Here is a 132,473-nt window from a genome sequence, read left to right as displayed (position 1 = left end):
CAAGTCGGAATCTCTGGAATCATCCTAGAGCTCCAACTGCTCTGACCTGAAGATCACTGACCGGTGTCTCCAGTATCCTAGACTCTTACAGTAGCTATGGGAGCTAGCTAAAACACAAAAGTTACAGCTGAAGGTAAGGCTAAGAGTAGCAGCTAAAGGCAGCTAAATGAAATGTAGCTAAGGGAAGCTAAATAAACAAAGGGAAGCAAAATAAGCTAAGGGTAGCTAAATTAAGCTAAGGGTTGCTAAATTAAGCTAAGGGTAGCTAAATGAAGATGAGGGTAGCTAAGTGAAGCTAAGGGTAGCAATTAAATGAAGCTAAGGGTAGCAGCTAAATGCATCTGAGGGAAGCTAAATAAGGCTAAGGGTAGCTAAATGAATCTAAAGGTAACAGCTAAATGTAGCTGAATGAAGATAAATAAGCTAAGGGTAACTAAATAAGCTAAGGGTAGCTAAAGAAAGCCAAAGGTACCATAGCTAATGCTAGCCTAAAGGTGAATGCATTCCTTTGAGCCGAGTGGGACATTTTTGTTCATCTCATCAGGAAATTCCTTGGTGAAGGGGGAAGCAAGTTTGTATGTGTGTGTGCGTGTGTGTGCAAGGACAAACGTATACCCACAGATATTATGGAACATTCTGAGTTGTAAACTTTCTATACACTGTATAGGCCTATGGTTCTGGTATAAGAGAACTGGGATATATACAGTACTGGATACCTTTTCAGAGAGGAGAGTCAAGAGTCAATTCCATGACCAGTACTCACTTCACAAGATAGACTTTTCCAGTCTGCAGAGTGTGTCAGAACTGAACTTTATCTCACAAAAACAGACGTTGCATTTCCTCCACAACTCTCTACTGCATTTTGCGTGTGTGCGTGTGTGTGTGTGTGTGCGTGTGTGTGTGTGTGTGTGTGCGTGTGTGTGTCCAGAGTAATTGTTGTTAAGGTCAAATGTGCAGAGAATAATACTTTGTCATCTGAGTTTGGGTTGTGATGCCTGAGGAAGACAGATGTTCTCCAGGGTGTGTGTGTGTACGTACGTGTGCATGTGTCTCTCCTCTTCTCTCTCCCTTGTCTCTCCTTTCTCACTCCTCCCTCTCTCCTCCTCTCTCCTTTCCCTCCCTCTCTCCTCTTCTCTCTCCTCCTCTCTCCTTTCCCTCCCTCTCTCTCTTCTCTCCCCTCCCTTCCCTCTCTCCTTTCTCTCTCCTCCCTTCCCTCGCTCCCTTCCCTCCCTCTTCTTCTCTCTCCTCCTCTCAGGGTTTGGCCCATGTCCAGCATTTGGTGGAAACTCTGAGTGCTGCCTCACCTTGGCTTCCCTCCCCTGTGTGCGTGTGTGTGTGCATGTGTGTGTGTGTGTTGCCTTGGCTTCCTTCCCCTCTTTTTCGACATTCCTCTGCCTTTATGATTGTTCCCAGCAACCTTGTGTGTCCTTCTTTAATGTAGCGCTACATGATATCTTTGTGACAAAGTTTCCAGCAGAACAACCCCCCCCCCCCCCCCCCAGCCACTGTACCCGTATCATCACGGCTGGACTGTGTTTCCAGCCTGGGCCCAACAACACTGTGTGTGCATCCTTCCCGTGTGTGTGTGCGTGTGTGTGTTGCGTCGGCCATTTTGTGAAATGTCATTAGGAATGTAACAATGATTAGTGACTGTATGTAGATGGTATGTGTTCATGGTTTGGAAATAACGTTTACACAAATCCATTGATTCCATAACTCAATAGGCCTATGTAGTTTCCCACCACCACACGCCACCACAGAAGGTTTTCAAAGTTAATAGGCCTATGTAGTTTCCCACCACCACACGCCACCACAGAAGGTTTTCAAAGTTAATAGGCCTATGCAGTTTCCCACCACCACACGCCACCACAGAAGGTTTTCAAAGTTAATAGGCCTATGCAGTTTCCCACCACCACACGTCACCACAGAAGGTTTTCAAAGTTAATAGGCCTATGCAGTTTCCCATCACCACACGCCACCACAGAAGGTTTTCAAAGTTAATAGGCCTATGCAGTTTCCCATCACCACACGCCACCACAGAAGGTTTTCAAAATTAATAGGCCTATGCAGTTTCCCACCACCACACGCCACCACAGAAGGTTTTCAAAGTTAATAGGCCTATGCAGTTTCCCACCACCACACGTCACCACAGAAGGTTTTCAAAGTTAATAGGCCTATGCAGTTTCCCACCACCACACGCCACCACAGAAGGTTTTCAAAGTTAATAGGCCTATGCAGTTTCCCACCACCACACGCCACCACAGAAGGTTTTCAAAGTTAATAGGCCTATGTAGTTTCCCACCACCACACGTCACCACAGAAGGTTTTCAAAGTTAATAGGCCTATGTAGTTTCCCATCACCACACGCCACCACAGAAGGTTTTCAACGTTTTCATGTATATATATATATATCTATAACCGAAAGATCGCTGGTTCGAATCCCTGAGCTGACTAGGTGAAAAATCTGTAGATGTGCCCTTCAGCAAGGCACTTAACCCTAATTGCTCCTGTAAATCGCTCTAGCTTAAATGACAACAATTTTGAAATGAAAAATCTCCTGGCCTCAATCCCAAAAGAATGGGGGAAAAAATTAACAAGCGGAACTTTCCCTTTAAGATACCACTTAACCACTTACTCAGTCTTACAGGCTTGATAATATTGACGTTGGGTGGAAACTAATAAGTAGTGTAAAAAAATCACAAGGTTCTGTTATGGCTCAAAATGGCCAGAAACAAAGAACGTTCTTCTGAAACTCATCAGTCTATTCTTGTTCTGAGAAATTAAGGCTATTCAATGCGAGAAATTGCCAAGAAACTGAAGATCTCGTACAACACTGTATACTACTCCCTTCACAGAACAGCGCAAACTGGGTCTAACCAGAATAGAAAGAGATGTGGGAGGCCCCGGTGCACAACTGAGCAAGAGGACAAGTACATTAGAGTGTCTAGTTTGAGAAACAGACGCCTCACAAGTCCTCAACTGGCAGCTTCATTAAATAATACCCGCAAAACACTAGTCTCAATGTCAACAGGATCCGGGATGGCCTTCTAGGCAGAGTTGCAATGAAAAAGACATATCTCAGACTGGCCAATAAAAATAAAATATTAAGATGGGCAAAAGAACACAGACACTGGACAGAGGAACTCTGCTTAGAAGGCCAGCATCCCGGAGTTGCCTCTTCACTGTTGACGTTGAGACATTTCTAAGTTACCCCAAACTTTTGAACGGTAGTATAAATGTGACGCACTCCTAAACTATTAGCTATTAATAAAGATAATTAAATATAGCAACACACCACATCTGTTTTGAATGATGAACGTACTGTTCATTAGTTCCTTTCTCTAACTTCTTCATACACTTTCCTTTTTACACCCTCTCATTCTCTTTCTCATCTACCTTCCTCCCTCTTCTCCTTCTCCCTCCCTCTTCCTTCGCTCTCTCTGTAGGAGGAGAATGAAATCCCAACCAGTGTGTTTGTCAAGGATACTGTTCCTTTCCCCCGTGAAGCTGAGGAGGGGGAGGAGCCCACCGCCGTCATCGACGCCAACCGCTCCACGGAGGAGGGGCTTCACACCATCGACCTATCCTCGGACGAGGACGTAGGGCTGGAGGCGGACCTGGACGAGGTGGGAGATGGCGTATACGAGCTGGCCGGAGAGCACACAGACAAATCCCGCACGGATAAGTTTAAACGCTCCAGTCTAAAGAAGGTGAGTGATGGAGAAAACCGGCGTTAGGGGTCAAAGTCTATGGGTGAGAGGTTAGGGGTCAAGGTCATGTTCTGTGGCCATGTGGCGTTTTCAATGCTGACTATTGATGTATTGCAGAGCTTAAGATCAGGGGTCGGAGGTTAGGGGTAAGGGTTAGGAGATTTCCTGCTATGTACTGACTGCATGGTATTGTACAATGTATTGCAGGTGGACAGTCTGAAGAGGGCCTTCTCCAAAGCGAATATAGAGAAGAAGATGAACAAGATTGTGTCACAGGAGAAACGAGAGAAGATGAAGAAGAGCCTGACACCCAACCACCCAAAGAGCTCCTCCTTCAAAGTGTCCCCTCTCACGTTCAGCATCAAGAAGGTCAGTACACACACACACACACATACACACAAACACTCACACTGTTGTGGATTCATCTGACATGACTACGTCCTGCTGTAACAGAATCGTAAGTCTGAGGGCCAACCTGAAGCTGAAGCAGAGGTGGAGGCCTCATCCCAGACCGGGGTTTCGCCTACTGCCGTGGCCTCCATCGAGATCTCCCCGCTGGCCAACCCTGATGAGGAGGTCCTCTTCACCGAGGTGCACTCCCAACTGGCTCCAGGGCTGGAGGAGTCCAAGGCTGAGGCTTTGGAGATGGAAGAGGTGGCTGTCAGTGAAGTTCCAGAATCTGACGAAATTCCAGAATCCAACGGTTTTTCTGATTCCAAACCGTTCCTAGAATCACACGTTCCTGAGGCGGATGTGGATCTGTCGGTTATGACGGAGGGAGGGAGCGAGGAGTACGCTCTCTCTGCCACGCTACCGCATGATGCCTTCCACTCTATCTCGCCCTTCGATGAGGAAGACAGGGAGGAAAAGGTGCAGAGGGAGAAAGAGTAGGGGAAGGAAGGAGAGAAGGAAGTGTAGAAAGAGGTGGAGGAGAAGGAAGAGGAGTAAGAGAAGTAGGAGAGACTTGTGGAATAGGAGCCCAGCTGTCAAAGTCCCCTAAAACACACACACACAAAATAAATACACATATACCTATTCCCTAACATACTTCCCCACTCCCACACTCTGTCCATCATCCTCTAAAAAACTCAGACCCTCTGTTCAAAAACACACACCCACACACACACAATTACAGTTCATTTCTGTGTGTCTTTCTGTATGTCATTGTGTGCAATGTATGTGCTTGCATTTGTGTGTGTGTGTGTGTGTGTGTGTGTGTGTGTGTGTGTGTGTGTGTGTGTGTGTGTGTGTGTGTGTGTGTGTGTGTGTGTGTGTGTGTGTGTGTGTGTGTGTGTGTGTGTGTGTGTGTGTGTGTGTGTGTGTGCGTCAGGGGCAGATTTCTGTTTCACATGTAAAAGAGGATGATGAAGTTGCTAAAAGGTATAATTATCTTCTTATGCTTCTGCTTAAAGTTTAAACCTGAACGTATACTTGTGTATGTAAGATGCTAACTTTGCTTGACCTAATATATACAATTCAAGCCAATCAGTACAACACTTAAACTAGCTACAGATAACGTGATCTAACCAAAGAGTTTTGGTATCCATTACTGTCCGTACAGGTTTGCCTAGAGAAAACACCGCCATATATTTTTCAACTAACCTGGTATTGGCGATACTGTCTTCCATCTCCATTCTGGGAAACAGTTATTTTAGAAATGTTTCTATCCAGTGGCAGGTGGTTCAAAAAAAACACTGACAACTCAGATAGTAAATCCATGTTTTGTACCGCGCAAGGAGGATCCTCGCCATCTTAGCTGTCGGACATCTAGAATTTTCCAGCATCTTTGACAGAACTAGTAATTTCTATGCGAAGCGGCCGCGGCCAGACAGTGAGTCACGTTAAAACAAAACTCTACACACATTGATACAAAACATGGATTTACTATCTTTCTGAGGTTTCTCTGCTGTTTGTACAACCACATGCCACTGGACATGGACATTTATAAGATAACTGCTTTCCAGAATCGAGAACAAAGAGAGTATCGCCAATACCGGGTTAATTGAAGAATCTATAGCAGCGTTTTGTATAGGCAAATCTGTAACTCCCAGTAATGGATACCAAAAATCTTTGGTTATATCACATTATCTGGTGTACAATCTGTAGGTATCATCATTCATGACCCTCGAATATCTTAGTACTGTATCATCTCTCAGTGAATGTATAGAAAACATAGAGAGATATAGCATGGCAACAGTTGATAATAAAACATTATAAGGGTTCATACCACAGGGTGGTGGCACCTTAATTGGGGAGGACGGGCTCCTGGTAATGGCTCGAGCAGAATAAGTGCATTAGTATCAAATACATCAAACACATGGTTTCCGTTCACTCCGTTCCAGCCATTACAATCGGTCGTCCTCCCCTTAGCAGCCTCCCCTGGTTCATACATAATGTACAACAGGTAATAATGCATTATTGTATACCTGTCAGCTTCAAGTAAAGTGTTAGTGAAGTAGCCTATGTAGTCTTCTCTTATTTCACTGGTGCCAAAGAAACTCCTCTTCAATATATTGTCCAGATTGTTAAAACTGTGATTGTCATGTTTCTTGCTCTTATATATAAAAAAGAATCTATCTCCAGAATCGTTAGAATTCTAAATAAAAACATTGAAACTGTCCTCCTCCTCTCTCTTTATTTCCTCCTGTTGGGGATTAGTTTATTTGGATTAGGCTAGATTATGGACATATAGACTACAAATTAGACAGCTATTGGTTGTCCTGTTCATTACAGCCACAGTGCGTAATATTTCCAGTTCAAGTAGTAAAATACACACCTTGAATTTGAGCCATATGATCGAGTGCTATTTGCATGTGCTCCAGGCCTTGAGGCCTACCTTCCACTCTGATGGTGTGATGGAAAATGTTATGTTTGTGCTTTTCTAATAAGCAGTTTATGTGTTCATGCAAGTGACTGAATCCTCATTATCAGTGTCTGCAATTTGGCAGTATGCCCTGAACATTGTTTTGAGAACAAAAGGATATCTCAGTTTCAAGGTTTCAGCTTGGAGAGAAGAAGCCTTGTGAGGTATTGGTCTGTCACATACATAAACCAAACGTTAATGATGAATTAATTATGAATGATAAGCAAAATCATGCCTATGTAACGTGTCTGTAAGCAGTATATAAGAGATCTAACGGGACTGTCCCGAAAGAGCTCCTGACAGACGTGCACTATGGTGCATCAAGTTTGTTGGAACCTCTCCAGTTAGCTGTTAATAAACAATGTTTCATTTAAGATTGACTTTGGGTGTCCCTGTGTAGAATTGCCACGACAATGGCATGCATGCACGCATCTCAACAAACTGTAACAGGCTATCGTAACAGGCTGTCTAGTAGATAGCCAAATGTTCGCCTATTCAAAGCACTGTATCAAGGCACAAGGCGAGACCCAAACGCAGACACAGGAGGCAGGTGGTTGGAGTCTTACAATGTTTATTAAACCAAAGGGTTAGGCAAGAGAATGGTCGTGGACAGGCAAAAAGGTCAAAACCAGATCAGAGTCCAGAAGGTACAGAATGGCAGACAGGCTCATGGTCAGGCAGGCGGATACAAAGTCCAGAAACGGGCAAGGGTCAAAACCGGGAGGACTAGAAAAAGGAGAATGCAAAAAGCAGGAGAACGGGAAAACCGCTGGTTGACTTGGAAACATACAAGACGAACTAGCACAGAAAGACAGGAAACACAGGGATAAATACACTGGGGAAAACAAGCGACACCTGGAGGGGGTGGAGACAATAATGAGTACAGGTGAAACTGATCAGGGTGTGACAATCTGAGCATCAGACCTGGTCAAATTAGGTTAAACTCGAACGTATTGAAGCAATTTCGAGGGGTAGCCCCGACCGGGAATTGAAACACGAGTCCAGTCGACTGTCAAGACAACACCTTAACTGTTATGCCATTCCAAACCGCTTGAAGAGGTCGCTAGGTGTTGGAGTAACGTCGCTATGCTTCTCTATACCAAGTCTCTCCCATATACCCGCATCAACGATGGCTTCACAGGCATCATCCCACTTCTGACACCAGTGTAACAATTTCAGGGGTAGCCCAGACCAGGACTCAAACCCAGGTACAGCGACTGTCAAGACAACACCTTAACCATTACACGAAGATGTACGAACCTCTTGACGAGGTCGCTAGGTGCTGGGCAATAGCGGTGCGTGAATAAAATCACTGGGGAAGCCAAGCCAGCATGGTCAATCAAGTTAATATTTCTGGCATTTTCAGACTACTAAACAACTATTTATTGAGAACACTGGAGAGGTAACACAAGTCGCTAAGAAAATAGGAGCTGCCTCCACTATTCCAGCACCATTTCAACTTCAACATTTCAACATCATCAAATCACCTCTGCTTAGTCTAATACAATGACAACTAAAAGATTCAAAAAACTATTTAGTCCAATCAGTGTAAGCCAAATATGATGTGGCTGTCCATGGTATTGACTTCTCTAACTCTCTGTGTGTGTGTGTGTGTGTGTGTGTGTGTGTGTGTGTGTGTGTGTGTGTGTGTGTGTGTGTGTGTGTGTGTGTGTGTGTGTGTGTGTGTAAAAAAAAAACATGTTGACTCATCCTACTTTAAAGAAACGCCAATGCCGTCCTCCTCTCTTTCATGTTGTCGAAATGTTTTATGACTCTGTCATACAGTACACGATTTTAGTTTTTGTTGTCCAAGACTACCTGGCTAAAATGCTAGCTTGCTAGCATAACTTCCATTCATAGGCAACGATTAGCCAGCTAGTTAACATTAGCCTACTACAGCTAGGTACATATTAAACTTCCATCCTCTCAGGCCAGAGGCACAATGTATGAATTTATTGTTGGATCAGAATTGCTGTTATAATCATTGGTCTGTACGGAGAATTTAATAAAACTACGAGTCCAAATCCCTATCTCCGTTCATGGATAATCTACAGAAGGGCCTATTTTAGCTAGCAAGATAGCCACTGGAGGACAACAAAACAACGAGATGCAACAATTACATTTTTTTGCTGTCAATGACATTTGGCTTGATGTGATTGGTGTGAAGCTAAATCCAAACTGGCTTCCCTTGACACTTTTTTTTGGTGAGCCAGGACCATTTACAGTTGAGGCCAAATGCTTGCTGGCTTCACTTACATTCAATGCTACAGGCAGCAACAATATCCTACTCTTTTTGACCAGACAGCATCAGATATATGGGCTAGACATATAGACAGAGGGGCACTGTTTTCATCACTCTGATGTTTTCTCCAGTGAGATACATTCAGCCTCTTGCGAACTGAAGGAAAATTATGAAACACAGAAAGACAAAAGACACATTATAGTATATGTTTTTTTGTTGTTTTTCTTGGTACATTTTTGGGGAAGCCTGGCTTCTATTGGCATCCATTAATACACGCCACTGGTGCTGGGTTAAGGTCGCTACAGTATTTTGGTATATTTGGAGGTCAATCACGTGATGATGTAGGAGATCAAACATGGCTCCATCCTGCTCCTATAGCCTTTCACAGTGTACTCCTAAACAAACTTTACAAACTTTGGAGTTGTACATTGATAAGTGTTTCAACAGACTGCACAAAGTATTTGAGGTCCGCTTCATTTGGCTTAGGTCTTCAACCTTTTCTGAGTCAAGATCACTTTTGCAGTTAAAAAGCAGGCCAAGATCTACCGCTCAGATTTTGTAAACATTTTTTTTTTTTTACATTGACCTAATACTGTTCTGTATGAATGGGGTTTGTGCAGTAGCCCTAATATACTGAACAGAAATATAAACGCAACGCGCAACAATTTCAACCATTTTACTGAGTTACAGTTCATATAAGGAAATCAGTAAATTAAAATGGGCTCCCTAGTGGGGCATCACTGCAGACACTCTGGTTCAAATCCAGGCTTTATCACAACTGGCTGTGATTGGGAGTCCCATAGGGCAGCGCACAATTGACCTGGGTTTGGCCATCATTGTAAATAAGAATTTGTTTTTAAATGACTTTCCTAGTTAAATAAAGGTTAAATAAAAAACATTTAAAAATGTATTCATCATGCTGATTAATCAGCTTCTTGATATGCCACACCTGTCAAGTGGATGGATTATCTTGACAAAGGAGAAATGCTCACTAACAAGGGATGTAAACAAATTTGAGCGAAATAAGCTTTTTGTGCATATGGAAAATATCAGGGATCTTTTATTTCAGCTCATGAAACATGGAACCATTATCACAGCATATTGGCTATATGCCTGGCCGGCTAATATTGATATTCTCAGATCATATTATATTTAAAACTCAGCCTTTGATAACAAAATAGATCAGTCGGTGTAGCACTTGTGAGGCACAGCTAAACAGAAATGATTTGCTTTTTATATGACTGGACTGATGGTACCTGCATCTGTAAGGGTGCTTTCAAGACAACTCGGGATTCTGAAAAAAAGAGGTACAATTATGACGTCATCTTCAGTTTGGAAAGTCGGAGCTCTAGAAAATGCCCGAGTTTCCCACTTGGAATTCTGAGTTGGATGACTGTTCAAAGCGATTTTCCTTGGTAATTTTTTTCCCTGAGTTCCCAGTTGTGAAGTCGGATGTCTGAGATTAGGTTAAACAGATTAGAGGTAAAACAGAAGTCTGAGACGCACTGCAGTCAGAAGTCTGAGATTTCACACTTGTTTTGAACACTGTATTAGTCTCAGCGAAGGAGAGAGCAGCATAGGGTCCGCCTCTCACGGTCCCTGCTCTCTCCTTCTTTTCCTCCAGTGAGTCTGACCAGAGAGAGGGGACACCGTCTTCCACCTGATGGCGCAACTCGAGTCACACCACATCTGCCTCATGCACAAATTCATGTTGTTCCTATGACCAGAGAAAGTGTAATATTCCTTGATATTAAAATAGACATGAAGAGTTGCTAATAATAATAAAACCGCCGGGCTATAGATTCACTTGGCTACTCGTTCATTGCAGCTGCAGCACCAGTGGAAGTAGGGAAAATCATGTTTTGTAGTAGTGTTGAATAAAAACCCAGTCATAACAACAGCAGCTCTTTGCTGTATTCTCTGAAAGTCTCTCTCTGGTCATTGTCTTAAAAGTTTGAAAATCTTACATTGGCTAGTATCAAACTTTGCTGTGGCATTGGTCGTGGAAGCTGTAGTCACAGTAATTTGAGCTATCTGATTGGCCAGCACAGTAGGCACACTCGGGTAGGCGAAGTTTGTCTTTTCATTAAATTATTAAAAATGGGACCACTTTCCCATCCGGTGCGCAGGGCTTCTGAATGAAGTGCACCTACTGCCAACAGCACAACATGTAAAAAAAAAAAAAAAAATGAGCGCATGCCTTTATCATTGTCTTTTCTACGGAAATGTTTCATGATCGACTAGGAATGCCTTGAAGATCGGCCAGTCCACTGGTTGGCGACCACTGGTTTAGAGTTTGGATTTTTGCTTTGCCTACTAAATTAAGATCTAAAACAAAGATTGACCACAGCCCGTCGTTTGAAATGGGAACAAATGAGTCATAGTGGGCAGAACAAGCAAGGAGATGGGCAAAGCCAAGCACGATTTAGCGAGATCCTATTGGCGCGTTGTAGCATGCATTTGAATATTTACGTTCGGGAACTCAATTCGCCCTTGCACTCCTTTTAAACAATGCAATTTTTTTCTCAGCTTTAGCAAAGGGTAAAATCTACAAAACTTAGTCCACTATGTTCGTAACAGATTATAGTTTTGGGAACAGAAAACTGTATTGAGACCAAATGTTTCATCGATGAGAAAACGTCCAAAATCCATCTCGTTCCAGCTTCTCCCACTGCCGGACACTTGGCTTCCTACTCACTATCATATTTGGTAGTGAGTGGAATCGCCAACAGGATGCTTCACATTTATACATCCGGTTAAATATCTGTCTAATTGTCAGTGGCTAAACACAAACTGCAGTCTCCAACCAGTTACTGGCGGTAATGAACGGTGTTCTTCCGTCGTCGTAAAGAGAAGAAGAAAATCCGGAACTAGGCTGCTCTCGACAAAACGTCAGATGACAGGCGAATCTAAACAATAACAAATACACACGCCACCAAATTAGTTATACAAACCATATGCCAGGGTTATAATTTACGGGGTGAAGCATGGCATTTATAACGGCAAACTGGAATCCGCTCGGGGAAGCGTTTTACAGGTAAGCAGATTTTAGCTAGCTAGTTGTGTTAGCTTGCTCACATGACCAGAATCTTTGCAAAATGCTAACGTTAGCTAGCTAGATATATTTCATATTTAGGTTGACTCTGTCGTGTGTGTGTGTGTGTGTGTGTGTGTGTGTGTGTGTGTGTGTGTGTGTGTGTGTGTGTGTGTGTGTGTGTGGTGTGTGTGTGTGTGTGTGTGTGTGTGTGTGTGTGTGTGTTTCCACTCTACAGGAAGATCGAGCTGTATGAGATGGGATGGAGCTTGAGAGATGGGCTCAAGGAATGCCTGGTGGCAGCAGCCCCATACGGGGGACCGATCGGTGAGTACATACACACACACACCAATATGATGGAGCAGAGAGAATCACTTGCACAATTTGGAGAAACTCACATTGTTGCAAAATATTTATAATCTACAACATGTGTATTCTAACCACATAGCTAATTAAAGAAGCATGTTTCTCACTCTCTCTCCGTCTCTCTATCCCTCCCTCCATCTATTTCCCTTCATCACCATCTCTCAGCTCTTCTAAGGCAGCCACAGAGGCCTTCCTCCAGCGCACGGCCCCAGTTGGAGATCTACTCTTCCTCAGGCGTGAACATGGCCAGCTTCCCGGTACACACACACACACACACACACACACACACACACACACACACACACACACACACACTTATTCATTCTTTCTCTGTCTGTCCCTCCCATTCTCCTGCACTCCGTCCCACTCGTTTCTCCAGTGGAAGAGTGGCCCAGTGAGACAGCTGGGTTGGACGGTGTGTGATGACCTGCTGTGTATCCAGGAGGATGGCACAGTCCTCATCTACGACCTGTTTGGTGCCTTCAAAAGACACTTCAGCATGGGCAACGTGAGCACACATAACACAAAAAAACATGATAGAAACATGATCATCCACCTGACGTGTGTGTCTTTGACAGGAGGTGGTTCAAAACCAGGTGCTGGAAGCCAAGGTGTTCCACTCGCCCTACGGAACCGGTGTCGCCATAGTGACGGGAGCCTCACGCTTCACCCTGGCCACGAACATTGACGACCTGAAGCTGAGGAGACTCCCGGAAGTCCCAGGTGTGTGTACATGTGTGTATGTGAAATCCTGTCAGTCCTCAATTCCAAATGAATTGAGACATTTTTCACTATTTAATTGATTAATTGGTGTGTTGTTCCTACAGGCCTCCAGGGGGCACCCTCCTGCTGGGCAGTGCTGACTCAGGACAGACAGACCAAAGTGCTGCTGGCCAACGGAGCTGACCTCTACATACTGGACAACACATCCTGCACCCCTGTGGTGAGACAAACACACGCAACTTATTCATTACTATGTCTAATCAAACTTGCTCTCTCACCTCTAACTGTGTGTGTGTGTGTTTGTTCCAGACACCTCCAGGCCTCTCTCCCCAGGCCTGTAGCATCGTGAACATGGCTGTGTCATTCAGCTATAAGTACCTGGCTCTGTTCACAGACTCTGGACACCTGTGGATGGGCTCAGCCAACTTCAAGGTAACATGGATTACTATCCCTCATACTGTATGGCTCCATGATGTGGCTAGCTTCCATTATTATCTATTGTCTATACACACCAGTGGTCCTCAACCCATCCAGGCATTACCAGTCTTATCACAGGTTATCTAGGTTGCCAGGCAGCCGTAGAGTGTAAATCGCTCTGGTGTGGGGAGTGCTGACCATTTTGGGCCAAGAGTTTTTTCCTGTCAAGCTACATCGTCAGTAGAAGCCCTGTATATCAGACATGTCTAATGTAGATGTGTATTATGGCAGTCTGCTACTGACTGTTGTTTGTTCCCCAGGACAAGCTGAGTGAGGTGGACACCAAGGTGAGGACCCCTCCTAAACAGATGGTCTGGTGCAGAAGGCCAAAGAGCCAGCAGCCCTCTGTGGTAATCATGTGGGACAGGCTCCTACTGGTGGCCGGAGAGTGTACAGACACCATCCAGTATCCTTCAGCTCACAGCAGTTATGCAAGCAGTTGTTCCTGTTAGTTCAGCTAGCTTGTTCCTGTTAGTTCAGCTAGCTTGTTCCTGTTAGTTCAGCTAGCTTGTTCCTGTTAGTTCAGCTAGCTTGTTCCTGTTAGTTCAGCTAGCTTGTTCCTGTTAGTTCAGCTAGCTTGTTCCTGTTAGTTCAGCTAGCTTGTTCCTGTTAGTTCAGCTAGCTTGTTCCTGTTAGTTCAGCTAGCTTGTTCCTGTTAGTTCAGCTAGCTTGTTCCTGTTAGTTCAGCTAGCTTGTTCCTGTTAGTTCAGCTAGCTAGTTCCTGTTAGTTCAGCTAGCTAGTTCCTGTTAGTTCAGCTAGCTAGTTCCTGTTAGTTCAGATAGCTAGTTCCTGTTAGTTCAGATAGCTAGTTCCTGTTGGTTTGTTACTGTTAAAGGTACAATTACCAATATGACATTAAATGTACAATTACCAATTCTGCTCACAGACATCAACACAAGCGTAATAAAAATCTGCCACTGATCCAAATGTGTGCCCTCTCATGGAGCCTTAACCAGTGTTTAGATACACTCTGGATGAGGAGAGTGTGTGTGTAGCAGAGCTAGATGGAGTGAGGATCGTAGGAGGGTCCAGGCATGAGCTGCTGCAGGAGGTGCCCTCGGCCTGCCAGGACATCTTTAAAATCGCCTCCATGGCTCCTGGAGCTTTACTACTGGAGGCACACAAGGAGTACGAGGTACGTGTCTGTGTCTGGGAGGTACGCGTCTGTGTCTGGGAGGTACGCGTCTGTGTCTGGGAGGTACGCGTCTGTGTCTGGGAGGTACGCGTCTGTGTCTGGGAGGTACGCGTCTGTGTCTGGGAGGTACGCGTCTGTGTCTGGGAGGTACGCGTCTGTGTCTGGGAGGTACGCGTCTGTGTCTGGGAGGTACGCGTCTGTGTCTGGGAGGTACGCGTCTGTGTCTGGGAGGTACGCGTCTGTGTCTGGGAGGTACGCGTCTGTGTCTGGGAGGTACGCGTCTGTGTCTGGGAGGTACGCGTCTGTGTCTGGGAGGTACGCGTCTGTGTCTGGGAGGTACGCGTCTGTGTCTGGGAGGTACGCGTCTGTGTCTGGGAGGTACGCGTCTGTGTCTGGGAGGTACGCGTCTGTGTCTGGGAGGTACGCGTCTGTGTCTGGGAGGTACGCGTCTGTGTCTGGGAGGTACGCGTCTGTGTCTGGGAGGTACGCGTCTGTGTCTGGGAGGTACGCGTCTGTGTCTGGGAGGCACGCGTCTGTGTCTGGGAGGCACGCGTCTGGGATGGACGCGTCTGTGTCTGGGAGGTACGCGTCTGTGTCTGGGAGGTACGCGTCTGTGTCTGGGAGGTACGCGTCTGTGTCTGGGAGGCACGCGTCTGTGTCTGGGAGGCACGCGTCTGTGTCTGGGAGGCACGCGTCTGTGTCTGGGAGGTACGCGTCTGTGTCTGGGAGGTACGCGTCTGTGTCTGGGAGGTACGCGTCTGTGTCTGGGAGGTACGCGTCTGTGTCTGGGAGGTACGCGTCTGTGTCTGGGAGGTACGCGTCTGTGTCTGGGAGGCACGCGTCTGGGATGGACGCGTCTGTGTCTGGGAGGTACGCGTCTGTGTCTGGGAGGCACGCGTCTGTGTCTGGGAGGCACGCGTCTGTGTCTGGGAGGCACGCGTCTGTGTCTGGGAGGCACGCGTCTGTGTCTGGGAGGCACGCGTCTGTGTCTGGGAGGCACGCGTCTGTGTCTGGGAGGCACGCGTCTGTGTCTGGGAGGTACGCGTCTGTGTCTGGGAGGTACGCGTCTGTGTCTGGGAGGTACGCGTCTGTGTCTGGGAGGTACGCGTCTGTGTCTGGGAGGTACGCGTCTGTGTCTGGGAGGTACGTGTCTGTTAGGTACGTGTCTGGGAGGTACGTGTCTGTGTCTGGCCGTGTGACTGTAAGAGCTTTCCACTTTACTGAATACATGTATCGGAGGAGATGGTTTTGCGTGATGTGTGTGTGTGTGTGTGTGTGTGTGTGTGTGTGTGTGTGTAGAAGTCCAGTCAGAAGGCAGATGAGTACCTGAGAGAGATAAAGGAACAGAGTGTATTGGGGGAAGCGGTGAGACAGTGTGTGGAGGCTGCCGGTTATGAACATGAACCAGAGACCCAGAAAACACTGCTCAGGGTAAGACACACTCTTTCTCTCTCCCTCTACCTTGCTCGCTCTCTCTCCCTATGTCTTCCTCTCTCTCTCACTTCTTTTCTCTCTCTCCCATCTATGCCTGCATGCTAAGTTGAAGATAAAAATGAGTCAGTCCACAGATATATTCATGTTTTTCTCCCCCACTCTGTTCCTCTCTCCCTCCCTCCCTCACCCTCTCTCCCTGCCTCTAGGCTGCGTCGTTTGGGAAGTGTTTTCTCAGTAACTACCCACCAGAGCCGTTTGTCAGTATGTGTCGAGATCTGAAAGTTCTCAACTCTGTCCGAGACTACACCGTGGGGATCCCCCTCACACACACACAGTACAAACAGATGACTGTTCAGGTCCTCATTGACAGGTAACAGCCCAGGTGTGTGTGTGTGGGTGTGTGTTTACACGGTGTGTGTGTGTGTTTACTCTCTGTATGTTAAACAGGTTGGTGTACCGTAAGCTGTATCCCCTGGCCATTGAGATCTGTCGCTATCTGAAGACACCGGAGTACCAGGGAGTCAGCAGAGTTCTTAAGCACTGGGCCTGCTGCAAGGTGAGACCGAGGGCTCATTTACCTGCATGTATGTTCTTAACATGCTCTAACAGGTACAGTGCTGTGGAAAACTATTTGCCCCCATTCAAATGTTCTCTACTTTTGCATATTTTTGATACTGAATCTGGTCAGATCTTCAACCAAAACCTAATATTAGATAAAAGGAACCTGAGTTTACAAAGTTATGCAACACCCAATGCCCATGTGTGAAAAAGTAATTGCCCCCTTACACTCAATAACTTGTTTTACCACCTTTAGCTGCAATGACTCCAACCAAACACTTCCTGTAGTTGTTGATCAGTCTCTCACGTCGCTGTGGAGGAATGTTGGTCCACTCTTCCATGCAGAACTGCTGTAACTTGTGTTAACAAGCATGAACTGGTTTGACCAAAAAAGTGATAGTTTTGACTCATCTGTCCATAGAATATTCTTCCAAGAGTCTTGATGATCATCCAGGTGCTTTTTGTCAAACTTGAGTCCACTTTTTGGACGAGATGGGTCCCATTATGTCTGGAGAAAACCAAACACTGCATTTCACAGTAAGAACCTCATACCAACGGTCAGCATGGTGGTGGTAGTGTGAGGGTTTGGGGATGCTTTGCTGCCTCAGGACCTGGACCACTTGCCTTAATAGAAGGAACCATGAATTCTGCTCTGTATCAGAGAATTCTACAGGAGAATGTCAGGCCATCCGTCTGGGAGCTGAAGCACAGCTGGGTCATGCAGCAAGACAATGATCCAACACACACAATCAAGTCTACATGAAAATGACAAAAAAAATGTTTTGACGTTTTCGAATGGCCTAGTCAAAGTCCAGACCTAATCCCAATTGAGATGTTGTGGCAGGACTTGAAACAAGCAGTTCATGCTTAAAAACCCACAAATGTCACTGAGTTAAAGCAGTTCTGCATGGAAGAGTGGGACAAAATTCCTCCACAGTGAGGTGAGAGACTGATCAACTACAGGAAGTGTTTGGTTGGAGTCATTGCAGCTGAAGGAGGTACAACCAGTTATTGAGTGTAAGGGGGCAATTACTTTTTGACACAGGGGCATTGGGTGTTGTATAGCTTTGCTAATGAAATAAAAATATATTTTTAGTTATATGTGAACTCAGGTTCCTTTTATCTAATATCAGGTTTTGGTTGAAGGTCTGATGACATTCAGTAAAATGAAAAAGGGGGCAGATAGTTTTCCTGGGACTGTACCTCTTGAGATTGAAATAAAACGTGTGTCTCAGGTCCAGCAGAAAGAAGAGCCTGATGAGTCCATAGCACATGCTGTCAGTGTGAAGCTGGGTGAGGCAGCAGGAATCTCCTACTCTGAGATCGCTGCCAGAGCATATGAGTGTGGCAGGACGGAACTGGCCATCAAGGTACACACACACACACACACACACCAGCAGGCCTGAACTGACTATCAAGGGACAGCCACACCCTGCCTCACGTGCTTCCAACAGAAGAGAGAGTGATTAGAGGCAATCAAAAAGACATCATTTGGATGGATTGAACATGCTCACAGAGGTTTATCATTGGGAATGTTACCTTGACAATACTCTTTCCCTCTCCCACCACCCTCTCCTCTCTTTCCCTCTCCCACCACCCTCTCCTCTCTTTCCCTCTCCCACCACCCTCTCCTCTCTTTCCCTCTGTCACCACCCTCTCCTCTCTTTCCCTCTGTCACCACCCTCTCCTCTTTCTTTCCCTCTGTCACCACCCTCTCCTCTCTTTCCCTCTCCCACCACCCTCTCCTCTCTTTCCCTCTGTCACCACCCTCTCCTCTCTTTCCCTCTGTCACCACCCTCTCCTCTCTTTCTTTCCCTCTGTCACCACCCTCTCCTCTCTTTCTTTCCCTCTGTCACCACCCTCTCCTCTCTTTCTTTCCCTCTGTCACCACCCTCTCCTCTCTTTCTTTCCCTCTGTCACCACCCTCTCTTTCTTTCCCTCTGTCACCACCCTCTCCTCTCTTTCTTTCCCTCTCCCACCACCCTCTCCTCTCTTTCTTTCCCTCTGTCACCACCCTCTCCTCTCTTTCCTTCTCCTCTCTTTCCCTGTCCCACCACCCTCTCCTCTCTTTCCCTCTCCCACCACCCTCTCCTCTCTTTCCCTCTCCCACCACCTTCTCCTCTCTTTCCCTCTGTCACCACCCTCTCCTCTCTTTCCCTCTGTCACCACCCTCTCCTCTTTCTTTCCCTCTCCCACCACCCTCTCCTCTTTCTTTCCCTCTCCCACCACCCTCTCCTCTCTTTCCCTCTGTCACCACCCTCTCCTCTCTTTCCCTCTGTCACCACCCTCTCCTCTCTTTCTTTCCCTCTGTCACCACCCTCTCCTCTCTTTCTTTCCCTCTGTCACCACCCTCTCCTCTCTTTCTTTCCCTCTGTCACCACCCTCTCCTCTCTTTCTTTCCCTCTGTCACCACCCTCTCCTCTCTTTCTTTCCCTCTCCCGCCACCCTCTCCTCTCTTTCTTTCCCTCTGTCACCACCCTCTCCTCTCTTTCCCTGTCCCACCACCCTCTCCTCTCTTTCCCTCTCCCACCACCCTCTCCTCTCTTTCCCTCTCCCACCACCTTCTCCTCTCTTTCCCTCTCCCACTACCTTCTCCTCTCTTTCCCTCTCCCACCTTTCTTTCCCTCTGTCATCACCCTCTCCTCTCTTTCCCTCTCCCACCACCCTCTCCTCTCTTTCCCTCTCCCACCACCCTCTCCTCTCTTTCCCTCTCCCACCACCCTCTCCTCTCTTTCCCGCTGTCACCACCCTCTCCTCTCTTTCCCGCTGTCTCCACCCTCTCTTTCCCTCTGTCACCACCCTCTCCTCTCTTTCCCACTGTCACCACCCTCTCCTCTCTTTCCCACTGTCACCACCCTCTCTTTCCCGCTGTCACCACCCTCTCTTTCCCTCTGTCATCACCCTCTCCTCTCTTTCCCTCTGTCATCACCCTCTCCTCTCTTTCCCTCTGTCATCACCCTCTCCTCTCTTTCCCTCTGTCATCACCCTCTCCTCTCTTTCCCTCTGTCATCACCCTCTCCTCTCTTTCCCTCTGTCACCACCCTCTCCTCTCTTTCCCTCTGTCACCACCCTCTCCTCTCTTTCCCTCTGTCACCACCCTCTCCTCTCTTTCCCTCTGTCACCACCCTCTCCTCTCTTTCTTTCCCTCTGTCACCACCCTCTCCTCTCTTTCTTTCCCTCTGTCACCACCCTCTCCTCTCTTTCTTTCCCTCTGTCACCACCCTCTCCTCTCTTTCTTTCCCTCTGTCACCACCCTCTCTCCTCTCTTTCTTTCCCTCTGTCACCACCCTCTCTCCTCTCTTTCTTTCCCTCTGTCACCACCCTCTCCTCTCTTTCTTTCCCTCTGCCTCCTCCCTCTCCTCTCTTTCTTTCCCTCTGTCACCACCCTCTCTCCTCTCTTTCTTTCCCTCTGTCACCACCCTCTCTCCTCTCTTTCTTTCCCTCTGTCACCACCCTCTCTCCTCTCTTTCTTTCCCTCTGCCTCCTCCCTCTCCTCTCTTTCTTTCCCTCTGTCACCACCCTCTCTCCTCTCTTTCTTTCCCTCTGTCACCACCCTCTCTCCTCTCTTTCTTTCCCTCTGTCACCACCCTCTCTCCTCTCTTTCTTTCCCTCTGCCTCCTCCCTCTCCTCTCTTTCTTTCCCTCTGTCACCACCCTCTCTCCTCTCTTTCTTTCCATCTGTCACCACCCTCTCTCCTCTCTTTCTTTCCATCTGTCACCACCCTCTCTCCTCTCTTTCTTTCCCTCTGTCACCACCCTCTCTCCTCTCTTTCTTTCCCTCTGCCTCCTCCCTCTCCTCTCTTTCTTTCTTTCCCTCTGCCTCCTCCCTCTCCTCCCAACAATTTTTGCCTCTCTCTCTGGGTCTAGTTGTTGGAGTTTGAGCCTCGTTCTGGGGAGCAGGTCCCCCTGCTACTGAAGATGAAGAGGAGTCAACTGGCCCTGAGTAAAGCTATAGAGAGTGGAGACACAGACCTGGTTTACACGGTGGTGACATACCTGAAGAACGAGATGAACAGAGGAGACTTCTTCATGACGCTCAGAAACCAACCGGTAGCCCTGAGCCTCTACCGACAGGTATATACACAGACACACACACACACACACAACTCAGACTCTACACACAGGTACACACGCACAAAATGTGGTTTAATGTGTGTGTGTTAGTTCTGTAAGCACCAGGAACAGGACACACTGAAGGATCTGTTCAACCAAGACGATGACCATCAGGAGCTGGGTAACTTCTACGTCAAGGCCAGTTACAAGGAGAAGAAGCTGGAGGCTCGCCTGTCTCTGCTGCAGAGTGCTGTGGACGAGTACAACAAGGCCAGGAACGAGTTTGCAGCCAAGGTAAGACCCAGACAGTTTTAATTGCATATTTGGTCTCACCAGGCTCTGAATAGCATTAGCACTTTGGACCAAAAATGAACATGTATATTAGATCATGACAATGTTCTCAAAATGTTGTCTCATTATTATTATTATTATGTTCTCTGTCTCTCTGTCTCTGTCTGCCCCAGGCGACAGAGGAGGAGATGAAGCTGCTACGGTTCCAGAGGCGTCTGGATGAGGAGAAGGGAGAGGCTCTGCTGGGCCTGTCTCTCCAGGAGACTCTGCATGCCCTCCTCACCTCCAACTTCCACAAGCAGGCTGAACAGCTCTACAGGGACTTCAGGGTGCCAGACAAAAGGTAAGGGCTGTGTGTTATGCTGCTTTCAAGACACCTGGGAACTCTGGGGGAAAAAACAAGGTCAAATCATAACGTCAGTGATCTTCAGGTCGGAATATTTGAGTTCTACAAAGTTGCCAGAGTTTCCGAGTTGGATGACCGTTCAAAATGATTCGGAGCTTGTTCTCTCCCCCCCCCCCCCCCCCCCCCCCTTAGTTGTCTTGAACGCTCGGAAGTCAGAGATTTCCCAGTTGTGAGTACCCAGTTGTTTTGAACGCGGCATATTGTCACTGTGTCGTCGCATATTGAACACGTCACTTTGTAGTACCTTATCAATGACGTCACTGTGTAGTCCATTCTTGATTTTATTTTATTAGGATCCATACTGGGGTCCGACACAACGAAAAAGACATTACTGGCAGCTTCATTAAATAGTACCCACAAAACACCAGTCTCAACGTCATCAGTGAAGAAGCGACTCCGGGACGCTGGCCTTCTAGGCAGAGTTCCTCTGTCCAGTGTCTGCGTTCTTTTGCCCAACTTAATCTTTTATTTTTATTGGCCAGTCTAAGATTTGGCTTTTTCTTTTCAACTCTGCCTAGAAGGCCAGCATCCCGGAGTCGCCTCTTCACTGTTGACGTTGAGACAGGTGTTTTGCGGGTACTATTTAATGAAGCTGCCAGTTGAGGACTTGTGAGGCGTCTGTTTCTCAAACTAGACACTCTAATGTACTTGTCCTCTTGCTCAGTTGTGCACCGGGGCCTCCCACATCTCTTTCTATTCTGGTTAGAGCCAGTTTGCGCTGTTCTGTGAAGGGAGTATTACACAGCGTTGTACGAGATCTTCAGTTTCTTGGCAATTTCTCACATGGAATAGCCTTCATTTCTCAGAACAAGAATAGACTGACGAGTTTCAGAAGAACGTTCTTTGTTTCTAGACATTTTGAAGCTGTAATCGAACCCACTAATGCTGATGCTCCAGATACTCAACTAGTCTAAAGAAGGCCAGTTTTATTGCATCTTTAATCCGAACAACAGTTTTCAGCTGTGCTAACGTAATTGCAAAAGGTTTTTCTAATGATCAATTAGCCTTTTAAAATGATAATCTTGGATTGCTAACACAACGTGCCATTGGAACACAGGAGTGATGGTTGCTGATAATGGGCTTCTGTACGCCTATGTAGATATTCCATAAAATATCTGCCGTTTCCAGCTAAAATAGTCATTTACAACATTAACAATGTCTACACTGTATTTTTGATCAATTTGATGTTATTTTAATGATCAAAAAACGTTGTTGTTTTTTCTTCTTTTTTTTTCTTTTTCTAAGTGACCCCAAACTTTTGAACGGTAGTGTACATTTAAAAACATTAACATGTAGTCTGTGTGTATCTATCAGTTCCACATACATGTCAGTACATACACACAACAGGTAGGTCACATGTGGGAGAGGCGTTGTGAGGTGTTGCTTTACTTGTATTTTTTAAACCAGGTTTGCTCTTCATTTGCGTTTTATATGAGAAGGGAGTTCCATGCAATCATGGCTCCATATAATACTGTACGTTTCCTTGAATTTGTTCTGGACCTGGGGACTGAAAAGACCCCTGGTGGCATGTCTGGTGGGGTTAGTGTGTGTGTCAGAGCTGTGTGTAAAACCAGAGGGAGAGAGATGAGACAACACTGTAATAATGAGACAACACTGTAATAATGAGACAACACTATAATAATGAGACCACACTATAATAATGAGACCACAATGAGACCACACTGTAATAATGAGACCACACTGTAATAATGAGACCACACTGTAATAATGAGACCACACTATAATAATGAGACCACACTGTAATAATGAGACCACACTGTAATAATGAGACCACACTGTAATAATGAGACCACACTGTAATAATGAGACCACACTGTAATAATGAGACCACACTATAATAATGAGACCACACTATAATAATGAGACCACAATGAGACCACACTGTAATAATGAGACCACACTGTAATAATGAGACCACACTGTAATAATGAGACCACACTATAATAATGAGACCACACTGTAATAATGAGACCACACTATAATAATGAGACCACACTATAATAATGAGACCACACTATAATAATGAGACCACACTATAATAATGAGACCACAATGAGACCACACTGTAATAATGAGACCACACTGTAATAATGAGACCACACTATAATAATGAGACCACACTATAATAATGAGACCACACTATAATAATGAGACCACAATGAGACCACACTGTAATAATGAGACCACACTGTAATAATGAGACCACACTGTAATAATGAGACCACACTGTAATAATGAGACCACACTATAATAATGAGACCACACTATAATAATGAGACCACAATGAGACCACACTGTAATAATGAGACCACACTGTAATAATGAGACCACACTATAATAATGAGACCACACTATAATAATGAGACCACACTGTAATAATGAGACCACACTGTAATAATGAGACCACACTATAATAATGAGACCACACTATAATAATGAGACCACAATGAGACCACACTGTAATAATGAGACCACACTGTAATAATGAGACCACACTATAATAATGAGACCACAATGAGACCACACTGTAATAATAAGACCACACTGTAATAATGAGACCACACTGTAATAATGAGACCACACTATAATAATGAGACCACACTGTAATAATGAGACCACACTGTAATAATGAGACCACACTGTAATAATGAGACCACACTGTAATAATGAGACCACACTATAATAATGAGACCACACTGTAATAATGAGACCACACTGTAATAATGAGACCACACTATAATAATGAGACCACACTGTAATAATGAGACCACACTGTAATAATGAGACCACACTATAATAATGAGACCACAATGAGACCACACTGTAATAATGAGACCACACTGTAATAATGAGACCACACTGTAATAATGAGACCACACTGTGATAATGAGACCACACTGTAATAATGAGACCACACTATAATAATGAGACCACACTATAATAATGAGACCACACTATAATAATGAGACCACAATGAGACCACACTGTAATAATGAGACCACACTGTAATAATGAGACCACACTATAATAATGAGACCACACTATAATAATGAGACCACACTATAATAATGAGACAACACTTTGAAAACATTATCATGGTCTAATTTGACATTGCATAACTTCTTACTTTTATAAGAAAACAGTCAGTCTCTCCTCAACTCTTATCCAAGAGAGACTATCATGCATAGTATTTATATCAGCCCTCTGATTACAATGAAGAGCAAGACGTGCCGCTCTGTTCTGGGCCAGATGCAGTTTAACTAGGTCTTTCCTTGCAGCACTGGACCATACGACTGGACACTAATCAAGATGAGATAAATGACACATTGCTGTCACTGTATAGTCCCTTATTGATGATGTCCCTGTGTAGTCCCTTCTTGATGACGTCACTGTATAGTCCTTTATTGATGATGTCACTGTGATCAGGTACTGGTGGCTGAAGCTGACCGCTCTGGCAGAGAAGGATGACTGGGAGGAGATGGAGAAATTTGCCAAGAGCAAGAAGTCCCCCATTGGCTATCTAGTATGTTGTTTATATAACCTTTATACAAAGGTATTCATCCAATAGGCTACTTGACAGGTCATTTATAACCTTTATACAACTTTAGTTAAGTAACTAACCTCTCTCTTTCTCTCTTAGCCCTTTGTGGAGGTGTGTGTGAAACAACACAATAAGTACGAGGCCAAAAAGTATGTTTCCAAGGTGACCCCAGAGCAAAAGGTCAAAGCCCACCTGGCCATAGGGTGAGTTTGTGTTTGTGTGTGTGTGTGTGTGTGTGTGTGCAGAAGCTAAACTCCTCTTCCTCTCTCTCTCTTTATCCTTCTCTCTCTTTGTCAGTGATCTGGAGGGGGCAGCCGAGGCAGCTATAGAGAGGAGGAGTGAAGGAGAGATCAGCACTGTCCTGTCCCGCTGTTCTCCCACCACAGACCGAGCCCTGCTGGAGAGACTCAACCGAGCAAGATCCACTGCTGCCAAAAAGTGACCTTCCTGAAATCCTATTCAAACCACAAAATATCTCACTGTCAAAAAAGTGAGCCCTATCAAAAACGCTCTAAGAACTGTTGCTGTTGAAAAGTGACCCGTCAACCACCATTCACCCCAGCTCCAGCCTATGTCCTGCTTCAACCACGTTTGGAGGGGAAGGAGTGATTTGGGAAAGAAAGACATTCCAAGCTAACACACACACAGCTTAGACAAGCTGATATCAACAGCACTCCCATACTAACCAGTCATGAAAGAAATGTGCCTCTCGACTGTCTGTTTTAGCCAAGAGATGCAGTGAGATCATCTCAATTCACAATGAATTGCAGTCATATTGTATCTCCTGTGTTTTCAAATCTGTTCAAATGAAGGAAGTGAGAGAAGTACAAACATCACTTTTGACTATTGAGAAGCACAGATTGCTCCCATTTAGTGTCTGCTGTAAGCTGCTTGTGTTACTGACTCTCCTCTCCAGATCATGTGACTGTCGTATTAATGAAACCATGTTGGTGTTGTTCACACACTGCAGACAGTTGTCTCATGTTGTATCACTGAATAAATGCATTCCTTTGTAAAGGAGCTACAAAACGATAGAGGAACACGGTACTCAGGAATGGGATCGGTGTCCTATGGGGAACATTATGGGAACACGGTACTCGGGAATGGGATGGGTGTCCTATGGGGAACATTATGGGAACACGGTACTCGGGAATGGGATGGGTGTTCTATGGGGAACATTATGGGAACACGGTACTCGGGAATGGGATTGGTGTCCTATGGGGAACATTATGGGAACACGGTACTCGGGAATGGGATGGGTGTCCTATGGGGAACATTATGGGAACACGGTACTCGGGAATGGGATCGGTGTCCTATGGGGAACATTATGGGAACACGGTACTCGGGAATGGGATCGGTGTCCTATGGGGAACATTATGGGAACACGGTACTCGGGAATGGGATGGGTGTCCTATGGGGAACATTATGGGAACACGGTACTCGGGAATGGGATGGGTGTCCTATGGGGAACATTATGGGAACACGGTACTCGGGAATGGGATGGGTGTCCTATGGGGAACATTATGGGAACACGGTACTCGGGAATGGGATGGGTGTCCTATGGGGAACATTATGGGAACACGGTACTCGGGAATGGGATGGGTGTCCTATGGGGAACATTATGGGAACACGGTACTCGGGAATGGGATGGGTGTCCTATGGGGAACATTATGGGAACACGGTACTCGGGAATGGGATGGGTGTCCTATGGGGAACATTATGGGAACACGGTACTCGGGAATGGGATCGGTGTCCTATGGGGAACATTATGGGAACACGGTACTCGGGAATGGGATCGGTGTCCTATGGGGAACATTATGGGAACACGGTACTCGGGAATGGGATCGGTGTCCTATGGGGAACATTATGGGAACACGGTACTCGGGAATGGGATGGGTGTCCTATGGGGAACATTATGGGAACACGGTACTCGGGAATGGGATGGGTGTCCTATGGGGAACATTATGGGAACACGGTACTCGGGAATGGGATGGGTGTCCTATGGGGAACATTATGGGAACACGGTACTCGGGAATGGGATCGGTGTCCTATGGGGAACATTATGGGAACACGGTACTCGGGAATGGGATCGGTGTCCTATGGGGAACATTATGGGAACACGGTACTCGGGAATGGGATCGGTGTCCTATGGGGAACATTATGGGAACACGGTACTCGGGAATGGGATGGGTGTCCTATGGGGAACATTATGGGAACACGGTACTCGGGAATGGGATGGGTGTCCTATGGGGAACATTATGGGAACACGGTACTCGGGAATGGGATGGGTGTCCTACGGGGAACATTATGGGAACACGGTACTCGGGAATGGGATGGGTGTCCTATGGGGAACATTATGGGAACACGGTACTCGGGAATGGGATGGGTGTCCTATGGGGAACATTATGGGAACACGGTACTCGGGAATGGGATGGGTGTCCTATGGGGAACATTATGGGAACACGGTACTCGGGAATGGGATCGGTGTCCTACGGGGAACATTATGGGAACACGGTACTCGGGAATGGGATGGGTGTCCTACGGGGAACATTATGGGAACACGGTACTCGGGAATGGGATCGGTGTCCTACGGGGAACATTATGGGAACACGGTACTCGGGAATGGGATGGGTGTCCTACGGGGAACATTATGGGAACACGGCACTCGGGAATGGGATGGGTGTCCTACGGGGAACATTATGGGAACACGGTACTCGGGAATGGGATGGGTGTCCTACGGGGAACATTATGGGAACACGGTACTCGGGAATGGGATGGGTGTCCTACGGGGAACATTATGGGAACACGGTACTCGGGAATGGGATGGGTGTCCTACGGGGAACATTATGGGAACACGGTACTCGGGAATGGGATCGGTGTCCTACGGGGAACATTATGGGAACACGGTACTCGGGAATGGGATCGGTGTCCTACGGGGAACATTATGGGAACACGGTACTCGGGAATGGGATGGGTGTCCTATGGGGAACATTATGGGAACACGGTACTCGGGAATGGGATCGGTGTCCTATGGGGAACATTATGGGAACTAGGCCGCTGTAGAAAACAAGAAACTCAGAATTACTGTTGCTTTCTGTAACAATCAACAGGGTATATTGTATGTAGGCTATTATGTAAACGCATCAGGTCAGAAAATGAGGTGCATAATGTGGCTAGACGACATTCAACAGCTATACCGTAACTACAGGCCTACTGTATGTGAGGGGGGATTCATGTGAAATGTTACAGTATAAATTGGACGCATTTTTTGCTGACGGCATGCTTTTTCAGTTGAGTAAGAGGTACCGCAGGGGGAGCGGACTACCCCTGTCACATGGTCTGTTTATTTGTCTGTCTGTGCGGCGAGACACTTTCTGTCACGCGATTCATAAGCTTTTCAGGCGACTTCGGCGTTTAAAACAGGTAATGTTGCCGTGTCTGTACAATGTGTTGTTTTCTGAGAAATCATTAACAAAGTTGCAAGTTATAGTATCCTAGCCAACAGTTGGCTAAAAGTAAAAACAAGTCGGTGTAGTGCAGTCATTTATATGGGGCTACGTAGAGAAATGAGAGTGAGTGAAGTAGAAGTTCACTCGCTGCCTTAGAGATAATTCAACAGCTGTGGCAGGCTACTGTCTATAACTCGCAGAGTACCCTGTTCAACGGAACATCTTTTGTCTTGCCTATTCACTCTCTCACTGGCACAAATACACAATCCGTGTCTCAAGGCTTAAAAATCCTTCTTTAACCAGTCTCCTCCCTTTCATCTACACTGATTGAAGTGGATTTAACAAGTGACATCAATAAGGGATCATCTTTCACCTGGATTCACCTGGTCAGTCTGTCATGGAAAGAGCAGGTGTTCTTAATGTTTTGTACATTATTGTATATTAAGAGTAACTTTCTTGAAACCAGATGTTTTAGACTTCAATTTGACTGTTTGTTGCGAAAGTGATATACTTTTAGTGGTAAATCTAAAAGACCCGGACCTCCCCCAGCCATCCTTGGGTACTTTGTCCCCCCTCAGTGTCTTGTTTTGCGCGCTTCGTACAAAATAATAACATGCAGTACGACAGGATATTTATAAACACAGCTCTTTATTAGCTAGCTATAACTGGTATGTTCACGTGTCTCATACCATGATCAACCGAAGATGACCTCACCACCTGTGTGGTCTTAACCAATCATAGCGCAGTATGATACGGTGGTAAAATGCATCCAATTACAATTCAGGATGTTTACGCATACGAATATTACTCAGATTTTTGGGGTGCATGATGCCCCTGGGCTACTGTGTATAACTGTGTGTGTGTGTGTCAAATTGCTTTAGTCATGTCTGTGAAGGTGGAGTGTGTGGTGAAAGAGAGGTGTGAGATCGGAGAAGGGCCAGTGTGGGAGGAGAAAGAAGGAACTCTGCTCTTTGTGGACATATCCGGACAGAAGATCCACCGCTGGAACCCAGCAACCAATCAGAAAGAGACAGTGGCCACAGGTAAACCAATCAGAAAGGCAGCTGTGACCCCGGGTGAATATGTCGTAACCACTAACTAAGGTTCAGTAAAGATCTTTTTCATTGAACTTCTATTTTGTAGATCCAGTTTGTTCTTCATGCAGGTTGTTTGGGCTATGAGGTAGCAACACTTTATACTCCTGTCATGTTCTAATAATAATGAGACCACACTATAATAATGAGACCACACTATAATAATGAGACCACAATGAGACCACACTGTAATAATGAGACCACACTGTAATAATGAGACCACACTATAATAATGAGACCACACTATAATAATGAGACCACACTGTAATAATGAGACCACACTATAATAATGAGACCACACTATAATAATGAGACCACAATGAGACCACACTGTAATAATGAGACCACACTGTAATAATGAGACCACACTATAATAATGAGACCACAATGAGACCACACTGTAATAATGAGACCACACTGTAATAATGAGACCACACTGTAATAATGAGACCACACTGTAATAATGAGACCACACTATAATAATGAGACCACACTGTAATAATGAGACCACACTGTAATAATGAGACCACACTGTAATAATGAGACCACACTGTAATAATGAGACCACACTATAATAATGAGACCACACTGTAATAATGAGACCACACTGTAATAATGAGACCACACTGTAATAATGAGACCACACTATAATAATGAGACCACACTGTAATAATGAGACCACACTGTAATAATGAGACCACACTATAATAATGAGACCACAATGAGACCACACTGTAATAATGAGACCACACTGTAATAATGAGACCACACTGTAATAATGAGACCACACTGTGATAATGAGACCACACTGTAATAATGAGACCACACTATAATAATGAGACCACACTATAATAATGAGACCACACTATAATAATGAGACCACAATGAGACCACACTGTAATAATGAGACCACACTGTAATAATGAGACCACACTATAATAATGAGACCACACTATAATAATGAGACCACACTATAATAATGAGACCACACTATAATAATGAGACAACACTTTGAAAACATTATCATGGTCTAATTTGACATTGCATAACTTCTTACTTTTATAAGAAAACAGTCAGTCTCTCCTCAACTCTTATCCAAGAGAGACTATCATGCATAGTATTTATATCAGCCCTCTGATTACAATGAAGAGCAAGACGTGCCGCTCTGTTCTGGGCCAGATGCAGTTTAACTAGGTCTTTCCTTGCAGCACTGGACCATACGACTGGACACTAATCAAGATGAGATAAATGACACATTGCTGTCACTGTATAGTCCCTTATTGATGATGTCCCTGTGTAGTCCCTTCTTGATGACGTCACTGTATAGTCCTTTATTGATGATGTCACTGTGATCAGGTACTGGTGGCTGAAGCTGACCGCTCTGGCAGAGAAGGATGACTGGGAGGAGATGGAGAAATTTGCCAAGAGCAAGAAGTCCCCCATTGGCTATCTAGTATGTTGTTTATATAACCTTTATACAAAGGTGGGAACACGGTACTCGGGAATGGGATGGGTGTCCTATGGGGAACATTATGGGAACACGGTACTCGGGAATGGGATCGGTGTCCTATGGGGAACATTATGGGAACACGGTACTCGGGAATGGGATCGGTGTCCTATGGGGAACATTATGGGAACACGGTACTCGGGAATGGGATGGGTGTCCTATGGGGAACATTATGGGAACACGGTACTCGGGAATGGGATGGGTGTCCTATGGGGAACATTATGGGAACACGGTACTCGGGAATGGGATGGGTGTCCTATGGGGAACATTATGGGAACACGGTACTCGGGAATGGGATGGGTGTCCTATGGGAAACATTATGGGAACACGGTACTCGGGAATGGGATGGGTGTCCTATGGGGAACATTATGGGAACACGGTACTCGGGAATGGGATGGGTGTCCTATGGGGAACATTATGGGAACACGGTACTCGGGAATGGGATCGGTGTCCTATGGGGAACATTATGGGAACACGGTACTCGGGAATGGGATCGGTGTCCTATGGGGAACATTATGGGAACACGGTACACGGGAATGGGATCGGTGTCCTATGGGGAACATTATGGGAACACGGTACTCGGGAATGGGATGGGTGTCCTATGGGGAACATTATGGGAACACGGTACTCGGGAATGGGATGGGTGTCCTATGGGGAACATTATGGGAACACGGTACTCGGGAATGGGATGGGTGTCCTATGGGGAACATTATGGGAACACGGTACTCGGGAATGGGATGGGTGTCCTACGGGGAACATTATGGGAACACGGTACTCGGGAATGGGATGGGTGTCCTACGGGGAACATTATGGGAACACGGTACTCGGGAATGGGATGGGTGTCCTACGGGGAACATTATGGGAACACGGTACTCGGGAATGGGATGGGTGTCCTACGGGGAACATTATGGGAACACGGTACTCGGGAATGGGATGGGTGTCCTACGGGGAACATTATGGGAACACGGTACTCGGGAATGGGATGGGTGTCCTACGGGGAACATTATGGGAACACGGTACTCGGGAATGGGATGGGTGTCCTACGGGGAACATTATGGGAACACGGTACTCGGGAATGGGATGGGTGTCCTACGGGGAACATTATGGGAACACGGTACTCGGGAATGGGATCGGTGTCCTACGGGGAACATTATGGGAACACGGTACTCGGGAATGGGATGGGTGTCCTACGGGGAACATTATGGGAACACGGCACTCGGGAATGGGATGGGTGTCCTACGGGGAACATTATGGGAACACGGTACTCGGGAATGGGATGGGTGTCCTACGGGGAACATTATGGGAACACGGTACTCGGGAATGGGATGGGTGTCCTACGGGGAACATTATGGGAACACGGTACTCGGGAATGGGATGGGTGTCCTACGGGGAACATTATGGGAACACGGTACTCGGGAATGGGATCGGTGTCCTACGGGGAACATTATGGGAACACGGTACTCGGGAATGGGATCGGTGTCCTACGGGGAACATTATGGGAACACGGTACTCGGGAATGGGATCGGTGTCCTACGGGGAACATTATGGGAACACGGTACTCGGAAATGGGATCGGTGTCCTATGGGGAACATTATGGGAACTAGGCCGCTGTAGAAAACAAGAAACTCAGAATTACTGTTGCTTTCTGTAACAATCAACAGGGTATATTGTATGTAGGCTATTATGTAAACGCATCAGGTCAGAAAATGAGGTGCATAATGTGGCTAGACGACATTCAACAGCTATACCGTAACTACAGGCCTACTGTATGTGAGGGGGGATTCATGTGAAATGTTACAGTATAAATTGGACGCATTTTTTGCTGACGGCATGCTTTTTCAGTTGAGTAAGAGGTACCGCAGGGGGAGCGGACTACCCCTGTCACATGGTCTGTTTATTTGTCTGTCTGTGCGGCGAGACACTTTCTGTCACGCGATTCATAAGCTTTTCAGGCGACTTCGGCGTTTAAAACAGGTAATGTTGCCGTGTCTGTACAATGTGTTGTTTTCTGAGAAATCATTAACAAAGTTGCAAGTTATAGTATCCTAGCCAACAGTTGGCTAAAAGTAAAAACAAGTCGGTGTAGTGCAGTCATTTATATGGGGCTACGTAGAGAAATGAGAGTGAGTGAAGTAGAAGTTCACTCGCTGCCTTAGAGATAATTCAACAGCTGTGGCAGGCTACTGTCTATAACTCGCAGAGTACCCTGTTCAACGGAACATCTTTTGTCTTGCCTATTCACTCTCTCACTGGCACAAATACACAATCCGTGTCTCAAGGCTTAAAAATCCTTCTTTAACCAGTCTCCTCCCTTTCATCTACACTGATTGAAGTGGATTTAACAAGTGACATCAATAAGGGATCATCTTTCACCTGGATTCACCTGGTCAGTCTGTCATGGAAAGAGCAGGTGTTCTTAATGTTTTGTACATTATTGTATATTAAGAGTAACTTTCTTGAAACCAGATGTTTTAGACTTCAATTTGACTGTTTGTTGCGAAAGTGATATACTTTTAGTGGTAAATCTAAAAGACCCGGACCTCCCCCAGCCATCCTTGGGTACTTTGTCCCCCCTCAGTGTCTTGTTTTGCGCGCTTCGTACAAAATAATAACATGCAGTACGACAGGATATTTATAAACACAGCTCTTTATTAGCTAGCTATAACTGGTATGTTCACGTGTCTCATACCATGATCAACCGAAGATGACCTCACCACCTGTGTGGTCTTAACCAATCATAGCGCAGTATGATACGGTGGTAAAATGCATCCAATTACAATTCAGGATGTTTACGCATACGAATATTACTCAGATTTTTGGGGTGCATGATGCCCCTGGGCTACTGTGTATAACTGTGTGTGTGTGTGTCAAATTGCTTTAGTCATGTCTGTGAAGGTGGAGTGTGTGGTGAAAGAGAGGTGTGAGATCGGAGAAGGGCCAGTGTGGGAGGAGAAAGAAGGAACTCTGCTCTTTGTGGACATATCCGGACAGAAGATCCACCGCTGGAACCCAGCAACCAATCAGAAAGAGACAGTGGCCACAGGTAAACCAATCAGAAAGGCAGCTGTGACCCCGGGTGAATATGTCGTAACCACTAACTAAGGTTCAGTAAAGATCTTTTTCATTGAACTTCTATTTTGTAGATCCAGTTTGTTCTTCATGCAGGTTGTTTGGGCTATGAGGTAGCAACACTTTATACTCCTGTCATGTTCTGTATTTTTATTTTTACAACCCTCCCTGTTTCCAACTCCCCCCGTCCCTCTCCCTGCTCCCTGCTCCCTCTCCTCACCTTTTCCCTCTCTTCTCTTCCTCCAATCCCCACTCCTCCCCCCAGAGAAGTTTGTGGGCTGTGCGGTCCCTCGGCGGTCTGGAGGCTATGTGATCGGAGAGGGACGGAGTTTTGGAGCGCTGGACTGGGAGTCCAAGTCCATCTCCACCATCGCTGTCATCGATGAAGACAAACCCAACAACCGCTTTAATGATGGCAAGGTGGACCCTGCTGGACGCCTCTTTGCAGGTAGAGATTTATAGATCAATTCATTTGACAATCCGTTAATCCATCAAGCTCTCTTCTACCGCATCTGGTTTGTGCTCCATGTAATGTTCTGTTAACTGTGTTCTGTCAGGTACCATGGCGGTGGAGGAACGTCCTACAGTTCTAGAGCTGAAGCAGGGTTCTCTGTTCTCCCTGAACAAGGACCACATTGTAGTCAAACATTTCAATCAGGTGATACATAAGGGTGGAAGTGGAATGTTCTCAATGATAGTTTCTAGCATAAACAGTTCCGTGTCAGTGTGAGATATACAGTACCAACGACTAATCCTATAAGGTATTAGATGAAAAGAGACTGAAGCTGTCCTTTATGTTGCTATTTTTATTATTTGACCAGGTGGACATCTCAAACGGTCTGGACTGGTCTCTGGACCACAAAACCTTCTACTACATAGACAGCCTCACCTACACTGTGGAAGCCTTCAACTATGACATCAACACCGGGAGTATCAGTGAGGGACACACGCTCACACACACACATAAACCTTGTAATACATCGACAGCCTTGTGAATGTAGTGTGTGTTTGTGTGTGTGTGTGTGTGTGTGTGTGTGTGTGTGTGTGTGTGTGTGTGTGTGTGTGTGTGTGTGTGTGTGTGTGTGTGTGTGTGTGTGTGTGTGTGTGTGTGTGTGTGTAGGTAACCGGCGGATGGTGTATAAGATGGAGGAGGGGGAGGGGATTCCTGATGGCATGTGTATTGACGCAGACGGTAGACTCTGGGTCGCCTGCTACAATGGAGGCAGAGTGATTCAGATTGACCCACAGACAGGTGTGTGTGTACCTGCTTATGTGTGTCAGAGCATAACAGTTACAGTATATTATAATATGAAGGTAAAAACCACCAATCCCCCCTTTCCTTTTCTCCTTCTCTATCCCCTCCCTCTATCTCTCTGCCCCCTCCCTCTATCTCTCTGCCCCCTCCCTCTATCTCTCTGCCCCCTCACTCTATCTCTCTGCCCCCTCCCTCTATCTCTCTGCATTCTCTGCCCCCTCCCTCTGCCCCCTCCCTCTCCCTCTCTCCCTCTCTCGCTCTGTCCTCTCTCCCTCTATCTCTCTCTCTGCTGCCTCGCTCTCTCTTTTCTCCCTCTCTCCATCTTCCCTCCCCCTTTTCTCAGGGGTGCGTTTGCAGACAGTGAAGCTACCAGTGGATAAGACAACATCATGTTGTTTCGGGGGTATAGACTATTCAGACCTGTACGTGACCTCAGCCTGCAAGGGAATGGATGAGGCAGACCTGGCCAAGCAACCACAGGCAGGCTTTGTCTTTAGGGTACGTGTGTGTGTGTCAGTGGAGGCTCCTCGGAGGAGGAAGAGGAGGACCATCCTACTCAGTAAATTTCAGAAGAAAAAAAAATAGTGAAACATTAAAAAAGTATAAAACTACTGAATGTATTCACATTTGACCAAATAACTGATTAAAACACACTTTTGTAATGGTCTGCAGTAGCCTGAACGGCACTCTCTGTGGTAGCACCATGGTGTAGCCAGAGGACAGCTATTTTCCATCCTCCTCTGAGTACATTGACTTCAATACAAAACCTAGGAGGCTCATGGTTCGCGCCCCCTTTCGTAATCATGACGACTTCCAGAGGACCTCCAACATATCAGAGATCTTGCAGCAAGAACTGACATGTTGTCTACCCAATCAAAGGATCAGAGAATGAATCTAGTACTGAAAGCATAAGCTACAGCTAGCTAGCACTGCAGTGCATAAAATGTGGGGAGTAGTTGACTCAAAGAGAGAGAAAGACTAAAATTGAACAGTTTTTAACAAATTAATTTCTTATATTAAGGAGAAGCAGCAGAGAGAAAAAGAGGGAGAGAGAGAGCTACTGTAGGCATATTTCATTGTATTTTTTTCACTTTCACTTACCTAATTTAGCCTACTCAAACATCTGGCTCAAACAGAGAGGAATGCTATTTGTGTTAGCTAGCTGGCTAAGGCTATCCAACACTGGAACTCTTCCAAGTCAATGTAAGCTTTTGGTTTTATAAATGTATTGCCACCGGGGCTCACCAGTGTAACTGCTTGCTGTACACTGTACAGCGTGATTGTAGCGGGTTTACTAACACATTTTTTCTAGTCGCTATGTTGACTATGAGGTTAGCTAATATGGTGACAACGATGTTGCCTGTGTGTAGCGGTTATGGTATGAAGGTTTGGCTTGGAAAGTTTTTTTTTTGCCTGGTCACAGACAGCTGTTGTGTTGTGCACTAAAGGCCACAAGGGAAGGGAAAAGGTGAGAGGATGAGAGTGCGTAGATGCGAGAAGGAATTAAACAACTAGCAAAATGATGATGCCGTTTGTATGTGGCTGCTATGAAAGTGAACTGCGTGTGCTGGTGATCAGGGGTGTGTTCATTCTGCCGATTCTGTTGAAAGACCTTTCTTAAACGGAAGCAAACAGAACGAAACAGGGATAAACCTAGCTATTTTGTCCAATAGAAACTCTTGTTTGCAACTTTTTGAACTTATGATTACAACCTAGATCAGCTAGATGCAGAGTGTGCAAGGCGGTATTGAATGTGTCACTGTTTGTCACCTTGATTACTCCAATTTGTCTCTCGACCTGTGTTAGAAACATTTTTTGTAATTTAGCGACACTCTTATGCAGAGTGACTTAGAGTAGTGAGTGCATACATTTTCATACTGTTGTATACTAACTAGGTTGTAGTAACCTCATGATAGGTATAGGGAAACACTTTGTATCATGTAGTATCCTAAACCTATTGGTTACAATGAGCTGGGCAAATGGAATATGAATGACAGTCATCCAATATGCTGTAATAGAAATAAGGCCATGCTCATAAATATAAAAAATAGTCCTCCCTAATCTTAAACGGCACTGTTTTATTCAGCCTGTGTTTTATTCTCCTTGCAGATCACAGGCCTGGGTGCAAAGGGCATTCCTGCAAATTCATTCACTGGATGAGTGACACAATGGAAACACTGAAAACCGGAAACCGGCCCTTGTCAATCATGCCATGATGATCAGCCAGTTACTCGGCTGCACAACTGAACTGCGCCCACTGACCACTAATCTCACTAATAAAATAATATGACTTTATGATTTTAAGCAAAACTCAACACGCCTCAGTTATAGTTACTGTACTTAATGTATTAGTAGGCTATTGTACATATTCTGTCCAATAAAAAAGCTAAAATTGATAGGTAGTTTGTATGAGGACTCTTATTTTGATACAATTCTCGCTGTTATGCCATTGCTGCTCGACGTCACGCGGCATTCATGCATGTTTTTTTCTTGGGGTAACTGGGATGTCCTCTTCCTGCTGAAGATAATCGGAAGCAAGAATAGGACCAAATGGGAAAGGGCATTTTCATCTCTTTCTAGTCACAGACCCGGGTGAAATCCAACATATTTACAGCATTTTAACTGTGGTCCTGCTACATTCCGCTCGCTGTTTACAAGCTATCATCAATAGTAGATGTCAGTAGGCGGTGGAAATGGAGCACGGAGACGTTTCGTCCACGAACGCAGACTGGATGTCTCAACTGCCAGAGGAACTGTGGGGTACACCGCTTTGGGACCTGGCGATACCCGGTGAGAATGAACTTAATAATGTCGAGTGATAGCCTACTGTTATCCTTTTTATTTCGATTACAAAATGAGTTTGATATAGAGTTTAGATCACAAGCTATTGTAAACCACCCTGGGTTTATAAGCGCGGATATCGACTCTGCCACTTGAGCATGCTTTTGGGGCACAATCGATTACGCACTAGACTTCGGGCTAGATGGTTGAGGGTTCGAGACCTGTTCTATGTTCATATGGGACTAGCCGAGAGAAAACATTTGTCACGAGTTTCATTAGAGGAAGTAAGCCTGCTTTTTTCAAACCTATTCAGTCCCTTTCCTTGATGTCATATGACTTCGCTTTTGTGTCTTTGTTTTTGTCTCTGCTTGCAGGGAGTCATGACAGCATGAGTTACTGCCTGGATACACACTCTCCTGTCTTGGGTTCTGAGTCATTCATGCTGCAGTTTCTGGATCGACTGGCACCCTGCATTGTACGCCCCTGTGTCTACCGCTGGGCCACCACACAGGCAGGCTTCACACACCAAACACACACATGTTGGTTTTCCTATCCTTGTGGGGACCAAACTATTGATTCCCATTCAAAATCCTATTTTCCCCAACCCTAACCCCTAATTGTAACTGTAACCCTAAACCTAACCCCTAATTGTAACTGTAACCCTAAACCTAACTCCTAATTGTAACTGTAACCCTAAACCTAACTCCTAACCCCTAATTGTAACTGTAACCCTAAACCTAACTCCTAACCCCTAATTGTAACTGTAACCCTAAACCTAACTCCTAACCCCTAATTGTAACTGTAACCCTAAACCTAACTCCTAACCCCTAATTGTAACTGTAACCCTAAACCTAACCCCTAATTGTAACTGTAACCCTAAACCTAACTCCTAAGCCCTAATTGTAACTGTAACCCTAAACCTAACTCCTAACCCCTAATTGTAACTGTAACCCTAAACCTAACTCCTAACCCCTAATTGTAACTGTAACCCTAAACCTAACTCCTAAGCCAAAAATAGCCTTTTTTCCTTGTGGGGACTGGCGAAATGTCCCTTGTTTTTCCCCTGGTTTTACTATCCTTGTGAGCACTTCTGGTCCCCACAAGGATAATAAAACACACCAAACACACAAACACACACACTGCAGACAGAGTACTGTGTGTGTGTATTATTAATATTATATACAATCTAAGAGATTTTCCCTGTCCTTTTCTCCTATAGGCGTGGTGTATTCCTGATCAGTTGGATGCTGGAATCCGGTTCTTCGATCTACGGATCGCCCATAAAAACATAAAAAATACACACAACACACAAGACTTGCTAAAAACACACAACACAGATGACACTCTGTACTTCGCACACGCGATCTATACGCTACAGACTGTAAAGGTACGGTATAGTAAACACACATGCCATTCTGGTGTGTTAATCTTCTGTACTCGATGTGAGAGCATATGCTCTAGAAATATTATTCACAATCCATTGTGTGTGTGTGTGTGTGTGTGTGTGTGTGTGTGTGTGTGTGTGTGTGTGTGTGTGTGTGTGTGTGTGTGTGTGTGTGTGTGTGTGTGTGTGTGTGTGTGTGTGTGTGTGTGTGTGTGTGTGTGTGTGTGTGTGTGTGTGTAGGAGGCCCTGTCAACCATGGCTGTGTGGTTGAAGCAGCACCAGAAGGAGGTAGTGATCCTGTCCTGTTCCCACTTCTACCTGCTGACTGACTCTGAGCACCAGGCCCTGGTCTGCTACATCACTCAGCTGTTTAAAGACAAACTCTGCCCCCCACAGGTACAGGATAGACAAGACCCCACTACTGCCTGTCTCAGTCAGGGTTGGGGTCAGTTCAGTTTTCAGAAAGTGGTGTCAGTTGGGGTGAGTTCGTGTTTTCAGGAAGTGGTGTTAGTTGGGGTGAGTTCACGTTTTCAGGAAGTGGTGCCAGTTGGGGTGAGTTCACGTTTTCAGGAAGTGGTGCCAGTTGGGGTGAGTTCACCTTTTCAGGAAGTGGTGCCAGTTGGGGTGAGTTCACCTTTTCAGGAAGTGGTGCCAGTTGGGGTGAGTTCACGTTTTCAGGAAGTGGTGCCAGTTGGGGTGAGTTCACCTTTTCAGGAAGTGGTGTTAGTTGGGGTGAGTTCACGTTTTCAGGAAGTGGTGCCAGTTGGGGTGAGTTCACGTTTTCAGGAAGTGGTGTTAGTTGGGGTGAGTTCACGTTTTCAGGAAGTGGTGCCAGTTGGGGTGAGTTCACGTTTTCAGGAAGTGGTGCCAGTTGGGGTGAGTTCACGTTTTCAGGAAGTGGTGCCAGTTGGGGTGAGTTCACGTTTTCTGGAAGTGGTGCCAGTTGGGGTGAGTTCACGTTTTCAGGAAGTGGTGCCAGTTGGGGTGAGTTCACGTTTTCAGGAAGTGGTGCCAGTTGGGGTGAGTTCACGTTTTCTGGAAGTGGTGCCAGTTGGGGTGAGTTTGCGTTTTCAGGAAGTGGTGCCAGTTGGGGTGAGTTCGTGTTTTCATGAAGTGGTGCCAGTTGGGGTGAGTTCGTGTTTTCAGGAAGTGGTGCCAGTTGGGGTGAGTTCACGTTTTCAGGAAGTGGTGCCAGTTGGGGTGAGTTCACGTTTTCAGGAAGTGGTGCCAGTTGGGGTGAGTTCGTGTTTTCAGGAAGTGGTGTTAGTTGGGGTCAGATAAGTTTTCAGGAAGTGAAGTGTCCATTGTTTTCTGTGTTTTATTGGCATGAAAGGTGAATGAACTCTCGTGTATGTGTGTGTAGGAGACTCCCTATCTGAGCCAGTGCTGGGATCTGGGGCAGCAAGTCATCATTTCGTACGACAATGAGACGATTCTTCACCAACACAAGGAACTGTGGCCTAAGATCCCTTACTGGTACGCTCTGTGTGTGGGACTCTGTGTGTGGGACTCTGTGTGGATGTGTGTTAAACCTGTAACCTTTGACCCTTTACAGGTACGCTGACTCGGCAGACCCCAAAGAGGTAATTTCTTACCTGGAGGAGCGGCAGAAGGCCCAAGGAAGAGCAGGTTAGTGTGTGTGTGTGTGTGTGTGTGTGTGTGTGTGTGTGTGTGTGTGTGTGTGTGTGTGTGTGTGTGTGCGTGCGCGCGTGGGCTTGCGTGTCCTTTGATTGACAGCTGAGCTCTTTGATTGACAGCTCATTTCTTCACCTCGGGGCTGAACCTGACGGAGGATACTGCTGTGGTGGTCTGCAACCCCTGTCTGACGATGAGGAAGTTAACGATGAAGAGTTTCTCCCTGCTGCTGGACTGGGTGGAGAAGCAGACTCCTGGACCGGACCAGACCGCTGTCAACATCATTTGTGGAGACTTTGTGGGTCTGAACCACTTTGCCTCTGTGGTTATCGGGCTCAATAAGAAACTACTGAAGACAGAGAGCCACAGATGACTCACAAGGGACGGAGTGAGAAAGAGACCGACAGATTAACATGCACAGAATCCCAAATGGCTTCTAGCTCCTTCTCCCTATGCAGTTGTGGAGATCTGAGAGGTTTGGTTAGGTATAATCAACATGTTACTCTGATACACTAGATCAGGGGTGTCAAACTCATTCCATGGAGGGCCTACTGTCTGTGGGTTTTTTGGTTTTTCCTTTCATTTACACCTAGACAACCAGGTGAGGGGAGTTCCTTACTAATTAGTGACCTTATTTCATCAATCATGTACAAGGGAGGATCGAAAACACGCAGACACTCAGTCCTCTGTGGAATGAGTTTGACACGTGTACTACTAGATCATATGAATGAGTTTGACACGTGCACTACTAGATCATATGAATGAGTTTGACACGTGCACTACTAGATCATATGAATGAGTTTGACACGTACACTACTAGATCATATGAATGAGTTTGACACGTACACTACTAGATCATATGAATGAGTTTGACACGTGCACTACTAGATCATATGAATGAGTTTGACACGTACACTACTAGATCATATGAATGAGTTTGACACGTGCACTACTAGATCATATGAATGAGTTTGACACGTGCACTACTAGATCATATGAATGAGTTTGACACGTACACTACTAGATCATATGAATGAGTTTGACACGTACACTACTAGATCATATGAATGAGTTTGACACGTGCACTACTAGATCATATGAATGAGTTTGACACGTACACTACTAGATCATATGAATGAGTTTGACACGTGCACTACTAGATCATATGAATGAGTTTGACACGTGCACTACTAGATCATATGAATGAGTTTGACACGTACACTACTAGATCATATGAATGAGTTTGACACGTACACTACTAGATCATATGAATGAGTTTGACACGTGCACTACTAGATCATATGAATGAGTTTGACACGTACACTACTAGATCATATGAATGAGTTTGACACGTACACTACTAGATCATATGAATGAGTTTGACACGTGCACTGCTAGATCATATGAACGAGTTCCCATGTTTCCCTACGTCTACCTAGAGCACAGGGTGTCAGGTTTACTGTGTTGTTAATGAGTATGATGGATACAATCAGAGGTTTTTACATTCTAAAGTGATGCCAAAGGAAAAGTTCCATCAGATGGACAATATAATTTATTTTCTATTCTATATGCAAATACACTACATGCAGGGGCAAATACATAAATATCTATTGAACTTTTCATCAGTTTGAGGAATCTTTATTTCAAACATAATTAACACTAACAATTGATACGCAAAACAACGCCGGATTCAAAACTTTGAATATTTAAATTCCTATACAAAATTCTTGCAACTAATAGAATGTTATATATATATGGGGGATACAATCTTCCCAGCTCTGCAGATTCTGCTGTGAGGAGGCAGAGTCATTAGATCATTTATTTTGATATTGTCCTTATGTAGCTCGTTTTTGGTCACAGGTCCAGGAATGGCTGAAGAATTGCAACATTTGCCTAGAACTAACGCTACAGATAGCAATACTGGGTGATTTGAAAAGCCATAGTCAATCAATCAATAATATAATTATTTTAGCAAAAATGTTTATTTTTAATTTACAATCTGTAGAAGCTATGAGAATAGGAAGGTTCAAATCTTTTGTGAAGCATCACAGCACAGTTGAAAAATATATGGCAAATAGAAATCCGAAATGGATGATGTTGAGAGATAGATGGGAGGGGTTGAATGGAGCTGAAGGGTGGGACTAATAACAAGATAAACAATGTAAAACATACGGGATCTGTAAAATGTATATAGGTTCGGAACTTTTGTGAAATAGCACAGTTACAAATAGAAATCAAACTGGATGGACATCAGAAATAGAGGAAGGACTAAGAACAAACAAGAGAGAACTATTGTAAAGTAGACCGTGTCTGTAAAATGTGTATAAGGTGTATAAATTGAAGGTAAAAGCAGAAGTGTTTATTAGTTTACTCCAATTGGGGGATCAGTGGTGGGGTTTGCAGGGAATAATAATAAAGGTATATTCTTTTTAAAAGTATGTATGTCTATATAGGTATGTGTATGTATATGTATGCATGCGTGTATGGATATATATATTTACCAAAAAAATATGGGGGATTGGAAATGATGCAGACAATTACATTGGAAGCAACATTCTTTCCGCAATATTAAGCTGATCCACCCCTTTAAAAAAATATTTTTAAAACATTTAAAAATACATTTAAACATTTTTAAAAACACTAACAACACCGTGAAATAGTCATGTTACAGCAGGTGTGACTTTATAAAATAAACCACTTCCTCACAGCTGAGAATGAATACCCTGAGAAACTGTCATGTAAACTGTGTGCTGCCCTCCTGTGTTCAAACAGCAGAAGTGCAGTAAAACATGTTGTAGGGACAGATCTGTTGGCACTAGTTTAATTTTCTAGAGGAAACTAAAACAGAAGCTAACAAAAAGGTCGATAAAAGTGTATGGTGAATCAAAATAATAATACATTTAAAATCATATCATAATAAAGGAAAAAGCAGAAATGATGGCAGATCACTGAACAAAAGATACATTTGAACTCACACCTAACAAGGTGCACAATTAATGTCACACCATTAACTAGAAAAATAGATACATTGTAGAAAATATAGTGAACACATACTTTAAATAAACATTGATGTAATTCACAAATGGCAATTCACAGTAAGGCACTTCATTGATACAGCCAGACAGAACAAACTATAAAATTAATAAAGATGGAATATCTAGCAGTTGAAATCTAATTCATGAAATATAATCTAACTCCTTCAAAAGGCAATTATTTCTGAAAAAGAAGCAACATGGCCTCCTGCTCTAAAGTCTCTATATGGGAAGATCTCAACTGCATGTCCTTGTCTCCTTCTCAAAACCAATTGGAGGAGAAGGTCCGAGGGGAAGGAACTCTGGCTTTCTCATGCAATGGGTTTTGAGAAAGATACAGGGAGAGAGGACGCGAGGAGTATGCAATTTACACCTTCCCTATGACTTTGGTTTACCTTCTCTTATCACACGTCCCTTCACATCTCCTTCAGAAGAATCCCATAAGGGCGGATGGAGCGCTCCACAATCCTCCTCCCTTCTTCCTCAGATGTGCCGTCATTAACTGGAACAAGCCAGTAGTCAACTCTCTTACAGATCTTCCGTTGGGCTGGGTTGATGCGGTTCTGAAGGACCATCCTGTAGGTTTTCCCGTTTGTCTTCGACACAAAGTCTCTAGCGTAGCCGCTGGCTTGGCTGAGGTCAGGAGTGGAGTAGATCCCTCGCCCGTAGAGCTGCCTATCTCCTACTTTATAGTGGGACTGGATGATGCCTTTAGCCCCGTCCTCGCTGGTACCGTGATATGACACTGGCCACTCCCTGGGTTCCGAGTATGTCCGAATCCCGTTTGGACCGAGCCATGTGTTATCTCCGTATTTGTCCAGAACCTTCAACGCGATCCGTTTCCATCCACATGGTCGCTTGTAACCCTCATCGCCTCTCACAAAACTCTCAGAGTCGGAAATGTCGGTGAAGTCATAATCGAACTTCCTATCGAAGAATTTTTCCTCATCCACAAAGAGTTCGGTGTTGGTTGCCTTTCTTTTGCCCTCGCTGAAGAAAAGCACTGATAACCCCCATGTCAACCATGAGACAGGGTTGAGCCACTGCAGGAGAGAGGTGACGCCCAGGACAGAACCGATGAGAAAGCCTTCCACAGTCAAAAGGTTTTCAGGTGTCTTGCCAGGGTTGTTCCTCTGAAAGTCGGACAAGGGCCTCACCGTGGCTCCCATTGCCACTGATAGGGCCTCATAGCGTACACCCTCGTCAAGCATGACTGGTCTGAGAACAGTTGTTAAAAGTGAAAGCCTCTCAAACCAGTAAGGATATGTGTCTGTAGCTGATCGTGGAGCAATCGTTAGCAGCTAACACCTCAAACTTCTCTCAGGCACTTGGTCTGTATTTGTCCATTGTCTTTGCAAACTAACCGAATTAAAAACCTTCTGGCTACTACAGAAATACTGTCTCCACCCACATAGACAGACTTTCAGTTTCATTTTTAGTCGTGGCAGGGGACAAGGCTTATAAACAGGAAATCAATAGCAGACTAGCTGGGACATAACTTGACTGAATAGAAAGTAAATCCTGCACCACAGGAGCTCACCTCCAGCACACACATACACACTGTGGACTTTGGACTGATCTGAATTTATATGTAGGCTAGTTAACTTGTGAATCTTCTGTGAACTTTTACTCAAATGCTGAACTAGCATAGGCATACTTTATATTTTATCTCAGACTTTTATAGCCTACTGGGCTCATAGAGAGCTAGTCTCTCACATGACCTTTATAGCCTACTGGGCTCATAGAGAGCTAGTCTCTCACATGACTTTTATAGCCTACTGGACTCATAGAGAGCTAGTCTCTCACATGACTTTTATAGCCTACTGGGCTCATAGAGAGCTAGTCTCTCACATGACTTTTATAGCCTACTGGGCTCATAGAGAGCTAGTCTCTCACATGACTTTTATAGCCTACTGGACTCATAGAGAGCTAGTCTCTCACATGACTTTTATAGCCTACTGGGCTCATAGAGAGCTAGTCTCTCACATGACATATATACCTACTGGACTCATAGAGAGCTAGTCTCTCACATGACTTTTATAGCCTACTGGGCTCATAGAGAGCTAGTCTCTCACATGACTTTTATAGCCTACTGGGCTCATAGAGAGCTAGTCTCTCACATGACTTTTATAGCCTACTAGGCTCATAGAGAGCTAGTCTCTCACATGACTTTTATATCCTACTGGACTCATAGAGAGCTAGTCTCTCACATGACATCTATAGCCTACTGGGCTCATAGAGAGCTAGTCTCTCACATGACTTTTATAGCCTACTGGGCTCATAGAGAGCTAGTCTCTCACATGACATCTATAGCCTACTGGGCTCATAGAGAGCTAGTCTCTCACATGACATCTATAGCCTACTGGGCTCATAGAGAGCTAGTCTCTCACATGACTTTTATAGCCTACTGGGCTCATAGAGAGCTAGTCTCTCACATGACATCTATAGCCTACTGGACTCATAGAGAGCTAGTCTCTCACATGACTTTTATAGCCTACTGGGCTCATAGAGAGCTAGTCTCTCACATGATATTTATAGCCTACTGGGCTCATAGAGAGCTAGTCTCTCACATGACTTTTATAGCCTACTGGGCTCATAGAGAGCTAGTCTCTCACATGACTTTTATAGCCTACTGGGCTCATAGAGAGCTAGTCTCTCACATGACTTTTATAGCCTACTGGGCTCATAGAGAGCTAGTCTCTCACATGACATTTATAGCCTACTGGGCTCATAGAGAGCTAGTCTCTCACATGACTTTTATAGCCTACTGGACTCATAGAGAGCTAGTCTCTCACATGACTTTTATAGCCTACTGGACTCATAGAGAGCTAGTCTCTCACATGACTTTTATAGCCTACTGGACTCATAGAGAGCTAGTCTCTCACATGACATCTATAGCCTACTGGACTCATAGAGAGCTAGTCTCTCACATGACATTTATAGCCTACTGGGCTCATAGAGAGCTAGTCTCTCACATGACTTTTATAGCCTACTGGACTCATAGAGAGCTAGTCTCTCACATGACATTTATAGCCTACTGGGCTCATAGAGAGCTAGTCTCTCACATGACTTTTATAGCCTACTGGGCTCATAGAGAGCTAGTCTCTCACATGACTTTTATAGCCTACTGGGCTCATAGAGAGCTAGTCTCTCACATGACTTTTATAGCCTACTGGGCTCATAGAGAGCTAGTCTCTCACATGACTTTTATAGCCTACTGGACTCATAGAGAGCTAGTCTCTCACATGACATCTATAGCCTACTGGACTCATAGAGAGCTAGTCTCTCACATGACATTTATAGCCTACTGAACTCATAGAGAGCTAGTCTCTCACATGACTTTTATAGCCTACTGGACTCATAGAGAGCTAGTCTCTCACATGACATTTATAGCCTACTGGGCTCATAGAGAGCTAGTCTCTCACATGACTTTTATAGCCTACTGGGCTCATAGAGAGCTAGTCTCTCACATGACTTTTATAGCCTACTGGGCTCATAGAGAGCTAGTCTCTCACATGACTTTTATAGCCTACTGGACTCATAGAGAGCTAGTCTCTCACATGACTTTTATAGCCTACTGGGCTCATAGAGAGCTAGTCTCTCACATGACATATATACCTACTGGACTCATAGAGAGCTAGTCTCTCACATGACTTTTATAGCCTACTGGGCTCATAGAGAGCTAGTCTCTCACATGACTTTTATAGCCTACTGGGCTCATAGAGAGCTAGTCTCTCACATGACTTTTATAGCCTACTAGGCTCATAGAGAGCTAGTCTCTCACATGACTTTTATAGCCTACTGGACTCATAGAGAGCTAGTCTCTCACATGACATCTATAGCCTACTGGGCTCATAGAGAGCTAGTCTCTCACATGACTTTTATAGCCTACTGGGCTCATAGAGAGCTAGTCTCTCACATGACTTTTATAGCCTACTGGACTCATAGAGAGCTAGTCTCTCACATGACATCTATAGCCTACTGGGCTCATAGAGAGCTAGTCTCTCACATGACTTTTATAGCCTACTGGGCTCATAGAGAGCTAGTCTCTCACATGACTCTTATAGCCTACTGGGCTCATAGAGAGCTAGTCTCTCACATGACATCTATAGCCTACTGGGCTCATAGAGAGCTAGTCTCTCACATGACTTTTATAGCCTACTGGGCTCATAGAGAGCTAGTCTCTCACATGACATCTATAGCCTACTGGACTCATAGAGAGCTAGTCTCTCACATGACTTTTATAGCCTACTGGGCTCATAGAGAGCTAGTCTCTCACATGACTCTTATAGCCTACTGGGCTCATAGAGAGCTAGTCTCTCACATGACATCTATAGCCTACTGGGCTCATAGAGAGCTAGTCTCTCACATGACTTTTATAGCCTACTGGGCTCATAGAGAGCTAGTCTCTCACATGACATCTATAGCCTACTGGACTCATAGAGAGCTAGTCTCTCACATGACTTTTATAGCCTACTGGGCTCATAGAGAGCTAGTCTCTCACATGACATTTATAGCCTACTGGGCTCATAGAGAGCTAGTCTCTCACATGACTTTTATAGCCTACTGGGCTCATAGAGAGCTAGTCTCTCACATGACTTTTATAGCCTACTGGGCTCATAGAGAGCTAGTCTCTCACATGACTTTTATAGCCTACTGGGCTCATAGAGAGCTAGTCTCTCACATGACTTTTATAGCCTACTGGACTCATAGAGAGCTAGTCTCTCACATGACATCTATAGCCTACTGGACTCATAGAGAGCTAGTCTCTCACATGACATTTATAGCCTACTGGACTCATAGAGAGCTAGTCTCTCACATGACATTTATAGCCTACTGGGCTCATAGAGAGCTAGTCTCTCACATGACATTTATAGCCTACTGGACTCATAGAGAGCTAGTCTCTCACATGACTTTTATAGCCTACTGGACTCATAGAGAGCTAGTCTCTCACATGACATTTATAGCCTACTGGGCTCATAGAGAGCTAGTCTCTCACATGACTTTTATAGCCTACTGGGCTCATAGAGAGCTAGTCTCTCACATGACTTTTATAGCCTACTGGGCTCATAGAGAGCTAGTCTCTCACATGACTTTTATAGCCTACTGGGCTCATAGAGAGCTAGTCTCTCACATGACTTTTATAGCCTACTGGACTCATAGAGAGCTAGTCTCTCACATGACATCTATAGCCTACTGGACTCATAGAGAGCTAGTCTCTCACATGACATTTATAGCCTACTGAACTCATAGAGAGCTAGTCTCTCACATGACTTTTATAGCCTACTGGACTCATAGAGAGCTAGTCTCTCACATGACATTTATAGCCTACTGGGCTCATAGAGAGCTAGTCTCTCACATGACTTTTATAGCCTACTGGACTCATAGAGAGCTAGTCTCTCACATGACATCTATAGTCTACTGGGCTCATAGAGAGCTAGTCTCTCACATGACTTTTATAGCCTACTGGACTCATAGAGAGCTAGTCTCTCACATGACTTTTATAGCCTACTGGGCTCATAGAGAGCTAGTCTCTCACATTATGAGCCCAGTAGGCTATAAAAGTAGAGAGCTAGTCTCTCACATGACATCTATAGCCTACTGGACTCATAGAGAGCTAGTCTCTCACATGACATCTATAGCCTACTGGGCTCACAGAGAGCTAGTCTCTCACATGACTTTTATAGCCTACTGGGCTCATAGAGAGCTAGTCTCTCACATGACTTTTATAGCCTACTGGGCTCATAGAGAGCTAGTCTCTCACATGATTTTGTTGGGAGGAGTGACTATGGACTTCCAATGGCTACAATGTAGAAACAGTACAAATGAAGCAAAACCCTTGAATGAGTAGGTCTATCTCTCTTGGATGTGCGTGGTTGGGTGTTGTTCCTCTGTGTGATTTATATGTAAGGACATTTTCTCACATGCATCCTCTAGAATCTGCAGTGTTCCAGAAATATTAACGAGAAAGTCCTCTAACCTGGTCTCACTCTTTTCTGCCTCTTTCCAAGAAACAACTTCTACCTACTGCAAATGAAAGGGGGGCAGGCTATCTGCCGGTATGGACCGTGTTGAAACAGTTCGAGTGAGTTAAAAACTTTACTTCAAACCCCCAAAATCTTTTAGTTATGATTTATTTATTTGAAAGAAATGTGTAACATGTTATCTTCCTTAGAAAATGATGGCCATGTTAACAACAATGATTTAATTAGCTAAATAAAAATACAGTTAGGCCCAAGATACGTGTTGATTTGAAACCAGCATCATTTCCTCTTTAGCCCTTGCCGTGGGTCCCTGCTGTTGCCCATAGGGTCGGTGACAGGACCTCCGTTGCCTTGCCCAGGACCTCCGTTGCCTCGCCCATTCTGCCGTCCTGTGCTCCCATAGGTTGGATTCTGGGAGAGCGGAGAGCATTCATTGGAAGAGTATGTGTGGGTGGGGACTGAGGGGGTGGAGCTTTGCCTGACAGAAGAACTGTTCTGGGACTCAACTTTAGACTGGAGAGAGGAGGATGAGATGAACAGAGAGAAAGGAAGAGGTGATGGGGAGGAGGGGAGATGTAGAAAATAACATGTATAATAAAATGTATAGATCATTCTGGTGTGTGTACTCACCGGCCTGTTGGCCTGGGCCAGTACCTCTGCGTTTGGTTCACTAAAGTTTGGCACCTCAGAGAAGACCATGCAAAAACTACAATACAACACAGATCAATACCTTACCTAAATCTACAACACATTAACATCCAAGCCAACCGTTTGTGTGTCTTACTCTCCTATCTTCTGCAGGTCTCCTCCTCTGCCTGTGTAAAGAGTCAGACAGCCCTTCCACAGGGATGCATAGCTGACGAGAGAGAAACAGACAGACGACAGAGAGAGAGAGAGTGAGACTGAGCTGCACTTCCTAACCTTTTCAAATGTATGACCATATTAGAGACACATATTTCCCTCAGATTACACAGACCCACAAAGAACTCGAAAACAAATCCAACTTTGATAAAGTCCCATATCTATTGGGTGAAATACCACAGTGTGCAATTACAACAGCAAGATAACTGTTGCCACAAGAAAAGAGCAACCAGTGAAGAACAAACACCATTGTAAATACAACCCATACCTTATTTTCCCTTTTTTACTTTAACTATTTGCACATCATTACAACACTGTATATTGACATTAGAATTGACAGAGAGAGAGACAGAACAAAATAAATGACTGTCTGTCTAGATAGATAGATAGATAGATAGATAGATAGATAGATAGATAGATAGATAGATAGATAGATAGATAGATAGATACCCTCGTGTGAGACGGAGGATGTCTCCTGGCTGGATGAGTCCACCCAACTCGTCCCACACAGACAGGGTGATGCACCCACTCTTATCAGCCACCTGACAGGGGAGGGAGGGAGAAAAGGGGAGAGGGAGTAGAATAGAAAAGGATTGTGAAAGAGAGCAATTATCCCACTTTACAGGAGAGAGGTAGAGAAGGTTTGCATGAAGGAGAGAGCGAAAATAATGAGGAAATGATCCCCACCTTGCAGGAGCGAACCTCATGCCCATCCTTTGTTTTAGTTACCCTTCCTTCAGGTGGAGGGAATGAGAGAGTGAACAAAGTTTGCATTCATTCATTCATCACCAAATGAAACACATCATTTAAAAAAAATAAAAAAAACATTTTACTGTCATTCACCACTCACCCATTTCCAACACGATAAAGATTACATTTATATTCTTCAATCCCGACTTTATGTCTTTTATCAAGAATTGATCATCGTTTGGCACATTGGCGAACATATTTGATTAAAGTCACTAAAGCGAGACAAGTAGTGATGGTGGAAATCGTTCAAAGCAGGTTCTAATTAATTTACAGCTGTCAAAATTAGGGAGACGAGAAAAACACATGTTTATCAAGGGGGCGTGTTACGTTCAGAGCTCATTCCCCCATAATAAAGCATAAATTCTCCATATAGCTATTTCGAAATCCAAATAAGCCTATTTAAGCAGAAGTTGGTTTTGTCGATATACTTGCCGTGTTTTCTTTAATACAACTGCAAATACTAAAAGCGAACAATCGTCACGAACAGGATTCGAACCTGTGCGGGGAAACCCCATTGGATTTCGAGTCCAACGCCTTAACCTCTCGGCCACCGTGACTGTGCATATTACTGGTGGTAACAATGATATAGAAACCTTCTTACATATTGGGATATTTGGCTAGGTATTTTATTGAGAAGCTAGTTACGTTAGATAAGTGGTATTGTAAGAGAGCGCTGGTTTTATACTGCATCCTTGCTTTTCTTTGTAGCTATGTATTGTAAATAAACTGAAGGTAAGTCATTTTCTCTTTTCCTGTCCTGCGCTGTAGTTCTCCGAATTGCCACAGGGTGGCGCCTATACACTGCCGACGAGATGGGTGAGGCCAGGGCCACACAGAAATGCACAAAAAAAACAAAATCATAGACCATATCAGACCATAGCTATCTATGTTCAAAAGGTTTATAATGTAATGTTTACAATGTATATTGTAAAATATGACAAACATGTGAATAAAATATAAATGAAGAACAACAAAAGCAATGAAAAGTTAGTCCTTATCAAAACAGCTGAATAACTAATTAATCTGGCCTGTAGGCCTACAAGGTTGTAACATTTTTACTACAGAAAATAAATTATTTTACAGATACAGCTTTCATAAATACATTATTTATTTAAATTACAACAATTATGTAATCCTACAAACAACTGTATTAAATTTGCACATAATACTAAGTAAATATTTAAGGGGCACAAATCTATTACAAATACTGAGAGTTCAAGCCAAAACCAGATATTTCCTTGGTCTTAAAATAATTCTAACACAAAAAAGGAAGGAATGTAAATTCCTACATATTCATTAAGCCTATTAGAATATAGTGCCTGGTTATATAGGGCCTGGTTATATACATATCATAGGAGGCTGCTGAGGGGAGGAACGCTAATATTAATGGCTGGAATTGAATGAATAGAATGTTATCAAACACATGGTAACCATGGAAATTCCATGTATTCCATTCCAGCCATTACTATGAGCCAGCCTTCCCCAATTAAGTTGCAACCAGCCACCTGTGATATGTACTGTATATAAGACCTGTGATATGTACTGTATATAAGACCTGTGATATGTACTGTATATCAGACCTGTGATATGTACTGTATATAAGACCTGTGATATGTACTGTATATAAGACCTGTGATATGTACTGTATATAAGACTTGTGATATGTACTGTATATAAGACCTGTGATATGTACTGTATATAAGACTTGTGATATGTACTGTATATAAGACCTGTGATATGTACTGTATATAAGACTTGTGATATGTACTGTATATAAGACCTGTGATATGTACTGTATATAAGACCTGTGATATGTACTGTATATAAGACCTGTGATATGTACTGTATATAAGACCTGTGATATGTACTGTATATAAGACCTGTGATATGTACTGTATATAAGACCTGTGATATGTACTGTATATAAGACCTGTGATATGTACTGTATATAAGACCTGTGATATGTACTGTATATAAGACCTGTGATATGTACTGTATATAAGACCTGTGATATGTACTGTATATAAGACCTGTGATATGTACTGTATATCAGACCTGTGATATGTACTGTATATAAGACCTGTGATATGTACTGTATATAAGACCTGTGATATGTACTGTATATAAGACTTGTGATATGTACTGTATATAAGACCTGTGATATGTACTGTATATAAGACTTGTGATATGTACTGTATATAAGACCTGTGATATGTACTGTATATAAGACTTGTGATATGTACTGTATATAAGACCTGTGATATGTACTGTATATAAGACTTGTGATATGTACTGTATATAAGACCTGTGATATGTACTGTATATAAGACCTGTGATATGTACTGTATATAAGACCTGTGATATGTACTGTATATAAGACCTGTGATATGTACTGTATATAAGACCTGTGATATGTACTGTATATAAGACCTGTGATATGTACTGTATATAAGACCTGTGATATGTACTGTATATAAGACCTGTGATATGTACTGTATATAAGACCTGTGATATGTACTGTATATAAGACATGTGTTACTGACTGTTGAGGGTTGACTTTACAGACTTTGCCAAAAAATTGATTAAGACATGAATAAATTAAATACGTGTGTGTGTGTGTGTGTGTGTGTGTGTGTGTGTGTGTGTGTGTGTGTGTGTGTGTGTGTGTGTGTGTGTGTGTGCGTGTGCGGGTTATATGATGGGGATCTGGGCCTTCTCGTCCTGTTGCTTCTTTACTTCCTGTTGGTACCTAGAAACACAGAGGGACAGGACAAAACAAAAGTTCAAACAGACTAATCATAGGTCTCAGAGAGCAAAGACAAGTTGGCAGGCATACTATCCTTTACATTCAGGCAAGGACCCTGACAGATCAATTTAGCCCTCTGTTTTTTAAAGTGTAAACAAATGAAAGATAATGACCATGGTTATAGAGTAATTTTTTTTTATATGAACTTAAGTAATCTTGCAAAATACAAGTCTCAGGACCAGTTTGCCAACAAAAAAATGTGTCTGTAAAAAGTTCCAAACTGGTATAGACACCATGTCCAAGGACAATGGACTGTCATAAATTAATCTGTTTTTGACCAAACACACTTTGCCCTGCAAAGCAGTACTGTATATTTATTAACAATGTTATTGTCAGACAATGGCATTGATTGACATACACCCCATCAGAATTTTGTTTTTATTTCCCTTTTTTTCTCCTTATAGGGTTTGATTGAATATGGGCCCACTGCCATGCATGTCAGTTTGCATAGCTCTGTGTCTAACTATGGAGTCTGTCCCACTCACATCCAGATTCTAACAAGTTGGTTGGCTCCTGCCAATCCAAGAAAACCGTTGACAAAAAAGAGACCCCAGTTCTTTGGAATAATGACAAGAGAATATCGGGACCAAATAACACCTGGAAAATAGAGGGGCGACAAGACAGGTAAAGAGACAGGTAAAGAGACAGGTAAAGTTGGAGCATCTGAATGTTTTTCAGCTTCAGGAATTTGTTACTGTTGTATAGTGGATGTAAATGTCAAACATTGTCTTTCCCCACTTTCCCACAATGTCCATTACCTGTAGTCATGAGTACTCCAGACTGAGAGAGACTCAATTTATCAGCTGGCCGTGTCATATCAGCCATGCCAGCCATAACCAGGCCCTGTAGAGAGAGATAAAGAGAGAGAGAGAGAGAGAGAGAGAGAGAGAGAGAGAGAGAGAGAGAGAGAGAGAGAGAGAGAGAGACAGAGAGAGACAGAGAGAGACAGAGAGAGAGAGATACATACATACTTTTAGCTCCATTATAAGCTGTCCAGCACATGAGACACTTGTTAAAGATATCAACTCTTACCCATTTACACACTGGTGCCCAGAAGAAGACTGTCTTTGGGCCTACAAACAGAAACATATCAGTGTTTATTTAGAAAGGTTAGAAATGAAAGTTGAGTACAATTACACAAATTTACAATGATTCATGTGAGAGTTAGTTTTGTGTAAACAGTTGGTTGATAATGCAACAAAGAGATCACACTGCTTGAATCAACATGGTTTCCACATAATTTCAATGAAATGAAGTTGAACCAATGTGGAATAGACGTTGAATTGACGTCTGAGTGGGATATGCCAAAGCAGTTAGGCATGAAAACGTTCCATAAATAGATCAACGTTGTGCAGCATTAAACTGTCCAATCATTTCATTTGTTGTTGAGGAGTGAAATATAAAGATGAAATAGAGAGATAAAGTGAAACTGAAAGTGACTGGAATCAGTATCTTCCTGTGGTTTTAACAACGGTTATTCTCCTGCTCTCTTCTTGCCAATTGAAAACTTGCCAAGGGCTATAATTTACTGAAGAGTGCTAAACATGGTGGTTGAACGTCACTTAGCTTCAGACACATTATCCATTCATAGTCTTCCCTTCTCTTGTCTATTTCACAGCTAGGCTGGTTGTTTTATCAACTATAATAACTTGGTTTTACTTAATTGTTTTGCTTTTAATCTTCGTTATGATTTTAATCTCATCTCTGTATCATTATGCTCCCAAACTATTTTGATATTAATTAACAACATCCCATGAACCAGGAATTGAGAACCACTAATTGGAACAACCTTCTGTCTACCCCCTTCAAGCCACATTAACATACTGTTATAGTTCAGCCCTAGCTCCCCAGGGCTGAGTGACGAGCCCTGTGTACTCCCTCATCAGCATTCAGATTAGCAGCATCAACACGGTTTGTCCTTATTCACCTCTAAGTTAAATTCAGCTACAGACTGACGTCGACGCTATACCAACACTGCTGTAATAAAACTATGTTTGCGCCATTCAAGATAACCTCAATGTCAAGGTTGCACATGGTTTGCTAGTCTAGGACTGACTAGTACTGACCAAGGGTCCCCCATCCAAAGTACATGCACTGCTACTGTAGGTTTCAACTCAGGTTTCAACTCAATCTAAGTTTAGAGCACTCATTCATATGCTAAAGAGCACTAGTTCATATGTATCTATTTATGTTGATACAAATGTTTAATGCTCTTGTTTGTCAGTAAATGATAGCAGTCAGTTTCTCCTTTTTGAAAGTGTCTTTAACATCACTCCAACACCCCTCCCCCCAAAAGTCAATTGCTGTGCCAAATGGTAGATTTTATCCAGAATGAATGGAAGAATTCTTATCCAGAATTATCCATAGGTATACAATGGGTGGCTCTAATCCTGAATGCTGATTGTTTAAAACCGCATTCCAGCCGGCTAAGGGTGCGTTCATAAATTCACTCTGGAGTGCCAGAGGGCGTTGTCAGATTGTCTGTTCGTAAATTCTGAGCGTTTCGCTCTCGGAGCGTTTGGAGCGCACACTGGACGCTCTGGTCGAGGAGTAGGGTTGATCTGAGTGTTCTGACCTCACAACGGCTGTCACGCACCCAAGCTAACTGGCTAAAGTTAGCTAGCTTGCTAGCTACTTCCAGACATAAATGAGAGAACACCTCACTCTGACCATTTTACTCGCCCTAGCAGAGCTGGTTAGGCTGTTTTCATGTTATCTAGAGCGTCGGTGACTGTAACTGTGATGCTGGCAACAATTTAATTACGCTTTTTTTGCCGAGGTTTACTGACACCGGCCATATTCAAAGGGTGTTGAGCCTTGTAAATTCATCAGTTATTCTGCTCTCTGGCACACTCAGACGAGTGCTCTGATATCGGAGTATATAACCAGAGCGAATTTACGAACGCACCCTAAATCTATGATGTTAAAATGCCCATTTACTCTGTTCCATCTGATTGATCAATCCACTGTCTCATCAGCCCAGCCAATCAATGTATAAACATGATCTCCACTGTAAAAATCATCTAGACATTTTCTCACATTTCTTTTAGACTAACATTTCGTTACAGCTGAGATTTGTGTATACACCTTGCTGTCTATCTCTCTGATCTCCAGGTGTCCCATAGTAATGAACGTGTAGGGAGTCGGGACAGACAGGCAGGCAGCGTTTCTCTGCCAATCGAAATCGTGAATCGTCTGGCATCATTTTTATGGATACAAAGAAATGCCAATTGAAAAAAAGTTACAATGAAACAAAGTGCAGCTAGTTTTCATTCTTTCCAGTTTATGTTTGAAGTGATTGTGTTCGCTGTGTTGACTAGCTCCTCTGAACAGTGTCCTGTGACGAGGCACCACATTTTCTATGCCAGGAGAAATCGCGCCTCATTAGCTCATTGTTATGGATGGTTCTAAATAAATGTAACTAGAAAACAGATTAAACAAATGCAAATGCGGTTACTTTGCTGTTATTCTGGCTGCACTTTTTGACGTGACAGTAAATTAGCCGTAGTTGGCTAGCTAGCAAGCAAGGAATAAGAACGTTGCCAGCCAGTATGACAATGGAACATTTAGAACGAAGGACTGGTCGCGTCCATAGATACAGAACTAAAAGACTGAACGACTGGGTCGCGTCTCTGGCAACCGAACCGATAGAACCAACGACCAGCCGGCTTGGGTAGCAACCCTAGATTTGTTTCGGAACTATATCTTGTGGAAGGATGCAACAGTATGTATAAATTAATGAAAATAACGTTTTAATGAAAATGTGTCAATCATTATTTGAATATGTTGATAATCCCTTGAAGCCGGTGTTCGGAGTATATATTGGCACGTTTGCCGGCTCTCGACTTGTTATTTTTAATTAATATATTCATACTATTTCATCCTTCCACAAGATATAGTCCCGACACAAATCTGGGGTTGCTACCCAAGCCGGCTGATTGTCCGTTCTATCCGTTCGGTTGCCAGAGACGCTACCCAGTCAATTTAGTATTTTTGTTCTGTATCTATGCACGCGACCAGTCGTCCGTTGTAAATGTTCGTAAATTCAATCTGGAGTGCCAGAGAGCGTTTAGAGTGCGCTCTGGCCATTCGTAAATTCAGAGCTTTGTCAGATTGTCCGTTTGTAAATTCTGAGCGTTTCGCTCTCGGAGCGTTTAGAGCGCACACTGGACGCTCTGGTCGAGGAGTAGGGTTGATCCGAGTGTTCTGACCTCACAACGGCTGTCAAGCACCCAAGCTAACTGGCTAAAGTTAGCTAGCTGGCTAGCTACTTCCAGACATAAATGAGAGAACACCTCATACTCGCCCTAGCAGAACTGGTTAGGCTGTTTTCATAAGTAGGCACAGACAGCAGGCGTCATTTACATGATACATATTGTCTGTACTGTAAGATGGTGAGAACAGTGGAAGTGATGCAGATTTCTCATGTTGAGGTGAGCCTGATAATAATGATGTTCTTACCTGCTGGATGGTTGTAGAAAGGTCTCAGTTTAGCAGGTAGTTTGAGCTCGATCTTGTTAAGAATCCTGTGGTATGAAACTCTAACTCCCACTAAAGCCATGTCTGGAGACAGGAGTTTTATTTCCTACTTTTGTTGAACTTGGTACCGACAGTTCAAAATAAAGAAATAGTATGTGCTGTATTGTAGATCTAGTACACCCTGTCATTGATTGTCTATACTAACTAGAATACAGAATAGCCTGTATGAACCATTGGCAGAAAGCAGGCTCATCTACCCGTAGTGCCTAATCTATTATGTAGGAGTGTCACCTGAGGGGCGGTACTGAAATATAAACCCCGCCCCAAACCCACTGCCATTGGTAGGGAGAGATAGCCCACACTATGAGCCCACCCCATTTCGTAATTCCTAGAAAACAGGGCCACGCTTAGTTTCCAACCTTCGTCTACATATCCGAGAAGCATGTTTGTTCAATATTACATGTTTCTATATGAACGTTCCAAAACGTTGTGTCGTACTGAATGTAATTGTGGACTGTACATGGCAAAGACACAATGTAAACAATAAACTGAAGAAGCCACATTTATATTTTAACTTAGCTTATGATCAAGTTGGCCATTAATAACCTCATGCACATGAGAAGGGTTTCTTCAAGTCAGGAACAGTTTTGTCCAAAATTGAGAATTTATTTTCAATAAATATATACATACCACAACGTCCTAAAATCAGACAAAGAGGTAAAAGGCTAAAACAAAGTGTTACCGTTGAAAAATACAACATTAACCATCATCAGACTCAAATATTCACCATCTTTAAAGTGTTGTGTGAATTTGTAAATGTTTATGTTTCTTTGCCTAATCTTACCTTTTACTAATATTTTACCATCATCCTCACACAGACCTGCCGTCATCCTCACATCATCACCTCATACTTATTAACAGCATGAATTGTGCTTTGCAGAGGGAGGGGTATTATTGAGTTGGAAGATTCTGTGGTGGTTAAAGTCCTCAAAGATGAAATTGCATTTAATCAAGTTAATCAGATCCACTAGTTAGTTAGTGTCGCTAGTTCTAAATAATCCAACAATGGATGGGCCTCTGCTAACTGCTTTATTTTTAGTTCAGCAACCTCTGCTTCTTGTTGCTTCTTTACTTCCTGTTGGTACCTAGAAACACAGAGGGACAGGGTTGACCTCCGACCTTAACAAACCAAAATAAAGGTTCAAACAGACTAATCATAGGTCTCAGAGTGCAAAGACAAGTTGGCAGGCATGCTATCCTTTACATTCAGGCAAGGACCCTGGCAGACTTTATAAAAGTATCCGTATCTCTGATTTGAAAGTGTAACCAAATGAAAGACAAGTAGTTAAAGAGTAACAGATTGTATGATATGGACTGTAGTCTAGTGATCTCACAGAAATAAATACTACTTTTAGGGCCGGTTAGCTAATTCTGCCAAATGCGCGTTCCAAAGCAGTAGACACCACAGACTTATTTAGTGTTGTATCCATAGAGACAGAACAGGATCTACCTTTATCTCTGTGGTTATATCACTCAGTTGACAGGAAAAACACAAGGGCAGAAGGCTTGGCATATAATGTGCCTGGTTTAAACCACAACAAAGAAGGCAAAGCCCAAGGACAATGTCACTAGCTGTCATAAATGTGTGACCAAGCACACTTTGCCCTTCAGAGCGGTACTGTGTATTTAACAAGCCTGTTGTCAGACAATGACTGACATATGGTACATTGACACATTTTTATGATTTTTCCCCCCTAATATGGTTTGATTGAATAGGGCACAAGTTGGTGTGTAGCTCTGTATCTAACTGTCTGTTCCACTCACATCCAGATTCTAAAGAGTTGGGTGGCTCCTGACGCACCAAGAAAACAGTTGCAACAAAACAGAAACCAATTCTTGGGAATGATGACCAGGGACCATCTGGACCAAATAACACCTGTAAAGTAGTGGAGAGACAGGTAAAGGGACAGGTACAGGGACAGGTAAAGGGACAGGTAAAGTTGGAGCATCTGAATGTTGTTTTTGCTTCAGAAATGTGTTACTGTTGCATAATGCGTATAAAAATCCAATATTTGCTTTTCCTACTTTTTTCATAATTTTGAGGGCTAAGAGTATGTCAGTGTTGTAAGTGGGGGTACCGGCTAGGAGACATTTGACCAGGATCAGGGCTAGTCGGTGTTGTATGTGGGGGTACCGGCTAGGAGACATCTGACCAGGATCAGGGATAATCAGTGTTGCATGTGAGGGTACCGGCTAGGAGACATCTGACCAGGATCAGGGCTAGTCAGTGTTGTATGTGAGGGTACCGGCTAGGAGACATCTGACCAGGATCAGGGCTAGTCAGTGTTGTATGTGGGGGTACCGGCTAGGAGACATCTGACCAGGATCAGGGCTAGTCAGTGTTGTATGTGAGGGTACCGACTAGGAGACATCTGACCAGGATCAAGGCTAGTCAGTGTTGTATGTGAGGGTACCGGCTAGGAGACATCTGACCAGGATCAGGGCTAGTCAGTGTTGTATGTGAGGGTACCGGCTAGGAGACATCTGACCAGGATCAGGGCTAGTCAGTGTTGTATGTGAGGGTACCGACTAGGAGACATCTGACCAGGATCAAGGCTAGTCAGTGTTGTATGTGAGGGTACCGGCTAGGAGACATCTGACCAGGATCAGGGCTAGTCAGTGTTGTATGTGAGGGTACCGGCTAGGAGACATCTGACCAGGATCAGGGCTAGTCAGTGTTGTATGTGAGGGTACCGGCTAGGAGACATCTGACCAGGATCAAGGCTAGTCAGTGTTGTATGTGAGGGTACCGGCTAGGAGACATCTGACCAGGATCAGGGCTAGTCAGTGTTGCATGTGAGGGTACCGGCTAGGAGACATCTGACCAGGATCAGGGCTAGTCAGTGTTGTATGTGAGGGTACCGGCTAGGAGACATCTGACCAGGATCAGGGCTAGTCAGTGTTGTATGTGAGGGTACCGGCTAGGAGACATCTGACCAGGATCAGGGCTAGTCAGTGTTGTATGTGAGAGTACCGGCTAGGAGACATCTGACCAGGATCAGGGCTAGTCAGTGTTGTATTTGAGGGTACCGGCTAGGAGACATCTGACCAGGATCAGGGCTAGTCAGTGTTGTATGTGAGGGTACCGGCTAGGAGACATCTGACCAGGATCAAGGCTAGTCAGTGTTGTATGTGAGGGTACCGGCTAGGAGACATCTGACCAGGATCAGGGCTAGCTCTGGTGAGACTCGGTGGTCGGCCAGCCCAAGCAGGTTATTGTTGGTTCAAGTGATGGTGACCAAAATAAATATTTACATAAAGGAAAATACAAAGGCATGCTCAAAAGATTCCCAGAGTAACACCTGGCTAGCACAGCCCAGCACCTGACCCGGTTGCTGCTGCCACCTAGGGATGGGTTTGGAAGTGGAAAATGGATACCTTAACACAAATCAACAGCTAATGACATCACGTTGTGGAAAACGTCCAGTAGTGGTTTGTAACTAGCCATATCCGAGGACCAAAACACGATATTCATCTCTAATTGAAAATAGTCTGCGATAGAGTAGTCTCAAACAGGCACGGGTCATCTTGTGTAATTTAAGGACAGTGCTATCACACAGGGACATACCATTACAGTCCTTGTTAACAGTCAGTGGGGCTTTTACAAGCAGCAATGGAAAACCCATGATGCAGGGGCAGGTGTGAAAGTGCCATGCCATCATGTCTGAATCCATGCCAGTAATTATATAAGTGAACTGTTCATCTGAAGGGTCATCAAGCTACACACTCTCTCACATGCACTCATGCACACACTCGCACACACACATTCACACACTCGCACACACACATTCACACACTCGCACACACGCATGCACACGCACAGGCACACACACATTCACACACTCGCACACACACATTCACACACTCGCACACACGCATGCACACGCACAAGCACACACACATTCACACACTCGCACACACACATTCACACACTCGCACACACACATTCACACACTCGCACACACACATTCACACACTCGCACACACGCATGCACACGCACAGGCACACACACATTCACACACTCGCACACACACATTCACACACTCGCACACACGCATGCACACGCACAGGCACACACACATTCACACACTCGCACACACACATGCACACGCACACACACACAACACACACAAACACACACTTCCTGTCCTCTCTGTCCTCATTGCTCCATTACCTGTAGTCATGAGTACTCCAGACTGAGAGAGACTCAATTTATCAGCTGGTCGGGTCATATCAGCCAGACCTGCGAAAACAAGACCCTGTAGAAAGAGACAGAGACAGAGACAGAGACAGAGAGAGAGAGAGAGACAGAGAGACAGAGAGACAGAGAGACACAGAGAGAGAGAGAGAGAGAGAGAGAGAGAGAGAGAGAGAGAGAGAGAGAGAGAGAGACAGAGAGGAACAGAGAGAGAGAGAGAGAGAGACAGAGAGAAACAGAGAGCGAGAGAGAGACAGAGAGAGAGACATAGAGAGAGAGAGAAACAGAGAGAGAGAGAGAGCGAAAGAGAGAGAGGGAGACAGAGAGAGAGGGGGGGCCACACAACCATGCATATGTGTACTACATCATAGGACCATTATATAACACATTGTTTGGAGGGTCGGAGAGTGGATCATTAACTGTATGGAATATTAAGATTAGACAGAGGCAGCATACAGGAGCTTATAAAATGTGACTTCATTCTCTAGAAGCGACCTCAATCAGTTCACGTGACAGAAAGGAATTTGTAGACACAGGTCAGGCATTACTAATTAATTATTATTAACTCCCATTTCCACTCTTACATGCAATTGCTTCTTATGAGTTTCTGTATGCTGCCTCTGTGGAGTCTTAATTTCCCGTGTGGCTCAGTTGACAGAGCAGGCCGTTGCAACGCCAGGGTTGTGGGTTCGATTCCCATGAGGGACCAGTACAAAACTGTATGCACTCAGTATAAGAGTGTCTGCTCAATGACCAACATGTTAAACTCTCCGAACCCTCTAAACACTCTCTGAACCCTCTAAACACTCTCCGAACCCTCTAAACACTCTCAGAACTCTCTGAACCCTCTAAACACTCTCTGAACCGTCTAAAAACTCTCCGAGCACTCTAAACACTCTCAGAACTCTCTGAACCCTCTAAACACTCTCTGAACCCTCTAAACACTCTCCGAACCCTCTAAACACTCTAAACACTCTCAGAACCCTCTAAACACTCTCAGAACCCTCTAAACACTCTCAGAACCCTCTAAACACTCTCAGAACCCTCTAAACACTCTCAGAACCCTCTAAACACCCTCAGAACCCTCTAAACACTCTCAGAACTCTCTGAACCCTCTAAAAACTCTCAGAGTACTGTAAACACTCTCAGAACCCTCTAAACACTCTCAGAACTCTCTGAACCCTCTAAACACTCTCAGAACCCTCAAAACACTATCTGAGCCCTCTAAACACTCACCGAACCCTCTAAACACTCTCAGAACCCTCTCAACACTCTCAGAACCCTCAAAACACTATCTGAACCCTCTAAAAACTCTCAGAGCCCTCTAAACACTCACCGAACCCTCTAAACACTCTCTGAACCCTATAAACACTCGCAGAACCCTCAAAACACTTTCTGAACCCTCTAAAAACTATCAGAACCCTCAAAACATTCTCAGAACCCTCAAAACATTCTCTGATCCCTCTAAACACTCCCAGAACCCTCAAAACACTCACAGAACCCTCAAAACACTCTCTGAACCATCTAACAACTCTCAGAACCCTCAAAACACTATTGGAACCCTCTAAAAACTCTCTGAACCCTCTAAACTGCTTCACTGCAAATCTTTTAACACTTACCCATTTACACACTGGTGCCCAGAAGAAAACTGTCTTTGGACCTACAGACGAAATAAAACGTGGTTTAATTATTAAGGTTAATTATTATAAGGTTAGCAATGACAGTTGTGTTGAATACATAACGTTACAGTTATTTATGTGACATTTAGTTTTGTGCAAAAAGTTGGTTGATTCCACAATAAAATTATATGCCAATTGAACCAGTAGGCCTCAGACTTTCTGTGAAGTGACAGAAGTTGTCAAGCATTAAACTTTGCGACCTGCTTCGTTGTAATAAACGTTTTAAGATGAGGCGACATTGAAAGTGACTGGATAAATCCCTTCCTAGATAATTCCACCTGTTGTCATTCTCATGCCCTCAGCTTGTCTCTATCCTTCCACTGCCTGTACTTCAATGCCGGGCCAATTGAAAACTTGCCAAGGGGGATAATTTATTGAAGAGTGCCAGCATGTAGTGGCATGCACGTCATTTAGTTACACGCCTATTGTCCATTCATAGTCTTCCCTTCTCTTGTCTATTTGATAGCTAGGCTGGTTGTTTTATCAACTATAAATTGTTATTAATGTGTTGTGCTTTTACATCTCATACTGACTTCCCTCTGCTTTATCATGGTGCCAACCTATTTTGATATTAACAACATCCCATGAACCAGGAATGGAGAACCCCTGCTTGGAACAACCTTCTGTGTACCACTCTTCTATAGCTCAGAGATCAGCCCTAACTCCTAGGGACGGACTGGGACCAGAAATCGTCCCAAGCATTTCTAACACACAGGCCCATTTTTTCCCTTGAGACCCCAGATATTAGCCAAATAATTATAATTTTGTCAAAACCCACAATTTTGACAGGCCCACCAGGCTAAAGATGGACCAGCCCATCTGGCATTTGCCAGAATTGCCCTATGACCAGTCCGTCTCTGTTATCTCCCCAGGACTGGAAGAAGAGCCCTGTGTACTAGCTCATCAACGTTCAGATAGTTTGCATGTGACAGACAGACTGGGCAGCATCAAGACTGTTTGTCCTCATTAACCTCAAAGTTATAATCAGCTACACACTCCTCCAGTCACATTGAAACAATTCCAACACTACTATAATAAAACTATGTTTGCTCTATTGACGATGACCCCATCACAGAGGTCACTCGTGACCAGGGGTCCATTCACCAACCCCGATATACTGCTACTGTAAGTTTAATCATTCTTTTGTCCATTAAATAATGTACTTCATAAGGGTGAGGTTAGTGACAGTCACAGTCCCACTATATTGAACATCACTCTTATTTACCAAATAGAAGAGTAGAATACATCCAGAGGTGATAATGATACATTATCTTATCTCATTTTCTAAATATTGAGAAAGTGTATTCTGAAGATGGGGAGACTTTTAGACATGAACCAATAGACACCATGAGGAGACATGAACCAATAGACAACATGAGGAGACATGAACCAATAGACAACATGAGGAGACATGAACCAATAGACAACATGAGGAGACATGAACCAATAGACAATATGAGGAGACATGAACCAATAGACAACATGAGGAGACATGAACCAATAGACAACATGAGGAGACATGAACCAATAGACAACATGAGGAGACATGAACCAATAGACAACATGAGGAGACATGAACCAATAGACAACATGAGGAGAGTGATACAGCCAGGTTAGTAGGACCTGATGCTGTAATATTGATAATGTCCTTACCTGCAGGATGGTTGTAAATGGGTCTCAGTTTACCAGGTAGTAGAAGCTCTATCTGGTTAAGAATCCTGTGGTATGAAGCTCTAACTCCCACTAAAGCCATGTCTGGTGACTGTTGAAACTTGGCACCAACAGTTTAGAATCAAAGTTATATGCGACTTGCTTTATTGTACCACCGGTACACCCTGTCGTTGGGCTACTTGAACTGATCAGACAGAATAGATTGTGTGAACCATTAGCTGACAGCAGGCATGGCTATCATCTATGATGCTTACTGGATGGAATCATCTATTATTGGGGAGGGGGGGTTGTACTGAATGTTAACTCCGCCCCACAACCACTGCCATTGGTAGGGAACAGTGAGCCTATCCTAATTCACTTTCCAAGAATTACACACGTGATTGGAAATGGTACAATGTAAAAAATAAACTGAAGCCAGGCCACTGACTCTTGGACACACTTTCAATTGACATGAAACACATGATCAACTGACGCAATGGATTTAACACAGGTAGGAAGATGTGGTTTCTGTCTGATGAAACTAGAATCTATGGTTATTATTATAATATTATAATAAGGTTATTATATAAATACTGTGGCACTTTGAGATTGTTTATCAAAGAAAAGCACTTTATAAATTCAATGTATTATTATTATTATTATCTAGGCACTAATTTCTACCATAATAATTTGTCCTTGACCAAAACTAACACATACTATCACAGGCTAATTCACAGGCCGATCATCACAAAGAGTTCAATAATATATTTGGGCTCAAGAAGTAGCGGGCTCAAAACAGGGAGGGACAAGGAGTTGTGTGAGGGGGTAATCTGGGCCTGCGCAGTGCTCACGTTCCCTGGCTACATACCATCAGCACGACCTTCTTCATGACAGACCAACGTGAAACTTTTCAGTGTGTTCTATAGATTTGTTCATTCGAGAAAGTCTGCCAACCAGACGACGATACAAAATTGAGACAATTGTAGCGACTGAACTAAAACAGAAGAAGAGTCCAGAAAGAAATTCATTTGTAGCCTAAATTGTCAGACACCATGACTTAAACTTTTTTCGGTGGAGATATTTCAGTAATACTTGCGTAAAGTGTGTTGTTTGTGAGGCCGACAGTGTTTCGACACCATGCCCTGTACCAACAATCTAATTTGGGATATTAGGAAACGCACCATCGGTTCCAACAAAATAAACAACTTTACAAGGAGTAACTACTTAGGTGAGACAAACGTTTTCATTAAATGTGTTATGTACAAATGGTCTAAATACTACTTTATTGTCATTGTATGTGTCAGTTTGTTAGTAACATGTTTTACAACAGCATAGCGCTAGGAATTGATCTAAGACAGACTGTTCTTTTATTAGCAGTGTTTTATATAAATTCATACTTTACAAAGACTACTTATTGTATTTAAACATTTGTGTTGGATAAAATACTAATTGTGTTAAAGGGACTACCTTATGGGATACCTAAAACTGTTCTTATGGTATCATAATGATTTCGTGTAGGAAGAAAAGAGTTTGTTCAAAGGCTGAAACTTGAAGCCACTCTTGATGTCCATGCGGGCTCTGTAAGTACCAACATGCCTGACAGAAGGGATTAACAGTGTAAGTGCAGTGTGATAATTGTATGATATCCTGTGTTTTCAAACTGTTATTGTTTTTCATGACAGGTCAATACGATATGCTGGAACGACACAGGAGAATACATCTTATCTGGATCAGATGATGACAAATTGGTCATCACGAACCCATATAGCCGGAAAGTAAGATGTTTTTTTGGGCCAAAACATTGTTTATGATCAAGGCACCGCACAACACATGCTTCAACCTGTTGTTCAAATGGACGCAGAAGAGACAGAGAGATAATATATGTGCCAATATAAAGTCCTCCACTATTTCTCCACTCTCCAGGTCAAGGCATCCATTACATCATGGCATCGATCCAATATCTTCAGTGCCAAGTTCATGCCCCAAACCAACGACAGAATGATCGTGTCCGCAGCAGCCGACGGCAAGATCTTCCTCACCAACGTAGAGAGGGGTTCCAACATGGACCCTGTGTTGCAGTACCACTGCCATAACGGTGCCGCCTACGAGGTGAGGGGGGGGGGGGGCGTCTGTGTTATCCAGCATTTGAATCTTATCACCATCGGAGTGTAATTCAATAACGATAGTTGATTAATGTATCCAATCTATCACATCTCCATCTACATCACATTTACCTCAACATCTTTTATTGCTGTGGAAGGTAGGACTGGTATGTGGACCATAAATAAGTCCTTGGCATGTTGCTGCAGTGAAAGTCATCTATTCTAAAGCCCACAGAACATATATCAGTAGACAGGAATTCTAATTCTGTTCGACGGCCCAATCAGAGCAGGTTCTATATCTATTCTAAAACCTGTCTATTTCTATTGGTAGATATTGACGGTACCTAGCGACCCTCATTCTTTCCTGTCCTGTGGAGAGGATGGAACAATCCGATGGTTTGATGTCCGAGTTTCTCCTGGCTGCTGGCAAACTAACTGTAAAAAGGTAGGTTTGCGTTATGACAGTCCAAACTCTATTACAGGCAAATGAACAATTCTTATGTAACTATGATGTTATTACTACCATTTTAATGTGTAGTTACATATGTATAAAGGCAACTTCTTTTTACTAATGACTTTTCACCACCATTTTTACCAGCAGTTTTACCTACTACTCAAACAACCGATGTCAGAGTTCCCTTTATGAAGATATCTTGAACTTTTTTTTTTACTAGGACATCCTGATTGACTGTCGGCGAGCAGTAACATCCATGGCCATATCCCCTGTGGAATCCTTCTATCTGGCTACTGGCTGCTCTGACAGCTCAGTCCGTATCTATGACAGGAGAATGCTGGGTACCATAGCAACAGGTATGCACAACCTCAACGGCGGCTACAGGTAGCCTAGCGTTTAGAGCGTTGGGCCAGTAACAGAAAGGTTTCTAGTTTGAATCCGGAGCCGATAAGATAAAAAATGTCTTGACGTGACCTTGAGCAGGGTACTTAACCCTAATATCTCCAGGGTCGCTGTTGATAATGGTGGTCCCTGGCTGTGACCCCTCTGAGGGTCTCAGGGGGACTTGGGATATGCTAAAAACACATTTCCAATTCACACGTGTATAATGTACGTGTAGAATGTACGTGTGTGAAACAGGACAAATATAATCAAGCACCGACCAGATAATAATAATAATTATTATTAACTCAAGACAATCACATAACTAAAAATGAACTAATAATTCTATCAATATCAGTCGTCTTGAAGGAATCCTACTACCACAGTACATAACATAGTTAATCACTGTTTGATTGTCTTTGGGCTCAGTGGTGAGAATAACATTTTCTTCTGAAGGTCTGTATGGAAAATAATAATTTCCTATATACATCTCATCCACTCTGCAGGTTTCCAGACAGGAAGTGGGGTGGCAGGGATGTGTGCGAGGTTCGTACCGAGGCACCTGGTCAACAAGTCATGTCGCGTGACCTCATTGGCCTACAGTAGGGACGGCAGGGAGGTGCTAGCCAGCTATGCCTCAGACTATCTCTACCTGTTTGACCCTAAAGATGACAAGGGACGCGAGCTGAAGGGACCGTCGCAGGATAACAAGGTGAGAACATTCCTCTCACTTACTGTGTATCACAGAACTAAAGACTGGATTCAAATATTTGAATGTAGTTTGTGTTTACACAACATCTGTGCGCTCACACCAGTTTCTGGAAGCTTCTACCACATGACATGCTGTGTGTGTGTGTGTGTGTGTGTGTGTGTGTGTGTGTGTGTGTGTGTGTGTGTGTGTGTGTGTGTGTGTGTGTGTGTGTGTGTGTGTGTGTGTGTGTGTGTGTGTGTGTGTGTGTGTGTGTGTGTGTGTTGACAAGAGGGGGTGATGTGTTGTCCCATCTCTGGGCTATTTTTGCCTCACCAGTAGATAACGGTCTGCTGTCTGAATCTGTTCTGGGAAAGGCATTTGAGCTGTGTTCTCACACACAGCTGCTGAACACATAAGCCAGAGGGCTTCTGGGTAATCTGCAGGGTGAGGCAGCATATTTTGTGCAGAACTCGATACATACAACACCAGGTAACGTCACGGGTTCCTGTACAAACACCACAGAACTAGTGTAACCTATGTGCACTAAGATGAACCTCCCTGTCCCCCTCCTTCTTGTGTATGAGACCCCTGGTATCGCCTGCCAGAGCCACCTGGCAGTGAGGGCCGGGAATGTGAGCCCCCAATGGAGGGAAGAGGAGGGGAGTGGGGGGTCTCAGCCATAGGGAAAGGGAGGTTATTTTGGTCAGGCCTGTGCCCGTGCTGTGCTGTGAGTGGTGAAATGTCACTGTGTTTCTCTCTTAGCAGAAGGAGACTCAGCAGAAGCGTCTGCGTCTGAGAGGAGACTGGTCAGACACTGGACCCCTGTCACGGCCAGAGAGCGAGAGGGAGAGGGACGGTAAGAGAAGCTCCCCGCCCCACTAAGTCCCCACTCACCTAAACGCACAGCTGACACAACACGTGTGCTATCGATGACAGAAGTGCACTCTCACTCAGTCCTATTGCTCCCGAGTGGTGCAGTGGTCTAAGAGAAGAATTTGTTCTTATCTGACTTGCCTAGTTAAATAAAGGTTACATTTAAAAATATATATATATATATATTGCATGGATTAACACACAATACAATTATACATAAACATGATATTATTAGATTATGTGAACTTTCACATCACTTTCTATGAGTAATATGATGGATTTTGAACCCTCTTCCTCCTGTAGGAGAGTCCAGGCCTGGAGTGTCTCTGATGCAGAGGATGTCAGACATGTTGTCACGCTGGTTTGAGGACGCCAGCGAGGCCCAGAACAACAGAGGAGCCCGTCCACAGCCACGACCCAGGGTAGACCCTGCAGCAGCTCCACAAGGTAGTGGGCTTCACCAGGAGGCTATGGTGCTAGGGAATCCAGCCCCGTCTCAACCAACATCAACAGCCAGCTTCTCCTCCTCCATGGAGAGCCCGAGGAGCCGTAGGAGTGGCATGGGGACAGGAAGTCTCCAACCGCCTCCTGGGGAACCAGTCCTGAGTCTGACATACAGCGACCAGGGCACCACTAGCAGCACCATCCAACTGGACATCTCCAGCGGTGGCGCCAGCGACCAGGGGGAACCCCCGCGGATCAGGAGCCCAGAGCAGGTGTCCGACACCAGGCAGATCTCACCCCTCAGCCAGTCAGAGGTGGGGGGCATGGGAGAGGAGCCCACACCACAGCCCCCTGGGGAATGGATGCAAAGGTATGGTACTATGATTGCATTGACTGAGGCATAGCTGGCCTACACAGTTAATCATTGAACTACTAGAGTCATGTCTGGCTATTAAAGTGGATGTGTTGTTCCCTTCCTTCCATAGATTTAATTTGAGAGGATCAGAATTAGGGGAAAGAGTACTCAGGTAATTATTTGCCATGGCAACAACAACTAAGAATGAGTTCTTCATCACTAACAATAGATGTGTCAGATCAGTAGTTTAAATAACGTTGATAGAACAGTAGGAACTGGCATGCTGATGTTGGGCGTTTCCTTGTTGCTCAGTGCATTCAATCAAACCTGCCATACAGAAGTTACACTTCTCATGTGGCTTGACTTTGATTGGATTTAATGACTCTACAGACATGTTGTATATCCTTCCGAAAGGCGCTCTGCTGCTGCGCGGATCCAGGAGATTTTTCGGCGGCGGAAAGAGAAGAAAGAGTTGGCGGATTGCGAGACTCGCCGTATCGGGAAGCCCTCAGTAGAAAAGATCTACAAGGGCCACCGTAATTCCAGGACTATGGTACAGTACAGTATAACAGTACTGAGGATTAAGACAAGCTTGAATTAATGATTTAGTCCACCAGAGGGGGACCTTGGGCAATATGTGGTGATAACGGCTTCAACTTCTTGTCAGCTATATTTAACATACAATGCTTTAGTTATTGAGAAGTAGCTATGTGGAATACTCATTCAAGCTTTTGTTGTTGTTGTTGTTTATAGACCAATCAGTGTTGTTTCTGGGGTGACCAGTTTGTGCTGAGCGGCTCAGACTGTGGTCATATCTTCATCTGGGACAGAGAGACAGGGGAACACCTAATGCTGCTGGAGGCAGACCAGCACGTTATCAACTGTCTGCAGCCACACCCCTACGAACCACGTGAGTTCACTGCTCCTGACAGTCTCACACTGAAGGTGGTTTTAGTGAACACCCAGTCTGGCTCTTACAACTCAAAGGCTTGAAGGCTGTGGTACAGGTACAGTGCATTTGGAAAGTATTCAGACCACTTCACTTTTTCCACATTTTGTTATTTTACAGCCTTATTCTAAAATTGATTAAATTAGTTTTTTTCCTTGTCAATCTACACACAGTACCCCATTTTTGGGGGGGCAAATGTATATAATAATAAAAAAAACTGAAATATCACATTTACATAAGTATTGAGACCCTTTACTCAGTACTTTGTTGAAGCACCTTTGGCAGTGATTACAGCCTCGAGGCTTCTTGGGAATGACGCTACAAGCTTGGCACACCTGTATTTGGGGAGTTTCTCCCATTCTTCTCTGCTGATCCTCTCAAGCTCTGTCAGGTTGGATGGGGAGTGTCACTGCACAGCTATTTTCAGGTCTCTCCAGAGATGTTAGATCGGGTTCAAGTTCAGGCTCTGGCTGGGCCACTCAAGGACATTCAGAGACTTGTTCCAAAGCCACTCCTGTGTTGTCTTTGCTGTGTGCTTAGGGTCGTTGTCCTGTTGGAAGGTGAACATTCTTCCCAGTCTGAGGTCCTGAGCTGTGGAGTAGGTTTTCATCAAGGATCTCTCTGTACTTTGCTCCGTTCATCTTTGCCTCGATCCTTACTAGTCTCCCAGTCCCTGGTGCTGAAAAACATCTCCACAGCATGATGTATCCACCACCATGTTTCACCGTAGGGATGGTATTGGCCAGGTGATGAGCGGTGCCTGGTTTCCTCCAGACTTGACACTTTGCATTCAGGCCAAAGAGTTCAATCTTGGTTTTATCAGACCAGATAATCTTGTTTCTCATGGTCTGAGAGTCCTTTAGGTGCCTTTTGGCAAACTCCAAGCTGGCTGTCAGGTGCCTTTTACGGAGTGGCTTCCGTCTGGCCACTCCACCACAAAGGCCTGATTGGTGGAATTCTGCAGAGATGGTTGTCCTTCTGGAAGATTCTCCCATCTCCACAGAGGAACTCTGGAGCTCTGTCAGAGTGACCATCAGGTTCTTGGTCACCTCCCTGATCAAGGCCATTCTCCCCCGATTGCTCAGTTTGGCCGGGCGGCCAGCTCTAGGAAGAGTCTTGGTTGTTCCAAACTTCTTCCATTTAAGAATGATGGAGGACACTGTGTTCTTGGGGACCTTCAATGCTGCAGAAATGTTTTGGTACCCATCCCCAGTTCTGTGCCTCGACACAATCCTGTCTCAGAGCTCTACGGACAATTCCTTCGAATTGGCATGGTTTTTGCTCTGACGTGCGTGCACTGTCAACTGTGGGACCTTCTATAGACAGGTGTGTGCCTTTCCAAATCATGTCCAATGAATTTACCACCGGTGGAATCCAATCAAGTTGTAGAAACATCTGAAGGATGATCAATGCAAACAGGATGCATAGCAAAGGGTCTGAATACTTATGTAAATAAGGTATTTCTGTTTTTTATTTGTAATACATTTGCAAACATTTCTAATTTAATTAATTTTAGAATAAGGCTGTAACGGAACAAAATGTGGAAAAAGTGAAGGGGTCTGAATACTTTCTGAATGCACTGTAACTGCCAAAATAAGCAATTAACATCAAGTCAAATCAAATCAAGTTTATTTTATATAGCCCTTCGTACATCAGCTAATATCTCGAAGTGCTGTACAGAAACCCAGCCTAAAACCCCAAACAGCAAGCAATGCAGGTGTAGAAGCACGGTGGCTAGGAAAAACTCCCTAGAAAGGCCAAAACCTAGGAAGAAACCTAGAGAGGAACCAGGCTATGAGGGGTGGCCAGTCCTCTTCTGGCTGTGCCGGGTGGAAATTATAACAGAACATGGCCAACATCCCATCATGCTTAGGGTCATGTATAAATATGCTGGGCAGGCCATCATTTTGGCCAACATGCCTATGCCCCCATAGGATGACAATGCCCCCATCCACAGGGTACGAGTGGTCACTGAATGGTTTGATGAGCATGAACACGATGTGAAGCATATACCATGGCCGTCTCAGTCACCAGATCTCAATCCAATTGAACACTATTGGAGATTCTGGCGCGGCGCTTGAGAGTGCGTTTTCCACCACCATCAACAAAACGCCAAATGATGGAATTTCTCTTGAAAGAAGGGTGTTTCATCCCTCCAATAGAATTCCAGACACTTGTAGAATCTATGCCAAGGTGCTTTGAAGCTGTTCTGGCTTGTGGTGGCCCAACGCCCTATTTAAACACTTTATGTTGGAGTTTCCTTTATTTTGTCAGTTACCCGTATATTCCTTTTTTAATTTTCCTGTTCATTCCAGTGTTAGCCACATCAGGGATAGATTCCAACATCAAGATCTGGTCACCGATGGAGGAATCCCCATCATTCAACAGAGTACTCGCTGAAGAGGTGTGACATAAATACATGTATTCATGTCACAGGAGGCTGGTGGCACCTTAATTGGGGAGGACAGGCTCGTGGTAATGGTTGGAGTGGAGTAGGTGGAACGGTATAAAATACAGCAAACACGTGGTTACCATGTGTTTGATGCCATTCCAGTCGCTCCGTTCCAGCCATTATTATGAGCCGTCCTCCCCCCAGCAGCCTCCACTGATTTGTGTGCTTTACAATCAAACACGTGTGTGGAGGAAAGAAAGGCTCTCATCATAGTGACATTGATGAAGCCATTGGAACCTCTGATCTCCTGACACCTGGTGCTCTGTGTGTCCTGTAGGTGACCTTCCGTAATGAACTGATGCTGGAGGAGACCAGGAACACCATCTCTGTACCTGCCTCATTCATGCTGAGGATGCTGGCCCAACTCAACCACTCCATCACAGCAGGTGAGCGCCTCACACATACACACACAATCTTCCCACCCGGCATCCCTAGTGATAACCCTGGATACAGAATGGCTATGGAGTCTATCTTAAGTGGTTATAACATGTGTTATAACAGCAGTCACTGACTGGTAACATTGGTCATCTCTTTCTTTCCTCTACAGAGTCTGAGGACAATGAGGAAGACGAGCAGCCCTATCCATAGCTTCCATACTGGACTGTTGAATGTGTGAAGTAGGAACTACATATTATCTCATTGGATTCACTTTGTGGCCATTATAGTGGTAATGTTACCATGGGGACTGGAGTATTGGACCTCACCTAGTGTAGGTTATAGAACACTAGAAGAGGTTGTGTTGATTTTATAAGTATACTTTATATTCAGATGTAGATCAAGGAATGTTTTCTACCTATTTATATATTTTGTTCAGGTGTCCAGCCTCTCCGTCTGGCTATGAGAAGTGTTCTCTAGATGGTATCTCGTTGTTCTCCTCTGTGTTGTGAACCTCAGGCCTTTTTGTGAGAAGTCGCATTTCATCTTACTTTGTGGCGTTTCCTGATACTCTGCAACGACGGCTTCAGTTCTAACTGTTGTCAATGTGCTTGTTTACCAAAGAGAATGTGTTTAATTTAAGAATGTTAATGTTAAGAATGTTAAGAAAAAAAAATATATATACACATTTGCTTGAAATAAATCACCCTGTTCTTCCTTCTGAAATGGCTAATTGAATGTTAATAAGGAAGCACTTTGTTACAGTATATGAATTACTAGGTAGTTACAGTACTAATTACATAGACATGTGGTAATTGCAAGTATTGCAGTATCTGGATTAGAAGCTACATTTGTATATTTATGTAACCAGAACCAGGTTGCTGCAAACTCTCAACACTGGAGTTGTTTTAAATACATATTGATATTACCATGCATGCTTGGTGACATGAGCACAAATGTTTGTATTCAGAAACAAGAAACAAATGTCCCACATTTCTAAACATTTTATACTACAAAACTATTTGTTTATTGAAAAACATTACACACAAGAACAGGGAAGACTGAAGAGAGAATGTAGTGACTGTGAAGTCAAAATGAACATATTGTAAAAATATTAAATAAACATTCATTGATCCGTAACAAGCCTACTATAACTAGGTGCTCTATTTAATCCTACCTGCTTCAGCAGACATTTGCATAGCGGTTGTTTTGGCAGTGTCGGAGGTGGAACTGCTTTAGAGCTGTCAAATCCACAAGCTGCTCCCAGTATAATAGCTAAAGCGGACCTTGCCATTGGCTGCATGGAGTCCCGTTAAAGAGAAATCCCATGCAGCCTTGTTTACAAGTTAAAACACTGGAATGTGAGATGTAATCTACACTTCGATTAGCGGGTGTCAGCTAACGCCAGTTAACACTTGATCTGATTGAATCCAGGCCTTAGTATCATGAAATAAATATGTTAACATGATTGAAGATGACAAGATTCTCATTATGACTAAAGAAAACAGAACGAGGCTAATCTTTTTACTATTTTAGGGGATGCTCTTGTAACATATAGAGGCAGCATGTTGTGTAACCGGTAAGTTATAACATGTACTGTAGGTGCTTTTGGTCTTTCAGTGACCAACCAAGCTCTCAGAACATCAGCTTCAGTCATCTGCTACAGCGCTCAGCCTTCCAACTACTGGGATTTGTATTGATAGTAAAAAAATAAGAAGCTAATTTGTATTAATACAGTATAGTTGAACCACTTCAGTAGTAGACCTACATTCAAGGCCAGTGATTATAATACAATAATATACTGTAAATATGGCCTCCAACTCCATGTCAATCACTTACATATGCGTTTCATTTTTGACCCATGAATGTATGGTTAATACGTAGTATAGATATTAGATAGATATTATAGCTAGATATTAGATGGCCATATTTATCTTAAGACACTTGACAATCTATTGCTGATCAATCAAATCTTTGCGACATTTGATTCGATGCTTCAGTGGGTACATTTTATAAAAAGCTATTCTTGCAACAATTGAACTCTAACAATTCATAAGATATTTCTAGCAGTTGAGAATGTAACATTTATTGCTTATCCATTGACTTACTTTGGTAGTTAAGTCAACGATTTAAAGTGGGAAAATCAGATAGTAGACTATGTAACATACACCACAAATACAGCTTTTGTGTGACAAAAAAAATTGGAAATCACAAACAACGCCTAAATATAGGCGAACTACACATTTTCATTAAACCCATAAGGCTATCATATAAACATTAAAATGTTATACTCTGCAAGTGTTTTTAGGCCTGCACCCAATCCATGAATGATGTGTTTGAGCAAGCAAAGGAGTACAACACACTTGCATAGTATGATGACCACGGTTGGGGTCAATTCCATTTCAAATCATCCTGAATTGACTGAGTTTAAATGGAATTGGGCCCTGACTTGTTCCTCTTTGTAGTACTGCACCATAAACAGGTAGTCATGTCCCTGTGATCTGCTGCAGCTCATTGCGGGGAGGAGAGTCTCTGCTAAGGCAGTCTGACTCAGTCTCTCCACTATCAGTCTGAGGCTGGGCCGCTGGCCGGGATCTTCTCCTCAACACCAGCTTGTACAGCCCGGCCACGAGGAAGATCACTGCGATCACAGCGAAGTAGCTGGCGTATATGAGAAACTGAGACGGAGAGAGAGAGAAAATATTTATCAAGCTACATCAGTGTTGTAACAGTAATACGACTCTTTTTAAAAACAAAACATATTTTACATCCAAACATCATGGATAGTATTGTCTTTAGATAAGTTACCTGTGGGAAAATGTCCAGGCCCAGCCCGACAGAGTCCACTACCACAACAGTAAGCAGAGTCTGAAGCAGCAGGGCAATGAAAGTGTTCACACCAAACACCAAGGCATATCGCTGCATACTCAGGTTGGCAGCAATCTGATACCTGGTGGAGCACAAAACATTGTCTTCAGAAATACAATTTAAAACATAAAAGTGGACTTTGAATACACAGTAGAAAGATGAAATTGAACACAGTTAAGATATCATAGGTAGACAGCTAGCTACAGTAGAAGCCTACAGCAATGATACAATTGAGTCCAAACATTAATAACAAACTTTAAATCCCTGGACATCATATGGTTTTCAGGGGATGTCTGTCTGTCCTAATCACGCAGCGATGGTTATATCATGTACTGTAGGTCAGGATGTCTGTCTGTCCTACTCACGCAGCGATGGTTATATCATGTACTGTAGGTCAGGATGTCTGTCTGTCCTACTCACGCAGCGATGGTTATATCATGTACTGTAGGTCAGGATGTCTGTCTGTCCTACTCACGCAGCGATGGTTATATCATGTACTGTAGGTCAGGATGTCTGTCTGTCCTACTCACGTAGCGATGGTTATCAGCAGCATGTAGGTCAGGATGTCTGTCTGTCCTACTCACGTAGCGATGGTTATCAGCAGCATGTAGGTCAGGATGTCTGTCTGTCCTACTCACGTAGCGATGGTTATCAGCAGCATGTAGGTGGCTCTGAAGACCACATAGGAGGTGTAGCACACCCAGATGTTCCTGATGGTGTCCATGAGGTACACAGCCACAGCCATGACCACTGAGAAGATGCAGAGAGCCAGCTCTCCCCAGACTGCCCAGGAGACCTTGATTGAGCCCACCCCGAAGGCTGCTAACGCACCTAAGCACAGACACCAGGGGTGTGATCAGTCAGCAGACAAACAGGACATGCATTGAAATTAAAATGTGCATTCTTATTTGATTAGATTCTGCTTCCAGGCTGACCTGGAAGTACGGTAACGCAAGACTATTCTTTAATCAGTTCAAGTAGTATCTTCTCAGGTTCTAATTCATCTGAAACGGTACTTCATCAAGTTTACCTAACAAGGTGGAGACTGTCTCCACGTATCCATTGTAGATCTCAAACTCCTGGGAGGGCAGGACTTTCTCCCACAGGGCCTGAACATAGTTGACCAACTGGAAGTAGCCACAAGTAGAGAGGGCCCACCACACCGACCAAGCCAGGAGGGCAGGGCATGAGTAGCACTGCAGGAAGTCTTCCCATAGGATCCTTAACACGTCCACTAAGCCACTGCTAGCACCACCACCATCACTGGCCGTCACGACCTGAGTGAAGAAAATTGTACACAGAGTTGAGTAAGAACTTGCGTAAGAATCAACAGACTCAAATGCTCTGAAAAAAACTGCTTCCTGAAAGTGATGAAGCAAGGTTTTAGTTCAATGTCTTTTTTGTAAATGCTCTAGTATTGCAACATTCAATGTTGTCAATCAGGATTGTGTCAATCTAGTGTCTTTCAATTTGGGACAGCAGAGTTGCATGACATCAATTAATAAACAACAATGAATGGTTTTAACTCAGAGCTGCAACATGGTTCAACAACAACACTACTCAGTCCTTCAAAGAGGCCATGGTGACCTGTCTTACCAATAACAATAAAAAGATCACAAAAAAAAAAAGCAGCTCACCATGGTGACCTCATCAATCTTCAGAAGTATTTTGCTCTCAGGGTCCTCTGCTTCATCCATGGGAACCCTGCTGTTCTGATGCACCGGCTTCTCCCCCTCTGTCCCCTGGCTCTTATGGAAGAACAAGCTCTTACCGGGCATGGGCAAAAACCAGGGCGCCACGAAGGCCAAGACGGCCGACACCAATGTGATAATACTGAGGTAGAGCAGCGGGATCTGAGCCACAGACACTAGCAGCTGCCCAGCCAGCGAGCCAGCGGCAGAGCCCAGTAACGTAATACTACGACAGTAGCCAGTGACTCTCTGGTACTGGGCCGGCTCCACCACACTGTAGATGTAAGAGTAGTAGGCTATGTCTGTGGCAGTGGCGAGGCCAAAGAACACCTCCAGAAGCTGCATGGCCAGCACGCCCTGGGCCTTCACTAGCATAACGTAGGTCACGACCAAGCTCACCGCCTGCAGGATCAGCACAGGCTTGTAACACAGGTAGTCCGTGGCCAGGAAGACTGGGAAGAGTAACACAAGGTAGGAATAGGTCCATATTGGGTAGATTTCATTTACAAGCTGTGGACAGAGGATACGTAGACAACGTCAGCCATGTTATTGTAATTCACTCCTAAGGACAAAATAGATAAATGCTTCCAATGGACAAAAATGTGATGTAACGCTAATATTCAAGGTTGCTGCCTGTTTAACTATTACAAAGCAATAAGTAACCTCCATATTAGTTAACTAGGCTACCTTTCTTCATTGGTGCCACAAGGGGAAAGCAATTATTTCCGGATTTGAGACTTTTTTTCAAAGGATTTGAGACCACATGAGCTAGTGGTCCTATTAAGAAAATATTTCAAGGATTGCAGTCAAACTGGATTAGCACGAGGACACAGAAACAATGTTAGTAAGATAATATTACAGAAGAGCCAACGGTTCTCTTGGCTGTAACGTTATATTGGTGATATAAAGAAATGTAAAAAAAAAAATATAACATTAGCATATGATTTCATTAGCGTTACAGATATTCCCATGTAAACAATACGTTATTTTGTAGATTTAGCTAGCTAAATGCAGTTGCTTGTTGCACAATGAACAAGAAGCTAATGCTCGTCCTTCCACTTACCTCTGTTTCAGTAAGGTTTTTATCAGGGCCCATCAAAAACGCAGTTAAGAAAGGCTCAGAAGGTCGGAGATTAGAGAAGAATCCATAAACACAAAGTAAGATCGTGGGATATAGTTGAGACATGTCAACCAAAATAAAAACACACCAGAACGTGACCTCCACGCACCATAGTCGCTAGTAGATTGATCTGACAGCAATATGGAAAACCAAGTGAAAATTTTGTGAGTCGCAGTAAAATGACGACAGAACCTTCGGCCAATTAAATGAGAGCAACGAGGGGGTTCGTCTCTAAGGCAACAAAATAAGTGACCATTTTTTCTTTGAAATGAGGCACACAGGCTGGTATACTTACCAAAGTGATATTACATTTTCTAAATCAGATTCTGCCCATTAATATTGATGTGTATATTGACGTTGATGTGTATACAGGGCTCATTTGTAAAAGAGACCTTGGTTTCAGAATGACTCACTGTCAAAAAAGGTTAAATAAAAGGTTAAATAAAATACGAATTATTATTTGAACAGTCAGTCTGGCTCCAAACTCATTACGTAACCTTAGGTATTCATAAACCATGCATACATTTTAATCTAGCTATCAATTTGCTGAGAAAATAAATAAATTTCAGATGCCATATGTGCTTTATAATGCATGATCTCAATGGCATTCACCCAGTGGTAGGTAGTTTTATAACGGCATAATGTATACAATCCATCATATTGGGGATTTTTATTGATATAAATGTACATTACTTTAAAAATGTTCCGTGTGTTAAGACAGCTGTTACACAAGGAGTCTGTAGGATCAACAGAAAGAGCCACAACCTGTCCAGCTGATTCTTGGGAAAAGAAAGTACTCTGGAGTCAGTTACTCAGACATTTTACAGTCAATATTTCAGCATTAATGAGTGAGTTATACATACTGTTAAGAGAAGAGTACTATAGTTAACAATGAATGCACTGTGCAGACCCTTAGCCAAATGTGCAGAACTGACGTCTTTATATATTTGAGAAGACTCAGTCAAACTCCTGATGACATACCGTGTCTTTGAATAATCTGGTGATACAGGTAACCTAGCATGTCATCATACAAAAAGGTAACGCTCACATTCCTACAACACAATCATCATGACGTCATCTCTACAGGACAAGACAGTGGAACTAGGAGCAGGGTTAAAAAAAAAAAGAACAAAAAAAAAGAGCTGGGCAGCAAAAAAAAAAAAAAAAAAGGACACCAACCTCACTTACAGGAACCAACGATGGTCCTGGGCCCAATAAACCATGTACACTTCACCATGAAGACAAACTGGCATTGGTCTGAACCAGTAAAGAGGTCCAAACATTTGTCCAGCACATCACTGAAAAAGATAATGCAAAGTGGACAAAACATTTGTTCGATTTCTTTCAACAACATTTAATTGGTAAGCATTTGAGAGGACATTAGTGGCACCATTACTATGGTAAAAAAAAAAGTTGTGTGGTTATAAAAACAAAATGGTGAAAACTTGAAAGCCTATCTGTCAGTGACTTAATGTAAAATAAATATAGTTATATTTGAATGGTTGTTTATGACAGAGCTGGGCATTTGCCAAGTACAGAGTGAGAATCTTCCAGACAAAAACACTGCGAGATCAGTCACCACATAAAGCCATTACATCATTGGGATTACAGCATTACCAACATCTGTATACACCCATCAACCCCTCAGCGATTCATCCTATTCCCACACAGAGGGTCAGAGTACCCAGAATACTCCAAGAGTCATTCCGAGAGACAACATTCCATACCCCACTAACGCTGCCAGCCAGAAGACAGATTCCTCCTACACTCAAAAATGTTTGCAAGAGTAGCCTACACCTCTGTAGGATGGAGCTACATGGTGAAGTGCCTTGTGTAGTCGTATTCTATCGTGGGGATGACGGCCTGGACAAACTTCAAGAAAATCAACAGATACCTGAAACATGAAGTTAAGGAATAATGTGTAGGCAAGAATGGAAGAGAAACAGTATTAGCAAGATCACTTCTATTTACATCTCACCTTAGCTTGGGTTACATTGAATTATACCATTGCATTTTTGAATACTCGTTTCACTATAAAGCACAGTATATCAGCACGTTAGAATTCAACTAAAGCCATTGAATTCTACCGTGTTTGAGCTGCGTTTAGAAGCAAAAGTCGAATTGAAAACATTGAATTAGATTTTTCATAACAGCAAGCTACGACTGACGGTTTCTTTGTTTGGTTACCAAGACAACTACTGTAGTTATCTAGTAAACTTGCTAGCTACTTCAGTGGATGTTAAAAACATTTCAAGCAGCACATTTGTTAAATTATAGCCATGGTATGAAAGGAATAATCAACTCGTTCCCTGGAAATTAATGCAACTCTGTGTAAAGTCGTTCATTATTTTCCATAGAACACATAGGCCCTCGATTATCCCTTACATAATGATACATACACTTAAATCACCAAGCTGCATTAAAACACTTGACTTCAACTGAGCCGACAATTCACTTAAAGGATGCATATGAACTCCAAGTTCTCCTCCCCCTTCCGCCACCGTCTCGATGATCCTTTTCATCACTTCAGCATGTCTGGAAAACAGGAAGTGGCAACATTAGTTTACAGGACCATAAGCGCTCCCTCGATGAGTAGTACAGTCGGATCCGTACTCAAAGTTTTTCAGAATAGGAGTTCTGATGTGGGATCAGTTTTAGATTATAATGAATAGAAGGGGGACCTGATCCTAGAGCAGCACTCCTCCGATTTTGAGTCACTGAAAGCGTGTTCATGATCTCTTGCTTTTACCTGCAGGGATGCACAGAGCACATGGCCGGGGGTGGTAGGTGGGGGTGATTTTCGATGGTGACTGTTTTCTTCACATGATCCTGGCTGATGTCCTCGTACATCTGATCCACTGTCAGGGGCTGTCTGTCCTGTAGGAGTGAGAGGGGAAATGGTAAACAGAACATAGAACCCAGGAACTCGGTTTCCCAGGTAAGTCGAAGACATCATTCTTCCTCAGCTGTAAGAACGCATCTTGGGATTTACATCCTCAGTAATATTCACAATGCAATCCAAAAGGACACACAGCAGTATCTAAATGCCAACAGGTTTTGTTACTGTGCACATAGGATGCACTTTTTAGTCTACCCTAGAAACCCAGTTACACTAAGCTGACGCTGTACTGCTGAGAGCTAGTTTACAAATCAAATACATTTTATTTGTCACATGCGCAGAATACAACAGGTGTAGACCTTACAGTGAATGCTTACTTAACTGCATTGTTGCTTAAGGTAGTGTAAGAAAAATATGTGTTAAAGTATACTAAAATAAACTGAAGTAAAAAATAAAACAAATAATTAAGGAGCAACAATAAATTAACAGTAGCAAGGCTATATACAGGGGGTACCGGTACAGAGTCAGTGTACAGTAAGTGTGTTACCTCATCGTATCCAAATAGCCAGAGTCGAGGAGTCTGATAGTATTTGTCATATGTGATGTAGAGGTCATACGTTCGAGTCTGCAGGATGTCATCGTTCCCAGCCTCTCCCGTTTTGGATTTAGACAAGTCCACCATTTTACTGGTGTCCAGGGTGGCCTAGAGACATATGAGGGGGGAAAAAACTGAAGTGAAAAATGGGGAATAAAGACACTTCCTGGAAATGGAAGCAATGTACAATAAAAGGTACAACAATACTGTGAACTTCTGACCTCATCTGTTTCCAATAGTCCACTCTCCTCATACTCTGAAAAAACAGAACAAGACAAACTGAACCCTTACATTAATTAACTATGAAAGTCAGTTAAGAACAAATTCTTATTTACAATGACGGCCTACCAGAAGGCCTACTGCGGGGGTTAAAAATACAACAGAAATAGGACAAAACACATCACAACTAGTGAAGTATAACCACGTAAACAATGATACAGATATTTCACCGGACATATAAATGTGAAGCATCCGTTTGGAGTTTCCATTCCCTACCAAATATGGTAATGAGAGGAAGCCCAGCGGCCGGGAGTGGGAGAAGACGGAACAAGATGGATTTTGGCCGACATTCTGCTAATTTTCTCATCGATTACACATTTGATCTCAATTCAATTTTCTGTTCCCAAAACAAAAATATGCTACAAACATAATCAAGTAAGTTTTGTATACTTTACCCTTTGCCAAAGTTTTAAAAATTGTGTTGTTTAGGAGTGCAAAGGCAAGTTGAGTTATTGCACAAACCCACTTCAGAGTAGGTGTTCCCTAATGGAAATATGCACATGTGCGCTAGAACGCACCAATAGGATCTCGCTTGCTTGTGCTTGGCTCTGCCCACTATGACTCATTTGTTCCCGTTTGAAACAAAGGGCTGTGGTCTATCTTGGTTTAGTTAAACAAATCTTTGGAATATTCCTTGAGGAGTAGAGAGTAGACACCTTCCATATCTGCTGCCTCGTCTTCATCATCATCATCATCACCGTTCCCACTAGCACCAGAGTTCACATTCATGTTCATGTCCTTTCAAAACAAAGGAATACAACTATTTTAAGACGTCTGCAATGGTATTAATCTAAGGTTGTTAGTTTGAAACATTCACTATCAATGCAGATTACTAGGATTCAAAAACAAAACGTAAATGGTCCATCAAATTTACCTTGTTGTCCAATGAGATTTCTCGTACAGCTTCTGTAACTCCCCCTATACCTAAAATATCAATTTGAAATATAACATTCCTGGACAAACAAACCCAAAAGCTAACTTTATTTATAATGTATTCCTGAAACTGCACTCTGCAGCACATCAATAAATGAAGGTATATTGCACTACAACATAAAAGACCCAAGAAAATGAACCATAGTCACAGGAAATGTCTAAAGTGTCCAACCTGAGTTGTGGTAGGTGTCGACCCATCCTCCATCTCCGTCATCCTCCTCTATGATGGCTTCCAGTTCATCACAATACTCCATCTGTTTACAGCGCTTGTAGCAGGGAACTGTAGGCACACACAAAATATACATTACTAAAGCAACAATAAGGACAAGTAACAGTATTGTAGAGAAAGCGCCACTTTAATAAATGGATCACTAGTCACTTTAATAATGCCACTTAAATAATGTTTACATATCTTGCATTACTCATCTCATATGTATATACTGTATTTTAAACCGTTGATTGCATCTTGCCTATGCCGCTCGGTCAATGCTCATCCATATATTTATATGTATATATTCTTATTCCATTCCTTTACTTAGATGTGTGTATTAGGTAGTTGTTGTGGAATTGTTAGATTACTTGTTAGATATTGCTGCACTGTTAGAACTAGAAGCACAAGCATTTCACTACACTCGCAATAACATCTGCTAACCATGTGTATGTGATCAATAACATTTAATTTGATTTGAGTTCACACAGTTCTTACCATTGCGAGTCAATAGGAACTGCTTATCCTTGGGTAAATACGGCTTCACCTTCTCCTCTTCCCCAGACACCCTGGAGGGAATAAACATGTGACATCTGGGACTACTGTGCTGTCAAAACTTCATACTGTAGTTGATGCTATATTTGGAGACAGCGTAACATCCATCCAGAGTAATTACATGCTCATATCAGACTAATTCGATTATAGAAATGAAGTGCAATTTAGCTGACTACAATATCATATTAGAGGTGGGATAAAGTCAATTTCAATTCCTGTTAGTTGAACTGGACATCGGAACATGGGCATTTCTTCATAAGAGTGTAATTCAATTTCAGAATTGACTTGGATGGAGCCAACCCATGTCCTGGGTTGAGTATCAATCTTACTCCAACAGACACTCACCATTTCCATGTGGGGCAGTGATGAACAAGGTGATCTCCAGCAGCTACAAACTAATGGAGAGAAAATAGAGATTTAATAGGAAGTTGTAATAGTTCAGACAGATGACAATTACTGTGGGTCGGGGAAAGGGGCTTCTTGGAATTATGACAAACTTCTCCAAAACCTCTTTCAGTTGCACTTATTTGCCCAAATGATGAAAGTCTTCATACGTGTGACTTGTTGGGCTTTTTAAAGTGACTCAGTTACAAAGGATACGAAAGACAACTTCCTCACCTCTTCTGGGGTGATAACCCCAGTCTCCTTGAATTTGGATTCCTATCAGACAAAATAATGAAGTAATATTATTGTTGAGTTGGCAGTTTGGTATATTTAACGTGTGTGACTGCCTGCAAACAATTGCATTACAGAGGAGGTTAGACATTCCATTCTTAATTGCTTGAAGGTCTTAAACATTGACTGTCACATTTTTCAAATGTGCTTAACTGGAATCATGCGAAGCTAACGTTAACTACATTGACAAGACAGTCATCAACGCCATGAGACCTCTAAATATTTCATAAACTGAGATTATACACTGCAATAGGACTGTAAACAACGAATTGTAGCTACATAATACAAGTTGAGAGCACTTGAGGAAAGTCTTCCCGATAACGCATGCTAGCATGTTAGCATCTTACACATCACTGCTGAGTGATAGCAATCTACAGTAGCTAGCGATACCGCTAATTTAGCTTACCTTCAGCACTGGAGTAAAAAACTCGGCTACACCAAGGGCCGTTCCTTTTACGGAATTAATTGCGTTCTGCATGTCAGCTATCAGATCGACCCCGACAGATGTGTGCGTCTTCAAACGCCGAAGGACCGTCGGTTTTCAGTTTTTTTTTTTGTCAGCAACAGATCACATGACTTGTCATTTGAGGATCCCCTTCCGCTGTTAAAGTCTCGAGAGATTTGTCTGGACGGCTCAAGGGTTGCCCGATCATGACTGGCCCAGGCCCCAAGGGAAAGTTAAATACATTTGAGTTCTTCAATCTGGAATAAGACCTTTATTCAGCATACATACAGGTAACTGCCAAAATGAAGGAAACACCAGCATAGGGAACACGAGCCGCCAGAACAGCTTCAATGCGCCATGGCATATATTCTACAAGTATCTGTCACTCTGTTGGACGGATGTGACACTATTCCTCCACGAGAAATTCCATATTTGGCGTTTTGATGATGGTTTTTAACGCTGATCCAGAATCTCTCATAAGTGTTCAGTTGGGTTGAGATCTGATGACTGAGAAACACACACACCCTTTAAACCCCCTATGCTCTTTTGAGCCCTCTATTTCAAAGTCACTTAGATCTCTTCTTCAAGCCATGGTACGAAAATGACGGGCAACTGGAAATTTGTATACAGGGGAGTGATGAGCTCTACAGCAGACTCGCACAATTCAATCGCTGGTTGAATTGTGCGAGTCTTTTCTGTCCCTCCCAAAATATATTTGTAGATAACTGGCCCTCTTTCTGGGACTCACACACAAACAGGACCAAGCCTGGCATGCTCAGGAGTGACAGACTCTATCTTAGCTGAAGGGGTGCTCTCATCTTCTCTATCAACATAGTAGACAGGGCTCTAACTCCTCTAGCTCCACAATGAGATAGGGTGCAGGCCAGGCAGTAGTCTGTCAGCCAGCCTGCCAGCCTAGTGTAGTCAGCTCAGTTTTCCCCATTCAGACCCTGTCTGTGCCTCGATGTAGGTCGGGCAAAACTAAACATGGTGGTGTTCGCATTAGCAATCTCACTGGAATAAAGACCTCCTCCATTCCTGTCATTATTGAAAGATATTGTGATAATACCTCACATCCACAACGGCTCATAGTAATGGCTGGAATGGTGTAAATGGAATGGTATCAAACACATGGAAATGTGTTTTATGTGCTCAATACCATTCCATTTATTCCGTTCCGGGCTCATAGCCATTACAATTAAGGTGCCACCGGCCGCCTGTGCTCATATCTCAAAATAGGACTACTTAATGTTAGACCCCTCACTTCCAAGGCAGTCATAGTCAATTAACTAATCACTGATCATAAACTTCATGTGATTGGCCTGACTGAAACATGGCTCAAGACTGGTGAATATACTGGGTTAAATGAGGCCTCTCCTCCTGGTTACACGAGTGACCAAATCTCCAGCAAATTGGAAGTCTTCCAACTAGCTTGGAAAGACAGTACCGTGCAATATCAAAAAGCCTACAATGCTGCTCGTTCAACCTACCTTTACAACCTGAGGAGAATAAAACACGATTCAAAATAGAAAATCGCAAAGCTAACTAAAAAGCAGCATTCCCAAAGTGAGGATGGCCTTTACTTCAGCAGTGATGAATTCATTAACTTCTTTGATGAAAAGATCATGATCATTAAAAAGCAAATTACAGACTCCTGTTTGAATATGTGTATTTCTCCAAAACTCAGTTATAATGAGTCTGCACAGAACTGCCAGGACCTCGGATCAATGGAGACACTCAAGTGTTTTTATCCTGTATATCTCGACACGTTCAAGAAAATAGTCATGGCCTCTAAACCTTCCAGCTGTCTACTGGACCCTATTCCAACTAAACTACTGAAAGAGCTACTTCCTGTGCTTCACCCTCCTATGTTGAACATAATAAATGGCTCCCTATCCTCCTGATGTGTACCAAACTCACTAAAAGTGGCAGTAATAAAGCCTCTCCTGAAAAAGCCAAACCTTGACCTGGAAAATATAAAGAATTATTGGCCTATATCGAATCTCCCATTCCTCTCAATTATTTTGGAAAAAAGCTGTTTCTCATCAACTCACTTCCTTCCTGAAGACAAATAATGTATACGAAACGCTCCAATCTGGTTTTAGACCCTATCATAGTACTGAGACCACACTTGTGAAGGTGGTAAATTACATTTTAATGGCGTCAGACCAAGGCTCTGTGTCTGTCCTCGTGCCCCTAGACTTTAGTACTGCTTTTGACACCATTGATCACCACATTCTTTTGGAGAGACTGGAAACCCAAATTGGTCTACGCGGACAAGTTCATGCCTGGTTTGATCTTATCTGTCGGAAAGATATCAGTTAGTCTCTGTGGATGGTTTGTCCTCTGACAAATCAATGTTAAGCTTCGGTATTCCTCAAGGTTCAATTTTAGGACCACTATTGTTTTCTCTGTGCTACCTCTTGGTGATGTCATTTGGAAACACAATGTCAACTGTCACTGCTATGCAGATGACACACAGCTGTACATTTCAATGAAACATGGTGAAGCCCCAAAATTGCATACCCTGGAAGCCTGTGTTTCAGACATAAGGAAGTAGATGGTGGAAATTATTTTATTTTTAAACTCAGACAAAACAGTGATGCTGGATCTAGGTCCAAAGAAACAAAGAAATCTGCTGTTTGATCTGACAATGAATCGCAGTGGTTGTACAGTCACCTAAAATAAAACTGTGAAGGACCTCTGCATTACTCTGGACCCTTATCAACAATATTTAAAAAACTGCTTTTTTCCATCTTTCTATCATTGCAAAACTCAGAAACGTTTTGTCAAAAAATCATAAAGAACAGCTAATCCATGCTTTTGTTACGTCAAGATTAGACTACTGAAACGCTCTACTCTCCGGCTACCTGGATAAAGAACGAAATAAACACATCTGCTAGTGCTAAATACAGCTTCTAGAATCTTGACTAGAACCAAAACACGATCAAATACTCCAGTGCTGGTCTCTGTTAAGGCTAGGGCTGATTTCAAGGTTTTCCTGCTAACCTACAAAGCATTACATAGACTTGATCCTGCCTATCTCTCCGATTTGATCCTGCAGTACAAACCTACATGTACGCTACAGTCACAAGACGCAGGCCTCGTTATTGTTCCTAGAATTTCTAAGCAAACAGCTGGAGGCAGGGCCTTCTCCTATAGAGCTCCATTTTTATGGAATGGTCTGCCTACCCATGTGAGAGACGCAGACTCGGTCTCAACCTTTAAGTCTTTACTGAAGACTCATCTCTTCAGTAGGTCCTATGATTGAGTGTAGTCTGGCCCAGGAGTGTGAAGGTGAATGGAAAGGCACTGGAGTGACGAAACCCCCTTGCTGTCTCTGCCTGGCTGGCTCCCCTCTCTCCACTGGATTCTCTGCCTCTGACCCTATTACTGGGGCTGAGTCACTGGTTTTGCTAGTACCTAAGAGGGGTGCATCACAACGTGCCAGGCATTTTTTGGTATACTCGACTTGAGTGGGTAGAGTGACTGATGTCATCTTCCTGTCTGGTTTTGCGCCCCCTTGGGCTCGTGTGGTGGGGGAGATCTTTGTGGGCTATATTTGGTGGTCTGTTGATATCTCTCTGGTGGTGTGGGGGCTCTGCTTTGGCAAAGTTGGTGGGGTTGAAGAACGATCTGGCCTTAATGGCCCATGTACTCTTATAATCTCCACCAGGCACAGCCAGAGGAGGACTGGCCACCCCTCAGAACCTGGTTCCGCACTAGGTTTCTTCCTAGGTTCCTGCCTTTCTAGGGAGTTTTTCCTAGCCACCGGGCTTCTACATCTGCATTGCCTGCTCTTTTGGATTTTACGCTGGGTTTCTGTATATAAGCAATTTGTGACATCTGATTGATGATGACTCTAAGCATGATGGGATGTTAATTGCTTAACTAACTCAGGAACCACACCTGTGTGGAAGCACCTGCTTTCAAGACACTTTGTATCCATCATTTACTCAAGTGTTTCCTTTATTTGGGCAGTTACCTGTATATCTCCATACAAGATAACAAATATATGCACAACATAAAAGGCAATTGCCAAATGTTTTTAATCTGAAATCTCCATTCTCCCTGTGAAACAAATCATACATTCAATAGACAAAAATATAATGGAAGAAAAAGTATGCTGCATTTTCATAATCTATTATAGAAAAGTCAATTCTTATAAAAACAACATCACAGTTATCAAAATGCAAAAAGAAGCCTTCATGAAATGCCATTCATACAATGGCTTCATATAGTTCATGGGACAAGGCCACAACCAGGCCTCAATAGAAAATCGAACACATCCTGAGGGGAACATTCTATTCTCAATCCTTTAGTAACCATATCCACGGTGGTAACCATCCGGGTCTCTGTCGTGACCGTAGCCCCCATACTCATCCTCAGGACAGCGCATGCCAAGGGACTGCTGGATAGCCATCTCCTGTCTGCGGAGCTGCATGGAGTCAACCAGATCATATATGATGGACATGGACCACATGGGAGACGGGTACCAGGACTTGACGTTGCCGTCTTTCCCCACCAGCAGCATAGAGAAGTACTCTGGGCTGATCTGGAAGTAGTTCCTGATGTCCTGCACCAGAGAGGGAGAAACGTCCTCACGTTCCACAGTGGCAGTCCCTGTGACACAGGCAGGGTTGAGGGGTTAACTTGAATTGATTTCATACATTAAGAACAACAATGTTTAGAAGAAGAATAGAAGAAGAAGAAGACTTAAACCTAAATCAAATCTTCAGTTATATAAGCTCAGGGTTTTCCCACCAATATGGTAACAGTAACTCTGTTTCTTACCGTTGATTGGGTATAGCTCAAGGGTCCCGCCCATATCCTCCATGTCCTTACCAATCAGCTTCAGCACAGACAAGTGGCGCAGGCCTGAGTAGAGCCAGGTGAAAACATATAATTTCACATGACCTCTTACGCCTAATATCAAACCCCTTTCAAACCAAGCCTTAGCGCCTTCCCAAATATATCTAGTACATGTGAAGGTATGGATATAGGTGAAAGCAGTGGTTTTAATTTAACTAGGCAGGCAAGTCAGTTCAGAACAAATTCTTATTTACAATGATGGCCTACCCCCGGCCAAACCCTAACCCGGACGACACTGGGCCAAAAGTGTGCCGCCCTATGGGACTCCCAATCACGGCCGGTTGTGATACAGCCTGGAATTGAACCAGGGTCTGTAGTGACGCCTCGACTATTGCGATGCAGTGCTTTAAACCGCTGCGCCACTCAGGAGCCCAAATAATACCATTCAGGGTAGTAGAATGCAGGGTACAGTATTATACTACACAGAATGGAGGGTACAGTATTATACTACACCGAATGGAAGGTATAGTATTATACTACACAGAATGGAAGGTATAGTATTATACTACACAGAATGACCTCTCTCTCTGTCTAAGAGAGACAGAGCCCAATTTCTGCAATGTGGCCAAACTGAGTCCATGACACATTTCCCAGTAGAAGCACTAAAGTACATGTATACAACTGAAGCTCAACGCTCTTGTTTTATTATTCACTGTGCTCGCTAGATTCCTTTCCCCAAATTGCAAATGTTTCTAATTTGCAGATCTTTCATCCCAGTACTATTACTGTCATCCACAGAAAGACTGTGTTGGCAGCTAAACAATAGCCTGTCCTCCCAAACGAAGAACCCTGTTTTTCATCAGTACTAGACCAACATGATTAGTTGACCACATTGTCTACAACAGGCTCAAAACCAAATACCAAACATTCTGGCGAGTCTCAAGAGACCTCTATCGTAACCCAGCTTTAGAGTGGTGTCCATTTTCTAACCTAAACAATTCAGGCATGTTATAGCTAAACGCCAAAAATTCCCTTTTGTTTGTTTGCATAGCTAATGCAGTTTGTTACATATTTTGCAACAGTTAAAACTAATTGTGACAGACTCTGCAAGCTACAAATAAGTTGATATTCCATGAGATGATCTTCTGTTAATAGTTATGTTAGTAGTTCATTTGAACTCTGAAAAGATATATCATGATGCTTGTACAGCATGGCTCGTTGGACCAACAGTGACAGACAGTAACAACAAGGGATGAGGACAGTGTGTTTCAGGAGTGGTAGTTGAGAGATAACCCTCCCTGCACTATCTCTATAAGCTTGAGGGAGTGGTATTTGAGAGATAACCCTCCCTGCACTATCTCTATAAGCTTGAGGGAGTGGTATTTGAGAGATAACCCTCCCTGCACTATCTCTATAAGCTTGAGGGAGTGAGCTGGTGAGTTATTCAGGAAATATGTCTGCTCTTGAACGTAACAGGCAAAGCATTTTTTGATAATGTTTTATTGTCACATACACCAGATAGGAGCAGTGAAATGTGTTGTTTTACAGGGTCAGTCAGCACCCCTGGAGCAAATTAGGGTTAAATGCCTTGCTCAAGGGCACATCGACACATTTTCACCTTGTCGGCTCAGGTATTCGAACCAGCAACCTTTCAGTTACTGGTCCAACACTTTAACCGCTACGCTACCTGTCACCCTAGTTGACCAAAATGTGGCCACACAATCTGAACATATCCGCAAATGGGTGTGAAGCAGCCAAGACAAACACTTAAGGGCCCCAGTGAAATCATCAAGAAACGTCTAATGTACCGTACAGGCCTGAGACAACAGTGTGACATCACAACTCACCCAGATTGCAGGCCTGGCTAGTCAGGGCGTAGAGCTGCTGCTGATAGGCCCATTCCTCGTCGTCAGAGGAGGAGATCACAAACAGCCTGCGTCTCCAGCGGAACCTAGTAAAATATAAACACAGAACAAACAATGACATCAAATATATACAAACAAAATTCCACAAGCCTTTGAGAAGAACAAAAAGGTTACAAATGCATTTCTTTACTTATTTGCATATATGTTCGACCAGGAGCACACAGGATGTCAGCGTCAGTTTTAGACAAGTGTATTTGTCAGTTGTGTTGACTTGAAACTGCAGTCACACAGTCTTATATTGCAATTGCATAGTCCTAGATAATAACAAAGGCCCACTAGTACCGTGAGAGGAAGTTCTCCAGGGATTTGGATTTGTCTTCGTTCTTACACGTCACTCCTTGCCTCTTCTGCTGCTCCATCTCCCTGATGCGAGAAGAGAATGTGTCTATGTAGTCAAACACAGCCGTCATGGCGATGGGCACCTCATATTCTTGCTGTGAATGGGGACAGAAAACCATATCACCAATCTTTAGACAGAAAAAGTGTTTCGGATGATACTGTATCAATTCAGTGCAGTAAAATGGAGTTATTGAAGCACTCAACCGATATGATGGATTTTCACTCAGACGTAGGACCGAAAGGTTAAACGCTCTTTCATCAAAATAACAAGTTCAGGATGCACAATACTAAGTAGCAGTATACAATAACACATTGTAATTATACCGCAGTAAGCTTTATAGGGAAGCAAGGCCAACCAACCTTCACTTTCATATCAAAGTCGGTCAGCACCATATAGTAGTCGTCAAATATCAGTCCCAACTCATTCCTCAAGGCTCTGATGAGGGGCTGGTTTGTGAAGTCCTCTTCTTTCATGCCTTTCAGAGGCTGATCCTTCTCTGTAACCACAAACTTGTATTACACTTGTCAGTAAAATAGTAAGTAAAATAGAATTGAAAGTTCAAAACTTTACTTACCAGCCTGGTAATGGTCCATCTTCATGGTGCCATTGGTCAGAGAACCAAAGATGGTGATAAGAGAGATTTTTCTGACGCCCAATTCACACACATGCTCCAGATACTCATCTCTCTGCTGCGTGTACATAGGATTCTCCTCGTCTGGAGTACTGATCACCTGGGAGGGAAAGAAAAGTGACTGTTGTATCATGTGTCTATTCTATTCTATTCTGTTCTATTCTATTCTGTTCTATTCAGTTCTATTCTATTCTGTTCTATTCTATTCTGTTCAGTTCTGTTCTCGTCAGTTCTATTCTATTCTGTTCAGTTCTGTTCTATTCAGTTCGGTTCTATTCTGTTCTGTTCTATTCCATTCTATTTAGTTATATTCTGTTCTAGTGTACCAATATGCATGCTTCATATCAGATTTAATCAATACATTTATGTAATACAACAGAATACTCACAAGTAGACGTCGTCTCTTCTCAAAATGACCCAAAAAGGATACTAAGAGGTTTGGCTGTTTTGTGGAGGGCCTCTTGTTGTCTGCTTCTTTCTCCTGGTTAATAGTGGCCTTCTTCCCTGGTCTCCTGCCACGATAGAAGCCACCATCACTGTCTTTAGTAGCCTTCAACCTTTTCTTGTCTGCTTTACTCTTTTTGCCTGATTTATCAGCCTTTTTCTTCCTCTCTGCATTGACAGGCCGCTTGACCTTGCTCTTCTTGGGGGAAGCTGTTTCCACCTGTGCATCAGAGTCAACCTTAAGTTCACTGCCCAGCTCTTCTCCACCTTCAGTTGGTTTGTCGTTAGTGAGCTGAGTTGGAGAGGTAACAACTTGTCGGCCATGTTTGGTATCGTCGGTTGTGTCTTCTTCATATTGGTCTCTGTGGGATTCTGTAACGTCATCTATGCCATTTTTGTGGGTCTCTGAGAGGGTGTAGGAGGATTCGTCTGTGGTGGGGACCTCTAGGTCCCAGTGTGGTGTTGTCTGGGGGTCCAAGGGCTTCGGAACTGTGGGTGTTGTGGTGGTTGTGGTTCGTCGTGTTGTTGTAGTTTTTGGTTTTGTTGTGGTGGTTGTGGTTCGTCGTGTTCTTGTAGTTTTTGGTTTTATTGTGGTGGTTGGTTTTGTAGTGGTGGTGGTCGTGGTTGCTTTGGTTGTGGTTGTTGGTTTTGTTGTGGTGGTTGGTTTTGTAGTGGTGGTGGTCGTGGTGGCTTTGGTTGTGGTTGTTGGTTTTGTTGTGGTGGTTGGTTTTGTAGTGGTGGTGGTCGTGGTGGCTTTGGTTGTAGTAGTTGGTTTTGTTGTGGTCGTGGTTGTTTTTCTGGTGGTGGTTGTGGTTGGCTTTGCTGTAGTTGTGGTTGCTTTTGTTGTTGGTGGTGGTTTTGTTGTGGTTGTAGTTGCTGTTGTTTTTGTTGTTGTTGGTTTAGTTGTGGTGGTTGTGGTTGGCTTTGTTGTAATTGTGGTTGCCTTTGTGGTCATAGTTGGTTTTGTGGTTGGTCGGGTTGTGGTAACTGTCACAGCCTTTGGTCCTTGAGCTGGTCTCTGCACCCCTTTCCTCACTGGCACCCTCTCCACTGTAGAGTTCACTCTGACCTCTGACCCCGTAGTCAATACCCCCTGGCCATGAGACTCAACCACCTGGCCCTCAACACCGGCCGCCTTGCACCTCTGCACGAAGCCCCTCTGCCTGGCCTTCTCCAGCTTGCGCATGTGGGTCTGGTCCATCACCTCGTACATAGCCTCCAGCCTGACCGGGTACGGGTACCTCTCCTCCACCTGGAGGGTCTTCCTCAGGAGAACCATGCCAAACTTCCCCTCCTCCAGCTTCAGGAAGTTCATCAGCCTGGGGATGAGGACCGTATCCAGGGGCTCCTCCGTCACCTGTCCCTTGGCGTTGACCCGCCGCACCTTCCCGCCTCGCTCTCCCTCCTGGTGGAACATCACGATCATCTGCATGTGCCGCTCCGCCATCTGGCAGTAGACGTCCGACTTGAGGAGGGTCATCATCAGGCGATAGTAACCGTCTGAGTCATGTGGGGCGGAGATGACCAGGACCCGGTTCTTCCCTGCGAAGCTGGCCAGGACGTTGAGGGAGCCTGCGCTGCCGGGGACGGTGCGGGCTGGTGTGGACTGAGGCTGAACCGCCACCCCTGTCACTGGTTTACTGTTGTCTTGAGATGTGCCAGTGCCACTGCCAACCTGGTTTATGGGTTTCTTTGGTTGTTGGGGTATTCTTCTGCTTGGCATCATCCTTCTGCTTGGTGGTCCTTTTCCTCTTCTTGGAGGCTCAGCTTTCTCATCTCTCTGCATTCTGTCACGATGGCTCATCATAGGGGATACATTTATACCACCAGCGGAAGGAGCAATACTGTCAGAGTTCAACACGTTTTGTGTTGTGTTAAAAATCCCCCCTTGGAGGGATGTTCGTTGTAAGATTGTCCTTTTGAGGGGTCTCCTGTCAGAGGCCCCTGTGCTCCATACCAGCAACAGCCATAACACACAGAGATGCAGTGTCTGTTTCATTTTTGCAGTGTCAAAGAAAAACCTACAATGGGTATAAGAAGATCAGTGAGAGATGCATTGCCTGTAGTCCTCTGTCTTTCTGACGTTGTGTCCAGTTTTCAGATGAAATAACTGATCATTGATTATCCATAAAAACGCTTTGTTTGAGAAGAGAAAAATTGTTCAGCAGTAGGTTATGACGTAACTGTTCAGAAAGACAAATGCACAATCTGGGCTGCTTCAATACAGTAAACACAAACACTTGTCAACTTGTGTGCTATAATCCTGCTGAAAGTTTACATGAACATGCACCATTTACCATTCCATTCTGGTGACAAAAAATAACTCCCCGATGATAAGAAATATTATGGCAGTCGTCCAATGCCTCCTTTCTCAGTTTCTGCAGCTGAAATGACATACATTTAATTTAATGTTAATGCAACCTCTGCTTACTAGGCGGCTACACGTAACGGTTCCATATATTCTGTCTATACAAAACTTACTCCATCGATTGTAACTTTAGAGGCCATTTTCCTCGTTTCTAACGTCTTCAGAAGGAGAGAGATTTCTGGAAGTCTCAATGCGTTGTCGGCAAGGAGGGATCTTCTGCCTTCCCCCTTCCAGCGCATCGAGTTACCCGAGGAAATACTATGTAACCACAGACTCCATAAGCGCTCTCTCCCCTCTGAGGACCAACCCAAGACCAAGAAAGAAACGATTTATGCCGCGTTCACGTGCACGTCGGAACGAGAAAACTCGGAAATGTCCGACTTGCTAATTGTTTATAGCTATACACGTGCCGAGTTCAACCAGTCAGAAAGTCGAACATTTTCGAGTTTCCTAGTACAGACTACCACTTGAACGCAGCATAAGTAGCGACTCTCACGGCAAGGTTCGACACCGCCCACCGTACACATGTACACAGGTTCGACACCGCCCACCGTACACATGTACACAGAATACAGCACTATAGTTATTACAACCATATCTTCTCATGAAATAACTTGGCTGCATTTATTTATGTATTACCAATGCAGTCTATATCCATAAGATGCCATGGATGTAATTTAAGTCTCAAATAATCAGATATGGTAGGCCCAACTATTTTATATTCTATTAACATAATGTCAATAAAAATACATGATGGGATTGGAATTGTATTCATATAGATTTTTACAAGCACACTTGATTATTGTTGTTTTAATAACCAGTAAACTAAAGTTTGGGGAAGTTAGGAAGTTTTATTGAGGGAAACTAGACAAGGTAGTGTTATGCCATCTACTGGCAGGCTTTGCCACAAAGTTTGCTCTTCTTAGTTTTTATTTTATTTGGTTTTGTTGTTGTAATTTTACCACCTTTTTCTTCACAATTTCGTGATATCCAATTGTGATCTTGTCTCATCGCTGCAACTCCCCCAACGGGCTCAGGAGAGGCGAAGGTCGAGTCATGCGCGCTCTTCTGTGATCGTCTGAATAGCTTGGTCAATATACCAAATAATGACCGCACTATCAATAATAATCGTAACAGTCAATAACAGTGCAATCATATATAAGCTCACTATTTGGCACGCTCCAAATTCAACCAATGTGTTATAGCTATTGATTGCAGATTTATAAACTACATTTAAACTTCTAAACTGCTTACGTGTAGGCTCTTTATATTACTAATGTTAATAATAATCCATGGGATTTTTATATCGCTTTTCAAAGACCCAAAGATGCTTGAAAAAAGACGATAGAAAGATCCTTAATCCTTAAGACGCTTTCTTTATACTGTATGTTTGATCACAAATTAGTGATTCATTTGTTGATTAGTTTGCTAATTGTGTGTGTGATGTATTTAACCTAGGCCTGTCTAAAGAAGGTATAGGCATCACCTAGGCCTGTCTCAAGAAGGTATAGTCATTCACTGTAGAAGTCTCACATACAAATTACCTCTGGCAGTAATTGGATTGAAAGAGGTCTTGCAGCAATAAGCCTCTTACAGTATTGCAGTTTGCACTTGTTGCTGAGCAGAGCAGAGCAGACCCAGGACAGTTTGATGGACACACGGACTAACATTGCTTAATAACTGCCTATAGGATGAGATTTGAACTACAACCTTGGTTTGAAACGAGGATAGCGTCGATGGGACATATATAATCATTTCCAGTTAGGCCTACTGGCTTTATACCCCTGGAAGGTCAGTCAAGATGATGGCCGGAGATGTTGTTGCTATCTGGGAGGTGGCGTTAAGCGATGGGGTTTACAGGATTGAGTTTGAACACGGCACGGCGACAGGGAAGAGGGTTGTTTGGATCAATGGACAGGTACGTAGGCCCTGAAATGTATTCCTTTTTAAAATCTCTAATGTGTTATTGGGTAGTCAGAGCTATGTACAGAAGGCCTATGGCTGTCTGATTTGCTTTCTTCCTCAGGAGGTGCTCAGAAGAGATTGGATGTTCAAACTGGTTGGAAAGGAGACCTTCACAGTGGGAGGCATGGAAACAAAAGCAACAGTAAACATTGAGGCTATCAGTGGCTTTACCTACGAGTACACCTTGGAGATTGATGGCAAGAGTCTCCAGAAGTTCATAGATAACAGATCCAAAGTCACTAAGACGTGGGTGCTGCAAGTGGATGGTGTTGACTGCAGGATTGTCCTTGGTAAGGCTCAAAAAACAAAAAGGATATTCTTTCCTATGAGCATTGAGCAATATTTCAGTGTCAATACCAGCTACACCGTCTATTCTAAAAAGTCTATAAAAACATAGTCGACTGTGTGTAAGGCAACATGCAGGTCAGCGCTGTTCTGAGGAGTATAATCTATTTAGGGGAACACTTCTGGGCGGGCTATTTTAAGGCATCCGAGCAACCTGATTGGAAGGAACACTGTCCTTTGTAGCCTATAGCAGAAAGCTCCATGTGACATGAATAAACAAAGCAGGGAACTCTGCACTGTGTGATGTTATGATGCTCTTATGGATGTGTAATGCACACCGGTAAATCATTAACAATCATTCCAATGCACTGCATGGTGCTTCTGTCCTGTAGGCCTATGGTGAAAAATATGATACAAGCAATACTAATAATATACTAAATTACTACTGTATGGTTTTTTTCAACAGAAAAGGACACAATGGATGTATGGTTCAATGGGCAGAAAATGGAGACAGAGGTATTTTTTCAACCTCATATGGAATTGAATTTGAAGTTATTGTGTCCATGAATGTTGCATACATACATAGGCCAAGGTTCTGGTTTAACATGATTCACTAATGTTTTGGTACATACTTTTGTCCTTCCAGTCCTTTATTGATATTTACGTACCTTCTCTTATTGTCGGCTATAGGGAGAGTTTGTGGATGACGGAACAGAGACACACTTCACGGTGGCAGACCATGAATGCTGCATCAAGGCTTTGAGCAGTGGGAAGAAGAGAGCTGGCATCATCCATTACTTAATTGTGGATGGGGAAGCAGTGCCCGGCTGGACAGATTGAAGAGGACCGCTGAACTTTTCAAGTCAGGAATCTGAAATGTTGGATATCTCCTATGTAAATATAAATGAAGAGGCAGCCTCAGGGATGAGTGAGTGGCATTGAACTAAGATATCAATCGACTCAAGGTCTCTGTACTGTTTCTAGGTTTTCAAAGATGGGATCAATATTTCTATGGTGGAACTAAGGAGTATTATCTTTCTGATAATGAGGTTGTGTATAAATAAGTCAATTAATCAAAGGAAATATGTAAATATTTAACATTTCAAATCAATCAATAAAATATAGCAATACATGTTTTAGTTTTGAGTGTAATCATGTATGATATTCGCTTGTTTATGCAGATGCTACGCTATATTGCACTAAGCCAAATGTATCTCTTCTCAAATATGAATACCTTAGAGCTCCATATCTATGGCTAAACTAATGTTATATATTAGCATATACCGTACATGTGAGTGAACATTCTTCAAATGCCCTGAGAAACAGATGCGCAGCCTCTGCGCAATAAGTACATTCAAGAACGCGACGCCTCTGAACCAGCCAATGCGTTATATGGTTGCCGCCATAGAGATAGATTGAAAACTATAATGACCAAATGAACTATCGTGCCCAAATGCCTATTTTAGCATGGGCCTCGCCATTGAGGACTTTCACCATTTTAAAGTAGTCAACTGGGTGGGACTTCCTATGTGTTAAGGAAGGATCATACAATTCTATCCAGGTCACCAGGAGGGATCAGCCAATGAATTATACTCGTGAGAAAACATTCCATAAATGCAGGTGGCAATAAATTGCTAACCTCGGCTTTATACCTGTTAAAACAACACACTCCAGGTGGCAGTATGCACCCATTCAGTTTTTTTTACCAACTCATAGAAGTAGTAGAATAAGAAAATGGACTACTTCAAAATGGAGATGGACGCAATGGCTCTGCCTGTGCTCTCGCAGATGCCATAATAGGACAGATACAATGATGCGATGTCTATCTAAGTCTATGGGTTGCAGCAGACGTTTTCCAGTAGGAAACCTTCAGGGAATGACGTCCAATGAAACAGACGGGATGGATTTCTACCCAAGAGGAAGGGGAAAGCACCTATGTTTGCCGATAAACTAGAGCAATCTGTAAAATATATATTGCTCTCATAGCAATAAGTAGCCACATTTGTATTGTGTCTTGGAATTTTCGGCAACTGCATGCGCCCAGTGTTTGGACCAAATCCGGACTGTGGGGGGAGTTTTGCGCCTGCTTTTGCACGCTAAACAAAACAACGAAAGAGGACTTGGCTGCGCAGAACACGCATCCAGCCACGATTAGTAACTATTTAGCTAGTTATGTAGATTGCTTTTGGCAGGTTTGCCTGGGTACATAACTACATTGGTTTATTTGCATGTTTGTGAAGAAAAGCTCAAACAGATTGGTCGGTCTAAGGAGAGAATGATAGGGGTTTGAGAAATTCAGAGTTTTGTCCCCGGCTTGGATGTTAGCTACTGCTAGCTACCGAGTTAGCGAATGCCAAAGGGCCTATTTAGCAAGCGTTTTCAAACCTTTCCAGCGTTTGAGAGTTATGACATGACTGTTGTACAGTACTTACCTGTTTGCTGGATTGCTACTATTCATACAGACGCTAATATTCGTGAATAGGGTTTTTACTTCCACACTCCGTGAGGGACGGAGCAAGGATATGGGGAAGCGTTGCTCAGCCGACTACTACTGTCACTCCTCCAGGATTTCGAATCAGGAGAGCCCGGGTCGGTTGTTTGGACTCACGGATAGCCAACTAGTTACATGGACTCACTGACAAGTAACTGCTGTTTCATTTAAAGCCAAATTTGCAGTTTGAATCAAGTAGCTAGCTATCGATAAATTATTTGGCGTGCCTCACCCACAATATTGTGCTGAGGACCAGACCAGTCAACTCGTTACCAGTCGGGAAAGGGCAAGAACAAAAACAACGCGCAAAATGAACTATCAGCAGCACCTTGCAAACTCGGCTGCCATTCGGTCTGAGATCCAGAGGTTCGAATCCGTCCATCCAAACATCTACTCCATATATGAACTGCTGGAGCGCGTGGAAGAGCCCATCCTGCAGAATCAGATTCGAGAACATGTCATCGCCATTGAAGGTAAGGCAGTAGGGGTGCATGTAGCCATCGGTACATGTGACATCGGTACATCGCCATAACATGTTTTGCTCTGCACTCTCTAATCCTCTCAAATCTGTTTACTGCTGTGGTGTCGGAGTGTTGTATCATTTTAATATGGTTACATCATAGCAGAGCTGCTATACTGTATGAATGAATGAATGTATAGGCCTTGGTGCCCTGATTGTCAATCGACAATCGATTTTTATATTGAGCTGGTTCAACAAGCACTTAGCCCAGCTGTATGATACTCACATACAAATCAGTAGCTTATCATTTGAATAACTTGCATGCAGAACTACATGAGGGGAAGCTCCGAGGATCTGCTTTTCAAACTTCTCACACAGCTGGGCAGATGTTGGGCTGCCACTATGTACTAGAAGGAGTGACATGCATTATCTCATGACCCCCTTGATAATACATTGTCCTGTTATAATGGCGTCATCATATCGTGACTCATGGCTACTGCTTTTTTACTCTATTGATTGGCTGATGAAATGTCCAGCAGTATTGTAGTGAAGGCCTAGTATTGTTGTTGTCGTTGAGAATGGCAACCGGCTTCTCTCATTCACTGTATAGACTCTGTTCATTTGCATATAAATGGGTGCTGTGCTGTGCGGTAGGTAGGGTAGGGAGGTGGGGAGTTAGGGAGGACTTGCCAGACAGCCAGGTGTTGTTGACCCACTTTCCACTGATGTTGGAGCCAGCAGCAAAGAAGAGCAAGCGGAAAGTGTCACACATTGAGGTAATATAGCTGTTAACAACAAAAGGTGGGTGTGATCAGTGTGTGGGTGTGTGACTGACTGACTGAGGCAAGGGTTATCCCACCGCCATCACTGACTGTGTGTGTGTCCTACATGTACCCTCTGGACACAGTGAGGGGAGGGTGGCTACCTGCCGGGACTTGCTCACTAGTACCTGGACCTGTCCTGTCAGAGGTACAAAGGAACTGGCTGGAGTGGGCCTCCTGAATGGAGAAACTGAGAAACGGAGTGTGGTCTGGGCAGGGGGAGATTTCTTTGGTCCTCGAGTGCTGTTGGCACTGGATCAACATTGGCTAGGTTAATGGTACTGGTTGGAGTGTGTGGATCAACATTGGCTGGGTTAATGGTACTGGTTGGAGTGTGTGGATCAACATTGGCTGGGTTAATGGTACTGGTTGGAGTGTGTGGATCAACATTGGCTAGGTTAATGGTACTGGTTGGAGTGTGTGGATCAACATTGGCTAGGTTAATGGTACTGGTTGGAGTGTGTGGATCAACATTGGCTGGGTTAATGGTACTGGTTGGAGTGTGTGGATCAACATTGGCTAGGTTAATGGTACTGGTTGGAGTGTGTGGATCAACATTGGCTAGGTTAATGGTACTGGTTGGAGTGTGTGGATCAACATTGGCTAGGTTAATGGTACTGGTTGGAATGTGTTTATTAACATTGGCTAGGTTAATGGTACTGGTTGGAGTGTGTGGATCAACATTGGCTAGGTTAATGGTACTGGTTGGAGTGTGTGGATCAACATTGGCTAGGTTAATGGTACTGGTTGGAGTGTGTGGATCAACATTGGCTAGGTTAATGGTACTGGTTGGAGTGTGTGGATCAACATTGGCTAGGTTAATGGTACTGGTTGGAGTGTGTGGGTTGAGCGGATGTTCTTCTCTCAGGCTTGATGGTCAGTAGTAGGAGCTGAGGACTGGTTTGAACAAGATCAGTCAGGACCACTGTTGGTCTGGGCCTCCGTCAATACTCCAGGAATACCATGAAACTAACTTGTTGGGAATGGGCTCGTACGTAAGCATTTCACTGTAAATTCTACACCTGTTGTGTTCGGCCCATTTGACCTATACACTTTGATATGATTTAGGGCTGTATCATATATTCTGAGATGGGACACTGGTTGCTTTTCTCCTGGCTGTTTTATTAAGACCAGTTGTTACCATGTATGCTTTTTTTGTTTACCAAATGTTGTTGGCCATGTGTGCACTGTAGCACGTGTTCTGATTTATATTGTATATTTGAATTATCTTAGAGGAGGCTATATCTGTCACAGTAGCCTGGAACATTCTGACAGAGATTCTAGTTCTCTAAACATGTCAGATGACCAAATGCTCTTCTGATGGAGAAACCAGCATCATGTTTGTAAACATGTTGTGGTTGGATTGTAGATCAGGTTGGTTGGGATCAGAGCCTGGCTGCCGTTTTCAGGCACCTTGAATGACATCTCGCCGAACACTCGTCTGACAGATGGCAAATCCACTCTGAAAACTGCTACGTCACACTTCCTTTATCTTTCAAACCCAGCCAGGACAACTCTGTCACTCCCGACAGAATGACTGACATCTAGGGAGAGAGAGAGGGAGGGAGGGAGGTGGAGAGGACCAAAAAGGGATTGAGGGAGAGAGAAGAGAGACTGAAACATTGATCCAGAGAGAGCGATACGGGAGGAAGAGTGAGGGAGAGATGGGACTGTGAGGGAGAGATGGGACTGTGAGGGAGGGATGGGGCTGTGAGGGAGTGATGGGGCTGTGAGGGAGCGATGGGGCTGTGAGGGAGCGATGGGGCTGTGAGGGAGCGATGGGGCTGTGAGGGAGCGATGGGGCTGTGAGGGAGCGATGGGGCTGTGAGGGAGCGATGGGGCTGTGAGGGAGAGATGGGGCTGTGAGGGAGAGTTGGGGCTGTGAGGGAGAGGAAAAGAGGATGAGATTGCACACCGAACAGAAGAGCTGTTATGTAATGCCTGTGATGGCTGACTGATGTCCTGGCTGACTGATGTCCTGGCTGACTGATGTCCTGGCTGACTGATGTCCTGGCTGACTGATGTCCTGGCTGTAATAAGTGGGGGATGCCTTTTTAAAGTGTTTTTAGTTCCATTATGCAACCATGTAGTGTCACGGAGGGTGTGTGTGTGTGTGTGTGTGTGTGTGTGTGTGTGTGTGTGTGTGTGTGTGTGTGTGTGTGTGTGTGTGTGTGTGTGTGTGTGTGTGTGTGTGTGTGTGTGTGTGTGTGTGTGTGTGTGTGTGTGTGCAGGTTTTACAGAGTTGTACTGCTGAATGATGTTGATGTCACAGACACCCTATTTTCTCCATATTAGTGCACTACATTTGATCAGGGACACTGGTCAAACGTAGTGCATGCTATAGTGAATAGGGTGTTGGCAGCGGCAGGCAGGTAGCCTAGCGATCGTTGGGCCAGTAACTGAAAGGTCGCTGGTTCAAATCCCGGGGCAGACGAGGTGAAAAACCTGCCAATGTGCCCTTGAGCAAGGCACTTAACCCTAATCACTCCTGTAAGTCACTCCTGATAAGAGCGTCTGCTAAATGATTAAAATGTAAATGTAAAATGTGTGATTTCAGACTCAGTATACCCTGATCTCTGTATTCTGCAGCATTTGTTCCTGCTAAGTCCCATCCATCCATCCCCAGACAGCAGTACAGCACTACATCACACTGCTCTCCCCCACATTCTGACTGCTGAGGTGAGGAGGGAACTCACACAATGTTCTGTTCCCCAGTTAAATAATAGTTTCTTGGTTTTGCTGACCAGTTTTGCATTGTTCTGTTGGCACCCAGTGGCTGGTTCAGTAATGTTCTCAGTCAGCATCATGGTCTTTGTCATACAGAAACATTATGCCTACTACAATGATCAATCAATGAATCATCATGACGCCATCATCTGTAAGGAAAGGACTTTGCAGTTTGCACTCCATAAATGTCAGCCCGTGTTTCCTACCTCAGTCTATGCATTGAGGTCGCGAGAGATGACTGTTACCACGAAGCAAAGGTCCATGACTGTGACATGGGTGATGCTAACATGCTTCTGACACATGTTGACATTCCTTCAGGGACATTTGTGCTCCTCACCAGGCAGACAGGTAACATGATCTCTGGCCTCCCCGCCAGGCAGACAGGTAACATGATCTCTGGCCTCCCCGCCAGGCAGACAGGTAACATGATCTCTGGCCTCCCCGCCAGGCAGACAGGTAACATGATCTCTGGCCTCCCCGCCAGGCAGACAGGTAACATGATCTCTGGCCTCCCCGCCAGGCAGACAGGTAACATGATCTCTGGCCTCCCCACCAGGCAGACAGGTAACATGATCTCTGGCCTCTCCACCAGGCAGACAGGTAACATGATCTCTGTCCTCCCCACCAGCCCTGAGTGTACAAAACATTAGGAACACCCTTTTTCCCTTCATAACAGCCTCAATTCCTCAGGGCATGGACTCTACAAGGTGTCGAAAGCATTCCACAGGGATGCTGGCCAATGTTGACTCCAATGCTTCCCACAGTTGTGTCAAGTTGGCTGGATGTCCTTTGGGTGGTGAACCATACTTGATACACATGGGAAACTGTTGAGCGTGGAAAACCCCAGCAGCGTGACACAAACCGGTGCACCTGGCACCTACTACCATACCACTTCAATCTTTTGTCTTTCCCATTCACCCTCTGAATGCCACACATACACAATCTGTGTCTCAATTGTCTCAAGGCTTAAAAATCCTTCTTTAACCCGTCTTCTCCCCTTCATCTACACTGATTGAAGTGGATTTAACTGGTGAAATCAATAAGGGATTATAGCTTTAACCTGCATTCACCTGTGTATCGGGATATTATTTTTGACAAAATATCGTATTGTTTTGACAATATCACAATATTATTTGTGCTCTACTTGGCTGTACCTGCACTAAAACTCCAGTATTTTTCCTTCATAGTTTGTTCTCATCTTCTTTTTAAATAGACCTGTTTTCAGCACTTTTATTTCCCTGACTGATCAAAACCAGTTTTCTCATGGCTCTCCCTCGTTCCTCTGCAGCAGACATATGGTGAGCAATATGTTTGGAACATCGAAGTCGCAATAAAAATCACAGTATCAAATCGCAATACATTGAGAAATGCAATACACATCCTATCGCCACCTAAGTATGGTGATAATATGGTATGGTGAGGTCCCTGGCATTTCCCAGCCCTGGCAGGCAGGTAACCTGATCTCTGGAGGTTGTTGTTTACACATGTTATGTAGTCTACAGGTCACATGGTGCTTCATGTTTCCATGCATAGGCTATCAGATCTCTTCAGCAACGTGCGCGTGCCAACCTGTGTGTCTACCTCGCTGTGGAATCCCTCCTTTAGTGTAGCCTGGTGGGAAACAAACCAGAGCTTCACTGACTCCAATCGGTTCAGTGGATCAGTATTACAACAGTTCCCCACAGTGGGTTAACCACCTGGACCCCCCTCACTGGGCGGACCGGGGGGCACGCTGCAGTCCTCCAATCTAACCTATTACCAGATCCTAGGCTAATAAAGGAGGGGATAGATAAGAGGAATGGGACAAAGATGGGAGAGATGAGACTGATAAAGGCCAGTGCTTGAAGGGATAATAATCTGTAGGAAAAGGTCACATCATCTGTAGAGGCTAACAATAGTGTGTTAGATGAACAGCAGGACATGGAGATAAAAGCTCCCTATTTCTTGTTGTGTAGCAGCTGGCTGAGCTTTCCCCTCCGCCCCCTATGATGCAGAGTCTCAGGGGCCTTCTCATTGGACAGGGCTGAGGTAAGGTCACCTATGAGTGGCTGTGTGGCTCAATTTATCCCGCCCGCTCCTCTCGCTGTCATCGCTTTCTCTCATCCAGGAGCTGGGAAAACAACACACACACACACACACACACACACACACACACACACACACACACACACACACACACACACACACACACACACACACACACACACACACTGCCTGCATGGCGCCATTAGGGAGATGCAGTCATCAGCCATCCATGAGTTTGTTAGCTGGATGCTACTCAGGATGCATCAGCAACCACAAGACACACACGTACAGTCAAACCACAATGTTTGAGTTTCAGACAGTCCGTGACCCATGTATTTTTATGGGTAAGGCTAGTTCCTTCCCCCTTATGACTCCTTCCTCTCACACAGGCTTCATCCCCTCCTGCTGACATGTAAGGCATTTACATTTTGATGACCATTAAGTCTCTCGGAAGTGCCCACTTCCTCAGGGTCCAAATTGTATTGAACAGACAGTTTTCAATTGGACTTAAGCGGGCTGGCGTGAAAAGTCCTGGCTCGATCTCTTTAGATTTGATTAGAAAGGAGCCCTGGAGTGGTGCCTTAGTGTGTCAACAAGCCCCAGCTAGCAGCCTAGTAGTGAGGGGAGAGGGAGGAGGGCATATGGGGGTCCATATGCTAAAGAGGTTCCACTGTCTAGACTGTTTACAGGGATTAAGAAACTGGGTGAACAGGACAATGCATATACAGTTATTATTTACTGGGGCCCAGTGGAGACTGGATTCATATGCAGTTATTATTTACTGGGGCCCAGTGGAGACTGGATTCATATACAGTTATTATTTACTGGGGCCCAGTGGAGACTGGATTCATATACAGTTATTATTTACTGGGGCCCAGTGGAGACTGGATTCATATACAGTTATTATTTACTGGGGCCCAGTGGAGACTGGATTCATATACAGTTATTATTTACTGGGGCCCAGTGGAGACTGGATTCATATACAGTTATTATTTACTGGGGCCCAGTGGAGACTGGATTCATATACAGTTGTTATTTACTGGGGCCCAGTGGAGACTGGATTCATATACAGTTGTTATTTACTGGGGCCCAGTGGAGACTGGATTCATATACAGTTATTATTTACTGGGGCCCAGTGGGGACTGGATTCATATACAGTTGTTATTTACTGGGGCCCAGTGGAGACTGGATTCATATACAGTTGTTATTTACTGGGGCCCAGTGGAGACTGGATTCATATACAGTTATTATTTACTGGGGCCCAGTGGAGACTGGATTCATATACAGTTATTATTTACTGGGGCCCAGTGGAGACTGGATTCATATGCAGTTATTATTTACTGGGGCCCAGTGGAGACTGGATTCATATACAGTTATTATTTACTGGGGCCCAGTGGAGACTGGATTCATATACAGTTGTTATTTACTGGGGCCCAGTGGAGACTGGATTCATATACAGTTATTATTTACTGGGGCCCAGTGGGGACTGGATTCATATACAGTTATTATTTACTGGGGCCCAGTGGGGACTGGATTCATATACAGTTATTATTTACTGGGGCCCAGTGGGGAGTGGATTCATATACAGTTATTATTTACTGGGGCCCAGTGGGGAGTGGATTTGTGTGGTAGACAATGCAGATTAGAGAGGCTGCCCAGTGTCTGCCCCTAGGCTGAGAAAAGAGGGCACGAGTGGCTGCATGGCAGTGGAATTTATGCCAGTTATTGGCCATGTCCTGTGTGACTATGCAGTTACAGTGAAGGGTAGAGGGGAGTGAACCACAACATCACAGTGAAGAATAGAGGAGTGAACCACGACTTCACAGTGAAGAATAGAGGAGTGAACCACGACTTCACAGTGAAGAATAGAGGGGAGTGAACCACGACATCACAGTGAAGGATAGAGGGGAGTGAACCACGACTTCACAGTGAAGGATAGAGGGGAGTGAACCACGGCATCACAGTGAAGGATAGAGGGGAGTGAACCACGGCATCACAGTGAAGGATAGAGGGGAGTGAACCACGACATCACAGTGAAGGATAGAGGGGAGTGAACCACGACATCACAGTGAAGGATAGAGGGGAGTGAACCACGGCATCACAGTGAAGGATAGAGGGGAGTGAACCACGGCATCACAGTGAAGGATAGAGGGGAGTGAACCACGGCATCACAGTGAAGGGTAGATGGGAGTGAACCACAACATCACAGTGAAGGGTAGAGAGAGTGAACCACAACATCACAGTGAAGGGTAGAGGGGAGTGAACCACAACATCACAGTGAAGGATAGAGGGGAGTGAACCACAACATCACAGTGAAGGATAGAGGGGAGTGAACCACGACGTCACAGTGAAGGATAGAGGGGAGTGAACCACAACGTCACAGTGAAGGGTAGAGGGGAGTGAACCACGACGTCACAGTGAAGGATAGAGGGGAGTGAACCACAACGTCACAGTGAAGGGTAGAGAGAGTGAACCACAACATCACAGTGAAGGGTAGAGGGGAGTGAACCACAACATCACAGTGAAGGGTAGAGGGGAGTGAATCACAACGTCACAGTGAACACTATGAAGTTTTATATCTGACACAGGTGATGTGATTTGTGTCCCTTCTGAATTCACTACTTCAGAGGCCAGTGATGAAATGGAGGAAGAGACCTGAAGCTACAGCGATGATGGAAAGGTTTTGTTTTTGGAGAACTGTGTGTGTGATGCCAGAGAGTCAGCCACACAGAAGCTTATATCACTAAAGATGGATGCTTCCTCATCTCAATAAAGGTGTATTTACTGTCCTCAAACCTGTCTCCCTCTTGTAGTATTTATCTTCCTTTATCCAGTCCCCCTACCCTCTCATCCCCTCATTCTCCAAACAGTTTGTTGTTCATTTAATGCACTTTTCAAACGTATTCCTCGGAGGGCAGAGTGTCTGTGGGCTTTCGCTCTTCCCTTGTACTTAATGAAATAAGGTTATTAATTAGTAAGGATCTCCCCTCACCTGGTTGTCTAGGTCTTAATTGAAAGGAAAAACCAGCAGACACTGCCCCCCCCCTGGAATGACTTTGAGTTCGACACTCCTGATCTAATGCTTGAATAATAAACAGCTCCAAGGCAAGTTTGCACTGAAGTCTGCCTGCTTATTCTTAGCAGTCAGTGTTTTGTGTAGTGCCTGGTGTAGATCTCACATTTCACTGTGTATCTCTCCTCTCATAATTTCTCCTGTTTGACAACTATCCCCTCCAGCTGCCTACCACTTCTCAGTTAGCTATGGAAAATCCAGCTGCCTACCACTTCTCAGTTAGCTATGGGAAATCCAGCTGCCTACCACTTCTGTTAGCTATGGAAAAGCCAGCTGCCTACCACTTCTGTTAGCTATGGAAAAGCCAGCTGCCTACCACTTCTCAGTTAGCTATGGAAAAGCCAGCTGCCTACCACTTCTCAGTTAGCTATGGAAAATCCAGCTGCCTACCACTTCTCAGTTAGCTATGGAAAATCCAGCTGCCTACCACTTCTCAGTTAGCTATGGAAAATCCAGCTGCCTACCACTTCTCAGTTAGCTATGGAAAATCCAGCTGCCTACCACCTCTCAGTTAGCTATGGAAAATCCAGCTGCCTACCACCTCTCAGTTAGCTATGGAAAATCCAGCTGCCTACCACTTCTCAGTTAGCTATGGAAAATCCAGCTGCCTACCACTTCTCAGTTAGCTATGGAAAATCCAGCTGCCTACCACTTCTGTTAGCTATGGAAAATCCAGCTGCCTACCACTTCAGTTAGCTATGGAAAATCCAGCTGGCTTGCTCCTCCTGAAATATTGATCAAAACTCAACATCCCTTAACTTGTCATTTGCAAAGTGCACCGCTGTAACAGATACTCGGCGCTTCCCAGTGGCGAAGTGGTCTAAGGCACTGCATCTCAGTGCTAGAGGCGTCACTACAGATATCCTGGTACGAATCCAGGCTGTATCACAACCGTCTGTGATTGGGAGTCCCATTGGGCGGTGCACAATTGGCCCAGCGTCGTCCGGGTTTGGGCCTGTAGGTAGGCCGTCATAGTTAAGAACAAATTCTTATTTACAAACTTGCCTCGTTAAATAATTGTTTTTTAATACAAATCACGAACAAAAAATTATAGGAAAATATAAACCGATATTCTGACAGATCATGATCTTCAGTTCAAATTCATGGATTTTGCAACACATTTCTTTAACCTTCTCTTCCATGTAAAGGTTTAAGATATTCTTTGAAGTCAGTCTTGGCTGAATGCATTGCGATACTGATAGGACAGGTCTTTTTCCAAATGCTGGCCTAACCTAGTTCTTTCCCCCCATTTGAGACCTCCAGGAAGCAGGTGTGACAAGAAGAAGGGTAATCTTTTGCAAGTTGTGATAGGCTGGCTGTTGCCGTCGAAATGAGCCTTTCTGGGAAATGTCCAACGGTTCCACCTCTCTGGCCTGTTCTTTAGGGCATGGTTCCCAACCGGTGTGCCGCGGCAGGAACTCAGCTGCGCCGCCAAGCTTTTCCTAATCTGGATGATTCTTTTGGAACAATCACTTCTAAACGTAACCTGTGGAATGCAGATGGGATGTTGACTTGGGAGCACCAGTGGGGGTCAGATAAAACAAGTCCAGTGTTCTCAGGCTGTTGTTAAATTTGTATCATTTGAGGGGTGCTTCACGAGCAAAGTCATTTGTATCATTTTACTTTGTCTGTGAAAACCATTAGCGCAGGTAATCTGACTTGGTTTACCAGTAGCCAGAGTCATTTATTTCTTAATATATGGCTCTGGGTTTAGCTATACCACAGCCTCTGCCATAGAAACAAACAGAGCATGGCTTGATGTCCGTGGTTGCACATTTACATGCAGAAAACCGCTCGTCTCTAGAACAAACTGTTAAAAACTAAAGACCTATTTTACCGGAGCTAAAAAGCATTATTTCTGGTGCAGGTTTGCGGGACTCTTAAAAGGGTACTTACAATTTTAACCATCATGAGTAAGGAACTATGAAAACTATGAAAATATTTCAAATAATAAAAAATAATTTTAATGTATAAAAAAACATTTGCCACAGAAAATTGCTGATTTGCACTATAGATCAGAGAAGATGGAGGTCATTATCACTAAATAAACGAATAGGGAAATTGTGTGCCACAGAATGTTCTATTCCATCAAGGTGTGCCACGGTTAAGAAAAGGTTGGGAGCCACGGTCTTAGGGAACTCAGTGGGATTCAGCCTGGCCTGTCCTCTGTTTAGCTCTTCTGTGGAGATGGACAGAAGAGTTCAAGCTGTGCTTTCTGTCTGTCTTTGTCCTTGCAACGTTGCGAAGAGTTTTAATTTTTTAATTTAATTTTTATTTTTTAATTGCTGTCAAGGATGCCTTTCTTTTCTAGTTGCCACTTCCTTGGGTTGTATTCTACTGTGTTTGTATTTGCTGCAGTGGGACCTCTTGGAAAAGGCCTCTCTTAGGATGAGATAAGAGCAAAACTACACTATCTCCCCTGACACCTGTGGCCTTAGTTGAGTCACTCCTCTACAGAGAGGAAGTGTTTAGTTCTCCAACGAGGCAGAACAAACAGGTACAGCCGTTTTGACTGAACAGAAACACCATCTGTGTGTACCACTGTTACGTAGCTAATGAGTCACCCAATGCTACTGTACATTACAGCCTTTTCATTTCTCACATTGCCTCCCATTCCTCTCCTGTTGTGTCACTGTTATGACTGTGTTGTGTAGCCTACTTGACGAACTTAGGGTTCAGATATGTAACCTCTCAAACCGAGTAGCTGGAAAATCCCCCAACTTCCCTCTTCCTGTCCCTCAGAAGTTGATCATTCCTTGACCCCCCTCATGGCTGAATAAGACTGGTCTAGCCTGACTGTGGAGTCTTGGTGTACTAGAGGAGGAAGTAACAACAGCTGACAGGACAGCAGACCACAGAGCTCCACTCCACCACCAGCTGGAATCTACAGCCCTGTTAAAGCAGCATGAGGGAGGGGAGAGAGACTGAGGGGAATGGAAGCTTGTCCAAGTCTAAGGTAGTCCTGTCTGAAAGCAGAGAGAGGCCCAGGCCACACCAGCTGTGGACTGCAGCTGCACCGGGAGGCTAGTGTGTGTGTGTGTCTCATAGCACTCCTTTCAGCAGGAAGCGTGTTAGAGTAGGGGTTATTTTTAAGATGTCCTCCATGGGATATGCTGCTGGAATCAGACTCATGCTATTGTTTTGTTTTAGTCCGGTCCGTGTCTGGCTCCGAACGGAGAGCAGCTTCCCCTCCTGGTGTGTGTGTGTGTGTTGTAAGAGTAGTCTGTGCTACAAGGGGGACATGCAGTACTACACCCCCCCTACACGCACACACACACACCCTCAGCTTCCCCAGGGGCATTATGATGTCACTTCCTGGTGCATTGATCGCTGTGTCAGGCTTGGCACTCCCAGCAGTCTGCTCGTCCCAGAGGAGGGAGTGTGACCGCGGATGCCGTCTGCTCTTTCGGTGCGAAGCACAGCTCAGGACACTGACCTCCTGACTGTGAAGCTGATGCTAGAGGCTGAGTGAAGGGTGTGCTGTTGTGATGGTCTAGTTGTTGTTTAGACAGCAAGCCCTGTTTGTAGTGTAGGCTGTTAGCTTACCGCTTCACCTTCCCTCTTAACACACGTTTAGATGAAACAAGCCCTGTTTGTAGTGTAGGCTGTTAGCTTACCGCTTCACCTTCCCTCTTAACACACGTTTAGATGAAACAAGCCCTGTTTGTAGTGTAGGCTGTTAGCTTACCGCTTCACCTTCCCTCTTAACACACGTTTAGATGAAACAAGCCCTGTTTGTAGTGTAGGCTGTTAGCTTACTGCTTCACCTTCCCTCTTAACACACGTTTAGATGAAACAAGCCCTGTTTGTAGTGTAGGCTGTTAGCTTACTGCTTCACCTTCCCTCTTAACACACGTTTAGATGAAACAAGCCCTGTTTGTAGTGTAGGCTGTTAGCTTACCGCTTCACCTTCCCTCTTAACACACGTTTAGATGAAACAAGCCCTGTTTGTAGTGTAGGCTGTTAGCTTACCGCTTCACCTTCCCTCTTAACACACGTTTAGATGAAACAAGCCCTGTTTGTAGTGTAGGCTGTTAGCTTACCGCTTCACCTTCCCTCTTAACACATGTTTAGATGAAACAAGCCCTGTTTGTAGTGTAGGCTGTTAGCTTACCGCTTCACCTTCCCTCTTAACACACGTTTAGATGAAACAAACCCTGTTTGTAGTGTAGGCTGTTAGCTTACCGCTTCACCTTCCCTCTTAACACACGTTTAGATGAAACAAGCCCTGTTTGTAGTGTAGGCTGTTAGCTTACCGCTTCACCTTCCCTCTTAACACATGTTTAGATGAAACAAGCCCTGTTTGTAGTGTAGGCTGTTAGCTTACTGCTTCACCTTCCCTTTTAACACACGTTTAGATGAAACAAGCCCTGTTTGTAGTGTAGGCTGTTAGCTTACCGCTTCACCTTCCCTCTTAACACACGTTTAGATGAAACAAGCCCTGTTTGTAGTGTAGGCTGTTAGCTTACCGCTTCACCTTCCCTCTTAACACACGTTTAGATGAAACAAGCCCTGTTTGTAGTGTAGGCTGTTAGCTTACCGCTTCACCTTCCCTCTTAACACATGTTTAGATGAAACAAGCCCTGTTTGTAGTGTAGGCTGTTAGCTTACCGCTTCACCTTCCCTCTTAACACATGTTTAGATGAAACAAGCCCTGTTTGTAGTCTAGGCTGTTAGCTTACCGCTTCACCTTCCCTCTTAACACATGTTTAGATGAAACAAGCCCTGTTTGTAGTCTAGGCTAATACATTGAGGTCCAAAAGTATTGGGGACAGTGACACATTTTGTGATATTGCGTGCTATGAACATGGGACCAAATATTTTTGGTACTACTTTAATACACATATAAGTGAATTTGTCCCAATACCTTTGGTCCCCTAAAATGGAGGGGAACTAGGTTTAGAAATGCTGTAATTTCTAAACGGTTCAACCGATATGGATGAAAATACCCTCAGATTTAAAGCTGACAGTTTTAACCTCATAGTCATTGTATCATTTGAATAGTGCTGGAGTACAGAGCCAAAACAACACATTTGTCACTTTCCCAACACTGTTGGAGCTCACTGTTCTGTGTCTTCCTATAGATGAAACAAGCTGCTTCATATTGAAATGGGTACAACAGATGCTCCTCACCCTGAAGGGCCTAGTCTCATCCAACGATACATTCCATTGGCTAACAAACTAGGCCTAATTTAATTTCACTACCATGAGTCCGGACCTCCACCGGATAATGAGCTCTTCCTGTTGATGATCATGTTATACACTTCTGGAAACATGAATGGCTCATTTCTCATTTCTCAAAGGCCTACTACTAAAACCAAGTTTTTATTAATATATAAAATAATGTTTGAAACTTTTTATTTTAACATTCATTAATCATGTGTAGCATGTTTAAGAGCCTAGTAACATGACTAGAATCAGTCTTAATTGAATTAGCCCATTTGCCTATCTACTGTTTAATATAATGTTTAGTTACTACATAATCCATCAGAGTTAGGCTATGTCTGGTGGTTAAACTACTTCCTGGGGGGGGGCTGTTATCTGCATGGTGTTGGCTCAGTCTTATTGGTCATCACTTACTATGATGCTTTAGAAAGGGGTTCTGTGAGGAGCGAGGTCAATAGGAGGCACCACTCACTCACTCTCCCCATCTGGCCTTTTGGAGGTGAAATCAATGCCCCCTTTTCTCTGTAAAGGACCCTCCTCTTGTATTGGGTCACCATCTGCCAGTGGGATCCACCGCCCGCCCGTCCTCCATTTGAACAGCGTAAGGAATGTACGGCAGCTCAGTGTCTACAGCTCATCAGCCTCTAGTGTTGATGCTGATGTTCCATTCTATTAGAGGACCGACGTGCTTCTATCCGCTGGGCTCGTTGCTGCAGGAATCAGGCTGTTGACTTACTGTGGGATTCATGTCATGTGGGCTGGCTGGATGATTTAATGATTTATAGTTATATATTCTAGTTATTCATAATGACATGTTGACTGAGTGCTGTGGGGATGTTAGATTCGAACACAGAGCACATCTTTAAACAACCAGTTTGGACTGGAACACCATTATGAGGTCAGGCCATGTGGTTGTGTCGTCACGCATCTCTCCTGTTCTGATCGTATTGTGGCGTGGATCCTCACCGCCCTCTCGTTGACACACCAGCACATTGTGAGGAGCTTCCAGATCAATGCTATCAGATGTAGACATGGTGATGTTGGTGTGATGTTGGTGTGATGTTGGTGTGATGTTGGTGAGGTCTCTGACCCTTGAGTAGCCTAGAGAGACAATCAGTCCTTTTAGAAGGATCAAAATATCACATGTAGCTGAGTGTTTCCAAGCTGTTTTAGGTTCTGTAGCGGGTAGAACATAGTCCCTCTGCTAACATGCAGCGCCAGCCTAACCTCACCCAGTGGTCCACGGACTTCCACAGCGTTCCCTCTGTATCCTGTATGATATTTGGTGTACAGCAAGCCAGGCCTGTCTGTTAGGTTATATATAGCATGTTAAGGCAGGGGGGTTATTAATCTGCCTCAGCTGTAGTTAGAGATGGACACTGGCTGACTGACTGACCCAGGGAATCACTAACGTTGTTTTTGGCAGCTGTGGATGTACCCTGGAAAGGCAACGTACGGCTCCCGCCTAAGCTGTTCAGCACGCATACAAGCTGCTGCAAACACACATGTTCATGCACACACACACCTGAGGCACAGTCTGTCCCATGTGTGTATGTGTCCCTTCTGTTTGCGCGTGTACGCGTCGTGTGTGTGTGTGTGTTGCCGTGGTGAGGACTGAGATAAAGGGATAATTAGCCCCAGAGGACAGATCTCTCTGTCTCTGTCTCTGTCTGTCTCTCTGTCTGTCTCGTCTGTCTGTGTCTCTGTCTCTCTCTCTCAGAACGGTAACGTTAAGGGGTGAGAGGGAGGCAGGCTGCAGGGACAGTAACGTTAAGCGGTGAGACAGTGGCAGGCTGCTCAGCCAGGCTTTCTACTGTACCGTATGTCCCGTCCTTTACCCCTCTTCATCGTAGATTTCTACTGAACCGTATATCCCGTCCTTTACCCCTCTTCATCGTAGATTTCTACTGAACCGTATGTCCCGTCCTTTACCCCTCTTCATCGTAGATTTCTACTGTACCGTATGTCCCGTCCTTTACCCCTCTTCATCGTAGATTTCTACTGTACCGTATGCCCCGTCCTTTACCCCTCTTCATCGTAGATTTCTACTGTACCGTATGTCCCGTCCTTTACCCCTCTTCATCGTAGATTTCTACTGAACCGTATGCCCCGTCCTTTACCCCTCTTCATCGTAGATTTCTACTGTACCGTATGCCCCGTCCTTTACCCCTCTTCATCGTAGATTTCTACTGTACCGTATGCCCCGTCCTTTACCCCTCTTCATCGTGGATTTCTACTGTACCGTATGTCCCGTCCTTTACCCCTCTTCATCGTAGATTTCTACTGTACCGTATGCCCCGTCCTTTACCCCTCTTCATCGTAGATTTCTACTGTACCGTATGTCCCGTCCTTTACCCCTCTTCATCGTAGATTTCTACTGAACCGTATGCCCCGTCCTTTACCCCTCTTCATCGTAGATTTCTACTGTACCGTATGCCCCGTCCTTTACCCCTCTTCATCGTAGATTTCTACTGTACCGTATGCCCCGTCCTTTACCCCTCTTCATCGTGGATTTCTACTGTACCGTATGTCCCGTCCTTTACCCCTCTTCATCGTAGATTTCTACTGAACCGTATGTCCCGTCCTTTACCCCTCTTCATCGTAGATTTCTACTGTACCGAATGCCCCATCCTTTACCCCTCTTCATCGTAGATTTCTACTGTACCGTATGCCCCGTCCTTTACCCCTCTTCATCGTAGATTTCTACTGTACCGTATGTCCCGTCCTCTACCCCTCTTCATCGTAGATTTCTACTGTACCGTATGTCCCGTCCTTTACCCCTCTTCATCGTAGATTTCTACTGTACCGTATGTCCCGTCCTTTACCCCTCTTCATCGTAGATTTCTACTGTACCGTATGTCCCGTCTTTTACCCCTCTTCATCGTAGATTTCTACTGTACCGTATGCCCCGTCCTTTACCCCTCTTCATCGTAGATTTCTACTGAACCGTATGTCCCGTCCTTTACCCCTCTTCATCGTAGATTTCTACTGTACCGTATGTCCCGTCCTTTACCCCTCTTCATCGTAGATTTCTACTGAACCGTATGCCCCGTCCTTTACCCCTCTTCATCGTAGATTTCTACTGTACCGTATGCCCCGTCCTTTACCCCTCTTCATCGTAGATTTCTACTGTACCGTATGTCCCGTCCTTTACCCCTCTTCATCGTAGATTTCTACTGTACCGTATGCCCCGTCCTTTACCCCTCTTCATCGTAGATTTCTACTGTACCGTATGTCCCGTCCTTTAACCCTCTTCATCGTAGATTTCTACTGTACCGTATGTCCCGTCCTTTAACCCTCTTCATCGTAGATTTCTACTGAACCGTATGTCCCGTCCTTTACCCCTCTTCATCGTAGATTTCTACTGTACCGTATGTCCCGTCCTTTACCCCTCTTCATCGTAGATTTCTACTGTACCATATGCCCCGTCCTTTACCCCTCTTCATCGTAGATTTCTACTGTACCGTATGTCCCGTCTTTTACCCCTCTTCATCGTAGATTTCTACTGTACCGTATGTCCCGTCTTTTACCCCTCTTCATCGTAGATTTCTACTGTACCGTATGCCCCGTCCTTTACCCCTCTTCATCGTAGATTTCTACTGTACCGTATGTCCCGTCTTTTACCCCTCTTCATCGTAGATTTCTACTGTACCGTATGCCCCGTCCTTTACCCCTCTTCATCGTAGATTTCTACTGTACCGTATGTCCCGTCCTTTACCCCTCTTCATCGTAGATTTCTACTGTACCGTATGTCCCGTCTTTTACCCCTCTTCATAGTAGATTTCTACTGTACCGTATGTCCCGTCCTTTACCCCTCTTCATCGTAGATTTCTACTGTACCGTATGTCACATCCTTTACCCCTCTTCATCGTAGATTTCTACTGAACCGTATGCCCCGTCCTTTACCCCTCTTCATCGTAGATTTCTACTGTACCGTATGTCCCGTCCTTTACCCCTCTTCATCGTAGATTTCTACTGTACCGTATGTCCCGTCCTTTACCCCTCTTCATCGTAGATTTCTACTGTACTAGTCAAATAGGCACACATGACATGCCAAGGAAGGAAGGAAGGAAGGGCTTTTGCTTTGTCGGTGACTTGTGAGTGTGCATGCTTGCATGTGTTTGTACACTTTGCACTCAATCATAAGCACACACACACACACACCCCACACACACACACCCCAACTGAATTCCTTAGGCGATGTGTGTTTCCTGTGTATTGGTTTCACAGAGCTGAGCGGTTGGGGTTATGAGTGGTGTAGCTCTCCCAGCGATATGAATGCTGGTCCACTTGAACCTTAATAGGTAGCTGAAACAGAGCCAGCTCCTGTGTTCCAGCCTGCAGCTCTCCCTGGCCGTCTCTCTGTTGAACCCCACTGTTTTCTATAGTTACACTGTTCTATTGTTACCATGGCGTCCTAGCAGCAGCCTAAGCACAGAGCTCCTGTAGATGTGTACATATGAAGTCATTTTTGTAGGTGTTATTAATTGTTGATAGTTTTAGATAGCAGAGTGTTTATTGCATGTATCTGGTGTTTTTGAGCCATGAATTTGCAGATTGACTGACAGGTTAACACGTTTTTGCTTGGCTAACTAGCTAGCTGGCTAATTTTGTTTGAAAAATGCATCTGGACACAGTACCAGTTTTTTTTGGTTTCACCTGGCTGCCAATTCCTGATCTTCTGAGAACATCATTTGAGGAGTGGCGTGAGAGGAATGGGAGACAGAGGACTACAGCAGTGCTGAGGCAGAGGGCTCGTGGTGAGGACGACTGGCTACTATTCTGAACTTTGTGTGGTGATCTTTCTGGCGCCCAGAGCTGCTAAGGCATCACCCAAGTGTTGTTACACAGAGAGGAAGAGGAGAAGCCCAGTAGCTGTAAGAGTCAGGCTGGTTCCCAGACTTACCCTCTACAAGATCATCAGCAGACCCCATCTACCATCCTCTGACCAGCGCTCTCTGCTCAACCAATGAGCTGACCCTCTCCATCTTCAGAGGATGCAGCTTTCAAAGACTTGGCCTCTATTGGTTGACCTGTCATGATATATTCCTTGTTTTTTGCTCTTGAAGCCCCTATGAAAAGCGCATGTCATTTATTATTATTATTATTTCTCTGTGTTCTAGAAGCCACCTCTCGCTCTGTGTGCTAGAAGCCTCCTCTCGCTCTGTGTGCTAGAAGCCTCCTCTCGCTCTGTTCTAGAAGCATCCTCTCGCTCTGTGTTCTAGAAGCCCCCTCTCGCTCTGTGTTCTAGAAGCCCCCTCTCGCTCTGTGTTCTAGAAGCCCCCTCTCGCTCTGTGTTCTAGAAGCCCCCTCTCGCTCTGTGTTCTAGAAGCCCCCTCTCGCTCTGTGTTCTAGAAGCCTCCTCTCGCTCTGTGTTCTAGAAGCCTCCTCTCGCTCTGTGTTCTAGAAGCCTCCTCTCGCTCTGTGTTCTAGAAGCCTCCTCTCGCTCTGTGTTCTAGAAGCCTCCTCTCGCTCTGTGTTCTAGAAGGCTCCTCTCGCTCTGTGTTCTAGAAGCCTCCTCTCGCTCTGTGTTCTAGAAGCCACCTCTCGCTCTGTGTGCTAGAAGCCTCCTCTCGCTCTGTGTGCTAGAAGCCTCCTCTCGCTCTGTGTGCTAGAAGCCTCCTCTCGCTCTGTGTGCTAGAAGCCTCCTCTCGCTCTGTTCTAGAAGCATCCTCTCGCTCTGTGTGCTAGAAGCCCCCTCTCGCTCTGTGTTCTAGAAGCCCCCTCTCGCTCTGTGTTCTAGAAGCCTCCTCTCGCTCTGTGTGCTAGAAGCCCCCTCTCGCTCTGTGTTCTAGAAGCATCCTCTCGCTCTGTGTTCTAGAAGCCACCTCTCGCTCTGTGTTCTAGAAGCATCCTCTCGCTCTGTGTTCTAGAAGCCCCCTCTCGCTCTGTGTTCTAGAAGCCTCCTCTCGCTCTGTGTGCTAGAAGCCTCCTCTCGCTCTGTGTGCTAGAAGCCTCCTCTCGCTCTGTGTGCTAGAAGCCTCCTCTCGCTCTGTGTGCTAGAAGCCTCCTCTCGCTCTGTGTGCTAGAAGCCTCCTCTCGCTCTGTTCTAGAAGCATCCTCTCGCTCTGTGTGCTAGAAGCCCCCTCTCGCTCTGTGTTCTAGAAGCCTCCTCTCGCTCTGTGTTCTAGAAGCCTCCTCTCGCTCTGTGTGCTAGAAGCCTCCTCTCGCTCTGTGTGCTAGAAGCCCCCTCTCGCTCTGTGTTCTAGAAGCATCCTCTCGCTCTGTGTTCTAGAAGCATCCTCTCGCTCTGTGTTCTAGAAGCATCCTCTCGCTCTGTGTTCTAGAAGCATCCTCTCGCTCTGTGTTCTAGAAGCCCCCTCTCGCTCTGTGTTCTAGAAGCCCCCTCTCGCTCTGTGTTCTAGAAGCCCCCTCTCGCTCTGTGTTCTAGAAGCCCCCTCTCGCTCTGTGTTCTAGAAGCCTCCTCTCGCTCTGTGTTCTAGAAGCCTCCTCTCGCTCTGTGTTCTAGAAGCCTCCTCTCGCTCTGTGTTCTAGAAGCCTCCTCTCGCTCTGTGTTCTAGAAGCCTCCTCTCGCTCTGTGTTCTAGAAGCCTCCTCTCGCTCTGTGTTCTAGAAGCCTCCTCTCGCTCTGTGTTCTAGAAGACCCCTCTCGCTCTGTGTTCTAGAAGCCACCTCTCGCTCTGTGTGCTAGAAGCCTCCTCTCGCTCTGTGTGCTAGAAGCATCCTCTCGCTCTGTTCTAGAAGCATCCTCTCGCTCTGTGTGCTAGAAGCCCCCTCTCGCTCTGTGTTCTAGAAGCCCCCTCTCGCTCTGTGTTCTAGAAGCCTCCTCTCGCTCTGTGTGCTAGAAGCCCCCTCTCGCTCTGTGTTCTAGAAGCATCCTCTCGCTCTGTGTTCTAGAAGCATCCTCTCGCTCTGTGTTCTAGAAGCATCCTCTCGCTCTGTGTTCTAGAAGCATCCTCTCGCTCTGTGTTCTAGAAGCATCCTCTCGCTCTGTGTTCTAGAAGCCCCCTCTCGCTCTGTGTTCTAGAAGCCCCCTCTCGCTCTGTGTTCTAGAAGCCCCCTCTCGCTCTGTGTTCTAGAAGCCCCCTCTCGCTCTGTGTTCTAGAAGCCACCTCTCGCTCTGTGTTCTAGAAGCCACCTCTCGCTCTGTGTGCTAGAAGCCTCCTCTCGCTCTGTGTTCTAGAAGCCTCCTCTCGCTCTGTGTTCTAGAAGCATCCTCTCGCTCTGTGTTCTAGAAGCATCCTCTCGCTCTGTGTTCTAGAAGCATCCTCTCGCTCTGTGTTCTAGAAGCCCCCTCTCGCTCTGTGTTCTAGAAGCCCCCTCTCGCTCTGTGTTCTAGAAGCCCCCTCTCGCTCTGTGTTCTAGAAGCCCCCTCTCGCTCTGTGTTCTAGAAGCCACCTCTCGCTCTGTGTTCTAGAAGCCACCTCTCGCTCTGTGTGCTAGAAGCCTCCTCTCGCTCTGTGTTCTAGAAGCATCCTCTCTGTGCTCACTGTTCAGAGTGTGTTGGGCAGTGCTCTGTTCTGCAGCCGCTGCTTTCCCAAACTGTGTTTTAGTCACTCTGGCACATCAGCTTAGAGAGGGAGTGTGTGACTCACCACCGGGAGAGCGGGCCGATGACACAGGATGACAGCATAGTCTGCGGGGGCATCCAGGGCTACTGCTCAACTCAGTAAGCATCGCCCCATCGAGGCACAGGGTCCTTCTTTAAAGTTAATACTGTCCTTTGATGGATCTTGTAATCTTTTAAATCCCCCTCCCCAGTCAATGAGGTCTTTAACATGCTGTGAATTACACAGATAGCAGGAGGACACACACACACACACAGAGGCTATATATACCTCTGAGTAGTGGTGAACTCATTCATAACCACCACTACTAACTGTGACCAATGCATTGTGTTTGTTCCTTTAGTATTATTAGTCAGCCAGATGCTTGTTGTTGCTTGTTTGTCAGGGCAGACCCTCATGTTGTCACTATGTCCTCCTGACTGTGTAGCTTCTGTAGAAGGCTGGGTGTGTTAGTTCCCAGAGACTCTGAGCAGAGCTGGCCTGACTGGAAGAGGAGGATGGAGGGGGATAGGGGAGGAGGGAGAAGGGGGGAGGAGGGAGAAGGGGGGAGGAGGGAAGTAGAGGGGAGGAGAGGGAGAGGGGAGAGGAGGATGGGGAGAGGGGAGAGGAGGAGAGGAGGATATGGGGGTAGAATAGGGGAGAGGAGGATGGAGAGGAGGATGGAGGGAAGTAGAGGGGAGAGGAGGATGGAGGGAAGTAGAGGGGAGAGGAGGATGGAGGGGAGAGGAGGATGGAGGGGAGAGGAGGATGGAGGGGAGAGGAGGATGGAGGGAAGTAGAGGGGAGAGGAGGATGGAGGGGAGAGGAGGAGGGAAGGAGGATGGAGGGGAGAGGAGGAGGGAAGGAGAGGAGGATAGGGGGGGTAGCGGGGAAGAGTAGAGGGGGGGATAGAGGGGAGGATGGAAGTAGAGGGGGGAAATAGAGGGGGGAAATAGAGGGGAGGAGTAAGAGGGGGGAAATAGAGGGGAGGAGTAGAGGGGGGAAATAGAGGGGAGGATGGAAGTAGAGAGGGGGGAGGAGGATTGAGTAGGAAGAGGCAGAGGATAGAGGGGAGGAGGGAAGTAGAGGGGAGAGAAGGATAGTTGAGGTCGACCGATTTTAATCGGAATGGACGATTTCATAACAATCGGAAATCGGTAATTTTGGATGCTGATTTTTTTAATTTTAAATGTTTGTCAATGACGGCCTAGGAGCGGTGGGTTAACTGCCTTGTTCAGGGGCAGAACAACAGATTTTTACCTTGTCAGCTCAGGGATTCAATCTTGCAACCTTACAGCTAACTAGTCCAACGCTCTAACCACCTGCCTCACGAGGAGCCCGCCTGTTACGCGAATGCAGTAAGAAGCCACGGTAAGTTGCTAGCTAGCATTAAACTTACCTTAGAAAAAACAAGCAATCATAATAACTAGTTATAACTACACATGATTGATGATATTACTAGTTTACCTAGCGTGTCCTGCGTTGCATATAATCGATGCAGTGCGCATTCGCAAAAAAGGACTGTCGTTGCTCCAACGTGTACCTAACCATAAACATCAATGCCTTTCTTAAAATCAATACACAGAAGTATATATTTTAAACCTGCATATTTCGCTAAAATAAATCCAGGTTAGCAGGCAATATTAACCAGGTGAAATTGTGTCACTTCTCTTGCGTTCATTGCACGCAGAGTCAGAGTATATGCAACAGTTTGGGCCGCCTGGCTCATTGCGAACTAATTTGCCAGAATTTTACATAATTATGACATAACATTGAAGGTTATGCAATGTAACAGGAATATTTAGACTTATGGATGCCACCCGTTAGATAAAATACGGAACTGTTCCGTATTTCACTGAAAGAATAAACGTTTTGTTTTTGAGATGATAGTTTCCGGGTTCGACCATATTAATGACCTAAGGCTCATATTTCTGTGTGTTATTATGTTATAATTAAGTCTATGATTTGATAGAGCAGTCTGACTGAGCGATGGTAGACAGCAGCAGGCTCGTAAGCATTCATTCAAACAGCACTTTCGTGCGTTTGCCAGCAGCTCTTCGCAATTCTTCAAGCATTGCGCTGTTTATGACTTCAAGCCTATCAACTCCCGAGATTAGGCTGGTGTAACCGATGTGAAATGGCTAGCTAGTTAGCGGGGTGCGCGCTAATAGCGTTTCAAACGTCACTCGCTCTGAGACTTGGAGTAGTTGTTCCCCTTGCTCTGCAAGGGCCGCGGCTTTTGTGGAGCGATGGGTAACGATGTTTCGAGGGTGGCTGTTGTCGATGTGTTCCTGGTTCGAGCCCAGGTAGGGGTGAGGAGAGGGACGGAAGCTATACTGTTACACTGGCAAGACTAAAGTGCCTATAAGAACATCCAATAGTCAAAGGTATATGAAATACAAATCGTATAGAGAGAAATAGTCCTATAATTCCTATAATAACTACAACCTAAAACGTCTTACCTGGGAATATTGAAGACTCATGTTAAAAGGAACCACCAGCTTTCATATGTTCTCATGTTCTGAGCAAGGAACTTAAACGTTAGCTTTCTTACATGGCACATATTGCACTTTTACTTTCTTCTCCAACACTTTGTTTTTGCATTATTTAAAACAAATTTCATTATTTATTTGAAGCTAAATTGATTTTATTGATGTATTATATTAAGTTAAAATAAGTGTTCATTCTGTATTGTTGTAATTGTCATTATTACAAAGAAATTGTGAAAAATCGTATCGGCGTTGAAAAATCATAATCGGTTGACCTCTAGAGGATGGAGGGGGGAGAGGAGGATGGAGGGGGGAATAGGTGGGAGGAGGGAAGTAGAGGAGGATAAGGGGGGAGTAGGGGGGAGGAGGGAAGTAGAGGGGAGATTAGAGGAGGATAAAGAAGCAGAGGAGAAGAGAAGGAATGGAAGTAGAGGAGAGCGTGGGTTGTGGTCCCATCCTGCTGCCCTACAGAGCTGAAAGGGAAGCCCCGCCCCCTTGCCCTGCCCCCAAGAGCAATGCACTCTTGGAAAACTGACTCTGTGAACGGAACATTGTGTGGGAAGCCCTTCACATCACAGACTCTTTCAAAGAGAAAACAGAAAAACATTCTTGTCTGTGGAGGGGTTTCAGAGTCTTGAGAGGACAGTGAATACAGCAGCTAAGAGCCCAGCTTGACCTTTGTGACCTGAGAGACAGTATCCAATTGAATTCAGTTCCAAATTTCATCTGGTCCTGTGGCTAGGCTTGGGCTGTGTCCCAAATGGCTCCCTATTCCCTATTTAGTGCACTACTTTGGATGGATCCTGGTGAAAAGTATTGCACTAAATAGGGAATAGGGTGCCTTTTGAGATGCATCCTTGAACGTCTGGATTCAGAGAGGCCTGCCAGAGGAACACAGACGCTCGATTCTTCTCTACATCAGCCCACCACTGCTCTGGGTGCTATTTTGGTTTCTCCTGCCGTGGAAATACCACCGCTTCTCAGTCCATCAACCAATTTGTCCAGTTTGAGGACAGCAGGATTACAGATAGGCTCCGTGTTTGTTCTCGCGTTTCTGATCCGACTGGAAGACTGTTCACGTTGAAGGTGGGTGGGATATGCTCTCTGAACCTTCCCCCAGCCCACCACAGTCCTATTTCATATCATTCAGAGGTCGTAGATTGCAGCGACAGTCCCACCCATCCTTTATCTCCTGTTCATGACTTCCATGTCTGACAGAAGCTGCATCATGCTGTCCCACACACCCACAGCCACTACAGTGTTGTGCCTCGCTGAGCTGGGGTTACAGGACTGCATCATGCTGTCCCACACACCCACAGCCACTACAGTGTTGTGCCTCGCTGAGCTGGGGTTACAGGACTGCAACATGCTGAATGATCCCCTCCTACCTGGGCCAGCCTGGAGCAGTCCGGAGAGGAGAAGGACAGGCTGTGTGTGTGTGGGTCTCTTCCTCTCTGTGTGTGTTTGTGTGTTCTGCCGGTTGAGAGAGTGAGCCAGGAGAAGGGAGGGAGAGAGAGGAGGTCTGGATACGGCTGATCCAGAGAAGAGGGAGAGAGAGGAGGTCTGGATACGGCTGAGCCAGAGAAGAGAGACTGCATGCAGTGTACAACGTAAAACACCAAATAATGCATGCAGAGCAGAATTAGGCCGATACCCGCTAATTATCAAAATCCAGAAAAGAGCTGTTAAATTCTACAACAACCTAAAAGGAAGCGATTCCCAAACCTTCCATAACAAAGCCATCATCTACAGAGAGATGAACCTGGAGAAGAGTCCCCTAAGCAAGCTGGTCCTGGGGCTCTGTTCACAAACAGACCCCACAGAGCCCCAGGACAGCAGCACAATTAGACCCAACCAAATCATAAGAAAACAAAAAGATAATTACTTGGCACATTGGAAATAATTAACAAAAAAACAGAGCAAACTAGAATTCTATTTGGCCCTAAACAGAGAGTACACAGTGGCAGAATACCTGACCACTGTGACTGACCCAAACTTAGGCTTTGACTATGTACAGACTCAGTGAGCATATTCGAAAACAAACCCAATTTTGATAAACTCCCTGGGTGAAATACCACAGTGTGCATCACAGCAGCAAGATTTGGGACCTGTTGCCATGAGAAAAGGGCAAACACCATTGCAAATACAACCCATATTTATGTTTATTTATTTTCCCTTTTGTACTTTAACCATTTGCACATCGCTGCAACACTGTATATATACATAAAATGACATTTGAAATGTCTTTATTCTTTTGGAACTTCTGTGAGTGTAATGTTTACTGTTCATTTTTATTGTTTATTTCACTTTTGTTTATTATCTATTTCAGTTGCTTTGGCAATGTAAACATATGTTTCCCATGCCAATAAACCCCTTGAATTGAATTGAATTGAGAGGAGGTCTGGATACGGCTGAGCCAGAGAAGAGAGGGAGAGAGAGGAGGTCTGGATACGGCTGAGCCAGAGAAGAGAGGGAGAGAGAGGAGGTCTGGATACGGCTGAGCCAGAGAAGAGAGGGAGAGAGAGGAGGTCTGGATACGGCTGAGCCAGAGAAGAGAGGGAGAGAGAGGGGAGGTCTGGATACGGCTGAGCCAGAGAAGAGAGGGAGAGAGAGGAGGTCTGGATACGGCTGAGCCAGAGAAGAGAGGGAGAGAGGGGAGGTCTGGATACGGCTGAGCCAGAGAAGAGAGGGAGAGAGGGGAGGTCTGGATACGGCTGAGCCAGAGAAGAGAGGGAGAGAGAGGAGGTCTGGATACGGCTGAGCCAGAGAAGAGAGGGAGAGAGAGGAGGTCTGGATACGGCTGAGCCAGAGAAGAGAGGGAGAGAGAGGAGGTCTGGATACGGCTGAGCCAGAGAAGAGAGGGAGAGAGAGGAGGTCTGGATACAGCTGAGCCAGAGAAGAGAGGGAGAGAGAGGAGGTCTGGATACGGCTGAGCCAGAGAAGAGAGGGAGAGAGAGGAGGTCTGGATACGGCTGAGCCAGAGAAGAGAGGGAGAGAGAGGAGGTCTGGATACGGCTGAGCCAGAGAAGAGAGAGAGGTCTGGATACGGCTGAGCCAGAGAAGAGAGGGAGAGAGAGGTGGTCTGGATACGGCTGAGCCAGAGAAGAGAGGGAGAGAGAGAGAGGAGGTCTGGATACGGCTGAGCCAGAGAAGAGAGAGAGGTCTGGATACGGCTGAGCCAGAGAAGAGAGGGAGAGAGGGGAGGTCTGGATACGGCTGAGCCAGAGAAGAGAGGGAGAGAGGGGAGGTCTGGATACGGCTGAGCCAGAGAAGAGAGGGAGAGAGAGGAGGTCTGGATACGGCTGAGCCAGAGAAGAGAGGGAGAGAGAGGAGGTCTGGATACGGCTGAGCCAGAGAAGAGAGGGAGAGAGAGGAGGTCTGGATACGGCTGAGCCAGAGAAGAGAGAGAGGTCTGGATACGGCTGAGCCAGAGAAGAGAGGGAGAGAGAGGAGGTCTGGATACGGCTGAGCCAGAGAAGAGAGAGAGGTCTGGATACGGCTGAGCCAGAGAAGAGAGGGAGAGAGAGGTCTGGATACGGCTGAGCCAGAGAAGAGAGGGAGAGAGAGGAGGTCTGGATACGGCTGAGAGGTCTGGATACGGCTGAGCCAGAGAAGAGAGGGAGAGAGAGGAGGTCTGGATACGGCTGAGCCAGAGAAGAGAGGGAGAGAGAGGTCTGGATACGGCTGAGCCAGAGAAGAGAGGGAGAGAGAGGAGGTCTGGATACGGCTGAGCCAGAGAAGAGAGGGAGAGAGAGGAGGTCTGGATACGGCTGAGCCAGAGAAGAGAGAGAGGTCTGGATACGGCTGAGCCAGAGAAGAGAGGGAGAGAGAGGTGGTCTGGATACGGCTGAGCCAGAGAAGAGAGGGAGAGAGAGGTGGTCTGGATACGGCTGAGCCAGAGAAGAGAGGGAGAGAGAGGAGGTCTGGATACGGCTGAGCCAGAGAAGAGAGGGAGCGAGAGGAGGTCTGGATACGGCTGAGCCAGAGAAGAGAGGGAGAGAGAGGAGGTCTGGATACGGCTGAGCCAGAGAAGAGAGAGAGGTCTGGATACGGCTGAGCCAGAGAAGAGAGGGAGAGAGAGGTGGTCTGGATACGGCTGAGCCAGAGAAGAGAGGGAGAGAGAGGTGGTCTGGATACGGCTGAGCCAGAGAAGAGAGGGAGAGAGAGGAGGTCTGGATACGGCTGAGCCAGAGAAGAGAGAGAGGTCTGGATACGGCTGAGCCAGAGAAGAGAGGGAGAGAGAGGTCTGGATACGGCTGAGCCAGAGAAGAGAGGGAGAGAGAGGAGGTCTGGATACGGCTGAGCCAGAGAAGAGAGGGAGAGAGAGGAGGTCTGGATACGGCTGAGCCAGAGAAGAGAGAGAGAGAGAGGAGGTCTGGATACGGCTGAGCCAGAGAAGAGAGAGAGAGAGAGGAGGTCTGGATACGGCTGAGCCAGAGAAGAGAGGGAGAGAGAGAGAGAGGTCTGGATACGGCTGAGCCAGAGAAGAGAGGGAGAGAGAGGAGGTCTGGATACGGCTGAGCCAGAGAAGAGAGGGAGAGAGAGGAGGTCTGGATACGGCTGAGCCAGAGAAGAGAGGGAGAGAGAGGAGGTCTGGATACGGCTGAGCCAGAGAAGAGAGAGAGGTCTGGATACGGCTGAGCCAGAGAAGAGAGGGAGAGAGAGAGAGAGAGGTCTGGATGCGGCTGAGCCAGAGAAGAGAGAGAGAGGGAGAGGTCTGGATACGGCTGAGCCAGAGAAGAGAGGGAGAGAGAGGAGGTCTGGATACGGCTGAGCCAGAGAAGAGAGGGAGAGAGAGGAGGTCTGGATACGGCTGAGCCAGAGAAGAGAGGGAGAGAGAGGAGGTCTGGATACGGCTGAGCCAGAGAAGAGAGGGAGAGAGAGGAGGTCTGGATACGGCTGAGCCAGAGAAGAGAGGGAGAGAGAGGAGGTCTGGATACGGCTGAGCCAGAGAAGAGAGGGAGAGAGAGGAGGTCTGGATACGGCTGAGCCAGAGAAGAGAGGGAGAGAGAGAGAGGTCTGGATACGGCTGAGCCAGAGAAGAGAGGGAGAGAGAGAGAGGTCTGGATACGGCTGAGCCAGAGAAGAGAGGGAGAGAGAGAGAGGTCTGGATACGGCTGAGCCAGAGAAGAG

At 44.7% G+C, this 132,473-nt stretch overlaps 12 protein-coding genes, 1 long non-coding RNA gene and 1 other non-coding gene across 28 annotated transcripts in view; 7 read left to right on the top strand and 7 right to left on the bottom strand.

The window, feature by feature from the left end:
• LOC120033310 (caveolae-associated protein 2-like) overlaps nt 1-6,330 on the top strand; it is a 16,454-nt gene extending 10,124 nt beyond the window's left edge. The window contains exons 3-5 of the mRNA XM_038979591.1: nt 3,447-3,710; nt 3,918-4,079; nt 4,164-6,330. Coding sequence (XP_038835519.1) covers nt 3,447-3,710; nt 3,918-4,079; nt 4,164-4,601 — 864 coding nt within the window. The 3' untranslated portion in view covers nt 4,602-6,330. The remainder of the gene's footprint in view (nt 1-3,446; nt 3,711-3,917; nt 4,080-4,163) is intronic.
• A 5,318-nt stretch (nt 6,331-11,648) lies between these two features.
• LOC120033384 (vacuolar protein sorting-associated protein 16 homolog) lies at nt 11,649-25,883 on the top strand. 6 transcript variants are annotated; one of them, XM_038979710.1, is made up of 19 exons: nt 11,649-11,852; nt 12,088-12,176; nt 12,381-12,472; nt 12,595-12,723; nt 12,794-12,938; nt 13,043-13,158; nt 13,248-13,370; nt 13,676-13,821; nt 14,380-14,551; nt 15,851-15,982; nt 16,192-16,355; nt 16,433-16,541; nt 17,779-17,913; nt 20,410-20,616; nt 20,707-20,889; nt 21,060-21,229; nt 24,740-24,866; nt 24,954-25,057; nt 25,152-25,883. In XM_038979710.1, exons 1-19 carry the CDS (start codon nt 11,803-11,805, stop codon nt 25,294-25,296), a joined length of 2,538 nt encoding a protein of 845 aa, XP_038835638.1. In that variant the 5' UTR covers nt 11,649-11,802; the 3' UTR covers nt 25,297-25,883. The 6 variants fall into 6 exon arrangements, 5 of the variants coding, with proteins under 5 accessions (XP_038835638.1, XP_038835641.1, XP_038835642.1 ...); XM_038979711.1 differs by having other exon boundaries at nt 11,650-11,852; nt 24,740-24,836; XR_005473956.1 differs by lacking the exon at nt 24,740-24,866 and having other exon boundaries at nt 25,152-25,269.
• Nucleotides 25,884-27,882: 1,999 nt separating this feature from the next.
• Nucleotides 27,883-30,905, top strand: LOC120033385. Its single transcript, XR_005473957.1, has 3 exons — nt 27,883-28,277; nt 29,185-29,346; nt 30,754-30,905. It is a non-coding gene; the product is annotated as an uncharacterized LOC120033385 (long non-coding RNA).
• A 1,591-nt stretch (nt 30,906-32,496) lies between these two features.
• Nucleotides 32,497-37,624, top strand: LOC120033683 (regucalcin-like). The gene is made up of 8 exons (XM_038980118.1): nt 32,497-32,878; nt 33,786-33,947; nt 34,239-34,421; nt 34,531-34,631; nt 34,795-34,909; nt 35,094-35,225; nt 35,572-35,726; nt 37,338-37,624. Exons 2-8 carry the CDS (start codon nt 33,788-33,790, stop codon nt 37,386-37,388), a joined length of 897 nt encoding a protein of 298 aa, XP_038836046.1. The 5' UTR covers nt 32,497-32,878; nt 33,786-33,787; the 3' UTR covers nt 37,389-37,624.
• Nucleotides 37,625-37,715: 91 nt separating this feature from the next.
• Nucleotides 37,716-41,810, top strand: LOC120033668 (PI-PLC X domain-containing protein 1-like). Of its 3 annotated transcripts, XM_038980098.1 has the most exons (7): nt 37,716-38,018; nt 38,384-38,520; nt 39,229-39,396; nt 39,634-39,789; nt 40,757-40,869; nt 40,949-41,022; nt 41,151-41,810. In XM_038980098.1, the coding sequence occupies exons 1-7, from the start codon at nt 37,922-37,924 to the stop codon at nt 41,399-41,401; spliced, it is 996 nt and encodes a 331-aa protein (XP_038836026.1). In that variant the 5' UTR covers nt 37,716-37,921; the 3' UTR covers nt 41,402-41,810. The 3 variants fall into 3 exon arrangements, with proteins under 3 accessions (XP_038836026.1, XP_038836025.1, XP_038836024.1); XM_038980097.1 differs by lacking the exons at nt 40,949-41,022; nt 41,151-41,810 and having other exon boundaries at nt 38,384-38,484; nt 39,634-40,856; XM_038980096.1 differs by lacking the exons at nt 40,949-41,022; nt 41,151-41,810 and having other exon boundaries at nt 39,634-40,856.
• An 8,375-nt stretch (nt 41,811-50,185) lies between these two features.
• On the bottom strand, nt 50,186-52,722 carry LOC120033712 (SOSS complex subunit B2-like). 3 transcript variants are annotated; one of them, XM_038980149.1, is made up of 5 exons: nt 51,756-52,722; nt 51,593-51,639; nt 51,356-51,447; nt 50,829-50,900; nt 50,186-50,750 (listed from the first exon to the last, which is right to left on the bottom strand). In XM_038980149.1, the coding sequence occupies exons 1-5, from the start codon at nt 51,850-51,852 to the stop codon at nt 50,324-50,326; spliced, it is 735 nt and encodes a 244-aa protein (XP_038836077.1). In that variant the 5' UTR covers nt 51,853-52,722; the 3' UTR covers nt 50,186-50,323. The 3 variants fall into 3 exon arrangements, 2 of the variants coding, with proteins under 2 accessions (XP_038836077.1, XP_038836078.1); XM_038980150.1 differs by having other exon boundaries at nt 50,186-50,557; nt 50,675-50,750; nt 51,356-51,872; XR_005473986.1 differs by having other exon boundaries at nt 50,459-50,557; nt 50,780-50,900; nt 51,356-51,872.
• On the bottom strand, nt 52,131-52,212 carry trnas-cga. Its single transcript has one exon. It is a non-coding gene; the product is annotated as a tRNA-Ser (tRNA).
• A 1,360-nt stretch (nt 52,723-54,082) lies between the features above and the next one.
• On the bottom strand, nt 54,083-59,210 carry LOC120033514 (mitochondrial pyruvate carrier 2-like). Its single transcript, XM_038979885.1, has 5 exons — nt 58,923-59,210; nt 55,494-55,534; nt 55,220-55,304; nt 54,947-55,058; nt 54,083-54,404 (listed from the first exon to the last, which is right to left on the bottom strand). The coding sequence occupies exons 1-5, from the start codon at nt 59,020-59,022 to the stop codon at nt 54,347-54,349; spliced, it is 396 nt and encodes a 131-aa protein (XP_038835813.1). The 5' UTR covers nt 59,023-59,210; the 3' UTR covers nt 54,083-54,346.
• A 766-nt stretch (nt 59,211-59,976) lies between these two features.
• On the bottom strand, nt 59,977-66,756 carry LOC120033623 (mitochondrial pyruvate carrier 2-like). Its single transcript, XM_038980056.1, has 4 exons — nt 66,532-66,756; nt 64,819-64,859; nt 63,176-63,260; nt 59,977-60,085 (listed from the first exon to the last, which is right to left on the bottom strand). The coding sequence occupies exons 1-4, from the start codon at nt 66,629-66,631 to the stop codon at nt 60,069-60,071; spliced, it is 243 nt and encodes an 80-aa protein (XP_038835984.1). The 5' UTR covers nt 66,632-66,756; the 3' UTR covers nt 59,977-60,068.
• A 609-nt stretch (nt 66,757-67,365) lies between these two features.
• LOC120033131 (DDB1- and CUL4-associated factor 6-like) lies at nt 67,366-76,499 on the top strand. 5 transcript variants are annotated; one of them, XM_038979397.1, is made up of 15 exons: nt 67,366-67,756; nt 68,047-68,108; nt 68,211-68,303; nt 68,452-68,637; nt 68,962-69,075; nt 69,305-69,440; nt 69,972-70,177; nt 70,922-71,012; nt 71,333-71,843; nt 71,959-72,000; nt 72,219-72,381; nt 72,582-72,738; nt 75,093-75,181; nt 75,507-75,615; nt 75,777-76,499. In XM_038979397.1, exons 1-15 carry the CDS (start codon nt 67,666-67,668, stop codon nt 75,815-75,817), a joined length of 2,091 nt encoding a protein of 696 aa, XP_038835325.1. In that variant the 5' UTR covers nt 67,366-67,665; the 3' UTR covers nt 75,818-76,499. The 5 variants fall into 5 exon arrangements, with proteins under 5 accessions (XP_038835325.1, XP_038835323.1, XP_038835328.1 ...); XM_038979395.1 differs by having other exon boundaries at nt 70,919-71,012; XM_038979400.1 differs by having other exon boundaries at nt 67,369-67,756; nt 72,243-72,381.
• A 1,178-nt stretch (nt 76,500-77,677) lies between these two features.
• On the bottom strand, nt 77,678-81,431 carry LOC120033132 (thiamine transporter 1-like). The gene is made up of 6 exons (XM_038979401.1): nt 81,227-81,431; nt 80,110-80,673; nt 79,503-79,749; nt 79,111-79,303; nt 78,413-78,554; nt 77,678-78,282 (listed from the first exon to the last, which is right to left on the bottom strand). The coding sequence occupies exons 1-6, from the start codon at nt 81,347-81,349 to the stop codon at nt 78,091-78,093; spliced, it is 1,461 nt and encodes a 486-aa protein (XP_038835329.1). The 5' UTR covers nt 81,350-81,431; the 3' UTR covers nt 77,678-78,090.
• A 498-nt stretch (nt 81,432-81,929) lies between these two features.
• Nucleotides 81,930-87,939, bottom strand: LOC120033575 (ubiquitin-like-conjugating enzyme ATG3). 2 transcript variants are annotated; one of them, XM_038979980.1, is made up of 12 exons: nt 87,774-87,939; nt 87,311-87,352; nt 87,038-87,087; nt 86,636-86,706; nt 86,102-86,209; nt 85,871-85,920; nt 85,653-85,734; nt 84,939-84,973; nt 84,670-84,825; nt 84,033-84,160; nt 83,750-83,818; nt 81,930-83,177 (listed from the first exon to the last, which is right to left on the bottom strand). In XM_038979980.1, exons 1-12 carry the CDS (start codon nt 87,843-87,845, stop codon nt 83,096-83,098), a joined length of 945 nt encoding a protein of 314 aa, XP_038835908.1. In that variant the 5' UTR covers nt 87,846-87,939; the 3' UTR covers nt 81,930-83,095. The 2 variants fall into 2 exon arrangements, with proteins under 2 accessions (XP_038835908.1, XP_038835909.1); XM_038979981.1 differs by lacking the exons at nt 85,653-85,734; nt 85,871-85,920.
• Nucleotides 87,940-91,763: 3,824 nt separating this feature from the next.
• On the bottom strand, nt 91,764-98,604 carry LOC120033275 (coiled-coil domain-containing protein 80-like). The gene is made up of 9 exons (XM_038979549.1): nt 98,262-98,604; nt 96,845-97,985; nt 95,909-96,553; nt 95,464-95,620; nt 95,249-95,385; nt 94,832-94,983; nt 94,472-94,575; nt 92,607-92,690; nt 91,764-92,435 (listed from the first exon to the last, which is right to left on the bottom strand). The coding sequence occupies exons 1-9, from the start codon at nt 98,267-98,269 to the stop codon at nt 92,131-92,133; spliced, it is 2,733 nt and encodes a 910-aa protein (XP_038835477.1). The 5' UTR covers nt 98,270-98,604; the 3' UTR covers nt 91,764-92,130.
• Nucleotides 98,605-100,136: 1,532 nt separating this feature from the next.
• Nucleotides 100,137-101,443, top strand: LOC120033150 (fas apoptotic inhibitory molecule 1-like). The gene is made up of 4 exons (XM_038979436.1): nt 100,137-100,250; nt 100,359-100,587; nt 101,049-101,098; nt 101,273-101,443. Exons 1-4 carry the CDS (start codon nt 100,137-100,139, stop codon nt 101,420-101,422), a joined length of 543 nt encoding a protein of 180 aa, XP_038835364.1. The 3' UTR covers nt 101,423-101,443.
• Nucleotides 101,444-132,473: the final 31,030 nt, after the last annotated feature.

This window comes from Salvelinus namaycush, chromosome 40, assembly GCF_016432855.1.
Source record: "Salvelinus namaycush isolate Seneca chromosome 40, SaNama_1.0, whole genome shotgun sequence".
NCBI classification, from domain to species: domain Eukaryota; kingdom Metazoa; phylum Chordata; class Actinopteri; order Salmoniformes; family Salmonidae; genus Salvelinus; species Salvelinus namaycush.
The sequence above is the reverse complement of the archived record's forward strand: the minus strand, read 5'-3'. Positions and strand labels throughout refer to the sequence as shown.

Coding starts and splice junctions, on each gene's coding strand:
- LOC120033575 (XM_038979980.1), bottom strand. CDS start 87,845: ATGCAGAACGCAATTAATTCCGTAAAAGGAACGGCCCTTGGTGTAGCC. Junction 84,826..84,938: donor GACTATTGGAAACAGATGAG/GTCAGAAGTTCA, acceptor ATATGTCTCTAG/GCCACCCTGGACACCAGTAA. Junction 83,178..83,749: donor GGAGAACTTGGAGTTCATAT/GCATCCTTTAAG, acceptor TTCATGTTTCAG/GTATCTGTTGATTTTCTTGA.
- LOC120033712 (XM_038980149.1), bottom strand. CDS start 51,852: ATGTTCGCCAATGTGCCAAACGATGATCAATTCTTGATAAAAGACATA. Junction 51,640..51,755: donor CTTTATCGTGTTGGAAATGG/GTGAGTGGTGAA, acceptor CTCCACCTGAAG/GAAGGGTAACTAAAACAAAG. Junction 50,751..50,828: donor GACCTGCAGAAGATAGGAGA/GTAAGACACACA, acceptor GTTGTATTGTAG/TTTTTGCATGGTCTTCTCTG.
- LOC120033131 (XM_038979395.1), top strand. CDS start 67,666: ATGCCCTGTACCAACAATCTAATTTGGGATATTAGGAAACGCACCATC. Junction 70,178..70,918: donor GACCGTCGCAGGATAACAAG/GTGAGAACATTC, acceptor TTTCTCTCTTAG/CAGAAGGAGACTCAGCAGAA. Junction 71,844..71,958: donor CCTGGGGAATGGATGCAAAG/GTATGGTACTAT, acceptor TTCCTTCCATAG/ATTTAATTTGAGAGGATCAG.
- LOC120033668 (XM_038980096.1), top strand. CDS start 37,922: ATGGAGCACGGAGACGTTTCGTCCACGAACGCAGACTGGATGTCTCAA. Junction 38,019..38,383: donor TTGGGACCTGGCGATACCCG/GTGAGAATGAAC, acceptor CTCTGCTTGCAG/GGAGTCATGACAGCATGAGT. Junction 38,521..39,228: donor ACCGCTGGGCCACCACACAG/GCAGGCTTCACA, acceptor TTTCTCCTATAG/GCGTGGTGTATTCCTGATCA.
- LOC120033150 (XM_038979436.1), top strand. CDS start 100,137: ATGGCCGGAGATGTTGTTGCTATCTGGGAGGTGGCGTTAAGCGATGGG. Junction 100,588..101,048: donor TGACTGCAGGATTGTCCTTG/GTAAGGCTCAAA, acceptor TTTTTTCAACAG/AAAAGGACACAATGGATGTA. Junction 101,099..101,272: donor GGCAGAAAATGGAGACAGAG/GTATTTTTTCAA, acceptor TGTCGGCTATAG/GGAGAGTTTGTGGATGACGG.
- LOC120033514 (XM_038979885.1), bottom strand. CDS start 59,022: ATGGCTTTAGTGGGAGTTAGAGTTTCATACCACAGGATTCTTAACAAG. Junction 55,535..58,922: donor TTTCTACAACCATCCAGCAG/GTAAGAACATCA, acceptor TTCTGTTTGTAG/GCCCAAAGACAGTCTTCTTC. Junction 55,059..55,219: donor TGGAGTACTCATGACTACAG/GTAATGGACATT, acceptor TCTATTTTCCAG/GTGTTATTTGGTCCCGATAT.
- LOC120033275 (XM_038979549.1), bottom strand. Junction 95,621..95,908: donor AGAAGAGACGACGTCTACTT/GTGAGTATTCTG, acceptor TTTCCCTCCCAG/GTGATCAGTACTCCAGACGA. Junction 95,386..95,463: donor GATGGACCATTACCAGGCTG/GTAAGTAAAGTT, acceptor TTGTGGTTACAG/AGAAGGATCAGCCTCTGAAA.
- LOC120033132 (XM_038979401.1), bottom strand. CDS start 81,349: ATGTCTCAACTATATCCCACGATCTTACTTTGTGTTTATGGATTCTTC. Junction 80,674..81,226: donor AAAACCTTACTGAAACAGAG/GTAAGTGGAAGG, acceptor CTCTGTCCACAG/CTTGTAAATGAAATCTACCC. Junction 79,304..79,502: donor GACAGTCTCCACCTTGTTAG/GTAAACTTGATG, acceptor GTCTGTGCTTAG/GTGCGTTAGCAGCCTTCGGG.
- LOC120033683 (XM_038980118.1), top strand. CDS start 33,788: ATGTCTGTGAAGGTGGAGTGTGTGGTGAAAGAGAGGTGTGAGATCGGA. Junction 34,910..35,093: donor CATCAACACCGGGAGTATCA/GTGAGGGACACA, acceptor GTGTGTGTGTAG/GTAACCGGCGGATGGTGTAT. Junction 35,226..35,571: donor TCAGATTGACCCACAGACAG/GTGTGTGTGTAC, acceptor CCCTTTTCTCAG/GGGTGCGTTTGCAGACAGTG.
- LOC120033384 (XM_038979710.1), top strand. CDS start 11,803: ATGGCATTTATAACGGCAAACTGGAATCCGCTCGGGGAAGCGTTTTAC. Junction 13,159..13,247: donor ACACATCCTGCACCCCTGTG/GTGAGACAAACA, acceptor TGTTTGTTCCAG/ACACCTCCAGGCCTCTCTCC. Junction 20,617..20,706: donor CCCTGAGCCTCTACCGACAG/GTATATACACAG, acceptor TGTGTGTGTTAG/TTCTGTAAGCACCAGGAACA.
- LOC120033623 (XM_038980056.1), bottom strand. CDS start 66,631: ATGGCTTTAGTGGGAGTTAGAGCTTCATACCACAGGATTCTTAACCAG. Junction 64,860..66,531: donor CATTTACAACCATCCTGCAG/GTAAGGACATTA, acceptor TTTCGTCTGTAG/GTCCAAAGACAGTTTTCTTC. Junction 63,261..64,818: donor GGGCACCAGTGTGTAAATGG/GTAAGTGTTAAA, acceptor CTCTTTCTACAG/GGTCTTGTTTTCGCAGGTCT.